General features: G+C 44.7%; 2 protein-coding genes across 7 annotated transcripts; both read left to right on the forward strand.

Moving 5' to 3' along the window:
- Positions 1-7,063: 7,063 nt before the first annotated feature.
- On the forward strand, positions 7,064-34,461 carry PLSCR5 (phospholipid scramblase family member 5). Of its 2 annotated transcripts, XM_082224587.1 has the most exons (10): positions 7,064-7,097; positions 14,799-15,038; positions 21,471-21,502; positions 24,504-24,655; positions 28,203-28,245; positions 28,610-28,830; positions 30,089-30,250; positions 31,348-31,509; positions 34,159-34,241; positions 34,330-34,461. In XM_082224587.1, exons 2-9 carry the CDS (start codon positions 14,836-14,838, stop codon positions 34,195-34,197), a joined length of 1,014 nt encoding a protein of 337 aa, XP_082080713.1. In that variant the 5' UTR covers positions 7,064-7,097; positions 14,799-14,835; the 3' UTR covers positions 34,198-34,241; positions 34,330-34,461. The 2 variants fall into 2 exon arrangements, with proteins under 2 accessions (XP_082080713.1, XP_082080714.1); XM_082224588.1 differs by lacking the exon at positions 7,064-7,097 and having other exon boundaries at positions 14,966-15,038; positions 21,436-21,502.
- Positions 34,462-56,619: 22,158 nt separating this feature from the next.
- LOC309533240 (phospholipid scramblase 1-like) lies at positions 56,620-118,087 on the forward strand. 5 transcript variants are annotated; one of them, XM_082224569.1, is made up of 10 exons: positions 56,620-56,798; positions 64,076-64,108; positions 66,619-66,768; positions 74,618-74,775; positions 75,774-75,816; positions 77,404-77,624; positions 78,888-79,049; positions 79,459-79,620; positions 115,188-115,274; positions 116,806-116,948. In XM_082224569.1, the coding sequence occupies exons 2-9, from the start codon at positions 64,096-64,098 to the stop codon at positions 115,233-115,235; spliced, it is 957 nt and encodes a 318-aa protein (XP_082080695.1). In that variant the 5' UTR covers positions 56,620-56,798; positions 64,076-64,095; the 3' UTR covers positions 115,236-115,274; positions 116,806-116,948. The 5 variants fall into 5 exon arrangements, with proteins under 5 accessions (XP_082080695.1, XP_082080696.1, XP_082080692.1 ...); XM_082224570.1 differs by lacking the exons at positions 115,188-115,274; positions 116,806-116,948 and adding an exon at positions 80,553-82,050 and having other exon boundaries at positions 56,633-56,798; XM_082224566.1 differs by lacking the exons at positions 56,620-56,798; positions 64,076-64,108; positions 66,619-66,768; ... (4 more) ...; positions 79,459-79,620; positions 115,188-115,274 and adding exons at positions 95,776-95,891; positions 101,335-101,367; positions 103,856-103,966; ... (3 more) ...; positions 109,085-109,246; positions 111,645-111,806 and having other exon boundaries at positions 116,806-118,087.
- Positions 118,088-121,896: the final 3,809 nt, after the last annotated feature.

Consider the following 121,896-nt stretch of genomic DNA (forward strand, 5'->3'; position numbering starts at 1 on the left):
CAGCACTCATTCCCCATATTATTTGTGAATGGATTTATTCTGGAAGCAAGGAGCATGGAAATGAACCCTAAATTTGTAATATATGTCCGTTTGCATTTCTTAGTACAGAAAGAATTGATCTGATGTGTAGAGATCTTTCCTATTCTAATTAATTCAAGAGAGTTCTGGAAGCTTCTCCGTGTGAAAGAAACAAGCAGAAGGTTCGTGATGTTTGGGTTATTCCTTCAGAGAAGTTGAGTACAGCTGGCTTAAGCTGGTTCTCTCTTCTCTTTCTGTCAAAGTCATGCTGATTATAAAAGTAAGGCCAGAAGGAGCCTGGGTTTCACTTTATCTTTCTATCTCTTTTCCTTCTGGTGTGGTGTTCTGTACATAATGTACTTAGTGTTAAGGTTTAGAATTATTATAAGTTATTGTAAGTTTAAGTTAAGTCTGCTGCAACTGGATTTCTTATAGACAGTGCCAATCCTGAATGTATTGGATTTGTGGCCATTATGCACATTTGCCTTCAGCAGCAGTAAAGCTATGCTGGATGAAATACAATTGCCTCTGGGAATCCTGCAACATGTTTCAGTTTTTATTCTGCTAACTATACATTGGAATCTGCTCTGGATCAATACTGAGTAGAATTCTACGACAATATATTCCATTATAGTTCCAGAAAAGGCTTTTACACCAGCTCAGTTATTATGTTAACAGTCAGGGGGGAAGTCATGGCAATGGAATAAACTGTCATGCGAATGCAGCCTTGTGTCGCTAGTGTGACATGGCAGCATGTGAAGGTTTTCTCTCTCTCGATGAATATAAAATTTGATCACGATTAAGTGTGGAGGATGGAAACGGGGCACAGAGGCCGGGTGAGGCCAGCCTTGGATGGTGCTTTTGGCTCACTTATAATTGATGGCATTGTTAGCAGATGGGCAGTATAGAATTCCACTGAGCGCTGCTGTGAGAAATACAACACGCCAGATGAAGGCGAGAGAGAAAGTATTCTGCAGGTGCCATGGTGCACAAAGGCAATTCTTTTCCTCAGGGTTTGCTTTCCATCCTCGGCAACTTAATACACAGCACAGGTGCTGCAGCTACATATACCAGCACAGTAGGTATATAGGAACATGGAAGCTGCCTTAAACTGAGTCAGGCCTTGGTCTGTCCAGTTCAGTACTTGTCTACACTGACTGACAGTAGTTCTATGAGGTTTCAGGCAGGACTCCCAGCTCAGCCCTCACTGGAGATGACAGGGCTGGAACGTAGAACCTTCTGCATGTAAAGCTCGTAGCTGGATTGAGGGACTAGATTGGGTTTTCTAAACTCTGGCTCTCCGGATTGACTCCAGCTCACATCATCTCTGATCATTGGTCATGGTTTCGGAGGCAGATGGGAGTTGGAATCTAACAACATTGCAGGGTCACAGATTAACCGCTCCTGGAATAGATAGACAGGTTTTGACCTATCTAGACTTCTCTTAATGAGAGCTTCCCCTAAACCAGTGGTTCTCAGCCTTGGGTCCCCAGATGTTTTTGGCCTACAACTCCCATGATCCCTAGCTCACAGGACCAGTGGTCAGGGATGATGGGAGTTGTAGGCCCAAAACATCTGGGGACCCAAGGTTGAGAAAGGCTGTCCTAAACAGACTTCTGCTTTCATGAGAGAATGGCATGAGAGAGAGTAGAGGTGCCTACAGGGAGAAAGAATAATCAGCAATAAATTGCCTTTCCCACTTCCGCTGGAAGGATCCTCTTCTGTACCTCAGTCCATGCATGGAAGAACCCTTGTTTGCAGATGCTGAGTTAGGATCCAAGCTTTACAAATGGCAGAAGAACTTAGGAGAACGACATTTTCCATAGTCTCCTACACTTCATTACTCTCTGAGGAAGTCAGATAGGGCATAAGAGACTGGAGTGGAGGGATCTTCCAAGCTTCTTTCTTCCGGTGGGTAGCAGGAACAGTTCTCGTGGGTGGGAGGGGGGAAAGATGCCAAAGGCAAGACGCATGGTCTAAAATGAGAAGCATGTCACATTCCAGAGACAGCAAGCAGAGGTTTGAAGAACCAGAGGCAGATCACACTGTCTATGGCTAGATCTAGACACATCAAAGAAGTGATTCAATTAAACACATTGTAAACTTCATACAGGGAAGCTACAATTCCCAGCATGTTTCACAAACTACAGTTCCCAGGATCCTTTGGGGGAAGCCATGTGCTTTAAATTGCATACCCATGTTAGAGCATCAGACTAACAGCATAGTTGTCAATGTTTTCCTCTTTTTTAAGGGAAATTTCTTTATGCCGAATAGGATTCCTTGCAAGAAAAGGGAAAAGTTGACAGCTATGACTAACAGGCAATTTGGGGGGAACAAGTACAGCTACTTGCATCAGTGAATCAATGACATGGAAGAAAGAAGATGGTGGAAATGAATAGCCAACTAACACTACAATTTAAAATGGGGTGAAGAAGCTTTGACCCTCCAGATGTCACTTGACTACAACTCCCATCAGCCTCAGCAAATGTGATTATGGGTGCTGATTTTAAACAATATCTGGAGGGTTAAAGCTTTCCCACATCTATTTAAATACGTCCCCCCAAATGGGATTCCCTTTCAACCCATACCTAACACACAGACACAGGCTCAAATTCAGAGAATTATTCAGAACAGTCTTCAGCACCACACTAATTTAAATGCCCCCTCCCAGAGATGCAACTTTTTCCCCATTTGGCAACTTAACCAGTTTTTCTCTTTCCAGTGGAGATTTTTTTCTGTGGAGATTATGCTCTTGGCCTGCCTATCAATGGCACTTGGATGAATTTTGTGCTGAAAACATCTCCGGCCTTCGGCAGCCCCATTGACAGCCCACCAAACTGGGGAGGTGTTTTCGTTGCACTCTGCAGAGACTTTGGTTGGTAAAGCCTGATAAATAATCAGGGGCAGAATCATAGGAGAAGCTGCTGTGTTTCAGCTTGGATGTTTGAAAATTACCAATCGCATTTGAAAATATCGCTGAGTACAGCAACTATTCCCTGTGGGTTACACATGGGGAAAAGAAAAATTGGATGCATTCAAAGATAAATTAAGGAGATAGGCTTGCCTCTTGTGCATTGCACAGTATTTAATGGGCAAGCCTTGCTCTGTGCATTTAAAAAAAAAAAATGTTCTGGGATTTGTCCGGTAATTTATCAATTGCTTACTGACCACTGAATTTACCAGGTATCATCAGACGTAGAGAACATGCTGTGCAGGGAATGCATCTGCTTCATCCAAACCTGCTATTCATTCTAATGGAATGTTAATGGGAAACAGCCACTTGAGTTGATCAGTGCAAAAGGTTTTTTTAACAACCTTCTTTTTGGTTATCTATGTTAATAGCAGGGAAAACAATATGAAGAATGAACTGATTTGATGCCTAGCAGAAATAACGACTGCTGGGGGGGACAGAATAATGTCTGCATCCATGAGCAAGATATTCAAAAGGAATTAAGTACACACAAAAAACTTACATGAATTTTGAAAAAGATTACTCGGCAGCTATACTGAATAGCGTCTCTAAACATTGCTATTAAATGTAGAAAATAAATTGGATTGAGACCCTTACTTCATTTTATTATTATTTTTTTAGGAGATGAAATGCTTTATTACAATTAAACTCATCTGAAACTTATTATTCTTTCAGTATGCTAATTAATAGAGTAAAAGCATGGATTTCTTAATTAAAATACGATACCTCAGGGAAACTGAAATTAATTTTGATGTCCTAATAGAGCTACCATTATGTGATTAAATCTTCCCCAATACTTTATGTTTGTGGGTTGTTGTTTCTTTCTTTTTCTTTTTAAAGAGAGAGTAAATGTTTTTATTTAGTTTGCATTTGTAATAGATTTGTTGAATGACACCACTGCAATCTGTGCAAATGTGATGAGTCAGGAGAATTGCAAGAAAGGAAATCTGGATAATTCAGGATCCATAATCCACTCTTGGCAGATTCTTGTCCCATTGTTGCTTCATCTCCATGCTCCATATAGTGCCAATGTTTTAAGGAGCTTTCCCACTCAAGGATACTGGTTGGATAGATATAATCAATGCTATTTTTCTAGAAAAAGGGGTGCCAGAACTCACCATGAATGGCTCACTTGTTCTCTAAGAATGGCAATGGTGCCCACCTGAGAGGAGCTGGAAATGAGGAAGAAGAAGGGTTTGGATTTGATATCCCGCTTTATCACTACCTGAAGGAGTCTCAAAGCGGCTAACATTCTCCTTTCCCTTCCTCCCCCACAACAAACACTCTGTGGGGTGAGTGGGGCTGAGAGACTTCAAAGAAGTGTGACTAGCCCAAGGTCACCCAGCAGCTGCATGTGGAGGAGTGGAGACGCGAACCCGGTTCCCCAGATTACGAATCTACCGCTCTTAACCACTACACCATGAGTTACAGTGAGTTCCATCTTAAAAAAACAACATCCTGGATATAAATCAAGTTCTGACAGATCTTGTGGTGGAAACAGCTCATGGAAAGCTGTCAGGCTCTTTGCCCACCATTTGTCAGACTGTTTCCCCACTAGCCCAGTAAACTCTACTTTGACTAGCAGCAGCTCTCCAGAATCTGTCAGGTGGTGCCACAATATTAAAAACTGCTTAAAAACCACAAAAAGCAAGGTGGTTCCTAATAACGTACACTCCAGGTATCCACAGCAAAGAGGTGCATCTTCAGCGTTCACCAGAAGCTGTGGAGAGGGATTTCCACAGCGTAGGGGCTGCCACAGAGAATGCCCTCTCCTGGGCCACCCACCCCAAGGCTTTGAGGGTGGAGGAACTATCAAGGGGAGGCCTCTCTGCCCATCTCAGCACCCAAGAGGGTTTGCAGAAAAGGAAACAGTATTTCAGATATTTGGGGCCTGAATTGTTTAAGGCTCTCATGTGAGCGCCTTGAATTGGGCCTGGAAATGAACTGGCAACCAGTGCAGTTTTTTTAAAAATAAAATAAAATAGTGGTTATATGAGAATATGAGGACTAGTCGCCGGAAACCACAAGAGGAGAGAGTGCAGTTGTGCTTAGGTCTTGCCTGTGGGCTTCCCAAAGTGTAATGGCTTGGCTCTCCCACAGAAGCGAGACACCGGCAGTAATTATCTCAGGTTTATTGCTCAAACACATAAATCACTCTGGAGCTCCTTCACTCCGTGTCTGACTCCAAGCTAGCAGTTGCCGAGTCTAAACTCCACCCCTTCCTCTTCTTTCAACAGAGGAAAAAACCCTTTCGCTTCTGCTCTTTCCCCCTCCTCTCACTGACCTTTTCGCGCCTTCGTGTTTTTGGGCTGGCTCTTCCCGGCCTCTCCCCTTCTATCTCTGAGCTGTCTTCTGCTTGTTCTCTGAATTTTTCTGAAGCTATGCCACTCGGCTTCCCCTCCTCCCTCTCCCATTCCAGTTCACTTTCCAGTGTCCTTATCTCCCTTGGCTTGCTTAGATTCCCAGCCTCTGTCAGCTCCGGAAGGAAGCTGACACAAAGGTATTTGGGTGGCCAGTGTGAGTAAAGGATGATGGACTAGATGGAACCTTGTTCTGACCCAACAGGTTTTTCTTATGTTCATTTGATAACTAGGTTTCTTAGGCTCCTGGAATGTCCTCATCCACCAAGGCTGGCCATTGGCTCCCCCTAGACAGCACAGAAAGCAAGTGGGTGTCCTCTTGAGGCCATAAGGCCTTCCTGAGATCTGGCAGGCACCTGCATCCTTTGGTTCTGGCTGCCATCTTGCTCCATCTTGTCATCTGGTCCTGACTCTTGCTTGTCATCCCTGACTTGTGGCTCACTTCCTCCTCTTAGTTTCTCCTCAGTTGGCAACTTAGTGGATTCTGAATATAAAGGAGAAGTTGCTACAACACAACAGAGGGCTTTCTTGTGGTCAGTGCTAATCTGCTATGCTGGTAGAATAGTGCTGGTGTTTAACTGGATGAAGGGGGAAAGTGAGGAGATTTCACCCCTCCCATTCCAAGAATCTGCTGATGTTCTCTGCTGATTTTCCAGAGAGGAGGGGGCGGTTTCTGCTCTCTACTTATTCCGCTCCAGCCTCACATCAAAGAGAGAGAGAGAGGCTGAGTGTTAGAGAGAGACTGTGTGTGATCTCTGTAGATAAGGTTGCTGCTAAGAGCAGCTGCAGACACTCAGTGCAGTTCAGCATTTTCGTTTAGACCTCATTTAGCTCTGTATATAGTTTGTATTATAGTTGTAGATAGAATAAAGAAGATATTCTACAGAGCTGCTCTCCGAGTCGTTTATGCTCTGCTATACTCTGATGTGCGACGACTGTCTTCTTGTGGAAGTGAATCCGGTGCTCACAACTCTAAGCTGTGAGTCCACAGCACTTTGACCTGTTCCTGTGCAGAAGGTGGTCTCTGGAAGTGCTACCCAGCTCGCCTAGCCCAGTCGGGGCTAAAGTGGATGAGTCCAGTTGGTGGCACTGGCTCAGGGGTGATGCTGACAGAAAGGCCCTTTTCACTTCTGCAAGAATTGGACGCAAGGTGGGCACCTGGTTTGGCAGGGACCCCATCAGAGTGCCCCCCTTCCTCCCCTTACCTTACTATCCTCAGGCATGCACAGCAGCAGCAAAAAAGACTCGTCTAGACAACCAGTGCTACCCGTTTCACCCACCATTTTAATACTCCCACAATGCCTATGGAGTCGCTCCAGAGTGACACTAGTTTAGGGCCCCAAAGGAAAGTAAAAGAGTGTGTATCAACCACACGACCACATGGAGGAAAAGTCTATCAATGGTTACTAGCCACGATGACTATGTCCTTCCTTCAGCATCAGAGGTGGCATCCCTCCGAATACAAGTTGCTGAGAATAACAAGTGAGGAGAGTGTTGTTGCACTCAGATCCTGTTTGCAGGCATCCCATAGGCATCTGGTTTGCCACTGTAAGAACAGGATTCTGGAGAAAATGGGTCTTTGGCCTTCTTGTGTTCACAGCTGCCCAGCCTCCAGGGAAAGTATTGCTGACAAGCTCAGGTGACCTAGGTTTGTGACCTCACTCAGGGCTTGAGTCATTGACCATAGCCTGATCATTCCAACCCCTGGCACCAGGTCTGATTTGCTGGGTATTCTGTGTGGAATAAAAGTAAATGGACAATTGATAAATTGCCCTGGAAACTCTAGAAGCTCTGACAAAGCCATTTTCAGTTTGCAACCCTCCCAGGCCATTACAGAAGATGGAAAACAAAGCTTGCAAAAAGTTTCCCTTATCTAAAACTCATTACTATAGGATATAGGATTTAAACATTTGCTCTCGCTCTCTCTTTTTCCTGCCTTGCCATTTGAAATCTATGGTTAAATTATCGTCATGACCTAGTTCTTCATTTCAGTTAATTGCTAAAGCGTGTTCTCACTAAAGGAGAGCACGTGTTGCGGATGGGTCAGACAAAGCACCCTGTCGTGTTAGGTGGATTGGTTTGAGGGGCATACTTTGGCTGGAGTTGGTGTTGTTGGGCAAAATTGGATGTTGCAATTTGTGTGGGAGCGGTCAGAGGTTATTTAAGGAAGGTCCACAGCAGAGTGCTTTCTCTTTCGCTGTGGACAACGGATCTGGCTGGACACAGTGAAGGACTGGTTGTATCAACACTGATCTTCCTTTTACTATCCTTTCTTCTTTTGGTTTGTTTTAATTAGTTTTCTATTTAATTTTCTCTAGCCCTGCTATACCTCCACTGGCTTAGAGCTCCAGGAGGCTCCTTCGGGGCCGGGGAGTGGGGTGGGGCCCTGGGCTTCGGCCCAGTTCTCGGCTGAGGCGCTGGTCTTCCCTACCTTGTCCCGGCACCTGGGGGTGCTTCTCAGTGGTTGGTTGGGCAGGACTTTATTTTAATTTGTTCAATTTTACCCTTGTTCAATTCCCCTTTTAATTTTATTGCTTTTGTTCAACTTTAATTTTACTTTTAATTAAGTAACCCCCTCCCTTCCTGCGGGCCCCGTAGCGTCTGGAGCGTGGCCTAGGGGGGAACCGCTGCGTCCTTTCGCCTCCCGCCCGGGGAGGCGGCTGCCGACGGAGCGCCTCGGCGCGCTCCGCTCAGGGCGGGGGCCGGCGTGGGCGCGCCCTGCCTCGGCTGGGCCACGCTGATTGTGCGGCTTGGGGCCTTGTTTCGGCCCGCTAAAACGCGGGCCGATAAACCATCCCCCTCCCTCCCCTTCGGAGGCGGCCGGGATCGGCCGGGGGAGACTGTGCGCGACGCGGGGCGGCTTACCTGGGGTTGCGAGGGCGGCCTGCGTCTTCTGGCCCCCCTCCCTTCGCCGGCGCCTGCTCGGCCTGTGCTTCGGTGCGCACGGCGTGGTCTGGCTGACCGCGGCGGCGGCGGAGCGGCGGCGGAGCCGCTTGGCCCCCCGATCGCGCATAGCGCGTTCGGTAGGGCTTGAGGGGCAAATTTTAACCGTTTGGCTTGGCCGGGGCCTGGGGCCTCCTGGGTGAGGCTAGGCCAGGCAGGCCTCTATTGTGGGCCGTTCGGGCGGGAGCGCCATTTTGTTGCCTTAAAATTCTGTGTGCTGGCCCCTAGTGGCCGTGATCGGAAGTGCAGCCTTATTGGAATTTCTTTCCAGATTGCGCCACCTGGTGGCTGTTTGCATGATTACTGGTCTGACAGGGCTCTAGCCTGCTGGCCCCCAGTGGCCATTGGAGGAAGTGCGGCCTTCATTGGAAACTTTACGGGCTGCGCCACCTGTTGTTGAATTTTATAACCTTTCATTGAAGTGTCTCAATAAATTGTACTACTTACCTGGCTGGTTTAATTGCCTGGTTACTTATTGTTTGTGTTTAACTGTTATTTGTTCTTCATTGGTAGTAGGTATGGCTCCAAAGCGAAGAGCATCGCAAAGGCCCACTCCGGTCTCTTCGTCGAAAAGGCCTATTAGAGGCCCATCCCAGGCTTTGCGATCTCCTGAGCCGAACCAGTCGATGAATCGCATACAGTCCATGATCTCCGGCCTGGCTGATGACCCTGTCGCGCTAGCCCGTGTCGAAGCCGAAGTGGACAGCCTGCTGCATAGGCGCTCAACTCCATCGACATCCACTGCAAGGCCAGCCCCTCCTGGAGGCACAACGCCGTCAGTTGCATCATCTAGTGATGATGAGAGTGATTTTATAGCAGCAGGGGGCTTCCTGCCTGCGGCATCTCCTCAGCCCCCGAGTTCACCTGAGCCTCCGGATGCCGCGGCTAGGGGCCGTAAAGGCCCCAAGGGTTCTTCCAGGGGAAAGGCGTCTGCCCAAGTTCGTGCAGCCCACACCTCGAGAGTGTCACCCCCTCTAACGAGGGCGGCTGCTGGTCATTCACAGGTTGTCTCTTTTCAGCATACCTTAACCGCAGATCAACAAGGTGACGCCTCCGAGTCTTCGGTAGAGGATAGTCTCCTTCCCCCTCCAAGAGCTTCTTCCGGGGGACGCCGCCGCCGCAGGAAGAACTCAAGGAAGCGTGCTAAGAAGAGGCGGAGGGACACTTCATCCTCCCTTTCAGGTACCTCGTCCTCTAGCTCTAGTAGCGATGAGGAGGCTTCCCTGAAGCTCTATTGGGGTTTTGGGGAGGCTTCGGGACTTCCAAAATGGGCCTGGGAGCGGAGGGCGAACTCCCACAGGGCGAAATACGGGGCAGTTCAAGAATGTCGTGATGGTGTTTTGGTTCCCGATGTAAAAGTTGCTACTAATTCAGCCAGAGACATCATACCTGGCGCCCATTTGGCTACCAAGCTCCGCTCGAGGATCTTGGATGGCCGTTATGTTGACATATTTAGTCTTGCCCCCCCATTGGAGGGCCAAGACAATCTGGATAAGGGTTTCCCCACCTCTAAAAAACGTCAGGCGGTAGCAAAGGTGGACCGTACGTTCGAGCGGTGGCTCGATAGCTTTCAAGTTTTTGCCGGAGTGGTCTCTGCAGCTTATCCTCGGAGATCCTTGCACCTGTGGGTGTATTTGTCCATTGTCCGCTCGGCATTTACGATGGCGGGAGAGGCTGCCGCGATATCGTATGATGAGAATTTCAGGCGCAGGGCAGCCAAAATTCCCACGGCCCGATGGGATCGGAAAGATCTAGATGTGTGGACCACGTATGTGGCGCCGCGCATTGACAAAAAAGCTGTGGACCCAGTGAAAGCCAAGATTATTCCCACCAGGATGGGTCGCAAGTTGTTTTGTTGGGATTATAATAAAGGAACATGCCTGCGACAATATTGCAGGTTTTCACACGTGTGTGAAAAATGTTCCGGTAACCACCCTTCATCGGCTTGCACAGGAAGCCGCCGGTCCTTTCGGAAGGGTGGGGGCTCTCAGCAGCCCCCAAAGGCCGCCCCCCCGGCTCCTGCCGGCGGAGCAGCTAAATAACATTCTGTCCTCATTAGCCCATACCCCGGTACGGTTGCAGCCGCTATTAGCGTTGCTGCAGTCGTACCCAGATAAGAAGGCGGCCTCTTATTTGCAGGACGGTTTTTCGTCAGGTTTCAGGATACCAGTGGTTTCTTCCCCGGTGGCAAGGAACCCAGTAAATCAGAAGTCGATTTTGGATATGCCGGAGGTGGCCCGGCGTAAAATTGAGAAGGAGCTGACCTTGCAGCGTATGGCAGGCCCTTTTGTAGAGCCCCCAATTCCGAATCTGCATATCTCTCCGTTGGGTATTGTCCCTAAGAAGGCCCCGGGTGAGTTTCGCCTAATTCACAATCTTTCACACCCCAAGGGTACATCAGTAAATGATGTTATTCCCCCGGAGCTTTGTTCGGTGAGGTATGCTTCCCTTGATCAAGCGATCAAGATGGTTCGGAAATTTGGGCCAGGGGCTTTGTTGGCGAAATGCGACATTGAGTCGGCATTTCGTCTGCTTCCTATTCATCCTGACGACTTCTGGTTATTGGGCTTCCAATTCGAAGGGGGATTTTATTTCGATAAGGCCATGCCGATGGGCTGCTCTGTAGCCTGTGCAGCTTTTGAGTGTTTTAGTTCATTCTTGGACTGGGCTTTGCGCAAGAAGACTGGTTTAAGTGGTGTCACTCATTATTTGGATGATTTTTTATTGGCCTCAGCTAGGGACACGGGGCACTGCGTTGTACTACTGCAGGCCTTTGATGAGTTGACACAAGAATTGGGTGTGCCATTGGCAGCCGAGAAGACAGAGGGTCCTACTACACAGTTGACTTACTTAGGTATTTTGTTGAACACCGTGACCCAGACGTCTAGTCTACCGGCGGACAAGATAATTGCGTTGAAAGCAGTCATTAGGGAATTGTTGCCGCTTAAGAGGGTAACTTTACGTCAGCTCCAGTCGTTATTAGGCCACCTGAACTTTGCCTGTAGGGTGGTCGCCCCTGGGCGCCCCTTTTGTTCCCGTTTGGCCAGACTTATGTCAGGCTTGAGAGCCCCGAGACATAGAGTGCGCCTGTCACATCAAGTGAAAGCTGATCTTCAGATTTGGTTGGAATTCCTGGAGGAATTCAATGGGGTGTCCTTGTGGCAGGACACACTAAACCTTCGGTCGGACTTTCAGGTGCATTCTGACGCGGCAGGGTCCTTAGGGTTTGGTTTGTATTGGGACGGTAGGTGGTGCGCGGAGCACTGGCCAACTGCTTGGCGTGGGGAAGCGGTAGTTCGGGACTTAACGTTTTTGGAATTTTTTCCCATTGTAGTGGCTGTTCATTTATGGGTGGAGCATTTCAGGGACCGTCGAGTTTGTTTTTGGACCGATAACTTGGCAGTGGTCAACGTACTAGCCAAGCAGTCTTCACGGTCTTCCAGGGTATCAGCCCTGTTGCGGGCTTTTGTCCTGCATTGCTTACGTTTTAACATTGTGTTTTCTGCCCGTTTTGTGCCTGGTGTGTCTAATGTGATTGCCGATGCTCTGTCCCGTTTTCAGATGGAGCGGTTCAGGTCCCTGGCGCCAGAGGCTCGAGAACGTCCGGAATTTTTCCCGGATCACCTCTGGAACCTTGGCAACACTTAGTTTTACAAGGAGTAGCTGCATCTGTTGCCCCCTCCACTTTGCGGTCTTATCAGAAGGCTTGGTGTGATTTTTTAAAGTTTGGGCAGTCGGAGTCGGGAGGTGAGGGTGATCCCCACTCTACGTCGCGGGTGCTTCAGTATCTGGCGCACCTGTTTCAAAAGCGTCGGGCAAACAGGACGATCAGGCTCCATTCTGCAGCAATATCCTTCTTTAGTAAGGCACTCTTTAACAGGGACCCTTGTGAGAAATTTGTGGTAAGAAAGGCACTTGAGGGCTGGGGTCGGCTTCGCCCCTCCAGGCCTATTCCACGGCGGCCTATTACATTTCACCTACTGTTTCAGATGCGTGGTAAACTGAGGAGCATCTGTTGGTCCAGGTTTGAAGCCCGGCTGTTCTCTGCAGCCTTTTCTTTAGCCTTCTTCGGGGCCCTGAGAGTGGGTGAAGTGGTGCTTGAACCTGACCGGGCTGGCGGTTCAAGGGGATTATTACTGGAGGACGTGAGTGTGTCTCCGTCTGAGGTACAAGTCAACGTCAGGAGCTCAAAAACTGATCAGCGTGGTAGGGGAGCGGTGATTCGGCTCCCTGCCACTGGGAAGAGGGGCCCTTGTCCGGTCAAGGATCTCCAGCGATATTTGGCTTTACGTCCTCCAGGTATGGGCCCCTTGTTTATTCACGAGAATGGGCGCCCATTGGCTCGTCATCAGTTCGCGAAGGTGCTCCGCAAGGCTATTGCGGCCTGCGGCCTGGCTGCCGCTGAATTTGCACCTCATTCCTTCAGGATTGGGGCCGCAACAACGGCCACTCATTGGGGTTTATCGGCAAGAAGGATAAAAGACCTGGGTCGTTGGAGGTCTGACGCATATAAGGGGTATGTACGTAAATGATGCAATTTCATGTACTTATGTATCTGTTTCACCCTAGGTCGAGCACCCACACGTATTTGGATTGTGGGGCACAGTATTGTGCACTGGGCGGCTTGCAGAGCTCGACAGTCTGGTTTGGGTGTCGATCTTGGCCTTCCGCAAGAAGTGAAGGTGTCCTGGATTGCAAGAAGGGGAATGCTGTGGAAAGAACTTCTGCCGCTTATCCAGAGGCGTGTTCTTTTGGAGGACCCTCCTACGGCAATTGTCATTCAGTTGGGGGAGAATGATTCTTGTTATGTTCTGCGTTCTATGATATTGGGGGATGTGAGGGATGTGGCGGCCTTGGTGCCGCCAACGAAAATAATTTGGTCAAAGTTATTACAACGTCGTAAGTGGAGGGGTAGCCCTTGTGTGGAAGCCACCGAGCGTTCCAGGAAACGGATTAATGCTGCAGTAAGCAAGTTGGTGGTTGATTTGGGCGGGTTTGTGATCACACACCCTTTGATTAGGTTTAAATCCACTGAATTGTTTATGAGGGATGGGGTTCATCTTTCATCCGTTGGGAATGATGTGTGGTTGAGTTCAGTGGTGGATAAGTTGAGGGTGTGTTTGAGGCTGTGAGTGGTTGGCGGCGAGCGTAAAGGGCTCGATTGGCGGTTAGGCATTGGTCTAAATTGGTTGGTGGAGGGGTAAGGATTGGCTGTGCCTGCCCCTCCAATGAGGTTGCTGCTTGGGAATTCCGTTAAAGGAATTCAGGGTCTTACCATCCCCCTCGTCCAAGCCCCTGGAATCGGGCTTGGGCCGCGTAAGTCCCTAGGAGCATGCGGGGAGAAGCTGAGGGTCTGTGTCGCAGCTCCGCCTATCCCTGAACTTGTTCCTCCACACTGGCTTCCGCTGGAATCCGGGAGTCAGTGCTGTCCCCAAGGCGGGAGGGACAGCTAGTCGTAACCAATGCCTACGCAACCACTCATAATTTGTATGCAAATAAAGTTGTGGCCAAAATTATGCCAAAAACCTTAAACAAAATTCCATGTGTGAAGTGTGAGTTATTGGGGTTCAGGGTGTCTTGGGGACCTCAGCACGCAAAGCGTGTTCTCACTAAAGGAGAGCACGTGTTGCGGATGGGTCAGACAAAGCACCCTGTCGTGTTAGGTGGATTGGTTTGAGGGGCATACTTTGGCTGGAGTTGGTGTTGTTGGGCAAAATTGGATGTTGCAATTTGTGTGGGAGCGGTCAGAGGTTATTTAAGGAAGGTCCACAGCAGAGTGCTTTCTCTTTCGCTGTGGACAACGGATCTCCCGCCCGCCCTCCCTTGTGGGCTTGCGCTTTGACCTTGCTTTGCCTGTCATGGGGTCGTCCGCCTTGGTGCGGGGGCCCAGTAGGAATTTACCATTTGGCTGATTAGTGCGTGCCTCTTGGGTTTTGCCTACTGCTTAGCAATACGTCACAACTTGTAAGGTTGGCGGTTAGGCATTGGTCTAAATTGGTTGGTGGAGGGGTAAGGATTGGCTGTGCCTGCCCCTCCAATGAGGTTGCTGCTTGGGAATTCCGTTAAAGGAATTCAGGGTCTTACCATCCCCCTCGTCCAAGCCCCTGGAATCGGGCTTGGGCCGCGTAAGTCCCTAGGAGCATGCGGGGAGAAGCTGAGGGTCTGTGTCGCAGCTCCGCCTATCCCTGAACTTGTTCCTCCACACTGGCTTCCGCTGGAATCCGGGAGTCAGTGCTGTCCCCAAGGCGGGAGGGACAGCTAGTCGTAACCAATGCCTACGCAACCACTCATAATTTGTATGCAAATAAAGTTGTGGCCAAAATTATGCCAAAAACCTTAAACAAAATTCCATGTGTGAAGTGTGAGTTATTGGGGTTCAGGGTGTCTTGGGGACCTCAGCACGCAACATAAATAGTGAATTAGCTACTGAGAAAATTTGCAATAAACTGTTAATTGTTATTTTAAAGATTTTCTGCTTTATGTTTTGCAAAAACTCCTGATTCCAGTGCCGAAGAAGAGCAAGGCAGACTTTTTCTCCCCGTGATGAACTACCCAGGACTTGCTGCACAAGCAGTGTGTGTGACTTGTGTAGTTGAAATGCAGCTGAAGGAGAGTCAGCAGAGCGGTGCCGCATCTTTAGCTATTACTGGGCTAACTGCAGTATCTCTGCAAACAGGCTCACATCAGTGGAGTTACTGTGTGGGTACCAGCTGTAGCAAGACACATCAGACAAACCAAAATTCAAGGTGAGTCACGAAAGCAAATGTCACGTTTTTGGTGCATTGATGTTTTTGACAGAAAGACGAGGATTAGATGCAGAGGGAGGGGAGGTTGTTTAAGATCTCTAGGAATAAAAGAAAGAAGCTTCCAACTTGCATGTTGATTCTTAGATTCAGTTCGTACTCTGCATTTTCAGCAGCAGAGAAGCCTTTAAAATGAGATGACTATAATGTGACATGTGGGTAGGTGATGCCTCTTGAGCTGATCTTATATCTTTATTTGCTTGACTCAAATATTAGTGGATGCATTCCTTCCTCCCCGTGTCCTGGAAAGCCAAAGAGTTGTGTTTCCAGATAGTGGTTGGTCTCACTGATATTCACGTCTGTATGCCCAAAATATTCATGATCAGGCCTTGTGAAGCAGGGTAAGTGGGGTGTTGGGTGCTAGGCCTGCAGATCGATATGAATGGAAGCTGGGGATTGGAGCATTTCTTGCTGATATGACTTAGGAATTGATGGCACTCTAAAGCAGAGTTGTTAGGGGGAAGGAAGAACTGGGGAGGTCCTCTCCCAAGCATAAGACTATACATTTTCTAACCAGATACTCCTCTCAGTTTTCAGTTTTTCCTTTGGCATCGGCAAGGCAAATTGTGAACTGACAGCAAAGCTTTGTTAACTGGTCTGAACAAACCCCAGTTTGCCAAGTTTGGACATGACAGCAAACTATGGATGGAATGAAATGTCAGACTAATACAGTTGTCCCACCAATGCACGTGTTTCTCCCCCCTATGCATGCCATTCTGGAGTTCTCCCAGCCCTCCAGAGCAGAACGGTGGGGGTGCAGGGGGCACATGAGGAGACAAAGCACCACAGCACTAGCAAGAATCCTTGCACTATCCCCATGTGTTAGCTGAATCTGGCCCTATGATTCTCACAAAACAGAAATGGTGAGCTAAAAAAAAACTTCCATTAGGAGGATGGGTGGTGTGGCTTCCCCAAAATGGCCTCATGGGCCAAATTGGGAGGCCTAGCAGGCCAAGTTTAGCCTGTGGACCAGAGGTTCCCCACCCATGGTCCAGGCCAACAGCAGTTCCTCTTGCCAACATTCATGCCTGGGGCAGAGAGGTTCATCCAGAAGCCCTGCATCCCAGGCACCAAGGAGCAAACTCCTCCCATCAGTTCACTAAGATCTGAGGCATTGCTCCCATCTTTGAAGTTTGTGTCATTTTTGACCTGCCGTCTCTCTAGAGGTAGCTGTTGCCCTTGAAAGCTGTATCATTATTGTCATCACACAGAGCTTCTTGGATTGTTTTTGCCTTAGGTATTTTCCCCAGCATATCATCTTCATGATTTACAAAATAACTAAGTGCACGGTTCTGTTATATTCCACAGATTTCAGAGGGACACTGTTATTTGAATGGTCCAGACCATTTAAATTAATCAAATAACAAAATAACTGATCCGTCTGTAATCAGTTTCATGAACAATGGCAAGTCATTGGCCACTAGTTCTAGCTTACTAAATATGATAATATTTGGCATGACTATAAAAGTAAATTCTGGGGAAACTGACATCATTGTCAATAAAAATAATTATCTTCCACAAAAGAAAATTCAAGTAGGTTTTGAGGGGGGCTTTTTAAATAGAAGAAATATTGTAATTTTATACCAAGTCATATTTTCTTGCAGAATATTATGATTTAAAGTATTTCCCCCTGTTTATTATTGTTAATAATTATCAAAGGATATAATAATAATAATAATAATAATAATAATAATAATAATAATAATAATAATAATAATAAACAAACTGCAACACACACACACCAGCAATGTTTGGCTTGTCATTCATCAAAATCAATGCAATTAACTACTAGGGTAACAAAGTGTATAGAAATTCGTTATATTATTTTGTGTGTGCAAGTACAAATTGACCAAACTGCCCTTACTGTAAGAACAGAATTTACTTTAGCGGATAAACATCCTGTGCACATTGTTCCAGTATGGAGGACTATGTGCTATGTATTAATCTCATGCTGTTTCTACTGTTTATAAGGAGCATGGGGGGAAACCAGCAGGAGATAAAAAGAGATGTGGCATTACTTGATGACCATGAGAAAGACCTGAGGAAAAGGAAAAGGTTCTTACACAGGGCAGCCAAGGATTTCCAGTCTGGTCAATCCAAAGGCCTATCTGACTCACCAAAGTCCTATTTAGCCAAATATTTTGTCTCCAATGCTACCAATCCTGATTGCTCTGGAAAGTCCACAAGCAAGGCATGATGGCAATAGCCTTTTCTTGTTCCAAACATGTCTTTCTTTGAACACAGCCATTCCATTTAACTACCATGCCAGATAGCCCTTGTCTGCTCTTTCCTCTGTGATGCTGGCTAGTTTTGTGTTTAGAAAGGATATTAATCTCATAGCCATAATAACCTTTCTCCCCGAGTGAATTCCATAAATGAATTGTGTATCCTGTGCAGAACTATGTGGGAACATACCCAGAAAACTGCCTTGTAGATAGTCAGATAATTTGTTGACCCAGCCCTTGTCTGACAGCAGCTCTCTGGGACTTCAGTCAGAGATCTTTCCCATCACCTGCTACCTGAATCACAGAATCATAGAAGTGTAGAGTTGGAAGGGACAACAAGGATCATCTAGTCCAACCTCCTGCAATGCAGAAATCTTTTGCCCAATGTGGGTCTTAAACCCACAAAGCTGAACCTACAATCTCTGGCTCTACCTGAAGATTCCAGGGGTTAAATATGGGACCTTCTGCACGCTCGCCAACTGAGCAATGGTCACTTCATTCATTCATTTTATTTGTACAGTGGTACCTCGGGTTAAGAACTTAATTCATTCTGGAGGTCTGTTCTTAACCTGAAACTGTTCTTAACCTGAAGCACCACTTTAGCTAATGGGGCCTGCTGCTGCTGCTGCGCTGCCGGAGCACGATTTCTGTTCTCATCCTGAAGCAAAGTTCTTAACCTCAGGTAATATTTCTGGGTTAGTGCAGTCCGTAACCTGAAGCGTATGTAACCTGAGGTACCACTGTATGTCACTTTCCCACCCAAAAAAAGAAAGAAAAAGAAACATTTGCAAAGTGGGCTTATAACAAGGAAACACAGATGCAATTCAAACAAACATTATACAATTTCATAATAACAGCAAAACCAAAATATAATAGCATAAAGCCCACATTTCAATACTGTAAGTTTAACATGCATCATCCAATGACAAAAATTACAAGGGAGCTTCACAGTTTCACCTTAATCCTAGAAACACCCCTCCAACAATGTTGCTCACAGTCTCTCGCCTGCAGTAGCTTCTTATAAGGCTTCCAAGGGCAAAGGGTGGGGTAGCTAAAACATCCCTCCCATGATGTTGTAGCTACATGCAAAGCAGACGTTCTTCCCATTGTACTTCCTGTGCTCTTGCTCACATGAAAAACAGCATGCTTTATCATTAACAGAGTCCCATTATGGGACCTGGAATCCTTTCCTATTAATACAACCATGAGCACAGAGGTAGAACCTAGTGATCAGCCACAAATGCATAGAAATCTGCCACTTGGATATTGCTTGGCTTGTGGGCGTCATGGTTTTTACATCAGAGAACTATTCCACATCCTCTGTTGCTTTTTCAGGATCAAGCCTAAAGGTAAAGGGACCCCTGACCGTTAGGTCCAGTCGCAGACAACTCTGGGGTTGCAGCGCTCATCTTGATTATTGGCCGAGGGAGCCGGCGTACAGCTTCCGGGTCATGTGGCCAGCATGACTAAGCCTCTTCTGGTGAACCAGTGCAGTGCATGGAAACTCCACTTACCTTCCCGCTGGAGTAGTACCTACTTATCTACTTGCACTTTGACATGCTTTCAAACTGCTAGGTTGGCAGGAGCAGGGACTGAGCAACGGGAGCTCACCCCATCCCGGAGATTCGAACTGCCGACCTTCTGATCGGCAAGCCCTAGGCTTGGTGGTTGAACCCACAGCGCCACCCCTGTCCCTTTTAAGATCAAGCCTAGTATGGTGGTAATGTGAGCATTAAGGAAGAAAATAGGCACATTTTGTAGGAAAGAATGAGCATCCGGTGCTTCAAATTTTGCTTACTAAAATAATGCAAAAATATGCAAAAGCTAAATTCTTATTACTCTTTTCCATGCTGGCTTTCATTTTTACATTATTTTTTTGCTGGAAAAAAGAAACCAAGTTTCCAAACAATCAAATGAACATTAGCCACGAATGATAACAAATCATATTGACACTTCAAGAGCAAATCATTCCATTAGTAAAACATGTTTGAACTGCAAATTTTGTAGATATAAGTATTCTGTGTCAGTGCTGAATGGTTTGATAGCTGAAAGGCCTTAGCAACAAAGCTTACCAAACTTACTGATGTTCCTTGAATTATAATAATGAAACTAAGGTCGGATTTTGAACTGAGTGTTTTTGTTAAGCCTATACAAGTTCATATACAACTTCTTGTTTGATGAAGCCACTTTATCAAAGTCACCGTGATTTTATTCCATGGATGGCATTGCGTTGTGCAGGAAGTGAAATTCTGGGGCATTTTCCTCATTTGAGAATTTTCTTCATAAAGAACTTCCATTTTAAAAAAAAGAACTCTTGCTTTATACAACTTCCTTAACTCAGCTGCATAACTACAGTGATACCATCTGAGATATGCTGATATCCTTCCTAATCTGCAGTATACATTCTAGCTCTCTTACTCCAATAAACCATAGAATTGTAGAGTTGAAAGGGACCCCAAGGGCAATCTAATCCAGCCCCTTGCAATGTAGGAATCACAACTAAATAATCACTGAGAGATGGCCATCTGATAAAAGCCTCAAATGAAAGAGAGTTCACCACTTACCAAGGGAGTCTGCTCCATGATTGTACAGCTCTGTCTCAGCCAGCATGGCCAATGGTCAAGGGTGATGGAGGTTGCAATCCAACAGAAAGGCTGAAAGTTTCTAGCTAATCTTATGTTATTAAGGCTTCAGTTAAATGATATTGAAACATCTTTGAATGGGTTGACATGGGTCAGCAACAGAGTCCTTGAATCCCCATGACGGGGTGAGCTCCCATTGCTCTGTCCCAGCTCCTGCCAACCTAGCAGTTCGAAAGCATGCCAGTGCAAGTAAATAAATAGGTACCACTCCGGTGGGAAGGTAAATGGCATTTCTGTGCACTCTGGTTTCTGTCACAGTGTTCCATTCCATATTTTTGCACAGTACGTCTTGAGATCAAGGAGCAAGTTTTAATCTATATTGTGACACAACTGGGTGCCATTTTGAATCATGATGGTAGCATGAACATTTCAAAACTGCACTGATTTTGTTTATTTGTTTCTTTCTTAGAATGGTGAATAATAATAAAAAAGGAGTGTGCCACCCTGTTATCCTAAGCTAGCGGGCATCTTGTGCCAATGAGTTCAGTAGGTTAAATAAATTACGCACTGGACTGGGAAAAAGATGAATTCCATACTATTTTATGAATAAACAGGAAGAAGGGAGAGCAATATGAGCTTGCCATATCATCTGCAATGGGACTTCAGTTTAGATATAATGACCTTGAGAGGGAACTAAAGGTACAAAGAGATATGAGGATAGATAACTATGAATGATAATTACTGTGGCTTTCAGTCAGCCAGGTATTACATGACAGCCTTTTCCTGTGTTGCCCTTTTTGTGGTCACTTAACAGTTGTGAATCATGCCTGTGTGATTCACACACAGATACGATACAATCTCCATGGCAACTTGGTTACTTGAGTTAGAAATACGAGCTGGCACAACTCAAGGTTACTCTCTCCCAATGCTTTTAGAGCTACCATTAGCTTTTTGATTTGGTCTCTATTGTGAAGCCAGATCTCCATACTTAAATGCCATTTCTATAGCAGTTTCTTGAATTCCAGTGTGCAGGGCATATTACCTTGGAAAACAATTTCATTCCGTAAAGGATGACAGGAGGATGAAACCTCCCATCTTGCACATATGTGCCACATGCTTCTGTACTATTGAAAACATTGTGTTTAGCTTTGGGTCGACATCAAGTCACCAACCATGCTTCTTTTGCTGATGCTCCTTCTGGAGCTAGACTACTGAGAGCTAAAAACAAACAACACACGGAATCAAAAGGTTGGTTTGAATTCCAGGCGAATAAAAGCACAGAATCGGCCAATTTAATTTCCTTATGTGCTCTGTTTATTTTTCTTGCTCCTGTGTGTGTGTGTGTGTGTGTATGTGTATCTTGATTGCAAGCATCGTCTCCCCCTGTTGTCCATACCCATAAAATGCAGTGATCAGAAATACGAGAAAGGCAATGTGTTTCTTTGCCGTTCTTTTGTAACCTGACATGAAGTAGACAGACACCTTCTGAAGTTTGTGCATGCTGTGCTTTTCCCCCTCCCTTGCTGCAACAAGAAAAGCCTTTTCTTTTAACCTGGCTTCCTTTGAAGAAGTGAATCAGGCAGCTTCATGGCCTCTCAAGGTAAGTGATTATATATAACCCATAAAGGGATGTTTACTAAAAAAAAGGGGGGAGAAATAAAAAAGAAACCCACCCCTAATGGTATATAGCAATCAGCCATCTGATTAAATGGGAAAGTGACAACTCCAAGGAGTGGTAATTTCTGCTCTGACTATGCTGCAACTGAGGCGGAATAAAATCGAATGTCAGCTATAATATATAAACTTCAGCTTGCATTTCTTCACAGATGTGCAATGTTAGTTGTATCCTTACACCGGCACCTGTCTGCTTTTGCATACATGCTATTTATTAAACAATAGGAAACATAGAAAGGTCATGCTTCCATTCAAAGTTTCACATCCTTCAAGCACACTTCACCGGAGAATTATTGCGTCAGCAAGTACTGATCATTTGGAACATGGTTGACAAAATCCCCACTAACAAGCGTCTGAAGGACAATTGAGTGCAATCAGACTGAAGGGGCTAGTTTGTGCCCTGTCTTCCCTTTAGTTTGAGACAGCTAACTCCTCATTAAAGGTGAAAATTGCCAGCAACTGGAAATCCTTTCAAACCGTTTCCCTTTAAAAAGAATAAAAATGAAATGTTATACTTAAAAATGAAGTCAAATTCTTCTCTCACATCTACCAGCCCGTCTCTTCAAATAGCACAGGTGTTAAAAAATTTGGCAAGAGGGTTCTCTGGAAGTACTAACAAGATCACACGCCAAAAAATTATACATGAAATGCTATTTTAATATGGATAGTTTTAATTTCTGGGTAATTTTTATGGCACTTCTTGGCATATGCAATTAAGTAGATTGTAATCTTGGGGTGTGTGGATGTAGGTACTTTCTGATGCAGTAAAAAAGGTCAGTTGTCCCATCTGTAAAATGGGAGGGGGGAATGCATTGTTATTGTGAAGACAATAGGAAAACACTGTGCAAAATGTAATGTTCTGTTTAAATGCTAAGGAGTAGAATGGTGTTTAATGGAGTTAGCAAAATCATTTGGAGCAAAGTATCCCAAAAGAAAAGGAACATAAAGCATAAATCTACATCTAATCAGCAGCCAGTGGTTTAAAATATTGCAATTTATATGCTTTATCTACAGCATAGATAAGTGTGTGGAAAACTACTGGAATAGGGATCCCTTCATGTACCACCTTTGCAGATGCACAAAATAATGTATACCACTCCTCAAATTGCCTTAGATTTCCATGAATATTTAGTGCACCTGCTGCTTGATTTTCTCTAGCTTAAGTCTGAGTGACAGGGCAGACTTCACTTTCCCCCACCAGCCCCTTCTTTAAAAATGACACCTGTACTTGGCCAATAAAACTTCACGGCATTTCAGGAAACACAAGTTTGGCCAACGACAGGATTCTGTGAGGTAAAATGATGCAGGAGAGCATATGAAATATTTATGCCCCGGTTATGCATTTTTCAAAAGCCAGATAGAAATTCAAAGGGATTCCTCCTTCTTCCTGGGGTCTCGAGCTTTTGAAGGAAAGCTGTGGCTGCAATGATAAATTAAGATCAAAATACAATTACACGATGAAACAGGCATGCTCACAATGGAAAATAACGCAAAGGGGCCTCTTCTAAACCCACAACAGCCGAAAACTGTAACTTGGTGGTTTATGTCCAAATTGTAAAAGACACATCATTGTCACACAAGGTTTCTTCAGATGGGCTACCTTCCTTCTCTAAAAAAAGAGCTGAGCATGATCAGAGAAGGCAGAGATGAAGCTTCCTCTGACATGAAAGGAGATAGAAGAGAGTTGGTCAAACCGTGAAAATAGAATGAAGCAGGACTGGCAAAGATAAAGGCCCTTTGCAGGGTATGCAGGTTGTATTCAGCACCATCTGCACTATACAATTAAAAAAGTATCATACCACTTTGATGACTCCCCCCAAAGAATTCTGGGAACTGTAGCATGTCCCCAGAGTTGTTAGGAAACCCCTATTTCCTCCAAGAGCTACAATCCTCATAGTGGCTTAACAGTAAACGCCAGACCCACCCATTGTCCCTATTTTCCATGGGCAATCCCAGATTTAGAGAAGTTGTCCTGGTTTCTGATATGACCCCGGAATGTCCCGCTTTTCCTCAGGACATCCCTATTTTCATGGGAGAAATGTTAGAAGGTATGGAGTTATCTAACCCTTGAGCCAAAGGCAGTGGCGTAGCTAGCTGCTTGGGTGTCCGGGGCAGTGCACGCGCCCTGCAGCTGGGGGTGGAACAAACCGCCCATGGGGAAAGGCCAAGCCAAGGCAGGGCATGCTGCATGGAGCCTCTCCACAGCCTCCCCCTCAGCTGAAGGGCAGCTGAGGCGGTGGGCAGTATGCAATGCCTTTTTCCAGGGAACACTGGGATTCCCAGGATTCTTTGCCTGTATGGCAGAAGGCAGAAAGGCCAAAGGCAGATGGAGCAAGAGCCAATGACAGGCAGAGTCAAATAATTTTTGGTTTTGTCCCCATCCTCTTCCTTGCTAAGTTCAATGTGGTCAACAGTGAGACTAAGGAGAAGGAGGTTGACTGCTGTACATCCTGGAGTGGATGTAAGTAAGAAGGCAGGCAGTTGGGGGTTGGCTGAGGTTTGTGGAGCAGTGCCCCTTTCGCCCTAATGGACCAGTCTGCACGACTGACCATGCTCCCTGCTTCAGACTTTTCAACAACAAAGCTACAATGTAGTGTGAGGTGAATTGAACAGAACAGTGGCGTAGCGTGGGTTGTCAGCACCCGGGGCAAGGCAAGTAATTTGCGCCCCCTAACCCGTGGATTTGCGCCCCCTAACACGTGGATTTGCGCCCCCTAACCCTAACCCCCAGATGTTGCGCCCGGTGCAGCCGGGCCCCCCTGCACCCCCACACTACGCCACTGGAACAGAAGGGCATTGAAGATGTCACAGAGGGTGTGTGATCTGTGAGTCTCACATGATGTACATGGAGTGTCTCAATCAGGTTGTTGTTGTTAACCAAACTAGGACTTATTTTCATTAAAAACTGTTATAACGTTTTCATGCAGCTATTTCAGGCCAAATTCAGAAACCAATGCAAGATCCTCTTCCCGGTTCTCCAGAGCCTCCAGCTCAAACAAAGACTTCAGAAACTACCGCTGTCTGGAAACAAGCCCAGCCTCCTGCCGGTTTGCCTCCTGGTCTGGAATACCTCAGCCAGGTCCTGTTCCACTTCCAACTACTGTAACTGTAAAATTATATATTAGATGTGTTTGAAGGGCCCCCTTTTAGATTTACTTCCACCTTTCCAAAATGTTCTGTTGTGCCTTTATCTTTTTGTGCTTCCGTAAAATGCAGCAACAGATTATAATAATTTTCACTTTGGGATTCCCTGAGATGATCTGTCTTCCCTTGAATTTACTCCACATTTCACTACAGATCTGCTCAAAACATTTTTTTTCTCTCCTCAGAAGCATAGCAATTCCAGATGGTGCATTTTCCCCCCTTTGGGATAGTTATGAATTACCTTTGCAAGTGCCTCAGGGATGCCACACATCAACACAGCATGAACACTGTGTTGGCCGGTGTTGCTTCCTCCACTGGGGATGGAGTGGTGTTTTTGCTATTGGACAATTCCATCCTCTGCTTGACCTTTCCTCTACAGTAGGTAACTAAACACTCGCTCTCATTTCTTGGTATGATGAAGTGTCATAGGTAGGTCGCTCAGATGCATGCAAAATTTTTGTTTTATTTCTTTTCTGAAATACGACTTTTTCTAGAGTTGCCAAACCAGGGACAGAGGAACTGTGGCTCTCCAGATTCCCATCTGCTGAAGGCAGCACAGCCAGTGGTCAGGTATGATGGGAAATAAGAACTGATGGGAATTATCCATCAATGTCTGGAGGGGCACAGATTCCCTATCCCTCTCCCCACCTCACAAACACCCCAAGACCTGGATTGCTCTTGAAGCTTGTCTGCAAGCCTTCTGCAATTCACCTGCAGACTTTTGAGGTATAGATTGTGCCGTTTTTTCTCTCTCCCCAATTTTGCTGAACAGCTAGTCTGATGAAGAACTCTGAATAAACTGAAAGCTCTTCGTTGATCTAATAAAGATATTACTATCCTGTAGATTTTGGGATTCGCCCCTCCTCTAATGAACCAACATCACTACCTACATTTGTGTCTTTTTGCTTGATGTTTTGAGTTGAGCAAACGTTTAGGGAACCATCTTTCTTAGGTAGTTTGCTGTTGTCTAGCTAGTCTTGCAAAGGACCCACTTATTCCATCTGATATTCTGCTGCAGGCTCAGATTTGTAGAATGAAAGAAGTCAGCTTTGAGGTTTTCTGAAAAGCAAAACTTTTGATTTCTAGCTGGACCCTAACTCTGGTGAAATCAAATCTAAATTACGGAGCCTTAGAACTCCTGTCACACCATCACTGTACTTAGATCTGAGGCTTCTTGCCTGGAAATATCATATGTGATCAAACACTTCCAAATACTCCATGAAAATTGTTAATAGAAAGCCTGTTCGACAACAAGGGCAAGAGCTGCTTCAGAGAGCAAATTTTTAGAATTGCAATTGGAGGTTGCCCCAATTTTTCTCCTGCCTTTTCTGTAGCATGAAACAGGGGGTGAACCTAGAGACAACAAAAGGCACAAACTTGCATCTTGTCAAAAGTGCTTGTGTCAAGGGCATCACTGGAAAAGGAATTGCTATTCTTTGCAACCATGTGTTTGATTCTGATGTGGTTCTGATGTGGACATACAGTGGGACCTCGGGTTAAGAACTTAATTTGTTCCGGAGGTCAGTTCTTAACCTGAAACTGCTCTTAACCTGAAGCACCACTTTAGCTAATGGGGCCTCCCGCTGCCACCGCGCGATTTCTGTTCTCATCCTGAAGCAAAGTTCTTAACCCAAGGTACTATTTGTCTGTAACCTGAAGTGACTGTAACCAGAAGCGTATGTAACCCGAGGTACCACTGTACATCAAATTCCTTATTTGTGTGGTGTTGGTTTTTTCCCAATGCTCATATGTCCCATATGTGGTTAGAATGGGATAGAATTCAGTTCCCTGCTTCTCAGACTGCATTGAGGAAGAACTTCAGGTCTTAAGGCAGGAGTGGGGAACATGCTTCAGCCTGAAGACCACATTCCCTTCTGGGCAACATTACTGGAGTCAAGTGCCAATGGTGGGCTGGGCGAGAGGCAAAAGTATATTTTAATTAGACAAGGAATGTAAATTTTCAAAGCACTTTTTAAAGGAACAGCTTGTTGGATCATCCCAGTGGCCCATCTAATCCCTACTCTCGCAATGACCAGCCAGATTCCTGTGGAAAGCCCACAAGCAGGACAAAAGCATACGTTCTAACTTTTTTCAATCTGAAACCAGGACTTGCGTCTTCTGGGACGTGCTCCGGGGCGAGTCATGTAGGCATGCGCGTCGCTCCTGCCCTGAAAAACTGCTTTTGGGGGGCAAGAACTTGCACAGCACCCACAAATGCCCATTTGTGTTTTGGGCACCGCACAAGATTGTGGTTCCAACAAAGCACTTTTTAAAGGGTGAGAGTGTCACACAAGAGAGCATGAGATCGTGGCACCCAAGACAGCTGCTAAGATCCTGGGACTTCTCATTTTTTCCCAGGGGACTTGGGAAATATGCATAAGTGGAAGAGCACTCTGCCCACCTGCTATTTCCAGAAGGTGGCATCCAGGGGTAAACTGCCTCTGGCAGAAGAGGCAGAACATAGGCATCATGGGCAATAGCCTTGTCCTTCCTGAATTTATATAATCCTTTTAAAAAGCCATTCAAGTTGGTGGCCATCACTGCCTCTTTTGAGGAGCAAATTCCACAGCACATGAAGAAGTGCTTTGTTTTATCTGTCCGGAATCTTCCAACATTCAGCTTCATGGGATGCCCACAAGTTGTAGTGTTATGAGGGAAGGAGAAAAACTCTACCCACTATCTCCATGAGAGGCATAGGATGCCCTGCTTCCATGTGAACTTGCCTGGACTTTAGGATTGGCCTCAGGGGCACTACTCTAGGTCAGTTCGCTCCAGTTGCAGCTTCTCTGTGCTCCTTAGCTGTGGTGCATTCTTCATGCCGTGTATTATCTTATAAACTTCTATCATGTCCCCTCTTACTCTCTTTTCATCTAAACTAAGAATATCCCAATTGACCATCCTTTCCTGGTAGGGGAGTTATTCCATTTCCTTGATCATTTTGGTTGTTGTTGTTTTTTTAAAAAAACTTTTATGCAGTAGGCCAGTTTATACACACACACACACACACACACACACACACACACACCCCTCTATTCTCCACCCCTGCTTGAGCAAACTGTAATATTACCCTACAAGCACTTTCAGCCCAAATTTAAAAGCAGAAACCCAACATGAATGAGATTGAGTTAAGCAACACTGCAGCCATATGTAGAGTTTATTATGGTTTTACACTGCTGATGTATGTACTGGTTATACTCATTTGTTTCCATTGTGACTGTTTAAGTTTTGCTTGTCTTTGAATTTTGTTGGGTTTTTTAAATTAAATACATAAAGGTATTAACAGCCCAGAGGACATACTGTGGTTTAATTGGGTGCCTGTATAAATGCCAGATACAAATAAATACTATACTGTACTGCATCTAGTATTTTATGCAACACACTATTATTTGTTAGTGTTTGATGCTGTTGAGTATGAAAATCTCCAGATATTTTCAATGTTCCACAATTCTCATGTTTTCTTATTTACTTTCATTTCTGAACAGTTGGACCAGATCATTATTCACCAGCAAGTGGAGCTTCTTCAAGGTACTGCACATTCCAGCTCAGCCATTGTTAGAGATGCCAGATCCATTTACTTCTAACCCATATCACTTTTGCTTACGTTGACCCATCCACCTGGTCCCTCATTTTTGCACCAAGATGCAATGTCTATTTCTACCTCTATAAAAACTGCATGTAACAATATTTTTGAAGACATTCTCTCTCAAAACAACACACCTTATAAAACGTATTTTCTGTTGTTGTTGTTTTAAAAACTAAAAATAAAAATCTAATCCGGAAGGAATTAGCCTTGGATCAAATTCAAATGTAACACTGCTGAATCAAAACGGTCATCAAAAATATCTATTTTATAGGCTAAATGCATTTCTACCTGTTTGGCTTTATTTAGTTATACTTGGGACTGAAACCTGCAGCAAGTATGAGATTAAAAACCACCTGGGACAAAGAGTTTACTTTGCAGTGGAAGAAAATGGTTGCTTTGATCGTAACTTCTGCTCGCCGCTGAGGTCTTTTACCATAAGGATTACAGACAACACAGGTCAAGAGGTGATCACAGTCAACAGACCTTTAAGGTGTAATAGCTGCTGCTTTCCATGTTACCTGCAAAAGGTCAGTTAATCCTAGTAGCAACCCTTTTTATCAGTTTGCACGTTTCCTTTACATCTGTATGCGCATTCTGATGGCGACGGTTTAGAACTGCACCTGAGAGTGCATTCATCTGAAAGACGGAATGTGCTTCAGAATAAGCACCCCATTTATTCCCTTTATATTGCATTTGCCCTTCTTTAAAGGAATCCTGCAGAAGGGGGATCATGCACAGAGAATGGGTGCATGAGATTGTGCTTTTACTGGGTGCGCTTTTTTCTTCCTCCGTGGTCTTTCAGACTGAGAAGGGGCAGCTTGACTTGCAGTTTCCGGGTTCCTTTGGTGTTGGTGACAGAATTCAGGTCCAAACTACGCATAGCTTCAAATGCATAGCTAGGAAGCGCACCAATATTTCCTTCTTTAATTATGGGCATGGGGAGGGGTGATTTGCATTGGGACCAGAACAGGGGGCTGGGAGAGCTAACCCAGGGGTAGCCATCCCTGAGATAGCCAGATATTGCTGGACTAAGCTCCCACAATCCCTGAGTATTGCCCATGCTGGCAGAGGCTTATGGGAGTTGTAGTCCAACAACATCTATAGGGCACCATATTGGTTGCCCCTGCCCTAACCCATTAAATGTCATTTTCTTAAAACCTTCAGCAATTATCTTCGAAAGCCACTGGTTAGATCATAGAATCATAGAATCATAGAGTTGGAAGAGACCACAAGGGCCATCGAATCCAACCCCCTGCCAAGCAGGAAACACCATCAGAGCACTCCTGACATATGGTTGTCAAGCCTCTGCTTAAAGACCTCCAAAGTAGGAGACTCCACCACACTCCTTGGCAGCAAATTCCACTGTTGAACAGCTCTTACTGTCAGGAAGTTCTTCCTAATGTTTAGGTGGAGTCTTCTTTCTTGTAGTTTGGGTCATCTAGTCCAACTCCCCACAATGCAGGAATCTCAACCAAAGCATCCAGGACAGATGACCATCCAACCTCTGCTTAAAAACCTCCAAAGTAGGAGACTCCACCACACTCCTTGGCAGCAAATTCCACTTTCGAACAGCTCTTACTGTCAGGAAGTTCTTCCTAATGTTTAGGTGGAATCTTCTTTCTTGTAGTTTGGATCCATTGCTCCGTGTCCACTTCTCTGGAGCAGCAGAAAACAACCTTTCTCCCTCCTCTATGTGACATCCTTTTATATATTTGAACATGGCTATCACATCACCCCTTAACCTCCTCTTCTGCAGATTAACTTCTTATTTTCACTGTCCAATAGTTAGAAGTTCAGTCTCCTCCTGGGACTACAGTTGGCTACGTGGTGCAGAAATGGGACCCTCTCCTGCCCAAGTTCACTATAAGGAATGAAAGCAATGAAGATGTGTTGAAGATAATTGGCCCTTGTGCAACATGCGGTTGTTTTGGAGATGTTGACTTTGAGGTACTTTTGATAACATTGTGATTTGTGTGTGTTTTCAGTTTGCAAAATATGGGGAGAGGTGGAATGAATTAAAATGACAGCCCTCACTAAACCAATTTATTCATTTTGTGTGCTGCATTTTCAGAGGGAGGGGAAAAACGTCCACGTCAAAATAATGTAATTTATTTATTTAATGATTTTCTAGTCCACCTTTTAGGACTATAAAAGCAGTTCACAAAAGTCAGTAAGACTTCAGTACTGTGCCTGAGCCCCACTGAACTCTGAATGTGCTGTAAGAGACATATTTCAAAAAAGCATTAAAAATAAGACCAGTAAATTAAGAAGCAGCAACAATTAACATCATGAAAGCTATCAATCAAGTGCCAAGCAGAAGAAAAACACGTTTAAAATCTGCTATAAAGCTATCTATGAGGTTTGCTTTTTTTAATGTTCACATTTTCAAAATATTTAAACTAAGCTGACTGCAGTTTGCAGCCTCTGAATGTCACTTAAATTATTGGCTTGTGCTTCACTCCCTTATATGCCTTGTTTTCTACTGCTTCCATAAGCAGCTCTTGCAGGAGGGGATGTATGGGGGGGGGTGGTTGTGGTGACAACTGCATAAGGGTTCCATGGTATTCACACCACAAATGCATTACATGATCAGTGCCATCAGCTCTGTCAATAAAAAAGAATTTCGTGCATTGATTTGAAGAAAGCAGATGGAAGTTTTTCTTCCTCTCTCTCTCTCTCTCTCTCTCTCTCTCTCTCTCTCTCTCGAACTAGAATCAATGTATTTATTGTATTAAATGGCTATGTCAGTTTCAGCCCAGATTAAAATGTGGTTTGTATTACTTGATAAGGTTTCATTGGAGATAAAATACCTATATTGAATTTAAGCCAGCTGGTGATTAAACACTAGATATTTAACTGAACTCTCCTTTTCTGATGTTCAGTTATACGCAGCTTCTCATTTCTGAAATTCATTTGCTCTCTTCAATAGCTCCAATGTCATAGTTAACCACCACTTAATCCCACTCACCCACACTTCCAAATATTTGAGGAATGTTCTCCATGCATTCCTTTCAGTTCTCATATGTTCTTTTCCTTTCCTGCAGGTAAAATCTCTAAACGGAATGTCAACTATTGGCAAGATTTCCAAGTATTGGTCTGGATTTGTCAATAACATCTTTACCAATACAGCCAACTTTGGTATTCAGGTTCCTGTAGACCTTGACGTAAAAATCAAGGCTGTAATGATTGGTGCTTGTTTCCTCCTAGTAAGTATACCAGCAAAGGCAAAGTCCTCTCTTTCCTCAGTCCAATCCTTCTTTCCTTAAATGCCTACATTTTAGAAGCAGTCCTGGGAGACTGGGCTGAACGGATACTTGAATCTGGGTTTCCTGCACCTAAACCCAACACACTATGCACCATGCCACATTTGTTTATGATTCATCATATTCTCTACCCACACAGGCAATTCTGTGTATGGTACACAACTGCATTGAAAAACAATTATTTTAATCCTATAGCCCACCGCTCCTCCCAAAGGAGCCCAGAGCAGCAAAATGCAACACATTTATTTAGATACTAAATGCATTAAATACATCTAAAACCAGTCAAGTATCTTCCTAGCTAATCATTTCAAAGTTGCTGGGAACAGTATCTGTTAGCTATCAAAGTCTGGTTGAACAGGAATGCTCTTAAATTCCCCCCCCCCTGAATGCTAGTAATGGAGACACCAAGGAGGGCATTTCATAAATGGGGAGCCAACACCAAAAAGGCCTTGTCATGAGTCAATGCTCTCTGGGTAGTTCCCATAAGCGGCACCACCACACATCTGGAACCTACTGAAAGCCTAAGGCAACACTCACCTGCTCTTAGTATGTTGTATAATTTGCCAAGGATTTTCATTATCTTAAATTCAGATTTTACATCATTCTGGATAGCGTTGGGTAGTCATAGTATCCTTTGATCTAAAGAATCGTATGAGGCAGAAGCAGCTTACTGAGGGAGGCAGAGCATCATTTGCCCTTCACCAACACGGGTGGCGCTGTGGGTTAAACCACAGAGCCTAGGGCTTGCCGATCAGAAGGTTGGCGGTTCGAATCCCCGCGACGGGGTGAGCTTCCGTTGCTCGGTCCCTGCTCCTGCCAACCTAGCAGTTCGAAAGCACGTTCGAAAGTGTAAGTAGATAAATAGGTACCGCTCCGGCGGGAAGGTAAACGGTGTTTCTGTGCACTGCTCTGGTTCACCAGAAGTGGCTTAGTCATGCTGGCCACATGACCCGAAAGCTGTACGTCGGCTCCCTTGGCCAGTAAAGCAAGATAAGCGCCACAACCCCAGAGTCGTCCGCGACTGGACTTAATGGTCAGGGGTCCCTTTACCTTTAACCTCCCCATTGCCTTTGCTCTTCCTTCTGATAAACAGCCACAGCCCACCTGCTTAGAAGCTAGCATAGTGGCTCCAGACCATATATTAGGCCACTTCTTATGAGAACTTACAGTCCACTGGAGTTAGTTCTCACATGCATGTTTGTACAGGTTTGCCCTAAATGTGAACCCTTCGTACATGAACTCACAAGTACCCAATCGGTGCTTGAGCTGGCAGTGGGACCATGCTAGTTAGCCATGCCTCCATGTTCCACACCATGCTGCCCTGACTTGCATTTCCATGTATTGACACAGACATCTGCAAAGGGGAGTCTTCTTGTATGTACAGGAAGGCTTCCCGTTTGTGGACATCCTCTGCTCCAATTTGGGAGGAAGGGTATAAGCACATCCAATGATAAGCAAAAGCACCAGCAATATAAACCACGCATTAATCTCAAAACCAGCATAAAATGGATGTTGAATTCAACATAGGGATAAACAGATAGTTGCATCAGTGTGAAAATTTTCCCTTGCTCAACAGAAACAATCTCCCCCTCTTTTCCCCCTACACAGCCCTTAATTCTGTTTTGGGGTAATTCCCCCAACCCTCTAGAACAGATTTGGGGGCATGTGTGTGGGGAGGAGAGGGAAAATTCAACTGAAATGTTGTTGAGGTTCACCCAATTTATTTATCTGACAAAATTTATAGACTGCTTAATAAATAAATCTCTGAGCAAGTTACATAAAATGTAGATATAGGCTAGCTAACTACCCTCATGTATACTCCATGCAACATTAAAAGCCTTAGATAAAACACATGCTTTTAAAACGTTGCTTTAAAAAAAGGTAAAGGACCCCTGGACTTAACTGTCCAGGCAAAGGCGACTATGGGGTGGTGGTGCTCATCTCGCTTCAGGCCGAGGGAGCTGGCATTTGTCCACAGACAGCTTTCCGGGTCATGTAGCATGACTAAACCGCTTCTGGTGAGAACACCGTGACAGAAGCCAGAGTGCACGGAAATGCCGTTTACCTTCCCGCCACAGTGGTACCTATTTATCTACTTGCACTGGTGTGCTTTTGAACTGCTAGGTTGGCAGGAACTGGGACAGAGCAACGGGAGCTCACCCTGTCATGGCAATTCAAACTGCTGACCTTCTGATCGGCAAGCCCAAGAGGCTCAGTGGTTTGTTCAATTGCTTTCACTGACCACTCCTGAAACAAGCCCCCTGAACTAGATCTTAAGGTAGAGGGAGGACCATATGAGTGCAGATGGTACCAAACCATTCAGTGCTTTAAAGGTATAAACTAACTAGCATGTTATAAAAATTGTAAAGGTGCCTAATGATTCAGTTGTTAGCCTAACCCTTTAGTCCGACAAGGCAAGAAATAAAATTATCTCCATACTTTAAAGCTGTCTGATTTCTTCTGATGCAAAACTGTCTTTCCTCAGAAGAACTGCTTTAAAAAGGCTTTAATGAAACCCTACAAGTCAGCCTTTTGATATTAATTGTTGCCTTTTTGTATCTTCCTCATCATTCACAGTTTATTTATTTGTAGGACTTAATGTTCTTTGAGAACTCCTTGGATGGATTGTAACAAGGAAGATGATAGGAACAATAAAATATGCAAACTACAGTTCAGTAAGTAAGAACGAAACATAAATTGGTCGCCTTTGCTTTGAAGACTTATACATAAGACACTTTCTAATTCTTTTTCATTTTCTTCCAGCGGTCCCTTGAGCTCTGGATATTACTTTTGAACTGTACAATCCTATGTTTTGTTTTGGGGGATTTTTGTAAGAAGAAAAAAAGCGGGGGAGGCAATGACCAATGTTTATTAAACTATACGTTACGTAAATAATTATTTTCTCATTTTTATTGTGTAGATGATTGCTAAATATACTGTTTACAGAGAGAGAAAGAGGGCACACACACTCAACATTGCTTTGGAGTATTGCAGTTCTCTTTGGACTCGTTTGATGTCTTTGCGTCAGAAAGCATGAAAGATTAGAACTAAGACTTGCAGTGCCACTGATGAAAAGTCTTTACTTACAGAGCCCTTTGAAGTTTGGGAAACGCTGGCCCCAGCTATTAGCTGAAAAGGAAAAAGCAAAAGAACAAGGTATATTATTATATCCCAAGAAGCTTTCAGATTTAGAGTTCAATTAACAGTAACTAACAGAGACATCATCCACTGGGAAAGCTAAAGAGAGATGTCTGAAGGGACGCTTGTGGGTGATGGTGTTAATTGTTCAGATTTAAGAGGTACTTAAACAACATAGTTAAAATTTATGGGCTCACTGATGGCAATTGTCTGTTTCCTGCAACAGGTGATGTATCAGAACATACCAAGCCAAATCCTTTGAAATGCATACGGCCGTGATTGATTTTAAAGCTGGGAGTCTGAAATAAGCTTCCACTTGCATCCATGGGCTACCTGCACGTGATATTTATGACTGGCTTAAGCCCTCTGAAGTTAGGGGGGCAGCTCTTCCCTCATTATGAAAGAGGTTAGCTATGGTTAATGGCTAGCTGGGCTTTACAGATTTTCTTCCAGTGACTTCCAGTGACTATGGCAAAGGCATTAAAGTTTTGCTAAAGGAGAATAAGGAGACTGCAGAAAAGCTGAGTGATAATAATATAACAATAATCATCAGTGCTTTTTTCTTTTTAAAAAATGTTTAGCCGTACTCTCATTAAACGCTCTCTTCCATGTGAGACTCAGGAAACACCGTCACAGGAAATGAGGTCGAAATTGGGAGTAGCAACAGAACTGACGAGTCACTGTGCTAAAAAAGAATTTTTTTTTTTTTAGTTTCTTCTCCCATTAGATTTACAAAATGTTTAGGTGTATGCGTACCCCTGCATCCCCCCCAGAAAAAGCACTGATGATAATAATAATTTATTATTTATACCCCGCCCATCTGGCTGGGTAAATTCCTTCCATGCAGGCTAGATTCCTGGGCATGAACCTCCTCAGAAAGGGAGTTTGAAGAACAGAGATATATAGTGATAACAAGTGACCAAATTCTGAACCGTATTATGTAGACAGCAGACCTCTGAATTACCAGTCAATGGACAGTGATGGTGGGAGATGGATTTTGCCCTCACATCCTTCTTGTGCACTCCCTGTAGGCATGTATTTCCTTTCTGAGAATACAAGCAGAGTTTAAAATGGGGAGGGGGGAATGCCTGGCTCCAGACAGATTGAACTACAGGTGATCTGCTTTAGGGAAGGTCTTCTATATATGAGGCTCGAGTACTTAAAAACAAACGAACCCCTCTCCCTTGTGGTTGAATTAGGGATGGGCAAATTGGTCAATTATGGTTTTTCTCAGTCTCTCATTTCTGCATCAGTTCTCCACATTTCTGCATCAGTTTGATTTTTCTTTAAAAAAAAAAAGAAAGTGCACCTGAAAATCATTTCAGCGAAAATTTCTCCTCGTATGACATACATCCACAGATAAATATATATTGACAGGGAATTTCCCTAATACACACATTTTTGCACATCTCTAATGTAATGTATTTTGTATGGTATTTTCAATGGTATATGCATTTTTATGTATACTTTTGTATATATATGCATATCTGGATGCATTACTTGACTGGCGAACTACATTACAAAATTCACATCTGTATGAATTTCAAAGGCTGAATTTCACTTCCCATTTTGTTTCAGAAAGGTGAACTACACCAAATTTCTCCCTCAGCCCTAGACTAAATAGCACACTGCTGATAAAGAGACTACCCAGATAAAGGCCTCAGAATATTTTAAATATGTATAAAAAATATCGGACATGGTTTGCATGCCAAATAATTATTGTCCCATTACCTCAAAAACTAAAATGCAGCTTGAAACAGTATGACTGACATTTTCAACAAGCCTTAAAATAGTCAAGGCATTTATTTATTTAACAATGACTTCTGAAAACATGACAGAGAATTGTCCTTGCAAATAAACACACAGAAACAACCCAAAGGTTCAAAGCTATAGCCATATGTTTATCGAACAGTGTGGTGTGCATTTCTGAGCATGACCACCAGGCGGCAGCTTACCTTCATGACTGCAATATTGTCTATGTACACTTGGATCTCTGCTAGCAGCGTTAAGAAACAGCAGCAAAAACCCAGTGTCAACCTAAATTTAGTTCTTATCAATATGGGGTCCCAAATTCATACAAAGCTGGCGGGAAAATGTGAAATTGTTTTGTCACTGCTTTATACTGAAAATTTGGCACAGGTTTTGGAGTGTCTGAAAAGCTCTTCCTGGTTCATCAGTTATCATTGTGTAGACCTGACCTTTGCACAATTCCACTGTTTGCTGAAGAAACGGAGATCCAGCCAACAGTTAGCCAAGTGACCTTAACCTTTTCCTAAGGCAGTGCTTAGGCACAGAACATTTGCTACGATAGCTGATGAAAGTCCTTCTCCAGAGCCAACTAGTTGCATGCACTTCTCCAACACAGCAACAGTCACAAAGAAGAGAAGAGCAGGACAGAAAGGTAGACAAAGCGGAGAAGCAACAAATGAACAAAGAGAGCTGTGATAGCTTATGACTGCTATAGATCAGGGGTAGGGGAACCTGTGACCCCCCTAGATGTTGTTGGACTGCAATTCCCATCAGCCTCAGACAGTATGGCCAAGGGTCAGGGTGAGAGGAGCCAGAGTCCAGCCCTCTTTCAGGGCTTATGCCAGCTTAAGATGCAGAATGAGGGAGGTATGCCAGCATAGCCTGGCTGAACCAGGAACCTCCCAGTTCAGCCACTAAGTGCACTGTGTGTGTATGTGGTATGTACTGTAGCTGGCTGCTTTTCCTCTGAAGATGGCTAAACAATTCGTTGTTGTTTTTTCATCCCTCCATGAACACGATGGAAATATGGACCGGGTAACTGGAGGCCCTGCAGTTTCTATAGTTATCCCTGCAGTACAGGGACGCAGGTGGCGCTGTGGGTTAAACCACAGAGCCTAGGACTTGTCGATCAGAAGGTCGGCGATTCGAATCCCCGCGACAGAGTGAGCTCCTGTTGCTCGGTCCCTGCTCCTGCCAACCTAGCAGTTCGAAAGCACGTCAAAGTGCAAGTAGATAAATAGGCACCGCTCCAGCAGGAAGGTAAATGGCGTTTCTGTGCGCTGCTCTGGTTCTCCAGAAGAGGCTTAGTCCTGCTGGCCACATGACCCAGAAGCTGTACACTGGCTTCCTCGGCCAATAAACGAGATGAGCGCAGCAAACCCAGAGTCGGCCACGACTGGACCTAATGGTCAGGGGTCCCTTTACCTTTACCTTACAGAAAAAAGTGTTTGAGCTGACCGGCTGGGGCTGGCTGGCAAAGGGAAATGTCCAAGGGACCTGCTCACTGAGCATTCATCCTAATTTGTTTTCAGGGAGATTAGATGGTTTGGGCTGTTTCATGCACATCCACTTTGATTTGTCTGGAGGGGAGTTAGATGACGTTGTCTCGAAGCAAGTGTCACCCCACAATTTCCAGTCACCCCCCCCCCATTACTTCCATTACCATGCAAAGCTCATTCTTTTGGAAGGAAGCGAGTCTGCTGCACAAGGCCTCCCAATTCACTATAAATGTGGGACCTGAATTTGCTGGTATCTGACTGAACCCCACTCGAAAATGGCAAACAGTCTGGAACTGCCCAAGGCAGTGTTACAAAACATATCTAGGCTGCAATCCTAGGCATTCACTTACCTGGGAGTATGCATCATTTAACTCACTGGGTTATTTACCAACTGAGTAGACGTGTGTAGTGGCCTAGGAGTAGACTGTAAGTGGCCTTGAATGAAAGCTTTGAAGTGCCAAAGGAATGTAAAACATGAGAAATAGCTTAAAGGCACCACGAGGTGGCAGTGTGAGAGTATTAAATAGGAATACTTCCACACATTTCTAACAAACTGTGGATACCAGATCCACCCAGCAGTTGAAAACAGGGTGGGGTGGGCTTTCATTGGGCTGTAAGATTTACATAATTTGTTGTGTATATTCTTGAAGTTTGAATAGGCTGTGGAAAAGACACAGTGTTTTAGCTCATTCTCATGCTTCACACCGAGCTTAAAATATAATGTTGCATTTAAGGAAACTCCCCCCCCCCGTAACTTTTCATACCTTTGCCTTCTATTCAAAAGGGCCTTCACTGTGCTACTTTCGAGCCTCCACGTTCATTTCCCCCCAAAAAATATAGTCCGGCCCCCCACAAGGTCTGAGGGACAGTGGACCGGCCCACGGCTGAAAAAGTTTGCTGGCCCTACTGCAAACAATTCTTTCTGCATATTTGTTTACTGAGCATGCGTCTCATGAGGCCAATTCCCATTATTGCAGTGTCCCCCAGGATTGCCAGATTAAAACTTGGAAAGGAGACTTATTATGTACCCAGTAGTGGGTGGTATTATTTAAAGGAGGGAGCCCAACATAGATTTTATTGGACACCACTTCCTCTCACCCCAGGCAATGGTCATGGATTACAGGAGTTGTAATCCAGCAACCTATGGGGGACCACAGGTTCGTCTTCTGTGCTCTAAGGGGAAGTGGTTTGTGGTGCAAACAGATGACTAGTCCCATGACGGGGGGGGGCAGAGAAAAGAAGGGGAAACCCCCGTGACCAGGTTTAAAAGCCAGTAAATGGAAGAACCTCTCTCCACTGGGAATGGCAAGGGCATGGCTCCAAAAATTTCCACCAGAGAGGCAGTTGAAATGCTATATGAGTACATTTTGCAAGTTTTGTTTGCTTCCAGCTGTAGCCACTCTCCATTCCTCCTTCCTATGTGTGCACTTTCCCCTCATTCCTTTCTTCATCTCTTCCCTTTCTAGTTCTCTTTTTCCTTCTCCGTCTCTCTCCCTCCCTCCTTCCTCATACTCTCCCTGGAGTGAACCACCCAACCTGGGTTGTGTTGGAGTCTTTCCTTGCAAGTGGGGCTCCTCTGCTGCTCAAATCCCACCCCAAAAAAGGTGTTTGGGGCAGTCATGGAGCATTTTGCAAAAGACTCTAGAGAAGACATAACTTTTGCCTTCTGTTTCATTGCTCTTTGTCAGAAGTGGCACGGGGGGGGAGTGGGCAAAGTTTACTCTAGAGCAGGCATAGGCAAACTCCGGCCCTACAGATGTTTCAGACTACAATTCCCATCTTCCCTAGCTAACAGGACCCGTGGTCAGGGATGATGGGAACTGTAGTCCCAAACATCTGGAGGGCCGGAGTTTGCCTGTGCCTGGTCTAGAGGGCACTCTGTTTTTCTGTAATGGTTGTTTTTATTTTAATACTGATATTTTAATACTGATAATACTGATATTTTAATACTGATAATAATTGATGGTTGATCCTTTTGGAATCTGCTGGTAACTTCCACTAGTTGCCGTGTACATGCTGTTTTTCTAACCTGATTTGCAGCATAAAGAACAGAAATAGGGCAGGTGGGGAAATTTATAGTCTGTGTACCTTTGCTGGCTTTGGATCCTGGCACTTTAATAGATGGGTCTCTGGCAAAACCGAGTTGGCTATCTCTTCCCAGTCAGGCTTCCACGTATGGTGGTGTGCTCCTGTCTCACCCTTAATCCGCCCAGCAGGGCATTAACTTCCCAGGCTAAAAAGAGGTGTGGGGTAAACAATTGAACGGCAGGAAGATGTACAAGCTCTGCACAGGCAAATCCAGATGGATGCTCTTGGTTGTATCACATCCCCACAAACAGATCAGAATGAAGGCTCACTTGAGAATGGGGACCATACAGCTTTCACATAAGCTGTGGGCAAGCAAATCTGGATAAATGCTCAGATAAACATGTTTAATGGCTGTTACGGCTTGGTCTCTCCTACAAACGCGAGATGGCTCTGGCTGTTAATTATTTCAGATTTATTGCTAAAACAACAAACTAAGTGAAATATACTCAGAGTCGCAAAGTGATTTCATGCTCTTTATTCAGCTCATAGTGGTGAGGAGGAATGAATGAAAGTCCCCTCACAGTATCTGCTTTATATACATTATTTACACAATGGGCTGCACATGATTGGCTAATTCCGGAATTCTACTGTAAGCCAATCAGGTTGTGGATTCACTTCTATCTGGAGCAGGATTGGGTGGTTCCTGCCAACCAATCAAACTGCTGCATTGTTCCAGGACCAATCAGACTGCTGCATTCTGAATCCTATTGTTCTAGGACTAATCAGACTGCTGCAATTTGGATCCTATTGTTCTAGGACCAATCAGACTGCTTCAGTTTGGATCCTATTGTTCTCAGTACATAACACCCCTCCCCTCTAAGTTCCAGTCCTGCCCGGGAGGTCGCATTCATAGTCCTCAAGGTATGCCGGCGGCCTACGTGTGCGTTGCGGCCTGTGGTGTTCCCTGGTCCGGGCCCCAGGTTCTGGCTCATGTTCCAAGGATGCTGGCTGTGATGGGGTTGTTTGGTCTGGTGCAACCGGCTCGCTCAGTCGTGGTTCTGGTTCTGGTGTCCTTTCGGCCTCACGGGTCCTCTCTGTATTTACTGATTCTGCCTCTCCTGCTGGCCCCTCCTGCTCTATGGGCCTCACTGTCCCGCTGTTCCCTTGGGACTCCTCTGACCTGTCCTCCTCCTGGGTTTCTCCCGGGAATCGTCGCCGTATCTGGTCGCAGTGGCGGCGCCAGCATTGCCCCCCATCCGTTAGCACCTCGTACGACACTGGGCCAGTGACCCTGGTGACTGTGGCGGGTACCCATGCCGGGCCTGCCCCAAAATTCTTTGCGTACACTGGGTCCTGGGCCTCGAAGGTCCGGGGGTTCCTGCCTTCCCCCACGACTACCTCATCCTGAGCTCTATCGGGGTGAAGGCGGTCCAATCTGATTGCAAGGCGCCGACCCATTAGTAGTTCCGCGGGGCTCCGGCCAGTCGTTGAGCTGGGGGTGCTGTGCTGTGCTAGAAGGAATGTGGCAAGGCGGTACTCCCAGTCCCCTTGCGTCATGCGGCGGAGGGTGTCCTTGGTGGTCCGCACCATGCGTTCTGCTTGGCCATTGGTGGCAGGGTGGAACGGCGCTGAACGGATGTGGCGGATGGCGTTCTGTGCTGTGAAGGTTTGGAATTCTCCTGACGTAAATGCAGTCCCGTTGTCTGAGACGAGAGTGTCAGGGAGCCCGTGGGTTGCAAACAGCCTGCGTAGTACCCGGATGGCTGCGGACGTGGAAGTGGACGGTACCAGTGCGACCTCCAGCCATTTGGTGTAGGAGTCCACCACTATGAAGAATGTTTTTCCCTGAAAGGGGCCAGCGAAATCCACATGCAGGCGTGACCATGGTGCTCGGGCGGACTCCCAGGACTGGACTGGGGCCCTTGGGGGATCTGGGCGGGATTCTTGGCAGGCCTGGCAGTGTTTGACCCAAGCCTCTATCTCTCCATCGATCCCCGGCCACCACACATAACTCCTGGCAAGGGCCTTCATTCTTACTACCCCTGGATGTGTCTCGTGTAGGGCTGTGAGGACCCTTTTGCGGAGGGGCTGGGGAACAACGACTCTGCTTCCCCATAACAGGCACCCCTTGTGGGCCGACAGTTCATGTTTGCGGGTTGTGTAGCCGGCGAATTCTGGCCCGGGGCTGCTGCTGGGCCATCCCCTCCACACCCAGTCCAGGACCCGGGAGATGACCCTATCTTTCTTGGAATGGTGTGCAACTTCTTGTGCCTGAATGGGGCGGTCAGGAAGCAGCTCCAGGCTCATAACCTCTTGTGCAGGTGCTGGGTCAGGGCCTGTTTCCGGTAGTGGTAGCCTGCTGAGGGCGTCCGCATGGCCCATTGCCTTCCCCGGGCGGTGAATCAGTGCATACTGGTAGCTGGCAAGGAAAATTGACCACCTGAGGACGCGAGGAGACAGCACTTGGGGGGTCTGCTTTTCGGGGGCAAACAAGCCAAGCAACGGCTTGTGGTCAGTCACCACGGTGAAGGGCCGCCCGTACAAGAAATCATGGAATTTTTTTACTCCCTTCACGATTGCCAGACCCTCCTTGTCAATTTGCGAGTAGTTCCGCTTGGTTGCGTTGAGTGTCTGGGAAAAGTACGCCACCGGTACCTCTCTTCCATCCGGGAGTTGGTGCCCCAGGACAGCGCCAATGCCATAGGGTGAGGCATCGCATGCTAGCACCACTGGCAGCCTCTCGTCGAAGTGTGCCAAGACAGAGTTTGAGACAAGCAAGTCCTTGACTGCCTGGAATGCAGCCTCCTGGCGCTGGCCCCACACCCAAGGGGCCCGCTTGTCCAGGAGTCTGTGTAGGGGCTCCGCTACCGCCGCCTTGTGGGGAAGGAAGGAATGGTAAAAGTTCAATAGTCCCAAGAAGGCCTGAAGTTCAGTCTTGCTCTTGGGCGCTGGGGCATCACAAATGGCCCGTACCTTGTCCCCCGTCGGGTGGACCCCTTCTGCGTCCACCATAAATCCCAGAAAGTCCACCTGAGGCACTCCTAGTAGACATTTTTCTCGCTTCACCTTGAGACCCGCCGTCTGGAAACGGTGCAGAACGGTGCGGAGGCGGTCCTCAAACTCCTCTGGTGTGGGCCCGGCAATCAACACATCATCGAAGAAGGGGGTGACGCCAGGAATCCCTTTAAGGAGAGAGTCCATTAGATTCTGGAATATGCCTGGTGCCACGCTGACCCCGAATTGCAGCCGCTTTACCCTGAACGCTCCTCTGTGCGTCACAATCGTCTGTGCCTCTGCTGTGGCCTCATCTACTGGCAGCTGTTGATATGCTTGGGCCAAGTCCAGCTTGCCAAAAATTTTCGACCCAGCCAGGGTGGCAAGGACATGGCTGACCACTGGCACTGGGTATGCGTGGACCGTGAGGGCCTTGTTTATGGTACATTTGTAGTCTGCGCAGATGCGGACCGAACCATTAGGCTTGACGGGTGTGACGATTGGCGTTTCCCAGGGGGCATTAGGCACCGGCTCCAGCACTCCTTGCTCCACGAGTCGGTCCAATTCCTCGTCTATACGGGGTTTCAAGGCGAACGGGACCCGGCGGGCCTTGAGCCTGACCGGTCGTACTGCGGGGTCAAGCTGTAGCGCAATGGGGGGGCCCGTATACTGTCCCAATTTTCCGTCGAAAACCCCTGGAAATTCCTTGCATATGGCGTCCACGTCCACTTGTAAGCTAGTGTGGTTCACCCCGGTGACAGCTAGCCCCAGTGGTCCAAACCATGCCAATCCCAGTAAGCTAATGTAGGGGCCCTTGACCACAAGCAAGTCCAGTTGTCGCGTCCGCCCTCGGTATTGCACTCTGAAGGTCCCCACCCCCATTGTGGGGACCTTACGTTTCTGGAAGTCCCGTAGGGTGAATGGGGCCGGCCTGAGTTTGGGACCCCCAGTAGGACACAGTTTCCTTAAGGTCTTTGCCGAGATTATGGATAGAGTTGAACCCGTGTCAAGCTCCATGCGGCATGGGGCCCCCTCTATCTGTACCTCTACATAAATTTTCTCTACGTTGGGGTGGGGCAACTGGTATACCTGGCAGTCCGTGAGCTCCGTCGAGTTGCCTTGGTGCGTTGGGCCCCGGGACCTGGGGCTCTTGGGTTGGTCATCTGATGCCTGGTGTCGGGTGGGCCGAGCCCGACACACCCGGGCGATGTGTCCCGATTTTCTGCACTGCCTGCACTCTGCGTTGCGGAAACGGCAGGTCCTCCTCTCGTGACTCTCCCCGCAGCTTGCGCAGTTTCCTCCTTCTCGTCGAGGCAGCTGTGGTCTGTGCGCTGCTTGAGTGCGCTGCTGTACTCGGTGCACCTCCTCCCTGTCAGATCCTGAGTCGTCGGTGAGGTCTTCATGGTGGACCCTCGGTTGGGATGGCAGGCTCGGCCGTGCCTCTTGCGTCGACCTCTCGGCAGCTTCCGTTGCCAGGGCCTCCTCCAGAGCGACGTGGAACGTTAGGTCCTTCTTAGCGTAGAGGCGTCGTTGCAGCTTCTCATCCTTCAGGCCACCGACGAGACGGTCACGAAGCATGTTCTCCAGCTCTGGGAAGTTGCAGAACCGGGCGGCTTGGCGGAGAGAGGTCACAAACCCAGTTATGGTTTCCCCAGGGGCTTGTCGCTTTGCGTAGAAGGCATTTCGACGAGCCACCACTGAGGGCTGCGGCGAAAAGTGCCCCTTCAGCTGTTCCATTATTGTTTTGTATGGAACAGTAGCGACGTCTTCAGGCGCAAGGAGAGCCCGGGCGATTTCAAACGTCTCCTCTCCGCAGACGCTGAAGAATATCGCCCTCTTCTTGGCATCTTCTTCGTCGGTGACCCCTTTGGCTTCTAGGAGGAAGGTGAAACGGGAGGCGTACGCTTCCCAGTCTCCAGATGCTGGGTTGAATGGCGAGAAGCTGCTGTTGGCTGCCATTCTGAGTTCCTTGTGTCCCGGAGCTGAAGCCTGGATACACGGTGCGAGGCAGCAGTGCGGCAGGTGGCGGTGCTGCGGTGCTGTGTGTGGCAGTCAGCTCAGCGGGATCCCACCTTCGTCGCCAGTGAAATATACTCAGAGTCGCAAAGTGATTTCATGCTCTTTATTCAGCTCATAGTGGTGAGGAGGAATGAATGAAAGTCCCCTCACAGTATCTGCTTTATATACATTATTTACACAATGGGCTGCACATGATTGGCTAATTCCGGAATTCTACTGTAAGCCAATCAGGTTGTGGATTCACTTCTATCTGGAGCAGGATTGGGTGGTTCCTGCCAACCAATCAAACTGCTGCATTGTTCCAGGACCAATCAGACTGCTGCATTCTGAATCCTATTGTTCTAGGACTAATCAGACTGCTGCAATTTGGATCCTATTGTTCTAGGACCAATCAGACTGCTTCAGTTTGGATCCTATTGTTCTCAGTACATAACACTAAGACAGAGCTTCTCGACTCATCGTCTCTGCCACTTTTGAAATCCTACAAGATTTGGCAGAGTGTATTTCCTGCATTCCAACGTCTTGCCCACTATCGTAGTTCTCAACATCTGTCTGTCCCCTTCGTCAGAGCTCAGATTACAGCTGCTCTCCCCCTTCTCTCTGTTTTCTGCTGTTAACTGTTCTCTCCCTGTGCCTGCTTCTTCTCCTCCTGTCAGCATCTGAGCTTCACTGACAATGGCATAGGAGATAGAATAGACCCTTGTAGGACCCAACAACTTAAAAGCCACAGGGCCCAGCAACCATCTACTACTTTGTGATGACAACCCTCCCATTAGGAGTGGAACCACTCCAGCTCCCATCCCTCTTGAGTTATTCCAGACATGATCAAGGGGGTCAAAAGCTTCTGAGAGACTAAGGATAATCTACTGGGTCACACATCCTGTATCTCTCCCAACAACCAGGGCTGTATATGATTCCCCCCACCTCTTTCTTTTTTCCTGTAAGTCCTGTTCTCTCTTTATGATTTAAAATTCAATAAAAACTATCTGGGCGAGAACCCCTCAAATGTCTGATTTTTTCAGGGGAAGTAGGTTTCTTGCACAAGAGCAGCAAGTCAACTTTAATTGTGCAGCCTGAATTTGCTGGTGAATATTCATTAAAGGTATCCCACCCCAAAAAGTGTTGGTCTGGAAGTGATGGCTGTCAGAGACCCAGCCATCTTTTGATTTCATTTTCTGAGTTTTGTATTTGATATCCCACTTTATCACTACCCAAAGGAGTCTCAAAGTGGCTAACAATCTCCTTTCCCTTCCTCCCCCACAACAAACACTCTGTGAGGTGAGTGGGGCTGAGAGACTTCACAGAAGTGTGACTGGCCCAAGGTCACCCAGCAGCTGCATGTGGAGGAGCAGGGAATCGAACCCAGTTCACCAGATTACAAGTCCACTGCTTTTAACCACTACACCACACTGGCTGTCCTGGCAGGTCTTCTGTGATATTTCCCTCTGAGTTGCTGCACAAGTAATGGCCACTGTCCTTCGTCCCCATGGGACGGACAGTTTCCCTCCCACACACAGTTAAGAACTTTGAGGAAAAAAAGAATTTCATCAGTTTGGGCCTTCAAGAACTTGACTTCATCTTGTAAGTAAATGTTCTTTTATCAGTACACGCCTACATGGAAGAGATTGTAAAGTTATATCATGGGCTGTACTGGCTCAGACCAAAGGTCCATCTCAGGCCTGGTGCCAGCATGCAGTATACTAGGACAACAGCTGATCTGAGTGCCACTGCCATAGGGCCTAACACCATCACTGTCCCTGCAGCTGGCCACCTCTGGAAGCTAGGACATGAAGTTAAAAGAACAGAGATGCTGACTGAACACCAGGAAGAACTTTCTGACAGTAAGAGCTGTTCAACAGCAGAACAGACTCCTATGAGACTCCCCTCCCTTGGAGGTTTTTAAGAAGAGGTTGGATGGCCATCTGTCATGTATGATCTAACTGAGATCCCTGCCTGGCAGGGGCTTGGACTAGATCCCCCTGGGTCGCTTCCAACTTTACAGTTCTATGATTCTATGAAACATGAGTTGTGGTAGAAGAATAAATAATGCTCATAATGACTCAGAGTTGCATGAAGGTCACGTTACTCTTAATAGGTTGATAGCCACAATAAAAGCTCAACGTGATGCTGCTGACATCATATTTTCCTCTCAGTTCTTTGTGTGCTTTTGTTGCACCTTGTAAGATAAGGGAGCTGTATGTTCCAGGGACAGCTGCGGGTGTGGTTCCATGCTGGAGCCCTTGAGCACAGCTGATAAGCTGCTTTTCTGCAGCTAGGTTGAAATGGAAGAGGCCCATGCTGTCCACTCCAGATAGGGTGCATGGATATCTTCACCCGATGTGCATTACCTGCTTGGTTTCCGCAAGCCTGCAACTCCCCAAACTCCTATTCATGAAGCTGTTGTCTGCACATTCACTATCTGCACATGTGCAATGGCTTTCTTAAATGTACACACCGCAGCTTAACTGCAAAGTGAATGTGGCTTACAATTTCAAATCAGATAGAAGCTGATTTGAGGGAACATGCATCAAACAGCAGTATTTCTCAAGAACCTACAGGATCCATATGGATTGTGACTAACATCATGTGTAAAGGTAAAGGTAAAGGTACCCCTGCCCGAACGGGCCAGTCTTGACAGACTCTGGGGTTTGTGCGCCCATCTCACATCTATAGGCCGGGGGCCAGCGCTGTCCGGAGACACTTCCGGGTCACGTGGCCAGCGTGACATCGCTGCTCTGGTGAGCCAGAGCCGCACACGGAACGCCGTTTACCTTCCCGCTGGTAAGCGGTACCTATTTATCTACTTGCACCCGGGGGTGCTTTCGAACTGCTAGGTTGGCAGGCGCTGGGACCGAGCAGCGGGAGCGCACCCCGCCGCGGGGATTCGAACCACCGACCTTACGATCGGCAAGCCCTAGGCGCTGAGGCTTTAACCCACAGCGCCACCCGCGTCCCTAACATCATGTGTACACAGCTGCAAACATGAGCAGTGGGAGCACACTAGAGCCACAGTAAATGGCAATGTGTACGCAACCACAGACCCCCAGAGAGCTGAAGGCCCTTTGAAATAAACGTTGTTGCTTGCGGGTTGCATGTTCACTTCTCTTTGGCCTCTTGCAATAGGGACGCGGGTGGCGCTGTGGTCTAAACCACTGAGCCTAGGGCTTGCCAATCAGAAGGTCAGCGGTTTGAATCCCCGCAATGGGGTGAGCTCCTGTTGCTCGGTCCCAGCTCCTGCCAACCTAGCAGTTCGAAAGCACATCAAAGTGCAAGTAGATAAATAGGTACCACTCCTGCGGGAAGGTAAACGGCGTTTCCGTGCACTGCTCTGGTTTCACCAGAAGCGGCTTAGTCATGCTGGTCACATGACCTGGAAAAACTGTCTGAGGACAAACATTGGCTCCCTCAGCCAGTAAAGTGAGATGAGCACCGCAACCCCAGAGTCAGGGGGTCCTTCACCTTTAATATGGTCTTATAGTCTCATTTCTATTGCTTACAAAGCTTGAGAAACTTGCTTGAATGGGGCAATGGTGGGAGCTGAACAAATCAGGTTCTGTTTGCACTGACTGCAGAAAGGAAGTGAGACCTATGAAAGCAAGGTCAGAGGCAGTAAAGCTTCTGAACAGCCATGTCTGGAAACCAGGAGGGGTAAGTGCCTTTCTGCTTGGGTTTCCCAAAGGCATCAGGTTGTCCTCTGTGAGAACAGGATACTGGAGGAGATGATCAGGGATGGTGGTGGGAGTTGATGCTCCAGTACTTTGGCCACCTCATGAGAAGAGAAGACTCCCTGGAAAAGACCCTGATGTTGGGAAAGATGGAGGGCACAAGGAGAAGGGGACGACAGAGGAAGAGATGGTTGGATAGTGTTCGGGATGCTACCAGCATGAGTTTGAGGAAACTGCAGGAGGCAGTGGAGGACAGAAGTGCCTGGCGTGCTCTGGTCCATGGGGTCACGAAGAGTCGGACACAACTAAACGACTAAACAACAACAATATATCAGGTGGTGTTTTCTCCTACCCAAAGCCTGCATGAAAAACACCTATATGCATAATAGCTACACTGATTCAATGTCAGCCTTTCTTTTTTAAAAAAAAAAAAGACACAGATTACCTAGAGTGACTTTGGTAAGTTTTCAATTGCTCAATTTTAGCAATATCCTGTTTTTTATGAGGTTCTTGACTTCCAGTCACAATGATGCAAGTTAAGTTTCTTCTTTTATCTTCCTCCTTCTACAGGTGTGGGTATTTAACTAAGCACAAAGGGGCACACTGCCATTACATCCTGTGAGTCAGCTTTATGGCATAACTAAGCATTTGTCCTCAGATGTAAGCCCCACAGCATTCAATGGGACTTACCCTCTAGTAGTTGTGATTAGGGATGCAGATTTAATGGACTAACTTGGATTTACGAATGAATTCTTTACTAGATCTGGAGCTAAGGTGTCTGGGTGAAAGAGAGGACAGGTCCTGAGGACAGTGGTTGTGTAGTAGAAGTGGGAACTGTAGCAGGTTTCGTTCACATGAAATGAACTGTTAACCAGTGCGGATCTCTTTGAACTTGTGAGACAATATCAAAATGGCATAGACTTATCAACACTCTGGCCGCTGCTGTATCCTGTGTCTTATTTGAATGAGAATGTCCCTCTTTAGATGCTGCTGGATAGACAAGTTGCTAGAAATTGCAGGGAGGGAGAATCCTGTTGCACTAAGGTCTTTGCAGGATTCCCATGGGCACCTGGTTGTCCCTTGTGAGAACAGGATGGACTGATCCGGCAGGGCTATGCTTATGGTCTTATGATGTTAATGTGCGTTACTTCACTTACTTCAAAATGTGGTAAGCCAAACTTGCTGCATTTTCAGGCCCTCTTACACATTCTGCTGAGTGGGGCTCTGGATCTCTGCCCTAAAATTCTGCCCTATTTCTGTATGGGGGGTGGTGTCCTCAGCGATCACTCGTAGCTGAGTAAGATTGCCTTCCATAAACACGGTTTTAACAGTCAGTCTGTAAGTGACTGTGGAGGCCAATTCCACACATCCTTCCGCAGTGGGGACATTGGTTTCCAGGTGGGAGTTGATCACGGTGTGGATTTGCCAAGTGTGCCTTCCTCTTAGCATGTTTCTCCCTTGCGTCCTGAGTTTGAGTGTCTTCAAAGCCCATGACACCTTTGGTAAAGGCTGTTCTCCAACTGGAGCGCTCGCAGGCCAGTGTTTCCCAGTTGTCAGTGTGTATACTACATTTTTTAAGAGTTGCCTTGAGACAGTCTTTAAACCTCTTTTGTTGACCACCAGCATTACGCTTTCCATTTTTAAGTTCGGAATAGAGTAGTTGCTTTGGAAGACGATCATCGGGCATCCGCACAACATGACCAGTCCAACGAAGCTGATGTTAAAGAATCATTGCTTCAATACTGGTGATCTTTGCTTCTTCCAGTACATTGATATCAGTTTGCCTGTCTTCCCAAGTGATGTGTAAAATTTTTCGGAGACACCATTGATGGAATCTTTCGAGAAGCTGGAGATGGCGTTTATAAGTGGTCCATGTTTCACAAGCATATAGTAAGGTTGGCAGTACAATAGCTTTGTAAGCAAGCATTTTGGTTTCCCTGCGAATGTCCCGGTCCTCAAACACTTTGCACTTCAATTGGGAGAAAGCCGCACTCGCAGAGCTCAGGCAGTGCTGGATTTTGGCATCAATGTTGGCCCTTGTGGAAAGTTAACTGCCTAGGTAGGAGAAGTGATCAACATTTTCCAACTTTACACCATTGAGTACACCATTACCTTGTGTAGCAGTTACCATCCTGACCTGAGTATCTAATGCAAAACCCCAATCTAACCACTCTTTAAGGGAGAATACAACCTAGTCCAGAGCAGGGTGGTGTTTACTGTCACTGTTCTATAGAAACAGCTTTCAATAGCATTCGTGTTTGAATGTTAGTTTTTCCACCTTTACCCAGCCTGTTACAGCTTCCTGGCACCTGTTCAGCACTTCCACTGCCACACCTGGTTTAAACATCAAGGTGAAACAGAGCTGAGTGTCAGCAGGTGCAATGCAAACAGGTGAAAACTTGATGAAAAGAAAGGGGGAGGGTTCACTTTCTGAGAATATTGTTGTTGTGGTCCTTTGTTACAGGGACACTGATGCAAACAGAAATTGGCAATAGCCTTGTGTTTTTCAGCCCAAGAATTTGATCCAGCAACCAATATGAAAAAAAAATGGGGAAGGCGAGAGAGGGAAATGGCAACTGAAAGCAGAAATACAGACAGGTGGAACGTGCAGCAAAATGTTACCATGTGAAGTTCAGGAATTCAGCCACATTGTTTCATTCTCTCTTTCCCAATTTGCAATTTTCCATGTCCAACCCCACATCCCCATCCAGCAGATATTATTCTTGCACCAAAGAGCACACACAGTCTTTATTAGGCTATTTTGGGGGGTACTTGTGGACTTTTAATGGTGGACTTCCTTCCCTCCCCCAAGCCCTGTTGATACCTCCCTCTTGTCTTTGAGTGGCTCTAGTGACAACAACCAGTCGGAAGAACTGAGATAGCCATTTGAATATGAAAGTACTATTTGTTCAGGATTCCAGTGCTCCATTCCATTCACCATCTCCACCAACCACATGCACCACACAACAGCATCCTGTCCCCTTCACCCATTCTTTGTCTTGTTTTGTTTTTACTTTTGAGTTTTGGGGAATGGGAAGGGGGATAAACTTGGGCTCAGCCACAGCTACATTAAATGCTTCAATTTCTCCAGTGATGTATATGGGCAGCTGTCTCTTCTATCTCTGAGTATACTGAAATATACATATTCTGTAGCTCTTCAGACATGGATACAAGTACAAGCTATTTCTACACAACAACAAGTGTTGGTACAAAAGAATGTGGCACATGTTCATCTGTACAACTATTGTGCACAGATGCACACTTGTTGAACTTTACGTGTGAATAACTGTATGAATATACAGGTATATGGATGCACAGACTGTTAAATGCTGTGTGTGAACACTCATGTTGTGAAACCAGGAAATGACCTATGGAGGCAATGAGATGCCTATTTCTCCACCTTTATAAGCATTTAGCTGTTGCTCTACTACAACAAATATGTTCAATTCCTCTTTCCTACTGAGCTGTCAATATTCTTTCTCCTCTTCAGTACTCTTCAGGCATTCAATATTTGTGTGAATATAGCATGGGTGTGTGGAGGGGTGAGTCAGCTGTGTCCATCATATCTATTCCGTCCGCCATCCAAATTCCTGAAGTAGGGCACTTCCTGTACTTATGGGACCCCTTAGCATTTATTTCCCCCCTTCAGATTTTGTGTACCTGAGTCAGCTGATCTCCCTCTCTCATGTATAGGTGGTGTGGTTTTCGCTATGTAAACATGGTAAAGGTAAAGGTAAAGGACCCCTGACTGTTAAGTCCAGTCACGAACGACTCTGGGGTTGCGGCGCTCATCTCACTTTACTGGCTGAGGGAGCTGACGTTTGACCGCAGACAGTTTTTCTGGGTCATGTGGCCAGCATGACTAAGCCGCTTCTGATGAAACCAGAGCAGCACATAGAAATGTAATTTACCTTCCTGCCGGAGCGGTACCTATTTATCTGCTTGCACTGGTGTGCTTTCGAACTGCTAGGTTGGCAGGAGCTGGGACCGAACAATGGGAGCTCACCCCATCACAGGGATTCGAACCGCTGACTTTCCAATTGGCAAGCCCTAGGCTCAGTGGTTTAGATCACAGCGCCACCCACATCCCTTATGTAAACATGGACATAGCCTCAAATCTGTATTGGTAGGTAGATCTCTATTGCAGATCACTTTTTTTGTTGTTTTTAATGTTCCTCTTCCTGTGCTTTTAAACAGCAAATCATAATACTTTCTTTGTAGAAAATGATGCTTCCTATTTCCATGCATGCAAAGCCTCTCCTTACTGTTTTGGTTTATTTGTTTTGCATAGCAAATTGTTAAAGCCAGAGGGGAAGAAGGGCAGGCTGGTTTTGTTGCATTTCTGGTCAGTTGACAACATCAGTGTGCAGTGCCTGCTAGCTGAAAACATTTTACTTCAAGGTTACCTCACATCAGCCAAATTTTCCAGACATTAGTTACTAGAAACAACCTGGATAGCCTCTGACCTTTTTACATACTCACTGAGGAATTCAAATGATGTACACATCTTCCCTGAGCAGATAGCAGAACAAAGACAAAATCTCATTCCAATATTCCCCTCCATGAAGAGGAAATGTGTAGAGACAGAAATAGGACTGCCCTGTCCCTGATGTTCCTGTGCCCCACTGATGCAACTCCAAAATCCAAAAGTCTGAAAATGGGCATCTGCATTCATGTATCCATTCACTGAATGCCTTGCTGAATGAAGGTTCAAAAGACTGCACATCTGTGCCTTTTAATTTTCATGTCATTCCATTCATCATCCTTGTTACTGCTAAGCTTAGCAGTATCATTAAGGCCCTTCTTTACATGGTGTTCAGTGTTTCGTTGTGTTCTGGAACAGTGAATGAGGTGTGTATTGTCCCTCTCGAGAGCAGCTGAGCCGTGAGATAGGATGACCGTATGTCCTATTTTACAGAGGAGAGTCCTCTGTTTAAAGGACTGCCTTGGTCCCAGTCCACATTAAAGATGTAGCACCCTAAGAAGGGAATTCGGGGGACCTGAAGATGCCCACCAGCAGTTTGCATCGGGGCAGCAAACTGAGGGCAGCATTCAACTAAAGTTATGCTAGTGCAACGCTTTAGCAGGAAAATGTAATTTTCCTGTTGTCTCCTCTCCCCACCTGTCCCTGAAACCTGCTCCGTCTGTTCCCCCAACCCTCCAGAGCAGATTGGGGAGAGGAGAAAGTGGGAAAGTCAAACTGCACAACTTAAATTTGCTGAGTTAGCACAACTCCTTTAGTTGAATATTGTTCTGAGCAGCCCCACAAAGTCACTTGGTTATGATCCTTCCTTGCTGTGGGGAGAGAGAGAAAATGAGAGGGGAGAGAGGGGGTTATTGCAGTACTTGCTGATATGGAGTACTGACACCTCTTCTTTTGCCACCCATGGTAGCCACTTTGTGCTGGCACCCATGCCATTTTTGTCAATATATGATTGCTGGCAATACTATCTATCCAATATACAGTACATTGCTGTTGTTTAGTTGTTTAGTCGTGTCCGACTCTTTGTTACCCCATGGACCAGAGTACGCCAGGCACTTCTGTCTTCCACTGCCTTTCGCAGTTTGGTCAAACTCATGTTCGTAGCTTCAAGAACACTGTCCAACAGTACATTAGATATACATATAAAGTAGCATGTGTAATTTTTATGCAAAACGGTGTCATCTTTGCCCTATCTTTTGTGATATATTTCTTCTCTTTGTCCAGGCATAGGCAAACTCGGCCCTCCAGATGTTTTGGGACTACAACTCCCATCATCCCTAGCTAACAGGACCAGTGGTCAGGGATGATGGGAATTGTAGTCTCAAAACATCTGGAGAGCTGAGTTTGCCTATGCCTGTCTTTGACAGTACATAACTGGACACCTTGTCTTTAGATTCCCTGCCTTCCTTTCTTCCCATAAATGAGAAGAAACCCTGCTGCAGGTCTGTATGAAGAGTCCTTCCAGGAATCTGTAACTAACTATTTAATAAATGTATCCTATAACCCACACCTGTATGGGCATGAATGAATATTCAGGTTTCAAAAGATTACACAGGTATAAGGAAATAAGCTATATACTGATGCAACTTAACAGTTAGAGCTGAAGGCAACCAGCCACATATTGAGCACTCTGGATAAAAATTGAGCCCACAATAGTACAGACGTTTTACGTCATTTCTGTATCTTGGCAGACCACTTATCGATTGCTACATTCTTTCCCTATCTTCCTTTTCAGATTATTGGTTGTACTGGATGTATAACACAAAAATGGGGAGGGGGAGAGAAAGAAACAGAGTTAAACATGAGAAAAATGATTTAACAAAATAACAAAACAAAATGTTCTTCCAAGGAGTATATTTGATCCTACATTGTATACATATATGAAACACAAGATGACAAACATTACAAAGAATTTGGGAGTGCCACTAAAAATGGCAACCTCAGGTTAGCTTCCCTGAGCTGTACAGAGACTCACTGATTACAGTCCTTGGGATACAATACAATGGGAACAAATGAGGAAGAGAACCATGTGTACTTTGTTGAGCTCTTTGGAGGAAAAAGTGGAATGTAAATATGACAAATAAAGCAAACAAACAACCCCTATTGTAGGCTTGTTTTTACCCTGCCAGATGCTGGTAGCCCAACACATACTGTAAGTTACCCAAGTGTAAATTATGCTGGCAGCTTCCTACAGAAAATGAACATTTTGTTCATATGCGAACAAAAAGGAACACATTGGCCAAAGGAATAAAAGCTGGCAGTAAGGTACAAAACTCAATAGAACAGATGCATTATACAAATACTGTGGTTATGTCATCATTATATACACAGTATACCCTGCTTAAGCACACAATATCTGAACTGCACTTATTTTGGCAAATGGCACACCCAATTACAAAGCTACAATACTATATCATACAAACTATCAGGAAAATATACATTTTTGAAAACAGTTTATTGTAATGGATGATCCAACCCTGTTTAAATTAACATCTGTACTGAATATATAGGGACGCGGGTGGCGCTGTGGGTTAAACCACAGTGTCTAGGGCTTGTCGATCAGAAGGTCGGTGGTTTGAATCCCCGCAGTGGGGTGAACACCTGTTGCTCGGTCCCTGCTCCTGCCAGCCTAGCAGTTCAAAAGCACATTAAAAGTGCAAGTAGATAAATAGGTACCACTCTGGTGGGAAGGTAAATGGTGTTTCTGTTTGCTGCTCTGGTTTGCCAGAGGCGGCTTAGTCATGCTGTCCACATGACCTCGGCCAATAAAGCGAGATGAGTGCGGCAACCCCAGAGTCATCCGCGACTGGACCTAATAGTCAGGTGTCCCTTTACCTTTACTGAGTATATACCGGTATTATGGTTGGATGCCACAGTATTTGTTTGTTGACGTCTGTGTTTCATTATGTTTTTGTATTGGTGTTGTAACTGTACAAGTATTATCCTGGAAATGATTTTACAGAAGCTTTTCTGTTGAAAAATAATTTATTTTAGAATAGGAACAACAGCCATCTCTCTAACTGTTTTGTTTTTTGTTTCTCTCTCCCTATGGTCCTCTCTTGTTCTGTTCACTTCACTTTTCACTTACACACTACTGCTCTTCATCTGAAGATCACATAAAAATACCCCACCCCTCAAAAAGGTAGGAGCAAACTAGGTATACAAATCACTCTTTATTTGCAAACCTAGCGGCTGGGGAAAATCTCCATTCCGAAGGCGCGTATTTGGCATAGAAAATAAAAAGCCAAGCCCCCAGACCTCATGGCATGTGGCTCCCTCTCCATAGCCATTGCAAGGTACAACCTAATTTTCAGTTCCTTTACATTTGAACCCCGCTTAGCCCCCGGAGGCGGGCGGGCAAGTGAAGGTGTTCTGAGCAGAGGCGCTCCCAGGTACAATTTCCCCCACTTTTGGGCGTCGGCCGAAGTTGCGGTTCCGCTTCCTCCTCGCCAGGGGCTGTTCGCTTTGCTATCGCCGCTGCTGACGTCGCCACTCCCGGCCGACCCCCGCCCCTTCCCGGAGCCCCGCTCTCGCTTTTATCCCCACCCCCAGGTCCGCCCTGCCAGTCCAGAGCGGCTGGGAGACGATTTGTTAGGCAACAGCGAGAGGCGATCAGCTGCGAAGGGACGCGTCCGGCACGCGAGGCTGCTAATCCAGGTAAGTCAGGCGCTTCCTGCGTTAGAGACGCGGGGCTGAATAAAGACAGGAGCGCGGGGGAGGCATAGAGAATTACGGCCGCTTAAGAAAAGACCCATCCTCGGGTGCTGTTGACTCGTGGGCGGCCAGCCCCACAGGTGTGCGGCTGCGGCTAAACCTGGGGAATTGTTCTAGGGGGAAACTGCGGGGAGACGAGAGCTGCGTAGCTCCCACTGTGGTTTCGCTTTCGTTTCCGACGGGCTTGCTCTCCGTGTTCTTGGCGGAGGTCGTTTTGGAGCTCTGGTCTTAATGGTCCTCTTTCTGTCGTCCTTGTTTCTTCCTGCTTCAAATGCTCCTCTCGTTCGACAGGGATGTGTATTTCTTCCCTTCCCTCGGTAAAGATGTTTGTTCCTGTGCGACTAGGTAGTGCTGTTTTTGACCGTGCGCGGCGCGTTCTGCCCTGACAGCACCGCTATGAGGATCTTAATTTCAGGGTCGAGGGTTCGAGCCTCATATTGTTGACTCGCGGGATCCCTTCCAACACTACAATGCTGTGATTCTACGTAACACTCCCCTTCCCGCTGCCATCTTTCATTTTGGCTGCCTTTGCAAGTCTCCACCTGTGACCCTCTGAACTGCAGCTGTATTGATTCCTTCACCTTTCTTCCAAAGATCTCATGGTCCTGCCAGTGGCTCAAAATGTAAATGGTTCACCCTCCATTTTATCACCACAACAACCAGTGCTATTTTTCTAGAAAAAGAGGTGTTGGTACTCAGTATGAACGCCTCCTTTGCTCTCTTAAAATGGCAATGACGCCCATCTGAGAGGTGCCGGAACTGAGTTCTGGCAAAAAGAAAGAAAGAAAACAACCTTGCCAAGGTAGGTTAGGCTGAGAAGCAGTGATTGGCCCAAGGTAACCCAGGGAGCTTCGTGGCTGTGTGGATTTGAACCTAGGTCTGGAGTCTAAGCACCACCTTTGTGTTATCCCTCACCATTGGTCTTGCTGGTTGGGGCTAATGGGAGTTGCAGTCCATCAACAGCTGGAGTGTTACAGGTTCCTCATCCCTGCTCTACGCCTTCAAATGCATTGAAACCGCTTTCAGAACTTCTGTTGAAATTGCCAAGATCAGGAGGGGGGTGGGCAGTGAGTACGATCCTGCTCTGCCCTTGACCTGTTCACCCCAATGGTGGGTGGTGGCGACACATGTGGTGCACACCAATCCCACTCCTAACCTGCATGGGGGCTTTTTGGAGAAGCTTTGACACCTGTATGCAGGTAGGAACAAATATCTTTCAGACATTGCGCTGAACATGAAGAAGTGTGGGGGGGAATCTTGACAAGTCACAAGAGGTTGTGAGATGCCTTCCAAATTGGACAGTATTTATAATTTTTCTATACCACTACATTCTCTGCTTATTAGCCCTGTCTTGTGCAGGAGGGTTCTCCTATACTTTGAGCGGTTCACGAGGGCACAGGGAAGTTGGGAAAGTAGGAGACTTGTCTGCTATGGACTTGCAAAGTTAACTAACCTAAGTCACTACTTGCTGATTTCTGCCCAGACACTGAGTTCCAGCGCCGAGGGCCTTCTGGTGGTTCCCTCACTGCGAGAAGCTAAGCTACAGGGAACCAGGCAGAGGGCCTTCTCGGTAGTGGCGCCCGCCCTGTGGTACACCCTCCCAGCAAATGTCAAAGAGATAAACAACTACCTGACATTTAGAAGACCTCTGAAGGCAGCCCTGTTCAGGGGAGTTTTTAATGTGTGACATTTTAATGTATTTTTAATCTTTGTTGGAAGCCTCCAAGGGTGGCTGGGGAAATCCAGCCAGATGGGCGGGGTACAAATAATAAATTACTATTACCACAGTTGTAGGGTTTTTCTAGTTGGTGAATATTGCAGATTTTGTAGTTGCAACAGCCCTACAGCAAAATCAGCATCATGATAGCTTGTGTTCATAGAATCAGGCTGATGTGGTCAGCCTTGTTGCTGTGTTTGAAATCTCCTCCCTCCCTAAAATGCAGTCTAGATGAGAGTTGCCTTAGTAGCACTGACGTAATTGATGCCAGGAAAACGTGGGGAAGGCTGAAGAGTTCAAAAAAGAACTAGAAAAATACTCCCTTTCACCTTTTGACCTTTATCTTGCATCAGTGTTCCTTGGTTCATTGTACAATGTAGGAAATGCTTTCTGTCATTTAAGTAAAAGGAAGGAAAACTAGCAGAAAGTATTTCCTACATTGTACAAAGAAAAAGGTGATGCAATTTCTAAACTTCAAGTAATCTAGATCATGTTAGTCACACTTTTGTTCTGCTTTGGTTTTCTAGAGCAAAACAGAAAAATTAGGCAGATCCCGCTCCTCCTTCACTGATATATACCGTAATTTTCGCCCCATAAGACGCACCGGCCCATAGGACGCACCTAGTTTTTTTGGGGGGGGAAATAAAGGGGGGGAAATTATTTCCCCCCCAGGTGCGCTGCGCTAATCCCGAAGCTTGGGGCGTGCGGAGCTCAGCACGCCCCAAGCTTCTGGGTGCCGGCAAGGTCTCCGCTAGCCGTGGGAGAGCCGGGCGCCTCTCCCAGGGCTAGCGGACAGCTGCGCTAATCCTGAAGCTTGGGGCGTGCGGAGCTCAGCGCGCCCCAAGCTTCTGGGTGCCGGCAAGCAGTCCACTAGCCCTAGGAGAGCCGCGCGGCTCTCCCAGGGCTAGCGGATCGCTGCGCTACACCAGAAGCTTGGGGCGTGCGGAGCTCAGCGCGCCCCAAGCTTCTGGGTGCGCGCAAGCAGTCCGCTAGCCCTGGGAGAGCCGCACGGCTCTCCCAGGACTAGCGGACCGCTGCGCTAATCCGGAAGCTTGGGGCGCGCTGAGCTCCGTACGCCCCAAGCACCTGGTGTAGCGCAGCGATCCGACCCCCCTCACTCTCCAGGCTTCAGCGAAAGCCTGCATTCGCCCCATAAGATGCACACACATTTCCCCTTCATTTTTGGAGGGGGAAAAGTGCGTCTTATAGGGCAAAAAATACGGTAATCTTAGATTGCATGATCAATAAATGCCCAGTGTTTTGTAGCCTGGAGAAAAGTTGGAAGTCAGTTTTAGGCATCCATGTGCAAGTGGGAACTTCTTTTTTCAAGAAAGCTCAAAACAAAGTCTGTAGTCCAACCCCCCTTTGGTGCCTCTGCCCAGCCCTGCCAGGAAAAAAACAAACTCTCTTGGATATCAGATTGCAAAGTCCCATTAACTTCAGTGGTACTTGCTCAGTAAGAGCAGGCTCAGGATAGCAGACTTACTTGTGTGTTTTAAAAGATCATTATAATAAATTTACTTGGGATTGTGCTAAAAATCAGAGCGCACAAGGCAGCCAACAAATAAAAAAAATATGAGTTCATCATAGTAACAAAGAAATGAAGAATATGGTAACAAACAAGAACTGATCAAGTCCTGGGTTTACAAGACGATTCAGTATTAATTAATATTGCATCATTTAGATCTCCCGATGGACATTGGGTAACTGCAATCCTGCCAGCAGTTTCCCACAGTGTCTGGGCAGGAACCAAGTAAATGCAAGCGCATTTCAAGTCCTAGGGAAACCAGTAGGAATGCCAAGCACATTCTTAACCCTTTCCCACTGGAATCCATGGAGCTTATTTTTTTTAAGGTGGATCCCGTTAGGATTTGTTTTGGCATTTTGTTGAACGAGGAAGCTGTTGTGGTTTGGGGGGGTCTACAAATTTGTGGCTTTTTCTTTTCAGCCTGTTTCTGTGAGTAGGTGACACCTCATTGCGGGATACATTGCTGAAACTTGTTAGTCCTCAGCATTCTCAAATACCTCCTCTCCTGGCCAGGCTCTCTGCCTTGGGGACCACGTTGTCTTGGGTGCTGCTAGCATCTTCCATCAGTGACTGTCAACACAGCCCTGCAAAAGCATCAGGTTGAGTGACAGGATGGAGCACTGGTGCTTGGATGTGCATCTTCCAGCCACAGCATACAAGCATGCCTGTCTGCCATTCTGGCTATGGGGCAGGAAAAGCTGGCAGGTGTGTTGGGCAGTGGTCCATTAGGGCAAATGGGGGCACTACCCCACCCACCTCAGTCTGCCTTCAAGCAAGCCTTCACCTGCCTAGCATCTTACTTGCGACCAGTAAGGTTTGCCTGTCACTGACCCTGCCTCCATCTATTGCTTGTCTCCTTGCCTTCTGCCCTACAGTTCTAATGGTACCAGCCACCATTTTTGTGTTGTGTGGGCTTTTTCTGGGAGGGGGCGCAGTTTATCTCTGTATTGCAAAGGCTCTCTAGGTACCTCGGTCATACACCTGCCAAATGACATCTATCCTTCCTCCCAGTTCAGCAGCATGTATCTCCATTTGTAACAAAAGATTAAAAAATTGTATAAAGTAAATTCAGTTTGTAATTATTGTCTGAATAAACTGTACTTGAATATACTAAAAACGATAATTTCATGGCAGACCATTTGGTGAAACTACATGTTAAGTAAGGAGCACGAAAACTGCAATTCTACTTCTTTCAGAATTGCTGCTGAACATAATCTCATACATAAAAAGCAAAGGTAGTCATGTTTGTCCATAAGAAAACACTTCAAAGTTGGTCCAAACATTTATTAAAAGGTAAAGGGACCCCTGACCATTAGGTCCAGTCGTGGCCGACTCTGGGGTTACGGCACTCATCTCGCTTTATTGGCCGAGGGAGCTGGTGTACAGCTTCCGGGTCATGTGGCCAGCATGACTGAGCCGCTTCTGGCAAGCCAGAGCAGCGCATGGAAACGCCGTTTACCTTCCCGCTGGAGCAGTACTTTTTATCTACTTGCACTTTGACATGCTTTCGAACTGCTAGGTTGGCATGAGCAGGGACCGAGCAACGGGAGCTCACCCCGTCGCGGGGATTCACACCGCGACCTTCCGATCGGCAAGTCCGAGGCTCTGTGGTTTAACCCACAGCACCACCTGCGTCCCTAAACATTTATTAGGCCAATCAAAATGTAACAAAATTTGTGTTCTCCAGAACTATTTTGTGACATTAAAGGTATGACCCAATTGTGGATTGGGGAGTTCCATGCAGGCTTTAAAACAGGAAATTTCTTCGTGAGCTAAGAGGAAAACCTTCCATACCATGAAATTCACTTGAAAGTGGGTTTTCATGAAACCACAGTAGATCTTGATGGAAAGTTTGCCAATATAGAACTTGGCCTTGAACAAACACAAAAGCAGGAAGATTGATGGTAAACTCTGGACTACAAAAGGGCCTCCCAAAGTAAATAAAAGTTTCTGTGTGTTCGTGGGCAGCTGTTGCACTGCAGCTTTTGATTAAGAGAAAAATGACCTGGTAGATTTGTGTTTGGTTGTAAACCTATATCACTCGATACAATGCGTAAAACCCATTGAACAAGATGGGACTCGCTTCTGTGTAGGCACGCATTGGATTGCACGGTAAAAGAATCAGTGCAAATATTCAATAGAACGAATATTGTATATCACTTCCTGGGGTCCAAGTTCTCTCTGTTTTTCTCCTCCAGAGGGAGGAGCATTTTTGTTGCATTGATTTTCATCTGACTCTGAATCTGAATCTGCTCTTTCTTGTACATAAGTATTTGGTTTTCATTTGAATTCATGCATTTGCACCTTCAACATTTTTTATGCCATGTATTGGAAAGACCTGGGGGAGTTGGGATATTGAAACTGGTGAGGTCTAGAATGATGAAGTGGCTGAGCTTATTTTAAAGCGACTGTGCTTTAAAATAAAGAAAATAAAAAGATTCCTGTGGTGATTTCTTGGAGGGTTAAAGTGGATTTGTGTTGGGTTCTTTAAAAGGTTGAAGTCAAATAGTGGACAGTATATGAAGTTCTAGGGCTGATCAACATATTCAAGTTTAATAAGCTACTGAGGTCCCTACATCTGTAGGTCTTTAAATAACTCAAATATCAAATGCAAAATATATAACTTATCACTAAAATGGAGACTGGAAAAAGCCAACATGATACAGGTTTTTTTAAAGGGGCTTGTACAATATTAGAACCCAGATAGCCCAATATCTGTTCTGGATAGATTGGTGTAAAGCATTGTTAAAGACAGGCTTGCTAAGAACAAGGAAGTATCCATGTGGTTTCTGCAAAGGGAAGTCCTTCCTTGCCAACCTTTTGGAGGTATTGAGAGTGTAATCAGTCCTATTCATGTGCTTGGTTTTTTCTCAAACCGAAAGCCTCCACAGAAAAGGTCTGTTTTTGTGTTGGCACCCGCTAAATCTCTTGTGGGGTAGGTACCTGAAGAAGGGCCTCAGATTATGATTTCAGGGTCTGGGTCGGTTCCTATGAGGAGAGGAGTGGTATTGTGGTCCAAAGGCTTAGTAAATATTTGATTGGATCCCAACTTGCCCTTCCATTTGCAGAAGAACTCCTGCCATCCAAGAAAAGGACTGGAATCCCTTCCCTGTTCTCCAGTAGCAGTTTCCAATGAGCAGAGCTCTACCCACAGAAACTTTGGATCCAACCCATTATTTAACTGTTTCCAGAAAGGTTTTTGACAGGAGCCCCTTCATATGTTCAAAGAGTGTGTAGAGGAAGAAGTACCACTTTTCTTTCTGCCTCCAGTTCTAAGGGGGGTGCCTCCATCCTCCCCACCTCCAAGACAAAAGTCCTAAGGGGAAGCCTATGTTTGCTAGGTTGTGAGTAGCCAGAAAAGAGACCATGATAAATAGCTGAATGGACATGTCGACTTGATGTGCGGTAATGATGTAAAAGGCAAATTCCATGCTAGGAATTGTTAGGAAAGAACCATTTCGTTTTCAAAAATTATAATGCCTTGATATAAATATGGTATTGCCTTCATATAAATCTATAGCACAACTACATTTTGTAATGCAGAAAGGAGCAACCAGATTGCCCTCAGGCCCTGCGTTTGAGCTTCCTCAGCCATCTTATGGGCCACTGTGAGAACAGGATACTGGACTAGATGGGCTGATCCAACAGGCCTATTCTGATATTCTTAATCAGTGAGGTCAGACCATCTTCCTACCAGGACTGGTGAAATCATTTTGAGCCTTTTAGTTCAGGCATAAAACGAAGTGGTTACTGTGACTGTTCTTACAAGTGGACACATTGGGGCAAACGCAGTACATTTATAATAATATATTTGCTAAGGAGCCAGGCTCCAATCATGAATGGGGAGGTGCTGGGTTTTGTAAGTTTGGTAATGCCAAAGTGAATAAGACAAAATTAGGAGAGAGGGAACGAGGATATGGCAACGTTGCTGCTTTTTATATGAAAACAACAACCATCCTATTTTGTTTTTTTCAGAAACGAGTATACAAAGATTCATGGAACCCCAGGGTGAGTAACATCTTTTTCTGTGTTAATTCTGCGAATGTTCATTTTTGACACGGACCATCTATAAAGCATTGTTTGCCTATTTGCCTACTGTGTGCCTGTTTTGGCTGCTCCTGTTGGACACCAGAGGTGGTGAAGTAGGGTACCTGCAGAAACAGGAATCTTGTGGCTGGTATGTTCTTGTGAGGTAGAAGTACAACTAGACTTCAATTTCATCTCCATGAGCCCTCAACATTTGCTGCAAAGGGTTGCAGATTGTGGGTGTGTGCTGGTGGCTGCAGGAAGCAGAAAACAAAGTCCACTCAGACATTGCATACTCAACTCTTCAAACATGGGTTAACTATTCCATTGGGAGTTTAAATAATTTGGAATGAACATTACCAAGGTTTTCATCAAATGTTCTAGAAAAATGCCGCAAAAATCAATTGAATATTCATTTATTTTCTTTTTGCTTTATTGTTCAAATACTTGCTTTAGTCAGATATTGTTGTTTTGCTTTAGTATTTTTCCTAAACTGGGTTGCCTTCCCCAAACCATGTACAAAGTGAATCTTGCAACATAAACTATATGTGGAAAGTGGGGAACGAGAGTAGCAGCCCATTAAACAAACATTCAGGATAGCCCTATAGACCCACAAAAGAAAATGTAAATTCCAAATACATTTTAGGATTGTGTTGAAATTATTTTAGTTCTTGTTTAACAACAATAAGGTGTATGCAGGATTCCAAGCTTTTAAAGATATTTCCTGCCAGAGTTCCATGGCTGTAGAAACTGAAAGACAGGCAGAAATTCAAAAGGTGGACTGTTCCCTTCACTATATCGCTGTGTGGTAGAAGTTTTGCCTATTTAGTTTTCTTCTCCATGCATTTCAGCTGTTGAAGGGTGTGGAACCTATGATTCTCCAGCTGCTTTTGGACTCTGGAGGCCAATGCTCAGGGATTATGGGAGTTACAGGTTCCCCGCCCCTGTGTCAAAAGCACATAACCTCTGGCAGGAAAAGAAAGCAGCATCCCTAGTAAGTGAAAATAGCACTCCAAAGGGTATTACTTTTGGAAATTATACAATTTATATGATTCAGACCTAGGAAGCTGCCTTATACCAATTTAGACCATTGGTCTACCTAAAGCATTGACTGCTGACAGATCTCCATGATTTCAGACAGGGGCCTTCCCTAGCCCAATCTGTTTGCACATATTTTATACAAGTAGATATTCTGGTCGCATTCTGCAAGTGCTATACTTTTCAAGAGAGAAATCTCAGAATAGGGAATCTGGTAAACTCTCCACTCGATAATTCTTATCAAGAGAGTAAGGTTGTATTCATTGGGTTCATGGAAATGTTGGTGTAGGAATATTGCCACTTACCTGGCAGGCACATTGGCTTGATGCATTGATGCTGTTTTTACCACCCAGCACAATGCAGCAACATCAGGAGGGTGGCTGCACCCTGATACGTTGGCTGCTATTGCAATCCATGTACCACCCTTTTGTAAAATGATCTGGTGGTTGCCCGTTTTGTTTTGTCTTTTAAATAGAATTTACCTAAAAGTAAAGCTGAATTAGTGGGACGCGGGTGGCGCTGTGGGTTAAACCACAGAGCCTAGGACTTGCCGATCAGAAGGTCGGCAGTTCGAATCCCCGTGACGGGGTGAGCTCCCGTTGCTCGGTTCCTGCTCCTGCCAACCTAGCAGTTCGAAAGCACGTCAAAGTGCAAGCAGATAAATAGGTACCACTCCGGCGGGAAGGTAAACAGCGTTTCCATGCACTGCTCTGGTTTTCCAGAAGCGGCTTAGTCATGCTGGCCACATGACCCGGAAGCTGTATGCCAGCTCCCTCGGCCAATAAAGAGAGATGAGCGCCGCAACCCCAGAGTCTGCCCCGACTGGACCTTTACCTTTACCTAAAGCTGAATTAAGGGACCAGTCCCATACACTAGAAACTGGCATAGAGCAAGCCTGGCATAAATTAAACTGGCATAAAGTTCACCAGATTCAAACTTCATTCAGGAGCAGGGCAACTGCTGATTGAGTTGGTCTAAGCCTGGCAAGGGGGAAACAAGCCTTTGAAAAAGCTTTTGCCAGGTTTCCAGGTCATGTGGTTAAGCTGAATGGACTTGGGATCTGGCCTAAATCTCTCCCCCACCCCCACTCTGGTCTTGCTCTCCACCACACTCCCAGAACACCCTTTTTTCCGGGCTTACATGGGTTTAAGATCCAGGATGGGGGAGATAGATTGGCATATCTGGCTGAACTGCAGATAAAGCAGTTGAGCCATCTTAGCCTGACGGTGCCAGGAACCTCCCATCTCAGCCAGAGTTCGTCTGAATCCTAACCCCACTAAATCCTGGAAGATCTTGCAAACAGGATTGATCCCTAAATAAGGAGTGAAACTCAAGCAGTATAATGCCATGTTTTGCCTTTATGTTTTCTGCTCTCTGCATAAATGTAAATGATATATATATTTGCGAGTGTTCAGGAAGTGAGGCTTTGTAATCTCTTTCCATTCTTCCAACAGATAAATCTGCACCTGTCCCACCAGCTCCTGGGTACCCTGGTTCTGCTCCTGGGTACCCTGGCGCACAGCCACCTTATGGATACCCTCAGTACCCTCCTGGGCCTGGTCAGTATGCCCCAGGGCCTGGCCAATATCCTGCTGGTTTTCCAGGTAAGCAGTTATTATGCACGTAAACTTGTATTTTACATTGTTGTGACACTTCCCAACATCACTTGCACTGATGCACTGTATGTAAATTTTATACATTAAAAAAAAATCTATATATTTATTCTAATGAATAAATTTTTATACAAGCCTTCATATGAGGACCACAAGGCAGCTCACAATCAAAAGTACATGACATAACAGGCAAAACAATATCCTCCAGTTTAAAAGGCCATAAAGGTAAAGGGACACCTGACCATTAGGTCCAGTTGTGACCGACTCTGGGGTTGTGGCACTCATCTCGCTTTATTGGCCGAGGGAGCCGGCGTACAGCTTCCAGGTCATGTGGCCAGCATGACTAAGCCGCTTCTGGCGAACCAGAGCAGCGCACGGAAATGCCGTTTACTTTCCTATTTATCTGCTTGCACTTTGACGTGCTTTTGAACTGCTAGGTTGGCAGGAGCAGGGACCGAGCAACAGGAGCTACCCCATCACGGGGATTCGAACCATCGACCTTCTGATCGGCAAGTCCTAGGCTCTGTGGTTTAACCCACAGCGCCACCCGGGTCCTTAAAAGGCCATAGATTTGTTTAATAAGCCAAAGGCCTGTGAGAAGAGGAATGTTTTTGCTGTGCTCCTAAAGATATATCACAAAGCCTCCCAGACTAGTACTCCACAAATGGAAAGACACCACACAAAAGGCCCGTTCCTGTGTTTCTACCCTCCAGACCTCTTGTGGAGGGGGGCACCTCAGATGTTGATCATAGGGTCCAGGTCAGGACAAAAGAGGAAAACATGCTAAGAGGAAGGCACGCTTGGCAAATCCACACCATGATCAACTCCCACCCGGAAACCAATGTCCCCACTGTGGAATGACATGTGGGTCCAGAATTGGCCTCCACAGTCACTTATGGACTCATTGTTAAAACCGTGTTTATGGAAGACAATCTTACTCGGCTACGAGTGATCGCCAAAGAAGAAGAAGATATGGGAAGAGGCGATCTTTGAAATATTGCAGTCCTGAGCTGGCTTTATAGGTCAAAACCAGCACCTTGAATTGGGCCCAGAAACTCTTTGGCAGTCAGGCCAGGGTTGGTGTTATGTGCTCAAACCGTCTTGCCCCAGAGAGCAACTGGCTACTGAATGCTGCACCAGCTGAAGTTTCTGAACCATCTTCAGAGGCAGCCCCTTGTATAATGTATTGCAGAAATCTAACCTAGAGGTGACCACAATATAGACAGCAGGTGTTAGGCTATCCCTGTCGAGATAAGGGCCATAGCTGATGGGAAGCACTCTGCAACATCAAGGCCACCTGAGTGTCAGGCGACAGCAATGGACCCAGAAGTACCTGCAAGCTACGGACCTGTTCTTTCAGAGGGAGTATAACCCTATCAAGAGCAGGCCACCTTCCATCCATTTGGTTAAGGGAATCACCTACTAACAGTGCCTCATGAGCCTCGCCGATCAGAAGGTTGGCGGTTGGGGTGAGCTCCCATTGCTCTGTCCCAGCCCCTGCCAACCTAGCAGTTCAAAAGCACATCAAAGTGCAAGTGGATAAATAGGTACCACTGTGGCGGGAAGGTAAACGGCGTTTCCAAGCATTCTGGCTTCCGTCCTGTTGTCCCGTTGTGCCAGAAGCAATTTAGTCATGCTAGCCACATGACATGGAAAGCTGTCTGTGGACAAACGCCGGCTCCCTCGGCCTGAAAGCGAGATGAGCGTCTCAACTCCATAGTCGCCTTAGACTGGACTTAACCTTCCAGGGTCCTTTACCTTTTTACTTTTACCTCTTGGCAAGTCATTACTGAGGCAGAACAACGATCCAGCACAACCACTGCCTCATCTGCAGATGTAACGGAGAAGCAAAGCTTGACCATAGAAATGTAGACCATTTGAAGAAAGGTCCATATTCTGTTCAGCTTCATATTTTGGTCTCAGTTCAGGATTTCTTTTGGTGGAACTGTTCTGGGTCTCCATACAGTGTTACTACGTATGCATAAAATGAAACAGAAAGCATTTCTCCACCAGCAGAAAATATATTCTGTCCAAAGTCCTGTATTTGTAAGAAGCCTCCTCTCAGAAGCAAAATGTTCCTGTATTGAAATGGATCTAAATTATGGGCTCATTATGCTTTTGAATGGAAACTGGTGCGGGGTATGTTGGTTTGTGTTTGCCATGCATACAAAGCAACAGCAGGTGCTTTTTTTAAAAAAGGAAAGAGATTGTTCATCTATTTTCCCAGTCTGCATGTGCCCTGCAAATGCTCTGTGCAGGCTCTAGTAGTAGATCATTAGCTTCCTTGTGTTCAAGCTAATCCTAAAATCTGTGGACACACTTGATAACTATTCCCATTGAATCTACCTCTCTGGGGTAACCACAAGACATTTTGGTGGTTGAAGCTGAAAATACAAATTACACTTATTAATATAGGACACCATCTGTATGGTTCTGTAGTTCTTTAACATCAGTCTCATCAAAGCAAGTGGGGTGGGGTGTTGCTGATTGTTCTAGATGTTCTATATTGTCAGAAAAGAGACTTTTCTTTTTAATTTTGAAATTATGGTTGAATCAAAGGGCAGCTCTTTCAGTGCTGTAGCCTGTGTCCATTTCTTGCTTACAAAAATGCCCACAAAGGAGAACGCAAATGAATGGTAGAACCTCATGGCTTCTCAGATATTCTGCCAATACTGTACAGAGGGAGTGGAAAATCAGAAGCATATAAGAAAATCAGTTCTTGGGCATATAGAGTTGTAATGTTATCACCTGAAGTCTTTCAGTCTGTCCATACACCATGGCTGGCTATTTTTTAATTTATCTTCAGACTAATTTCTCCTCCTCCTCCTTCTCCTCCTCCTCCTCCTCCTCCTCTTCCTCTTCCTCCCCTCCTCCTCCTCCTCCTCCTTCTTCCCCTCAACTACATGGACTTTATGTTTGCCAACCTAATTTAATAAATCTAAAGCTGCTTTAATCCATTCAATGCTGTCTGAACATATTTCTTATTTGTTTGTTTGTGTGATTTGATTTACATACTGCCCTCCATCAGAATATTTCAGGTGGGTTCACATGGCTAAGTTGCAGAGTTCAGGCCCTGTGCAGCAGTGCTATTTAAGTAAGAACAGCAAGAGCAGCAGTGGGAGAGGTACTCTTTTGCCTCTAACATAGCTCTTCCGAATCCCATTAATTCCGCTGGCACAGTGCGTAATGCAGGATGATGTTAATGTGAATGATGGTCCCTTCTGATGCAGGCCTTTAAATTAAAACAATGAAAGGGGTGTGTTTATCCCTTGGAACATGCGTGCATCCAGCTTACGCATCCGTTAGATCATTTGAACTTGAGAAGCCATGCTGGGAAGGCAGTACACAATTGCTTCCCTGATTGCAATTGCGGAAAGGTCACCTTGTGCAATCCGAAGGAGGGGCGGGGTATGTTGGGTGTGGGATGGGGCAAAGACTGCTGATCAGGCAGGATTGTAAGGGCCGTAGTTCAGCCATCAATTGCATGTTTTGCTTGCACAAAGTCCATAGTTGAGGTACTTTTGGCTTTTAGATTGATTTTCATTATAAACTTTAAGAAAGGTTTTGTGCCAGGGTGGATTTGATTTAAATCAAATCGATTTAAATCTCTAGTCAGTAAGACTTTATTTAAATCATTACTGTTTTTACAGAAAGACCCATTCTTGCTGGTATAATCTTAATATTTACAACCAAATGAAGGTTTCATTTTTGGAATAATAAATTTTCAAAGCAGTTTTTACAATTTTACAATTTTAAATTTATCAATTTTACAATTATATCAAAAATTATTGATTTGGTTAGATTATTAGCAATACATAGACAGATAATTATTAAATTGTTGTGAGGTTTAATAAGTTAACTGTTTATATTTGGACAACTTTTCTGCTGTACTTTATTGGAAGAAGAAAAATAGTCATTTCCTTAATAACAATGTATACAATTTATTTAACTAAAGCAATAACATTATAGCATATGTATCCATGTTTGTTAACTGATGTGGTTAAATCTTAAAAAAAACAACAGACTTGAGTTTTAGCACACATGAAAAACTTAAAACAAATCCTTATTTCCTGATGAATAGCCTTTGGACTGTAATGTAACCTAAATAGAAAACTATCTTTAGAAAGATTTTCCCTCCAAAAGGATGTTATTTTTTAAAAAATTCCAATTTAAATCAAAACAATCCAATTTAAATAAATAAAAATGCCAATTTAAGTAAAAGAAATCTGATTTTTTATTTTAAAAAAATATTTATTTTTATCCACCCTGTTTTGCGCTTTTATTATATGGTTCTTATCTTTTAAATGTTGTAAACCATGTTGATATACTTTTATTATTTACCGTATTTTTCGCCCTATAAGACGCACTTTTTCCCCTCCAAAAATGAAGGGGAAATGTGTGTGCGTCCTATGGGGCGAATGCAGGCTTTCGCTGAAGCCTGGAGAGGGAGGGGGGTCGGTGCGCACCGACCCCTCTCGCTCTCCAGGCTTCAGGAAGCTATCCGCTAGCCTTGGGAGACCCAGCTCTCCCAGGGCTAGCGGAGAGCTTGCCTGCACCCAGAAGCTTGGGGCCGCTGAGCTCCGCACGCCCCAAGCTACGGGATTAGCGCAGCGCTCCGCTAGCCGTGGGAGAGCCGCACGAAGTCACGCGGCTCTCCCACGGCTAGCGGAGACCTTGCCAGCAGCCAGAAGCTTGGGGCGCGCTGAGCTCCGCACGCCCCAAGCTTCGGGCTTAGCACAGCGCACCTGGGGGGGGGAATAATTTTTTTTCCCTTTATTTCCCACCCCCAAAAACTATGTGCGTCCTATGGGCCGGTGCATCCTATGGGGCGAAAAATACGGTAGTACATTAATATTGTAATAATAAATATGCCTTGGTGTTTCCCATCCACACTAGTAGGAGGCCCTTTGTGGGATGTATTTTCTGCCTGTATTGCTGTCCCTTCCCTTCTATTAACACCTTCCAGCCCAGCATATGTTCCTGAAACCTGAGATACATTGGGGACATGCAGGAAGGTATCTGTTTTCCCTCCCTCCCTCTGTGTGTGTATGAAATACACGTTTCTTTTTATAGACCAGATTTGCAGAAAAGTGCAGGGCTTGGTTGTTTCTTAAAAAGCTGTATCACTTCAAGCCCAGCAAGGATTTGGAGCATGGGCAGGCAAACTAAGGCCTGGGGGCCAGATCCAGCCCAATCGCCTTCTCAGTCCGGCCCATGGACAGTCTGGGAATCAGCGTGTTTTTACATGAGTAGAATGTGTCCTTTTATTTAAAATGCATCTCTGGGTTATTTGTGGGGCATAGGAATTCGTTCTCTCCCCCCCCCCAAAAAAAATGTAGTCCGGCCCCCCACAAGGTCTGAGGGACCGTGGACTGGCCCTGCTGAAAAAGTTTGCTGACCCCTGATTTGGAGTAACTTGCATGAAAGGCTGCTGCTTCCTTTTCTCTCTTTTATTTTCCGTCCCACCTCCAGTACCAGCAAGGGCCAGTTGTATTTAAATTTTCAACAACAATAATAATAATAATAATTTTGTATTATTTATACCCCGCCCATCTGGCTGGGTTTCCCCAGCCACTCTGGGCGGCTTCCAACAGAATATTAAAATACAATAACCTATTAAACATTAAAAGCTTCCCTAAACAGGGCTGCATTCAGATGTCTTCTAAAAGTCTGGTAGTTGTTTTTCTCTTTGACATCTGGTGGGAGGGCGTTCCACAGGGAGGGCGCCACTACCAAGAAGGCCCTCTGCCTGGTTCCCTGTAACTTGGCTTCTCGCAGCGAGGGAACTGCCAGAAGGCCCTCGGAGCTGGACCTCAGTGTCCGTGCAGAATGATGGGGGTGGAGACGCTCTTTCAGGTATACTGGACAGAGGCCGTTTAGGGCTTTAAAGGTCAGCACCAACACTTTGAATTGTGCTTGGAAACATACTGGGAGCCAGTGTAGGTCTTTCAAGACCGGTTATATGGTCTTAGTAGCTGCTCCCAGTCACCAGTCTAGCTGCCGCATTCCCCACATTAAATGGGGAGCGCCCTTTGTGTGGTCACACACAGCCCCCTGGACCCTATGCAGCACCATTAGCACAGGCTTGGCTTCGCCTTCCCCAGGTGGGATACCTGGAGGTCTCCGCCTACCTCAGCCAATTGCCCAATCCCACCAGGGGAGGCGTTGCCAAGGTGATCAGGCCAGGTAGGGACCACCCTGCCCACACAATAGGGGGAGAATCTTACCTGGGAATCCTCAGTTGGCTCCAGAGCTTCTCCCACCCTACCCACCCTCAGTTAAGACTTCTTTTGCAGGTTAACCTTTTCTCCACAGGTATGCGGGGCGCTGCTACGTCAAGGTCGCTGTTGAAGGGCCGGAAAGGAATTATCCTGCATTCGCAGGTTTGCCTTTCCCGTAGCAAAACATCACAACTTTGGCGTATCAGGCCTTGGGCGGAATCCTTTAGTCTGTCTTCCCTAAATGGGGGTGGGCGTGTAGCTGTGACCCACTCCCCCTTCTCTTTGTGGTGGCGATCCCAGGGTTCCCTCTTAAAGGGGTTGTTTTGAGGGAAGGCTTTGGCCATATGCCTAGAAGTTGTCATTGCTCTCCCCTGTGACGGGGGCATAATGGGGGCGGGCTCTCTCTGCTTGAACATATGTTCTCCAGAACTAGCCCACCCCCACCCCCACTCTAGATAACCCTGATGTTCCCCAGATCCCCGGCGGGGGACTAGGAGGGATAAACACCCAATGTCTGAGCCAAGGTCTACCCACATCTGAAACATAATAAAGTTGTGACCAATTCTTAATCCCATAGCACGTTGTCTTGAGTCGTTATTCCACACGGAGGCCACCCAGGGTTTGGGGGACTCTGACTGTCCATGCAATAAAGCACAGCTGGCTTGTATGAATGCAATTCTGCGCAAAAGAGCTGTTATAAAAATATAATATACCACAAATGTGCCTTCAACAACAAATGGCGGGACCAAAGCATTGCAGGACTATCTGCTTTCAGACTGCTTCTGAGTCTTGCTTCTGAGTAGACACCTACTCACAGAAATGTGAGAGTCCAGTATGCCCCAACATGTGGCTCTTGCCAGGGGAAAAAAATGCATTGCCTTGCCAATGGTGCAATCGCATGCACACATTTTCTAATTTCTGGGTAGTGCTGCAGAGGGAGAGTATTTTCATAGAATCATAGAATCATAGAGTTGGAAGAGACCACAAGGGCCATCGAGTCCAACCCCCTGCCAAGCAGGAAACACCATCAGAGCACTCCTGACATATGGATGTCAAGCCTCTGCTTAAAGACCTCCAAAGTAGGAGACTCCAACACACTCCTTGGCAGCAAATTCCACTGTCGAACAGCTCTTACTGTCAGGAAGTTCTTCCTAATGTTTAGGTGGAATCTTCTTTCTTGTAGTTTGGATCCATTGCTCCGTGTCCGCTTCTCTGGAGCAGCAGAAAACAACCTTTCTCCCTCCTCTATGTGACATCCTTTTATATATTTGAACATGGCTATCATATCACCCCTTAACCTCCTCTTCTCCAGGCTAAACATGCCCAGCTCCCTTAGCCGTTCCTCATAAGGCATCGTTTCCAGGCCTTTGACCATTTTGGTTGCCCTCCTCTGGACACGCTCCAGTTTGTCAGTGTCCTTCTTTACTTGTTTCTTATATTTTCTTTACTTGTTTCTTATATTCACACCCTACATTTTCGTTGAAAAAATGCCATAGTTGAAATTAAATGTAAATTATGTAAATTATTGCACCAAATCTGTTAGTGTAGGGGTTTGTTTGTTTTTAAAGTTTTTTATAATACAAAAGGTAAAATTTGTCATTTTGCATTCCCCTTCCAAGGTGCTCCTGGACAGCCACCCTACGGATTCCAGCCTGTTCAGCAAGCTTATGGAGCTCCTCCAGTTCCAGGCCAGCACAATGGACCTCCTGGTGCTATGTGGATGCCAGCGCCACCTTCAATTCCCAACTGCCCTCCTGGATTGGAATATTTAAGCCAGGTACTTCTCTTTATGTTCAACTTCTTCAGGAAAGCAAACGAGTAATGCTTCAGTGACGCTACACGGTTTTTTCTCCCCCATAGATCCAATCGCATGTAGGGGAGATGCGGAAGCATTCGGGATCCATTTAATAACCATTGAAATTGCTCCTAAATGTTGAAATATATATTCGAAGCGGTACAAAGGGGAAGCTTTTTTCTAACAGGTGGTGGTGGTATTTGCCACTACCGTTGCCCGTCACCTGAATCATCAGGGTGCGAAAATGAAACTTGGGACGCAAAAGGCACACGTACTTCACATGTGTGCAGCCACGTGTACATCTCTCCCCCTCACGTACACACATTTCTCTCACACACAGACCACACACACACGTGCAAAACTCATCACACTCTCACTCACACATGTACCCTGTTCTTCTCTTCCCAGGTATATTTCTCCCTCTGTCCCTCGCTCTCTGCCCATATGCATTTTTCTCCATTGCACACGCATGGAGCATGCTCGAGCAACTCCCAGAGATTCAGAAAAGCCCCTCCACGGGTGAAGGAAGCCCTTTCCAAACAAACAACAACAAGAACCTACAAAAATCAGTTGTTCAGATATTAAGTCCCCAAAAATACAAGGGCCACCAGCCCTGATTTAGAGACTTTTCACCATATGGAGGATTACCTGACGACATGAAGGGGCTTATGAATTCCATTTGCTGATTTGTGAAATTTCATAGCAGCATTATATTTGCTCTATAACTATAAGCAACTATAGTTACTTTCCAGATACAAATTTTGGCACATTTACCAGGAAGCAAATTATATTGATTGGTTTTTGCTTTTCTTCATTAAAGAGGCTTCTAAATTTATGTGTTTCGAAATGCAAGGAATACCTAAAAGAGCAGTCCCTCGGGTTTTGTGAATAATGTAAACAGGTTGCAAGATAAATACTTGTGTAATTTTATTATTATTTGCCAGTTTTAACACGTTGGTTTTTTTTAATCCCTGTCATAGATTGATCAGATATTAGTTCATCAGCAGATTGAGCTCCTGGAAGGTACATATCTTATGCTACTTAATATTGTTCGTGCATTGAAAGATATTTCAGATAATTATGCCTCAACTGAAGTTGATGTTCAGTGTGTTTACTACAGGGTGAGGATTGGATGGTTGGACTTTATTTTATAGTTTCTGGAGAAACACCTGTTTTTAAAAGCATGTGACTTCTGAAATTCAATTTGTAATTAACCAAACATACATGTATATAAAAGAGAATGTGATTTATAGCCAATTAGGATTGTAAAGTTAAAAGGGATCCCAAGGGTCATCTAATCCAATGCAGGAATCACAGCTAAAGAATCCCTGATTGCTTTGGTGGTTATATGTATTAAGGTATCGTTCTGACAGGGAACAGTTTACTGCAGGGGTGGCTAACCTGTGCCCTTCCTGCAAGATGTTGTTGGATTCCAATTCCCACCAGACCCAGCATGACCAGTAGTAGTAGTAGTAACAACAACAACAACAACAATTTATTATTTATACGCCGCCCATCTGGCTGGGTTTCCCCAGCCACTCTAGGTGGCTTCCAACCAAATATTAAAAGCAATACAGCATCAGGCATTAAAAACTTCCCTAAACAGGGCTGCCTTCAGTTGTCTTTTAAAAGTAAAATGGTTGTTTATTGCCTTGACATCTGCTGAGAGGGCGTTCCACAGGACAGGTGCCACTACCGAGAAGGCCCTCTGCCTTCTTCCCTGTAACCTCACTTTTCACAGTGAGGGAACCACCAGAAGGCCCTCAGCGCTGGACCTCAGTGTCCGGGCTGGATGATGGGGGTGGAGACGCTCCTTCAGGTATACTGGACCGAGACCATTTAGGGCTTTGAAGGTCAGCACCAACACTTTGAATTGTGCTCGGAAATGTCAGTAAGTTGTGGGACTTGCAGTCCAGCAACATCTGCAGAGCCCTAAGTTCCGCATCCCTGGCTTATGCTACACAGAAATAGCCAACAGTGTGGTTTTTGAGGGTTGGGGGTGGGAATAACTATTGCTTTCATGTCAGTCCCTTTCTGTTAAAGACTTAAGTCCACACCAATACACGTTTCACACTTGATTTGTTCAAATGGACAAAAATTTCATTGTTTTAAGATCTCCTCAGGCATTACAAGAATGAGGAAGTTACCACATAGCAGATTGAGCAGTGGAGAGTGCCCAGGAAACCTCTGTGGCTCTGAGTGGCATCCTGCTGCACTTAGAGAAGCTGTTTACACAGGTCCTGCTGACCATACTGTTTAGCCAGGGCCAGTGAGTGCACCTCTGCTCCCTCTTCCTGGTACCTCATTCACTGAATCTGAATAAGTCTTGTAAACTGAGCTTTTGTGTCTTCAGGGGTGGGAAAATCACAGGATCTTCTTGAGGGCCAAAGTGGTGACATGCAGCTGTCATCACACGGGGCTGCTTTGCATCCAGTAGAACTGGTATCTTCCCTTTGTAATTCTTGGTAGAACTTGCCAAATGTTGTGACGTCATGAAGTTCTTCAGGTTTTTCTTGCCCCACAACATCGCTGGAATTGGGAAGGGGGCCGTAGCTCAGTGGGGAATGCATTCAGATCAAAAGAACTGGACTTCTCTTCCTTCTCTTTCAGTACTCACAGGCTTTGAAACGGCCAACAAATATGAAATAAAAAATGCAATGGGGCAAAGGGTGTACTTTGCAGCCGAGGAAAATGACTGCTGTACGCTGAACTGCTGTGGAACATCCCGGCCATTTACAATGAAAATCCTTGACAACGTGGGTCAGGAAGTCATTGAGCTCAGGCGACCTCTCAGGTGCTCCAGTTGTTGCTGTCCTTGCTGTTTGCAAGAGGTAAATGGCTTCTTGCTCCTTGAGTCCTTTGGCTTGTCTCAGTTTAAAACCACCAAGATGTGGATATTTACTTGGGGTGCTTTCTCATTTCTCTGACCGTGTGAGATGCCCCTCCTTAAATTCTTACACTGGCTTCCTGTCCAGCTCTAATTTCCTCAGGTGAGAAGAAGATCCCTGCTGGTTCAGGCCAGTAGCCCATCCTGCTCTCACAGTGGCCAGCCAGAAGACCATGGAAAGCCCCAAATCCAAGACCTGAGTGCAACATTTGAAATCCCCAGCAACTGGAATTCAGAGGCAAAGGGCGTCTGACAGCCATTGCCACTAGTAGCCGCTGATAGCCCTTCTCCATGAATTTGTCCAATCCTCTTTTAATGTCTTCAGAGTTGGTAGTTAGTGATGCACTGTGAGAAGGAAGTGCTTTCTTAAGTTCTCACCCTTATTATTAGTTGCATTTGTTGGTTGCTTTGTACAAAAAACAACAACGTGTGGAAGTAACTCAACAAATATAAAATGAACAGATGAAATAACTTAAAACCCATAAAATTTAAAAAGTCATGTACCTTTGAGGCTAACTTAACCACTAAAAACTTGGGTTAATAAAAAATGTCTTTGCCTGGCACCAGGAAACTATGGGGCCAGACATTGTCCTGGGGAGAGGATTCCACATATGGCAGGGTTTGGGGGTGGGAGGGAGGAGACACTACTGAAAAAGGCCATGCTCTTATAGTCACCCTTGGATGAAGAAGAAGAAGAAGAAGAAGAGTTTGGATTTGTTATCCCGCCTTTCACTCCCCTTCAGGAGTCTCAAAGCGGCTAACATTCTCCTTTCTCTTCCTCCCCCACAACAAACACTCTGTGAGGTGAGTGGGGCTGAGAGACTTCAAAGAAGTGTGACTGGCCCAAGGTCACCCAGCAGCTGCATGTGGAGGAGCGGAGACGCGAACCCGGTTCCCCAGATTACGAGACTACCGCTCTTAACCACTGCACCACACTGGCTCTCACCAGAGAGAAGGGCCTCTAATGAAGGCTGCAGGGTTTGGGGTGGTTTTTATGGGGAGAGGGGTTCCTTGAGGTACTGAGGTTCCTGAGCAACATAAGCCTTTGTACGTTAAAACCGACTCTTTGAACGGAGCCCAGACATTAATTGGTAGCCAGAGCAGTTGTTTTGCTTTAACATGTCTTTTTCACAGATTTTGCGACTTGGCTTAAAAAAACTGAAGCACCTCCTTCTGACTCAGCTCTGTTTGTTCCTTGTTTTTTTAGCTGGAAGTTCATGCCCCACCAGGCACACCGGTTGGTTATATTAAACAGCTCTGGGATCCCTGTCTACCTAAATTTGCTATCCAAAATGAAGCCCAAGAAGAAATACTGAGAGTCGTCGGGCCCTGCATAGTATGCAGCTGCTGTGAAGATATTAACTTTGAGGCAAGTTAACAATAGGACCGTGTCCTGTGAAATTTTATCACGTTGGTCAGGGGCCTGCATCATGGCACAAGCCATCGTGTCTACTTGTTGTTTAGCATTGGGAGAAATCTAGTAATCTGTAATCTGGTGTTGCCAGTTCATGGAGAAGCAAGTTAACCTGTAGTGTTAACTTGTTTTCTGTATTTTTTACCCTGAGGCTGTAGAGAAGTGGGGTCTGGCCTCCACCATTGGCCGGGAGACCAAAAAAACAGAAACACTGGGAGGCTGCACACTCTGTCTCCCTTCAACAAGTTATATAAAATGTTGACATATGTTGACATCATGCCTTTTAAATACTTTGCAAATGTGAAGATTTAAAATGTCTTAAATTTCCAATTATAATGATCTCTTTTTTAAAAACAACAACTAGGTCAAGTCAAAAGATGAGAAAAACAACGTCGGAAGAATTTCCAAGCAGTGGACTGGCTTTGTGAGGGAGGCCTTTACAGATGCAGACAACTTTGGAATCCAGTTCCCACAAGACCTCGATGTTAAAATGAAAGCCGTCATGATTGGGGCTTGCTTCCTCATAGTGAGTCTGATAGTCTCAAATGTTGTGCCATTGGGAATTTTGGAGTCTAATTTAATGGACTTTATATACATATGTATGCTCCTTACAAGGCACTTTGAGTCCTGTAGGACTTTCTGGTTGCTTTTGGCTGATAAGGACAGTCATGTAAACTTCCCAAGTGCCTTATGTTAATTAAAGAGCTGCAGAGATTTGCTGGCACTTCTTGGAATGATTATTGGCAATTTTAGCTTTGGCGCAAGTCGTTGCTTTCATTGCTGCAGCACTGAGTGGCATGCATCCAGGAGGTAGATGGAGGAAGGAAAGCCATGCTGAATCAAATTAAATATTTAAGGTGATGGAATTTACCAGATTGTTCAATCTACTCAGGTCACTTCCAGGTCGTTGCGTTTTTCAGGTGGGATTCAGTCACATACTTGCAGATTTGGGTTGTGCAATTAAAGTAGATTTGGAGTTATTGCACGACAAACCTGCCCCCCCTTCAAAAAAAAATTCTCCCTGTGAACAGATCAGGATGAATGCCAAACAGACAGGTTGTCTGGAAGCAACCTAAATTTCAGCTTAATGACACAGTGCCAATTTGTACAAACATGGAAGCAGGAACATGATGAACATAAAAAAGCCCAGTTGGATCAGACCAAAGGTCTAACTTGTCCAGGTTTATGTTCTCACCTATGTGAAGCCCATAAGCAGCACATGAGTGCAATAGCATTGTCTCTCATTTATATTCCCCAATGGCTAGTATTTGGGATCTCTTTGATCTATCTTGATTAGTAACCATTCCTTCTAATGACTTTCCTCATTAAAATGGCATTGGTTTTCAAAAACTTCTGTAAAATGGAATAAGTAGAAAAGTGTCTAAATATTGGTTTGCAGTTGCCTAACTGCTGTCTGTTTTGTTTGGTCTCTGTCCCCTCCCCCCCCCTCCTTTGTAGGATTTCATGTTTTTTGAACACACTGGACAAAATCGGCAGCAGCGAGCTGGGGTCTGGTAGCAGAGCAGATTTCTGGATTATAAATACTTCCAGCAAAGCCCTCATCCTCATGTCACTTCTAGTCTTGCCTCGCTATCATTGTCAAGCCTGCTTTGAAGGATTCCCCCACCACACACACACACACACACACACATTAAAACTACTTATTTTTGTATTGTGATTGCTGCTTTCACACCTATGTTGGAATAGTTCCATTTATTAGAGGCTGCTCAATTCTTGAAATATATACTGATTTTATTTTTTTAGGTTTTGATATATAAAAAGTGTATACTTTTGGTGCGAAATCCTTCCTTGTGTATGTGCCAGTGCTCAGAGAGTAAACTGCATTTTGTGTGAGGAAAGGGGCAGTATCTGTAACTTGTGGCTATTAATTAAGGCAGGGATTCGTATCTGTTCTTTGTATGTAGGGCTAATATACTGCTAAACTTTTGTTTTGAGCCAAGAATACTGGACTGCAACTCCCATCATCCCTGACCATTGGTCATGCTGACTGGTGCTCTTGGGAGTTGTGAATCCACAACATCTGGATGGTTTCCATCCCTTCCCTAGTAACTAAGGAGCTGATGCCATACCTCCCAAGTGCCCGGGGTTTTCCCTGTTGTTGTTCAGTGCTCCCAGTGCAAATGCAAAAATTTTATGTATTGCTTCTACAATCTCCAGTCCAACATTGGGACTCATGAACCTGCATCTGGAAATTTAGATGCAGCACCCACGAACCAGTGCCTGGAACTTAAACGCATGCCTTGCTCCCACAACTTGTATATTTGCTGTAGAAAACGCCAAAGCATTCACTCAGCAATCATAACATATAGTGCTGCCAACATGAGTTACTGAGGGAAATGGGGGCGTGAAGGAAAGATGGATTTACCAATCAGAGGGTGCTATTTAACCAAGTCACACTTGGAACAGACCCAGCAAAATCATTGACCTTACGTTATGACTGTTGTTGAATATCAATCAGAATGTATGTAAGAAACTGTATTAAGTGGTCCAATGTTTTAGGGGTAGCAAATAGCTCCTTCCAAAAACAAACTCTTGCTATGTTATGGTGCCTATATAGCCAAAGAGGGGCTACGAAAGGAGAAGAGAGGGAGATATTAAAGGTTTGCAGATGTAGAAAAAATCATGAAGGGGGGGGAATACCCTAAGAGAACACCCCCCCATTTGATTTCTTTTTTTAAAAAGCACTATGCTCTGTAGTCAGAAAATGCCAAGTGCCTGTATGGGTGTGTGTGTGTGAAAGAATTATCCTGACAGAAGGCAAAGCTATATGGCTGGAGCACTCAACACTGCAACAATTGGTTGCAGATTGTACCTCACACAGAAGTAGATGATGCTGTTGTATTTTTGACTGAATTTCGAAAAGGAAAGGAAAAAAATGTGTTAGCCTTTATATGTATGTGTGAAAAATTAAATTATAAAGATACATAAAAAGGAATCTGGCTCTTTGTACTTCTTCTTTTTTAAGTCAGTTTCTGAGGAGTTGTTGTGTCCTGTTTGTGGGCTTCCCCATGGCATTTGGCTGGCCGCTGCCAGATCAAGAGGCTGCACTATTTGAGCCTTTGGCCAGATGCAGCAGGTCTTTCTTAAATTCTCAGGGGTTAACCACTGAGATCCTTCCAGGAAACCACCGAAAAAATGTGCAATAACTTCCCATAACTGTCATGGTCTGCGGTTGAAGTACACGCAAATACTTGGGTGTGTGTGCAGAAGGGATTAATTTCTGCAGGCGCTCAGGCAAGAACTTCTTGGCCATCAGCCCTGACAACATCGACGTACCCTTGAGCAAGCAAAAGAGGTCGCTTCCCTCATCACTGAGCAACTGCCCACAGCCCACCCTGGGAAGAAGGGGCCTTCAAGCGGGCCCCAAATCCCCGGTGTCCTAATTTTAGACGCCTGACGACCGCTTTTAAAGATGCGTCGGGAAATGGATTAAACTGGACGAGAGGCAAGGGGAGAAATCGAGCCAGCAGAGGGCGCAGGGGCGGCCCTTCCTTGCTTCGTCCGTGCTGCCCCGAGCTTGGCTGTCTTTTATCTCTGGCTGTTGTTTTCCATCCGGCTATTGTCCTTCTGGCTGTCGTCCTTCACGATCCGCTCCTTTCCTCCCCTTCCCATGCCGTGCAGAGCAAGGGCGGCTCTCTACACAACTTCCCCCGATTGTCTTTCCAGCCTGCGAAACTCCAGCGGATTCCGCCCCCGAGAAGGGGAAACACAGAGAAGCGGGCAAGACGGTGCGAAGGGGCTCTTCGTGTCTTTTAACTCGCTGGCGGGCATCTTTTCTGGCTGCCAGCTGCAAGTTCGCTCCTCCCAGAAAGTTGGGAGGAGACACTGGGTGCAAATCTGCAGCCTCTTAGTATTTCACAGAGAGCGGATCCCACCCCCTTTGCAAGACTGGCAAGCAAAACGAGGAGAGCCGACTAACGAAGCTCTCCCGTTTCCTTGCATGGTGGGATGCTATTTTAGATAGATTAGATAGATGATAGATAGATGATAGATAGATAGATAGATAGATAGATAGATAGATAGATAGATAGATAGATAGATAGATAGATAGATGATATAGATAGATAGATAGATGATAGATAGATAGATATAGATAGATATAGATAGATGATAGATATAGATATAAAATTAAATTTTCATTTTTATCCTTTGTCACATTCATATCGAATCATATCCTCACATCATAATTATATAATTATAATTATAAATATATAATTATAATTAATTAATTATATTTTTTATTTATACCCCCACCCTTCCCAGCCAAGACCATGCTCAGGGCAGCTGACACCAGGTAAAAACAATTGATTAAAATACAACTTAAAAGCAAGATTAAGTACAACATTAAAATGCAGCCTCATTTCAGTAGAAACTCAAATCAAAAACTTTTTGGGGATGAAAACGTCAAATCTTCACCAAGGCCAACTATCCAGACTGGTCCTACGTGGGCCAGAAAAAAGCCAGGGAAGTCCCCAACTTTGCTCATACCAAGCATTGACTCCCCACCCTCCCTGGCTTTCTTAAGTAATCACAACCATCTTAGCATTTCTATATCGCCCTATTTACCTTCTTTCTATATTTCTTAAAATTTACCTACAAACGTTTTCAAATGTTTACAATGTTCTTTCATGTATTGTATAAATTTACTCCAGTCCTTCTCAAAACAGTTCTTCACACTGGTTTCTGATTCTCCCTGTCAGCTTTGTCAGTTCTGCATATTCAATCATTTGTCTGCCATTCTTCCAAAGTTGGAAGTTCCTGCTGCTTCCATTTCTGGGCTAAAAGTGTCCTTGCAGCTGTAGTGGCATACATAAATATGTTTATATCTGCTTTTGGAATTTCCTCTCCTATAATACCCAATAAGAAAGCCTCCAGTTTTTTTAATAAATGTATTTTTGAAAATCCTTTTCAATTCATTGTATATCATATCCCAGTAGGCTTTGTTTTTACTGCATGTCCACCACAGAAGAAATTCCCTTCCTTCTCCTTGCATTTCCAACATGCCTTATCTTGAGTTCTATACATTTTAGCAAGTTTAGTCGGCGTCAAATACCATCTATACATCATCTTCATTAAATTTTTCTTAAGTGCCGTATATGCAGTGAATTTAATTATTTTTGTCCATAATCTTTCCACGTATCAGATTCAATATTATGACCAAGATCTTGAGCCCATTTAATCATAACCAACTTAACTTCTTCATCCTTTGCATACCATTCAAATAATAACTTATATATTTTTGACAAAACTTTACTGGATGCTTTCGAGACGTTCGTTGTAAAGCACGGCTCTTCCGTTTTAAGGACAGGGTGGAAATGGCAGCTCAGAAGGACCACCATAGTTCTGGTTTCTTTCATAGTAAAGGTAAAGGGACCCCTGACCATTAGGTCCAGTCGTGGCCGACTCTGGGGTTGCAGCGCTTATCTTACTGTATTGGCCGAGGGAGCCAGCTTCTGGGTCATGTGGCCAGCATGACTAAGCCGCTTCTGGCGAACCAGAGCAGCACACGGAAATGCCATTTACCTTCCCGCCGGAGCGGTACCTATTTATCTACTTGCACTTTGACATGCTTTCGAACTGCTAGGTTGGCAGGAGCAGGGACCGAGCAACAGGAGCTCACCCCATCCCGGAGATTCGAACTGCCGATCTTCTGATCGGCAAGCCCTAGACTTGGTGGTTGAACCCACAGCGCCACCTGCATCCTGGTTTCTTTCACAGGCTTTCACGACAACAACATTGGCTTGGCTCCTGTAGTAAATTCACCTCAGGAAGCTCATGGAAGGAAAGTTCTCCTTTCCTCCTGCTGCCCTTCCTGCTTTTCATATTTAGTTTCCATGCTTTTTAGAAGGTCTCCCCCCCTTCTCACTACGCTTTGAGACACTTTGATATAAAGCGCGACAAATAAATAGATATTAATAGTAATAAAATAACAATGACCCCTGCCCTGGTGTCCTATCCCAGTTGCTTAGGAGGGCCCCCAACCTGCCCCAGAGACTTCTGGGAGGCCCGAGAGAGACACTTCAGGGAGTGGAGGGGAAGCTTCCTGTCCATGAACTTCCTTGAGGTGAGTTATATCAGGATCCAAGCCAGTTTCTTTTCTTCGGGAGAGAGAGACATTGTATAGCAGAGACGTCCAACAGGTAGTTCGTGATCTACTGGTAGATTGTGGGGGGTATGTGGTAGATCATGGTAGATTGTGGAACACACACCCCACCCCAAAATTTTGAGGGGAAAATAAAATAAAAGCTCAACAACTTTGGCTTCCTAAAAAAAACTTTGGTAGATCACTGCCAGTTATTTTATAGTGGGAGTAGATCTCAGACTCTTGAAAGTTGGACATGCCTGCTGTATAGCAAAACAAAACAAGGCAGCCTGCTTTGTTTCCTCCGAGGGCATTAGCTTAGAACAGAAAAGCGAAGAAGGAAAGGATTAAACACACACAAATCCCTGAAATCTATGGCAGCTGTTGAGTCACAATAAAGCCTTTCCATGGGATGTGTGCAGACTCATCCTTCTTTCAGAGGAAGGGTGGGTAGAATGGAAATTATATGTGTATGTGTGTGGAGAGTGAGAGAGGGGGGGAGGGAGGGAGGGAGGGAGAGGGAGTGCTGGAAGCAGCTCAGATGGACGGGGTGTAAGTAATAAGAATATAAAAATTATATATATATTAATGTTAGCTCAGATGTAGGGCTCATTTGGGTGGCTCAAACCTAAGTACTGTGTGTGTGTGTGTGTGTGTGTGTGTGTGTGTAAGATCCACCTTCTCTATATGCTGCTCTATATTCCTAGGATTTTTCCTGACACAAAATGGAAAAATGTATAGCTGGTTGTAGAGAAATAAAGGAACAATATAGTAGAGTTGTACCTTGGTTGACAAACAGAATGCATTCCGGAAACGACTCCCGGAACCGTTCGAAAACCAAGGCGCGGCTTCCGATTGGCTGCAGGAGGTTCCTGCAGCCAATCAGAAGCTGCGTAAGCCTCACCGGACGTTTGGCTTCTGAAAATCGTTCGAAAACTGGAACACTCACTTCCGGTTTTTGATCGTTTGGGAGCCAAAACATTTGGCAACTAAGCCGTTCGTCAACCAAGGTATGCCTGTACTTAATATTGTTTTCTCAGAGGGCTGATAGCATCGTTGCGGGTAGGGGACCATTTTGGAATGGGAACATTTCTCTCCATGAGAGTTGGGATTGAACTGAACACAAAAGCTGCCTTGGTCCTTCCAGCTCAATAAGATCTGCATCAGGGATCCACATCCACCAAATGTTTCTGCACTACAGGACCCATCGTCCCTGCCCATTGGTCATGCTGGCTGGGGCTGACCAGAGCTGGAAGCAACAACACATGGAGAACTACAGGTTTTCCCACCTTTACTTTGGACTTTGTCACCTGATCCCCCCCCCCCGACCTACCCTATTCCTGTAGCTCTAACATGTTTTAAACTGATTTTAATATTGAGTTTTAAATTGCTGTAACTATGGGACACTAAAGTGACAGGTGAGTATGTAAACAATTGAACTGATGATGATAAATCCTTAGTATAGGGTTGCAGACTTTTTGATGAGGACTGGGGCCCTTATGTTTTTCCTGTGGCTCTGGATGAGGACTTCAGTACTGAAGTCTCAGAGTAGACCTATTAGCTAGCAAAGATATTTAAACCATTGGTCAATGAGGCCTCTTAACATGGAGCAAGGTGGTACAAGTGTTGCTGCCTTTATATTAAACAGCGTATTTTAGATGGAGCAGCTTTCCATGCACTAATAAGAACTGCTGCACTGTCTGAATCTTACAAATGCATGGGTGCATAATGCTGTGGAGTGGGTTCACTTTTGGCACCCTTGAGCAGCTGCCATGGTAGGTAATGACTCACCTGATCCCTCCTTTAGAAAAGCTTCCAGCCAAGCACTACAAGCACTACCCGGAAGCTGGGTTTACCTGCCCATTAAATTCCCCACCATGTTTGTGGTGTAAATGGGCATTGTTGTCTTGGAAGATGTTTAGTAGGGCCAATTCTGGGGTGATTTCTAATACTTGCTTAGATATTTTACATATTTCTCGAATGGCTGTTGTCCAGAATAGTTGGATTTGGGGGCACTCCCACCACATGTGGAGGTATGTGCCTGTGGAGGTGCACCCTCTCCAGCATTTGGATAAGGTCCCTGGGCATATTAGCGCTAGTTTTCTTGGTGTTAGGTACATAACCCACCTACTTTCAGCAGCTAGAAACACCATAGCCAGACACTGGAGAGACCTGTCAGGAGTAAGCATGGACCAATGGTACCAAACAGTATGGGAAACAGCCCAACTAGAAAAATTAACCAATAAACTTAAACTGACACTGGGACAAACAGAAGAAGACGCCTTTACCCCGGTATGGCTCCCCTTTATCACACACACAGCCCAACAAGTCAAGGACAATAATCCACCTGGATTATTCAATATGGCTAACCTGATCCAAAACACCCACCCACCCCACTCACACATGAAAACAAAGATCACCACAGCCAATCACAAACAAACAACCACACCTTAGGCCAACCCCAACCTCTCTCACCACCAAAGGAACACAAGTGAATAGCAAAGGACCTGCACAAGCAATGCTGACACCAAACCCTACATACATTAAGCAAAATAGAAACATTGCCACCCAACCCCACCCATCCTCCCCCCTCCACCCCTCCACTCATTTTCTTGCTAATGTATCAACAAATGAAACTGATTTGTAAAAATGTTACACGGAAAAAATATGAGAGACATTACACATACTTCTGTAAATCAAGAAAATATTTAATAAAAAATACAAATAAACAAATAAATGCCCCAACATCTCATATAGGAGACACTATTCCCTTTAGAGAGTTGTAATTCCTATAGTGATAGAAGGATCACTCCCCTCTCTGGGAACTTGTGGCCCTTGTGGTCTGTTCCAACTCTATGATTCTATGATTCTAACTGTAGCTCTGTGAGGGAAATAGGGATTTCCCAACAACTCCCAGCACTCTAAAAACAAAACAAAAAACTACAGTTCCCAGGATTCTGAATGAAAAGCCATGACAGTTAGAAGGGGTACGATACTGCTTTAAACATATTGGGCAGATGGAACCATAGTCCTGGTTTCCTTCCAGATTTTCTGCCTAGCCACATAGAATGCAAGATAATTTGTCAGAAAAGCAAGGGTTGGTGAGAATCCCAAAGTAAGAAGAAAATGGACACTTGAGGCCTGAATGTAATCCATTGGTTTCTCCAAGAAGATCATTTGCACTCACTTGCAGGTATGGAAATGGACTGCATGGGGCTACTGAGAGTAGTTTCATATGAAAGCAATTCGACTTGATTTTTGCTATTCTGTCTAAAAACCTTTTTCACTGAGAATATGAGTTCATGCAGCAGCAGTGGCTGGCTTAGTATTGTAATGGATTTGTGGGTGTCCACGTTTCAGGGTTCCCTGCCTCCTCTTCGATTCCTAGGTGTCGAGGTTCAAGCGGTGTTTAGATGATTAAGGTGAGCTTACTGACATTAAAATTAGCAGTGTAAAAATGCAACCTATGCTGGTTTGTTATTATTATTCCTGTTCAGGAAATTGGCTGATAGAGGTGCCATTGATTAAGAAACAAAGGGAGCAGTAGAGGACCAGGCCATTAAGAGCAAACTGGCAATGCAAATACTGTCGTCGTCCGTCCCCCCCGCCTTGCCCCGCTCTGAGCAATGGACAGAGACAGAATAATTGAGAAGGGGAGGTTGCCAGGGTTACAGCATGCATGCATGCATGATGATAATAAAATAATAATAAATAATAAATAACAATAATAGTTTGCCCCAGTCACTTCAGGAAAAAGTGTCCTTTTGCAGGAGAGCCTGTGCTTATTTATTGAAGAGCCAGCTAACACCTTTGTTTTCAGAATGTTTGCCTTTAAAGGCCTCTACATAAACTATACACAGGTCAATGGGAAATGGGAAATTTAGCAAACATTTGTTCTTGGAGGTACCCTTCCTTCCATTTACTAAACAAACAGAACTTTGTCCCTTCAAAAATGAAATGTACTCTGTATTTTCCTATACTGAGTGAAACACTATCATTTTACTCCAAATAATGAACCTAATAACCACATTTCCTCTGGAAACACATATTTTGGAAACAGAACCATTTCTATTGGGTATCATGCGGTTCAGAGACAGAGTCGCTTTGGATCGAGGGCATTTTGATCAAAGAAATCAGCATGAATCCTCAAAATGCAAATCAATTTAATGGCAACCTATATAACTGCAAAAATAAGTCATACAGAATCCATTTTATTTTGATACAAGTTTTCTGCAGATCCGGGGAAGGAGGAGTGAGGAAGATCTACACCAGGAGCAGGGGAGGGCAGAAAGGTCAACATTGGGATCTGTTGTCCCATTGGATTCTGCCACCTGAGGTGGTTGTCTCACTTTGCCTCATGTGTGGGCCAACCCTGTCTCTGAACATGCTTAGTTTCTCATTAGTATGTGTCTCAGTGGGTCATTTCATGATTTGATGATATTCCTTTTGAACGCAAAAAGTATTTGCTGACTACATTCTTTTTACAAAAGCACTGTTCCAAGGTAAAACTTTGGTTTTTGCCAGTGATTCTAAAGGACCTCAATGCTCTTTCTTTGGCTGTTATTGCCAGTGTAAAATAGGAGGGCACTAAACGTTACCCTTTTCAAGAAAGAAGGAAGCAACATGCAGTGGGCTCAGCTAGCCTGAAGGACCAAGCCCAAGATGGGAGAACTGGGTTTCTCTGAAATGTGGATGGCAACCTGATGTAGATGGGAAATCTGGGCTTTGGTGCTTGGATAGGCATCTGAGCCCATCCAATATGAAATTAATCACAAATGCTCAACGATGCAAACAACCTTGTTTATTGTAGAAATATCTATTCCACCCTTCAAGCAAGCTCACAGCCTCAGGAACAAAAGAATGTATAAATACAGCTGAAATGTGAAAACAACATACAATCAAACCTCGGTTCCCAAACGCCTCTGTTTTGGAACGTTTCGGCTCCTGAACGTTGAAAACCAGGAAGTAAGTGCTCCGGTTTTCAATCGTTTTTCAGAAACTGAATGTCTGACATGGCTTCCACCTGAGTGCAGGAAGCTCCTGCAACCAATCGGAAACCGCGCCTCGGTTGTCAAACATTTTGGAAGCCAACATTTTGGGCTTCCAGAATGGATTACGTTCGACAGCCAAGGTTTGACTGTACTAAAATCTGCAAAATTCTAAAAGAGTAGCATAAAACAATAAGCAGAGATTAGAAGACTGAACCAAGTGATTGAAGATCCTGGTGTCTTGTAAGACAGAAGTGTCAGAATAGGTGCCAGTTGAGCTTTATTGGGGAGAATATTCCTTGCAAGAACATAAAGAGCCCATCTTGCCTAGCATCCTTCTCACTGTGTCCTGTGTGAAACCCGCAAGCAGGATTTGACCACAATAGCATTCTCCCCTTCCTGTGGTTTCCAGGACATTCAGAAGCATTGCTGCTTGTAGCTGTGAAGAAAGAGCATCACCATCTTAACTACCGGTAGTTGCTCTCAATAGCCCTCTCTTCCATGAATTTGCCTAATATTCTTTTAAAGCCATCCAGGTTGCTAGCCATCACTGCCTCCTCGGGGAGCAAGTTCCTTAGTTCTGCTATGCACTGAATGAAGAAGTTTTCTTTCTTTTTCTTTAATCTGTCTTGAATCTCTCAACATTCAGCTTCATTGGATGTAGTGCTATGAGAGAGAAAGAAAACCTTTTTCTCTATCCACTTTTTTAAAAAAAATAATATTTATTAATAATTTCAAAATTACAGAAAAGAAAGAAAAAAATTAAAAACAACACTACAATACATTGGGGAAAAAACAAGAAAAAAACCAAGATATAAAAACCAATGCAACAATACAGCGAAAAGATAAAAAAAGAAGGGGGGGAAAAGACACAAATCCCATATTACATAACTTTAACTTCCATTTGCTTGTTTCATTGACCTCCTCACACCTCCCTTTTTGTATTCTAGTTTGATTGATTATTTCAGCAAATTCTTTCCATCTTTCTCAATTTTTACTAAATAATTTATCTTGACAATTTAACCTATTAATTAACTCAATAAATCCTTTCCATCCTTTCCCCATATTCTGTTATTCAAATTACCTTAAGTTATTTAACCTTATCTTACCAAAAAATACTTTAGAGCTTAACGCTTAATACTCGATTATACATAACTCCTGATATATTTTCTACTAGAGTCATATAGTTTCATTCCAACATTTCCCCTAATGTTCATTAATTTTAGGCTAATTCCCTAGGGAAAAAAATTTCTTTATAAATTTTCTTCCAATCTTCATCCAACGTCTCTTCTTCCTGGTCTCGGGTCGTGTCAGTCCTTACTGTCCATTCCATCTAGTCCATCAACCTGGTAATCTAATGTCCAAGACTCTTAAGTTTCTTCCATGTCCCTTCTGCAGATCTTCTTCTTCTTGTTTATACTTGCACTTCTCCTTGTCTTTTGTTGGTCTCTTTCTTAGTTTCTTTCCTTTCTCGTTGGGGAGTAGGTCTCTGGGGGATTCCAACCCAAAATTATCTTTGTCTCCCTTCATCCAACCAGCCCATTCCCCAGAGTCCCACTCCCCACAATCATCAATGTAGTCCAAAAAACATTTTAAAACATATTTTGAGGTCTCTCCAAAGTTAAGACCTCCTCAGCTCCAGACCCCCCCTGGCCGACTCCAACTTCAATCTTCAAAGACAGCGGCTTATACTCCTGTAGGGCCTCGGGTCTCTCCATTGTATTATTTGAGGTGCAACCACAACCTCCTCCATTATCTTCTGCACTTGCCCAATCAGTACAGGTTCCTGAGTTGGTCCCTGAATAGTTTCTGTATCAATATTCCCTGTTTGTTATTAGCCACAACAGTCATCAAATCCATTTTCTCATTCATCAAATCCATCTTCTCATGCATCTGTTCCAGCAAGGCACTTGTCTTACATAAAGAAAGCACCAAAACTTCCTCCCAGCTCATATTTAGTCAAGGTCAAAAAGGACTGGTCTCACGATCTTAATCTGACAGCTGTAGAGTCCTCAAGTAGATGCAGCGACAATTTAGCAAGCTCCCTCTAGAGGAGACAATTTCTATTTGTATCCATTTTTTTTTAAGGCAAGTCCAACAAAGGAAAATTACTTTCATTTTTCAGATATTTTGTTTCTTTAGAATGCAGAAGGCAACATTGGAATCAATTTATTTCTCTTCTTTAGCTATCTGTCAAAGTATTCCATTCACAGTCAATGTGAAACTTTTTAAACGACTTTCCAGATTTTAGCTTACAAGGTTTTTGCTTCAGTCTATGTACAAAAAGTGGAAGGCGGACTTCCTGTTTTGAACCTTCCCGCTTCGGTGCCAAATTAATTCTTGATCCAATTTTCCGTTTCTACTCACGGGTGCTTGTTTTAAATCCAATTGCCCACAGGAAAAAGTCAGCGCTCTCCGGCAATGGCTGTGCGGCTTCACTCCGTGAAAGTAGCAATAAGTTCGCAGCACCGCGCCGCTCACCCCACTTCACTCCGGAGCCCCAAAAACCCCACGTTCCCAGGCTTCCTCCGCCTGGGATTTCTAGCGGGTCCCCACCTTCGCCACAGCGGGAAGACCCAGTTTCCACGGAGCCAGTTCCTCCGGTTGGAGGAACTCCACCATTTGCCAATGGCGCTAACCCGGAAGTCTCTTCTCTATCCACTTTCTCCATGCTATGCATAGTTTTTTTTAAAAAAAACCTCTATTAAGTTGCCGCTTACTTGCCTTTTCTCTAAACGAATTATTCTTAAACACTGCAACCTTTCTTCATAGGAGAGTTGTTCCGCCCCCTAGCTTATCTGCTGGGCCTCCAATGGCAGGACACCTGGACAAGGAAGAGCCTCTGTTGAAATCTTGACATGTGGACCAGTACATTTAATTGGGTCCAGAAAGAGACCAGGATCCCATGCAATTGACAAAACACTGGTGCAATGTGATCAGTTGGTATTCTAGCAGCTATATTTTTAGTTTATGAAGTCCAAAATGTAACATATGAGCATAGCTAATAAGGACAACTCAGGCTACATCTCTGTCCAGGCAGGGTCACAGCTACCACACTAACGTAAACTGGTAGGAAACAAAGATGGATTAAGGAGCACCCTGAGGTGGTATGCCTGTTCCATCAAGGGGACTGCAACCCAGTCCAATACAGAATAAACACCACTAATCCAGACAGATGAGCCACCCACCAACATTTCTGTCTTGTCTGGATGTAGCTTCAGTTGATGGGCCCTCATCCAGTTCGGTAATTGCCATCAATTAATTGAGCTTTGATTGAGATTTAAGTACATACACTCTCAATGTGGTTTGATAGTGGTAGAACAGGCATAGGCAAACTCGGCCCTCCACATGTTTTGAGACTACAATTCCCATCATCCTTGACCACTGGTCCTGTTAGCTAGGGAAGATGGGAGTTGTAGTCCCAAAACATCTGGAGGGCCGAGTTTGCCTATGCCTGTGGTAGAAGGTACATAGCAAGCAAGCAAATTAGCTGCCTAATAACTCTTATGTCCTGGAGCTGTAAGTAGCTCTTTCCTAGCAGAAGGAAATATGTAGTGTCTAGAGTTTGTGGGTCACTGTGCTTTGACCTCAGTTGCTAGCTTTATAATCAAGTTTGCCTAAAGGAGTTCTGGTCTACCTTGCAGTAGCTATTTCTAAACTGCCCTTATTCTGCTCTCTGTTGCTTCTTGCTTCCTTCCATAAAGCAGATTATTTAAATTCTTTATTTATTTAACCATCTTTTCATCTGTTGCTAAATGGAACAATAAACCTTTTATTAGAGGCTTTTCAGATTGGCCTAAAACACTGTAGCCTTAGGCAGCGCTTTTTCCCGGGGGGATGCAGGGGTACATATACCCCTAAACATTTTGTGAATCCAAGTTTGGCTTCATTGAGGGGCAGTATTTCAGTATGAGTAGGGAAATGAGAGGACCCCTAAGCAATTTTTTAGAAAAAAGCACTGGCCTTAGGAGAGGAAAGAACTGCACTCTTTGAGTGAATGATGCTCTTTATAAAAGTACATAAAAGGAAAAGGGTGGTAGTTGTGTATGGGAACAGCTGCTTTTCCGTCAATCTTTATTGCTGTTGTAGGCTTCAGCGGGGAGCATCTAGGCCTCTCAGAAAGATAGCAGAGAAAACAAGAAAACATTTGAGAATGATGGACAGTGGTCACAACTGCAACAGGTAATAGAATCATGGACTTGTAGAATTGGAAGTGACCCACCTCCTGCAATAGTGGGGCTCTTTCGCCCACTGTGGAACTTGAACCCATAGCTATGAGATTAAGAGACTCCTCCTCTACTGACTGAGCCGTCCCAGATGCCATATTGTAAAGACTCCTGTGGGTGGCAGAACAAGCAGTTCAGGAGAAAAAAAAGTAGAGAGCAAGCAAGTAGGCTAGTGATCGCTTTGGACATTATCACGCACTGTTTATACCATTATGTTGCAACATTAAGAAGAGTTTTTCTGGACCAGGCCATCTACGTAATCCAACATCCGGTTTCTCCCCCCCCCCTTTTTTATTGACTTAAGAAAATTATACAGACAGCAAAACGAAGAAGCAAAACGAACATAGCCTTCTACCGATAAGAAATAATAACTACTATTACAATAATGAAAATACTTAAAATACATTTACTTCCCCTTTTGAACTTCTATTCTGGTTATCATATATTACTTTTCTAGAAGAATCTATTATATCCTTTGCTGTCCCATATATTATTTTATTTCCCAAATTCAACCTCACCCTCCCCTCCTCCCCACTGCTTCCCTTCACTTGTGTGAGATCTTCCCATCATCATATTTTTTCTAGTTGCTTTAATAAAATAGAATAACATGAAAACTGCTAAATTATAATTACTTCTTTTGTCCTGTTTCTTTAGGCAAGCCTATGGGCATGAACCCAATATGACTCTTCCACTTGGCTTTCTAGCAAATAATATTCATGCGCCTCCAGAGCTGGAGGTTGCCAGGATTTCAAACTCCGCATTCCAGCACCAGAATACACTGCGAAACCCAGTAAACTCAAGCGCCAAAATGCACTGGGGGTGACAACTGTTGACGCCCGCACAAAAAGTAGTAGCAGTTCTGAATTTCAAAGTTCTGCATTCCGGGTTGTAGAAAAAGGTATTTGCTTCGCTTATTAGTATAAACACGTTCGCTATTCTGGAAGAAGCACACCCGTTTTCCTCTGCCGCTTGGCGGCGTGACTCTCTTCGATTAGGGGCAAAGTTTGCAGGCGTAAAGCTCCAAAACACTCTCTTTCGATCCTAAGGATCAGCCCTTGAACATGGTGAGGAGTGATAAAAATGGGCAGACTCCTGTGCACGCGCAGAGTTCCTTTCCCCCGAGCCGCGACAGCCGGCTTTTGGACGTCCTGGCAACGCTTATTTCCTGATCCTCTAATATGGAGACGGACTGGACAGCTCCTACAACTGCATGTAAATGCGCTTTGTCGAGGGAGCGATATCAAGAGGGCAGCCTCGGCCAGCGAGCATCAGCCTTGGCTTCCGCTTGCTGCGTCCAGCTCCGCCTTCCGTTCACTCTTGTTTTGACTCTCCCTCTCCCCTCCCTCTGCCGGCTCCATTTTATCTCCATCGTCCCGCTGCGCTGCATTGCAAGGGCGGGTCTCTAAAGAGACGTCCTCGTCTGTGGCTATTCTGAGCCCGCGGCGTGTGGAGAAGCAACGAATAGAGACCCACCGGCAAGGTATTGGCTTTCACCTCGGGGTAGAAAGCAAATATGGGCACCGGAGGAGAGAGCATGTGAAGACTGTTGCAAAGCAACCCCTAAGGGTGTTTATTTCGAATTAGTAGCTGCCTAGTGAGTTTGTTTCGAGTTTGCAACCTTCCAGACTAGGCGCGTTAAAAAGAGGTCTCCGCCCGGGGCCCCGATTAGGTGGCGAGGGGAGCGGGGCATCAACCTCTCTTTCCTTCGACGCCCCGTTAAGTAAGTTACAGGTAGGTAGCCGTGCTGGTCTGCCGTAGTCAAAACAAAATAAAAAAAATTCCTTCCATTATCATCTTAGAGACCAACTAAGTTTGCTGTTGATATGAGCTTTCGTGTGCAGCTGAAGAAGTGTGCATGCAGACGAAAGCTCATACCGATAACAAACTTAGTTGGTCTCTAAGGTGCTACTGGAAGGAATTTTTTTATTTTGCCGTTAAGTAAGGGCAGGCTGAGGGGAATTAAACAGGAAACGCGAAATCAGGTTTCCATAGATGGCATTGCCCAACACCATCGGTGAAACATCTCCTTTAGTACAGTGGTACCTAGCATTAAGAACTAAATTCATTCTGGAGGGCAGTTCTTAACCTGAAACTGTTCTTAACCTGAAGTACCACTTTAGCTAACGGGGCCTCCCGCTGCCGCTGTGCGATATCTGTTCTCATCCTGTAGCAAAGTTCTTCACCCGAGGTAGTGTTTCTGGGTTAGCGGAGTCTGTAACCTGAAGCATCTGTAACCCAAAGCATCTGTAACCCGAGGTATCACTGTATTGTATATCCATGCCAAGAAAAGCGAAACTGTTAAATTTTAGATGTTGATCCCTGCATTGCAGGGGGTTGGACTAGATGACCCGTTGGTTCCCAACTCCACGATTCTGTGCTTATCCAGCCTTGCTAGATATCAATCCTGGCTGTCTACAACAAGGTGCCAAGTCGCGAATTTTGAATTATAATGCTGTGGTGGTGGTAGTGATGTTTTTGTTTTTTAAAAAATCATACATTTAATTAGAACGTTAAACCTTTACTAACTAATGTGAATTGGTGGATTACATAATCAAAAACCACAGTAATTTAACCCTTGACTCTCCTGATGTTGTTGGACTACAACTCCCATCAGCCTCACCCAGCTTGGCTAATCATGATAGGAGTTGGATGTCAACAACCCCTTGCAGAGTCAAAGTTTCCAGACCCTGGAGTCCAGTTCCTGTTTTTCCATGGCATGCTGACAAGAGCAGCTCCTGAGTGGGAATCCAAGAATGCATCCAGATAATTGTTATTTCTGAATAGGAATTGATCCAATTAGGGATTCCACTTGGGAGGGATTGTTGCTCAGTTGCAGAACATCTGCACTGCATGCAGAAGGACTCAGGTTCAATCTCCAGCATCTCCAGGGATGGGTGGGAGAGAACCCTGCCTGAAACCTTGGAGAGCCATCAGCAGTCAGTGTAGACTAGTGGTGGTCAAACTCGGCCCTCCAGCCCTCACCCCTAGCTAACAGGACCAGTGGTCAGGAATGATGGGAAATGTAGTCCCAAAACAGCTGGAGGACCGAGTTTGGCCACCACTGGTGTAGACAGTACTGTGCTATATAGACTGAATCATTGCAAAGCAGCTTCCATGTTCTTGTAGCCATGCTAGCAAACTAAGCTACACAACCGTTGCTGATTTGGAGCTCTTTTGCAAAAAAAAAAGCACAAACTCTCTTAAAAGAATGTTTCATTTTGTTTGTGGTAAGTGATGGGGAAACACTCTCAAAGTGGTGGGGTAACATTTGCCCAATCAAACGTCATCTCCCATCCAACCCCCCCCCCCAATATTAAAATACAGTACAATTAACTGGTGTATCTATGAAAACAAGTCAAGAAGAAAGCTCCATGAACAAGTTGCCTGGAAGCAACGCATCAACTTCGGGAAGGCAGAGATTTCCTGAAACCATACCTGTTGAAATTATACCCTCAAACTATACCCTGAAACTATACCCCTTTGATTCTCCCTGCGCTGCGATCAGATAAAGGCACTGCAAGTTGTCGGGAGGAGAGGCTGTTTAACCTTTACATCCCCAGCTCTTTGCTCCAAAAGCTCCAGCTATTGCTTCCCCCCCAGGCGGTGTACACAAGACAATTTAAAGTGGATTTGATACATCCCATGTCTACATGGGGTTTTTGCGTGTGTGCCGGCAATGTGACATTGTCCTCATCCAAATGTTAGCCTGCACTTTCCCCCACATTGAATCAAAATGTGTGGTTAATGCGTTAAAGGGGGGGAAATGTATGTTACCCAGCTGTTGACATACTGGAGCCCATCGTGTGCCACTACCCCAACCCCCCTGTGTGGGCGATGACATTTCTCAGGGTGCCATCTGTTACCATGCCCTCTGCTCTGCTTCCATTGGTGAGGTGCTCCTTAGTGGATGGCTGGTGGGCCTAGGTGCAGCATGGTTTTTGTTTTGTTTTGTATGCACTTTTGTGGAAGTTGGTATATTGGAAAACTTGTATATCAACCTTTTAAAAAAAACTTGTGAAAAATCAAATGTTCCCAGCCATTCTGATCATTTTTTAAGGCATGTGTGCCCGTGCTTAGAATGAAACAAGCGGGGTGGATGGGACAGGAGGAAATATATACTTCCTGAAAAGCACTGCCGACTGGGGGTGAATGGCAGGTGGTCTATATTGCCCAACCTTGTAAGATTCCATTTTAGAAAGTTGCAAAACCAGGTTGCCTGGTGTACCGCTGCGCCACACCCATGCCATAGACTTTACCATCCTTGGCTGTGTGGGATTTCCAGCTACATCTTGTTTAAGCAGCATTTTTGTGTTTTTTTGTCTGGCTGCAAATTGTCCAAGCTGGGTGGGATTTTTTTGCCCACTCCATACTGTATTCAGGGGATGTTGTGATGTAGGGGTGGAAATCACAGGTTGATTTGGTTGCATGTTTTATATGGGTCACATTATCGGCGAGAAGGTGTGGGAAAGGTTACGGTTAGATAAAGGAACAGACAGTCTTAGAAACTCAAATATTTAAGCTAGGCATCAAATGGCTCCATAAACCAAGGTTGCAGGTTGAACAGTGGAAACACCCTTAGGCTCCTTTGAAGGTGACAGGTGTGTCTGGAGGCCAGCTAATATAGGTTGTGGGGCCCTTAGCTTGGATCTGGAACATTCTTGAGCCTCACCTGCACACCTGCCTGGAATTGTGGGGCCTGGGAGGGTGTAGGGCACACCATAAGGCCCAAGCTTTGTCATGCCACTTGAAATGGGCAAGGTTGAGCTTGCTCAAGGTTTTGGTTAATAATAAAATGTGGCCCTATTTCAACCCATCACTTGTGCCTTGCCTCTTTATTTCTGGGTCTGGTCACAATAGCAGATGAATATGGTTGGAAAACAAGGTGTGTAGATATTTGCATGCTCATTGCTCACAGCCAGGCATAGGTAAACCCAGCCCTCCAGATGTTTGGGGACTACAGTTCCCATCATCCATGACCACTGGTCCTGTTAGCTAGGGATGATGGGAGTTGTAGTCCCAAAACATCTGGAGGGCCGAGTTTGCCTACGCCTGGCTCACACAGAAATATTGGATCTCAATGTCTTGTTTGTGAGATAATGTTCCTGCCTGGAAACACCCTCAGGGCCTGGTGAATTCCAGAATCATGGCACCACCACTGAAGAGGGCCTCACTTCAGTCCTCACCCATCTAACTTTTGAAGGCAAAGGGATGTGAAAAAGCTTTTCCAGTACATAGCTCCATAACTGGACAGGCCCATGTGGAAGATGGTGGCCCTTACATTAATCTGGATCATTGTTCTGCCAGCAAACTGCATCTTATTAAACAGAAGCTGCAGTGTCTATTGATGAGGAGAACATTTGCCCAGAGACTAGGTCCCAATCTGTAATTATAATTGTTTATATTCAGTTGTAATCCAGAGCGAGGCTACCTCTTGATACCAGCATTTCTGCTTCTTCCCTTAGTGAAGCTGGAGAGAAGCAACAACAAGGTCAGGGCCACATGGTTGCACCAAGCTCCTGCCACTGCAACCACACAGCCCTGACCTCACCACCACCCTGTCCAGGTCAACAACAGTGGTGATGGCATTGTTAGGTGGCTCTGCCCCACCACACATGCCACTTCTGATATAGGACAAATGCTGTCAGTTGTGCGATGGGATTCACCTGATGAACCCCATAAGAGGAAGACCTTCATAAGGGCTTCCACTTGTGTCATGCAGCTTCTCCCATCTCCTTCCCCCATGCACCCCCCCCCAAATTGGCTCAGGGGAACCCACAGAATAGCACACAGGGAGAGGGGAAGGAGGTCATTCCACCTGGCAAGCTGATGGAACATTTGCTAATAACATGCCATAGAATTCCAACCATGGGAATCTGCCCTCAATATACCCTGCCTACCCACCCCATCTTTCCACACCACCAAGTCTAGCAAATGATCCTTCAACACAAACAAGGAAGGAAATTCACGTCTCAAGGATTGTTTTTTTCTCATTTTAACTTTGTCACCCCCTGAGGAATTGAATTATGTTTCAATTGGCGGTTGGATCGAATAACTCATTTCAGACTATACAAAGTGGTGGTAAGTGAACTAGTTTATTATCTGAACCCTACATGCTGCACTGGCTGGGTCCCGTAGCACAGGCTTCCTGCAGCATTTCCCTAGGGCAGGCATAGGGAACTTGTAGTTCCAAACCCCATCAGCTGCAGCCAACATTGCCGATAGACAATTAGAGTTGGAGTCCAACAATATCCAGAGGCCACAGATTCTTCATTCCTGCTCCAGACATCTTGAGTATGTGTTAGAATAACCCTTCCGAGTGGCCTATTGCGTAAAAGAACTGCAAACAGCGGTTGCACAAAAGAAATTTATGTTGTGCTGTAGGATTTCCAAAACATTTTCTAACTCCCCCTCATTTTGAGAAATACTGTGTGTGCATTGGTAAGATTAGAAAGCCCCTGATGTATTGTGACCTCAACTGAAATATTATATTCATGCTCTTGAAGGAATTGCATAGTTGATAACATTGCAGAGGGGGGCGGGGAATGGCAGTGCAAATACCACTGAACAAACCTTGGAACAGGCAGCGGGGTTTTCTGTGGAAATCTATGATTTGGAACCAAGAAACCTGGAACCAAAATGGAATTCTGTCTGCAGTTTTGTATAGTTCAGTCCAGTACATATATATTCAGAGAAGCAAGTTCAATGGGACTTACTTCATAGTGAGTGTGTTTAGGATTGTAGCATCCATAGCTGTATATTTCATTTCTCCACAAGGGTGCTTTGAAAACAAACATGGACTATGTTATCTTTTCATAATAGCTGGTCAGATGTAACATTTGTTTTTGTCAATCATCCCAAAGAGCAAGCAAACTGAAGTGGGGAGAAATGATCATACTGTAAAATAAATATATTATTTTTTTCAGACAGGATTGTATGCAAAATCATGGAAATGCCAAGTGAGTAAAACAACAAAAAGCAGTTCGTGTGTGTGACTTATTTGCTTTTGAGCTTGGAATATGCACATTCCTTGGTTTTGCTTGCATGAATGCCTCTTTGCTTCTGCTTCCTCTTATGTCCAGTCTGATGTAGGAGGGGGCTCAAGTTTCCATTTTAAGAGCAAGACTTAAAATAATGCTACAGAAGCAGGAATCTCTTCTGTTAGGTAGAGTTGGGAGAGAAATTTGATTCAGGTTACATTTGAAGGCAAAGTTACCTAATTCTCACTTCCTGAAACAACATACAAAGCCAAAATACAGCAGACGTTTGAAATTCACACTTATCTGAATTTTGCAATGCAATTCTCCAGCCGAGTAATGTGTAAAATATGTATATTAACTAGAGTAAAGTGTGGGTTTAAATATGTATATTTAAGGGCAAAAACCATACAAAAATGCATTATATTAGGAAAATAGGAGGCTGCAGCGGATTGAAAATGCTGCAGATAGGCTGTCAGTGGGACAGTCTATGTATTGGCAACATATAAATCCGGTGCTGAAAAGTCTGCACTGACTGATGAACCTGGTGGTAATAGTAGTAGTAGTAATAATAATAATAATAATTATAATTATAATCCGCCCATCTGCCTGGGCTTCCCCAGCCGCTGGGCGGCTTCCAACAAAAGATTAAAAATACATTAAAACATCAGTCATTAAAAACTTCCCTGCCTTCAGATGTCTTTTAAAAGTCAGATAGTTGTTTATTTCTTTAACATCTGATGGGAGGGTGTTCCACAGGGTTGGCGCCACTATCAAGAAGGCCCTCGATCCGGTTCCCTATAAGTTCACTCTCACAGTGAGGGAACTGCCAGAAGGCTCTCAGAGCTGGACCTCAGTGTCCAGGCTGAATGATGGGTGTGGAGATGCTCTTTTCGGTATACTGGGCCAAGGCTGTTTAGGGCATTAAAGGTCAGCAACAACACTTTGAATTGTGCTTGGAAACGTACTGGAAGCCAGTGCAGATCTTTCTTTGTGGTCTCGGCGGCTGCTCCCATTCACCAGTCTAGCTGCCGCATTCTGGATTAGTTGTAGTTTCTGGGTCACCTTCAAAGGTAGCCCCATGTAGAGTGCATTGCAGTAGTCCAAGCGGGAGATAACTAGAGCATGCACCACTCTGGCAAGACAGTCTGCGGGCAGGTAGGGTCTCAGTCTTCGTACTAGATGGAGCTGATAAACAGCTGCCCTGGACACAGAATTGACCTGCGCCTCCATGGACAGCTGTGAGTCCAGAATGACTCCCAGGCTGCGCACCTGGTCCTTCAGAGGCACAGTTACCCCATTCAGGATCAGGGAGTCCTCCACACCTGCCTGCCCCCTGTCCCCCAAGAACAGTACTTCTGTCTTGTCAGGATTCAACCTCAATCCATTAGCCACCATCCATCCTCCAACTGCCTCCAGGCACCCAATGGCATTGAGGTCAAAGGAAATGAAACTCAGAAGTTGCAGATTGACAATTTTTGGTGTTTTGCATCCCTCTTGACCTCAGAGCCTACGTTTTTCTCTCTCTACAACCAGCTGACTTCCAAATTAAAATGGCAATGTGTTTATTAATATTTTAAAGAAATGATTTTATAAAATGCTTATAAACATTTATAAATGTTTTTAGAAATGGTCAACCTAACTCATTTTAATATAAATATTGCAACAAACTAGCATTTCTAAAAAGGCTAAAATAGGGGTGTAAGGATCCCTAGCGATTGGCAATTGAATTTTGATCCATAATCTTTTGTCCTCACCTCTCTCATGTATTTATTTATTTTATTTTTATTTATGAAATTTGTATTCCTTCACAGATCTCAGGGCACTTCACATAAAAAAAATACACAATACAAAACACAAAATGCATAATGCATAATTAAAACAAAAACAAAAACAATAACCCACCCCCAAAAGCATTAACAGGCTTCAAGATGTTTCACATGCACAGTGTGTAGGTATGGATAATGAAGATGCAGGGCACAAGCGTAATAATAATAATAATAATAATAATAATAATAATAATAATAATTTATTATTTATACCCCGCCCATCTGGCTGAGTTTCCCCAGCCACCCTGGGCAGCTCCCAATTAAGTGTTAAAAACAGTACAGCGTTACATATTAAAAACTTCCCTGAACAGGGCTGCCTTAAGATGTCTTCTGAATGTCAGGTAGTTGTTTATCTCTTTGACATCTGATGGGAGGGCGTTCCACAGGGCGGGTGCCACTGCTGAGAAGGCCCTCTGTCTGGTTCCCTGTAGCCTCACTTCTCGCAATGAGGGAACCGCCAGAAGGCTGGATCTCAGTGTCTGGGCTGAACGATGGGGGTGGAGACGCTCCTTCAGATATACTGGGCCGAGGCCGCTTAGGGCTTTAAAGGTCAGCACCAACACTTTGAATTGTGCTCAGAAACATACTGGGAGCCAATGCAGTAGCGCACCATACACCTGACTGTCTTTCTCTTCTTCCAGCAAAAGAATCTGAGCCTACCCCACCACCTCCACAATATCCAGGCCCAGGATATCCACCTGGCCAAGCCCAATATGGATATCCTCCAAATGCACCTGGACCTGCAGTCCCAGGTAAGCAGTTGGGTCTATGCAGGCTTTCTTAGTTTGCTTACAAAATGATGTTTAGATAGGTGAAATATTCAGAATGTGACTGTTTGACTATTCATTTAAATCTTCATTTATTACATTTGTATCCTGCCTTTCCTCCAAGATCCACCTCCGTCCCATATTCCCCCCCCCCCCAATAAAACCAAAAAGTCTAAGCTTACTGGCTTCCTGGGGATTTGAAAGTCTGTTCGCTATCCTTAATCACAACTCAGTTGCTGTTCTCTGTTCAGAATTTTGTAGTACAACGTTAAGGCACACAGCATAAAACTTGAGTTGTTGCATCACCACATTGCACAGTAAGCCAAAAACCATGGTTTACTGTGTGAGGGTGAACTCACACCCACTGTGGATGATGGAAGTGTCACCGCTGGGAGAAACAGACCATGAACCTTGGTTTAGTGCCGTGTCCATGGCAGGGATTGTGGTTTGTTTTGCCACTAACAAAGCACAACTCGTAGCCAAAGTTTGTTCTTGGCTTGCACATGATAGCTTGCTTCCTCCCAACGTGAGCAGGGAGAAGTGGGCGGCAAAGAAACTTTTGCTTGAAGTTAAATTATGTTTTGAACTGGAATTCAGGTGAATTGAAACTGGAGAGCGCATTGTCCCCATATCCCTTACAGGCCTCCAACACATCTATCAACAATGAGGTGGTGGAAATTGTTTGTATAAAGTAGTGTACAGTGTTTTGATTTTTCATTTTCCACCCCTGTGTGTATGGTGAATACTCTGTGCGCCCTCTAGTGGATTTTTCAGCCATTTCTGACAAGTTCGTGAAACCTTGCGTTTGTGAAACCTTGCATTTGAAATGCATTTTCTTTCATGTAACACAGCCAACTTAAAAAAGAAAAGAAAAGAAAAGAAAAAAGAAAGGCTTGCGATCTTGACTGAGATTATTGCAGAATTTAATTGGAACATGATGAAGAATTAACACTGAATTTATTTTCAGTAGTTATAAATCACATTTGTGAAATTATCCAAAATGATTTGCCACAATGAAAGGAATCCATGATCAAATATAATACAGCAAGGCTGTAGTTTGGAGGTATAGTGACCCTTCCACCTGAATGAATGCCCTTATGGGCTCCTACTGATGGGTGAAAGCGAAGGGTTGTTGTTGAAACATACAGTACAACCACAAACCCTTCTGAAGCTGCTCAGTTTGCTTTCAGTTGTTTCTGATTTGCAGTGCATGCCAACTTGGAACCAAGTCCTATTGAATTCAGTGGATCTTCCTCCCAGGTAAATGGGAGTTAGGATTGCAGCTTTAGGGTCTTCAAGAATTCTAGAAGTTAAAATAATGTTTTAATTAGGTTTTGATCTTTCAAAACACTCCTGGATAACTTTCTTGAAATTTCCTAGGTCTGCCAGCAACTTACAGTGCTGTCCCGGTTCAGTATCAGCCTAATGTGCCTGTGATTTGGATGCCACCACCTCCTGCAATTCCAAAATGCCCTCCAGGATTGGAATATTTAAGCCAGGTATCTCCCTCCATTTATCCCTATGTCTCATCATTTACCAAGCACAGCAGTCTCCACAAATATGGTCACCACAGTTGCCATGGTGAACCCTGCCTTGATCCTGGCAATCATAATTGGGAAGCCACACACAAGAACCAGCTGTGGTTTTTCCTTCTTTTCTTTTCTTTCCACCCAAACTTTCAAAATCACATTCTCTTGATTTGAGTAGATGGATAGCTGTCTACCATCTCCCTCCCCCACTCTCTGCAGACACCCACCATGGCAATAAAAATAAAATAAGAATAATTAGCTGTTTTCTGCCCTTTCATACCATTCAAAAGGAGCTGCATTGCTTTGCCTTCCTCATTGAGGAGGAGCTGGCTAATGCAGAAGTTTGGCTTCACCCCTGGAGGCATACTCCATTGTCTCTCGAGACAGATGAATATCAACAGTGGATATAAGCACCTTTAAGCAAGTGTGCAGAAAATGAAAATGGTGGCAGTGTAAATGACCATAGGTAAAGGTAAAGGTACCCCTGCCCGTACGGGCCAGTCGTGACCGACTCTAGGGTTGCGTGCTCATCTCACTTAAGAGGCCGGGAGCCAGCGCTGTCCGAAGACACTTCCGGGTCACGTGGCCAGTGTGACGAAGCTGCTCTGGCGAGCCAGCACCAGCGCAGTGCATGGAAACGCTGTTACCTTCCCGCTATAAAGCGGTACCTATTTATCTACTTGCACTTTCAAACTGCTAGGTGGGCAGGAGCTGGGACCGAATGACGGGCGCTCACCCCGCTGTGGGGATTCGAACCGTCGACCATACGATCAGCAAGTCCTTTTACCCACAGCGCCACCCGCGTCCCGTAAATGACCATAAACATTACCAAAAATGTACAACGTTACATTAAAATAATTGCACCTATATAATCGTTTTGTAATGCATTTCTGTGTTAACATAAATGCTCTTGTCTTTTGCCTTTTATCTTTGCAACAGCTTGATCACCTATCAATTCAACAGCAGATTGAGCTCATGGAAAGTATGATCTTGCTATCTTACTTAAACTCTAATTGAGCATTGAGAGTGATTTTCAAATTGATGGCTGTGCTTTTTTTAAATCCAGGATGTTCTCATGGGTGGCAAATTAATATATATCTATTACTAAAGCTATGCATTAGCCACCTTCCCTATATTAGAGGTGGTGTGTGATAAACAACAACTCAGAATAAAACAAATTGAGAAAAACAGCAAAAATGGGATGGGGTGAAACAGCACACTTGTAAAAGCAAATTAGCCAGCTGACCTAAAGATCAAAAATAATAATAAATAGTAGTAGTAAAAAAAAATGCATTGTGCAAAAAAGACTAAGAATCTAAGTGAGAGCATTCTTTTCCTTTTCTTCCCTTATTTGTACAAACTGATTTTCACATCCTGAAACATAACTGCATGTAATGTTAATGACATGATGCGCAATCACATTGTACCTTTAAAAACATTAAGGACCAGGTTGTTACCTAGACATGAGTGGAGTGGAGGCTTCATCTTTTCTCTAGGCCCATTTCATTTGAAATCATGCCCCACCCTGCAGCAGTTAACATTAGGGGAAAAGTTCTCATTGGCACCAAGAGGAACTTTCCTCCAGTGCTAATTACTGTCCATGAAAGTGTTAGATTTTGTGGAAACAGCAGCTGAAGAGGCAGGTTTAAACATCTCCGCCTGCTGAAATCTTTAACCATCCCCTCTGAACCTAGTATATTAACATTTACAAATACATGTTGCTAATCATGTCCTTAATGTCACCTGTAGTGAGGCCCGGCAGCCTCGCTGTGCTACTTGCTCAACTGGTTCAGTGCATAGCTGTCAACTTACAGATTTGAAAATAAGGGTCCAGCAGCCTCGAAAATAAGGGATCAGCAGCCAAAATAAGGGATTTTCCGAACACAGGCATGTTCAACTTCTGAGCCCCTCAGAACTAAAGGCAGAAAGCCCAGCCAGCAGCCAAACGAAGCCTCAAGCGGTGGTTCCCACAGCGCAGCAACCCGGCAAAGGGGATGCAGCAAGGAAAACCACCGTCACCTCTCCACTGGGAAGCGTTGAGCAAAGGCAACGCAGCCGACTTGATCGGACAAGGCATGCAAGCACCCCCCCAGTCGTTCTTAGACTGCTTATTGGGTGAGCAACGCAGCCAAGCAACACAGTTGGAGCCTCCCTCCTCCCTGGCCGGCAGGCAGGGAGGGAGAGGAACTACTTCCTTTGAAACCCGGGAAATTTAAGGGACATCATCAAACCCGGGAAATTTAAGGGACAGCAGCAGGACACAGCGCTGGGATAAGGGACTTTCCCACCAAAGAAGGGACGGTTGACAGCTATGGTTCAGTATTTGGACAGACAATAAGGCAGCATAATACCTACATGTTGTCTTATTTTACTAGACAGGCAAGAAGCTGAATATTCGTCTAAGGCATGGGTAGCCAAACTAAGGCCCGCGGGCCAGATCCGGCCCAATCACCTTCTAAATCTGGCAAGCGGACGGTCCGGGAATCAGCATGTTTTTACATGAGTAGAATGTGTCCTTTTATTTAAAATGTGTCTCTGAGTTATTTGTGGGGCATAGGAATTCATTCATATTTTTTTTTCCAAAATACCTGTATAGTCCAGCCCCCCACAAGGTCTGAGGGATAGTGGACTGGCCCCCTGCTGAAAAAGTTTGCTGACCCCTGTTCTAAGGCTTTAGTATTGTAGATCTGAGGCTAAAGTTGATGGCTCTAATTTGTCTTCATAATGTTCATGACAAGCATTTGGATCAACTATGTAAGCACTCAAACTGATGTTGCTTCCTTTTCAGTGATAAGTGGCTTTGAAACTTGCAACAGATATGAAGTCAGAAACTCTGTGGGGCAGATGGTGTATTTTGTAGCTGAGGAAAATGACGACTACACCCTGAATTGTTATGGGGCAATACGCCCCTTCACCATTAAGTTCTATGACAGTGCAAGCCAGCCAATCATGCAGCTGACAAGAGATTTCCAGTGTTCCATTTGCTGCTGTCCTTGTATTTGCTGCTTGCAAGAGGTAAACCTGCACTTTTCCTAGGAGCCCATCTTCTGACTTTCTTCCTCTAATTAGGCTTTCCAACTTTCAAGATGATAACTCTTTAGGAATACCTACTTATTAATTCTCAAGATTTCTTTGTGGCTCTTTTCAGGTGGCTCCCATCATTTCAGTTCATATTTTTAATTGCAGAGATTCATTTCATTAGAATTATGAAACTTTCCATTATAGTAGGGACAGGGACCTTTTTTTTCTGAAGCCACACTGACAATTTTAAGTGGCTCTCTCTCTACCATTAGCAAAAGTGTGTGTGTTTATTTTAGACCTCTTCAGGCTTATGTCTCTGCAAATACCCATTTATGCCAGCATATACCTTTACATCTCTTTCCCCAAGAACATACATACCATGTATGTGAGGACACACTATACCTTTGGTTAACCTATTTCCCCCCATGTATTTTCATCTTGGGCATGCTCCAGCTTGTATTATAAACCTTGTATTATAAATTCTTATTTGTGTATTTCTGCACTAGACAAAAGTGCAAGGTCCTGTTCTTACTGTGCTGTTTTTCCTTTGAAGCTTGAAGTTCAGGCCCCACTAGGCACAGTCATTGGTTATGTTAAACAGAAGTGGCATCCCTTTCTCCCTAAATTTGTTCTTCAAAACGAGGCCAGAGAAAGCGTACTTCAAATGACTGGGCCATGTGTGCCATGCCGCTGTTTACAGGATATTCATTTCGAGGTAAGTCAATCCTTAAAAAGCTAAATACCTAGGTTTCCCTGCCAGATCATTGTTATTGAGGTATATTGTATGAGAATGCTAATTGCATTCATGATTGGGGCATTGAATTTACTCATAGGAGCAGGTGTTAGCATCTCAGGGCTAGGGGTGTTGGATAATTCTGTCCAAATCGTTTTGTTGAAGGTCAGGAATGGAAATCATAAAAGCAAATATGATGGGCATTTCATAGAATCATAGAATCTCTTTTTCATAGAATCATAGAATCTCTTTTTCATAGAATCATAGAATCTCTTTTTCATAGAATCATAGAATGATAGAGTTGGAATAGACCACAAGGGCCATCGAGTCCAACCCCCTGCCAAGCAGGAAACACCATCAGAGCATTTGCTGTCTGCAAACGTTGTGCACACAGCAGATATTTTCTATTTGTTTTTGATATTTCCCTTCCATTGAAATGCATTGACGCTGATCACATAATTAATTATGTTAATTTTGCTCACCGTGGGATAGCAAGACGAACTGTGTAGGTTTTAGTGGAAGCCAAACTGTATTGGAATGGGGAAGGCACTGATAGTGACATATACAGTACAGAGCAGAATTGGCTGCTTCCTTGCATCCCCATACTCTGCTTTCTTCCAGTCTGGCAAGTGTGTTGTGTTGGGGGGACCTTGCATCAGGTCCTGCCCCAGGCCTGGGCTGTGGCAGGGCTGTGGATGGAAGGAACATGTGATTTTGGGGGCAATCCTAAAGCAAGAACAATAAATGCTACAGCCACTTAGAAGCATCAGACTGCTAAACCCTTGCAAGCACAACATAAGGTTGAGCAAAAACCTGTACACAGGAACATAGGAAGCTGACTTATATTGAGTGGGAACATGGATCCATTTAGCGTAAGTAATCTCTGGACTGACTCTCTAGGGTTTCAGGCAGACTCTTCCAGCAACAGCAACATTTTTTTTGTACCCCGCCCATCTGACTGGGTTGCCCCAGCCACACTGGGCGGCTTCCAACAGAATAAAAAAATACAATGAAACATCAGATATTACAAGCTTCCTGAGTGCCACTACCGAGAAGGTCCTCTGCCTGTTTCCCTGTAGCTTCAGTTCTTGCAATAAGGGAACTCCCAAAAGGCTCTCGGAGCTGAATCTCTGTCCGGGCTGAATGATGGGGGTAGAGATGCTCCTTTAGGTATACAAGGCCAAGGCCATTTAGGGCTTTAAATCTCAGCACCAACACTTTGAATAGTGCTCAGAAATGTACTGGAAGCCAATGAAGATCCTTTAGGACCAGTGTTATATGGTCCCGGCGGCTGCTCCCAGTCACCAGTCTAGCTGCAAAAAAGAGATAACCAGAGCATGTACCACTTCAGTGAGACAGTGCTCAGGCAGGCAGGGTCTCATCTTACGTACCAGTGGAGCTGGTAGACAGACGGCTTGGACACAGAATTGATGTGTGATCCCAAGCCTGCACACCTGGTTCTTTAGTGGGACAGTTACCCCATTCAGGACCAGGGAGTCTCCACACCTGCTCACCCCCTGTCACCCAGAAACAATACTTCTGCCTTGTTGAGATGCAGCCTCAATCTGCTGACCTACCTGGAAATGCTGGGGAGTGAATCTGCAAAGCAAAAGCTCTTCCGCTAAGCTACAGGCTTACGCCTGTGATATGCTGGCAGAGAAACTGCAAGGAGACAGATGAGGGTGGGATTAATCCTAAGTATGGGAAGCTAATGTGAAGTATGCCAACTTAAATTAAACCAGCATAAGGTACACCGGTTCCAAACTCCATTTGGGAGCAGGGTTACTGCTGGCTAAACCAGCCTAATCCTGGCAGAGGGAAAACAATCCTTTAACAAAGGTTTGGAGTTATACCATTTTTTGCTGGCTTAACTTATGCCGAATTTACCAGGTCATGTGGCTTGAGCTGAATAGGCTTAGGATCCAGCCCGAGGTTCCCCCCGCCCCGGTCTCACCCCTGGAATTCCCTGCTTTCAAGGCTTACGCCACCTTAAGATCTGCCGTGCTCAGCTCAGGCTGGCTAGGGGTGTTCCAGCTGAGGGAGTTTCACCAGTGTAGATCAGCTTGAACCAGGAACCTCATGGCTCAGCCAGAGATCCACTGGACCCTTTTAAATGACTATAGCATTTATTGTTATTAAGATGTGTAATTTTTAATTGATGTTGAAGTTGATGTATATTTATTGATAGGTTATGTCTGATGATGAACTATCTATACTTAGGACCATTTCATAATTTTAATTATTAGTACTGTGCCTTATTTTGTGCTTTATGTTGTACTGTGTGCTTATTTTATTGAATGCACTGTATAAATGTAGTTAAATGAAAACAAAAAAACACCTTGCAAATAAAATATTTTTTTCTGTTCATATTAAAAACCAGGTGAAGACACTGGATGGGAGGCCTACAGTTGGAACAATCAATAGGAAGTGGACAGGCATGGCAAGAGAGGCTGCCACAGATGCAAGCAACTTTGATGTCCAATTCCCCATGGACCTTGATATCAAAATGAAAGCAATCACCATGGGGGCCTGCATGCTTCTGGTAAGCCTTATACTGTACCTCAGACTCTACAGTATGATATTAAGGTCCATTGCACTGGAGCAGTGGTTCAAGGGAACTGGCACAAGGACCTTTATTTTAATGTTACACCGCTCTTCCTCACAATTGGATGCCCAGGGCCACGTGCAACAGAATTAAACTGTCATCATAAAGGAAATTATTTACTAAATTCCTAATACCAAACAAGAACCCAGTTTGTTTGGTGTTAGGAGTATAGTAAATTATTTCCTTTACACTGATGGTTTAATTCATTTAAAGTGAAGAAGCCACCATCTAAGACTGCAGCCCCACTCAACCTTATAAGCAAACATAATGGAGAAGAGGGCTATTGATGGTTTTAGCCATGGTGGCTATTCTGCCGTTGGAGGCAGCAATGATTCTGAATACCAGTTGCTGAAAACCATGGGAGGGAAGAGTGCTTTTGTGCTTGAATCTTGACTGTGGGTTTCTCACAGGCATCTGGCTGGCCACTGTGAGAACAGGATGCTGGACTAGATGGGTCATTGGCCTGATCCAGCAGGCTACTCTTATAAACAGTGCTATACTTCACAGCAGAGAAGATAAGGAGATGATATTGGATGGATGGAGAATGCAGCATAAGTGGGCAAAGTAGACAGTGTGCTGAAGAAGAAGTATGTGCTGGTCCCGTGGGCTAACCGGGAGGCAAGATCCGAATCCAGTCCGAGGTCGAGGGTACACTATGGAAGCAGTCCGTCAAAGCTGAAGCTGGGTCCAAGGCAGGGAGTCGGGTGAGGTCAGGAGATCCAGCAGGACAGGTGCAGGCAGGAACTGGCTCCCGCAACTTGGGACTGGGGTTGGCTGGCTTTTATCTGCCCCGAGGCATAGGGCGGCCCCAGTCCACAGGTGACTCGCCTCTCCTGGCCTGGAGGCGAGCACTCCTCCTTAGTTCCCTCCGCCTCTCTCCCCTAAGCCTCTGCAGCTCAGGAGAGGCTGGAGGGTTACTGGACCCAGAGGCAACCTCAGCTTCCTCTGCCGGGGCTGAGAGTGGAGCACCTGCAGGCAATGGGTCCTCCATCACTTCAGGGGCCAGAGCAGACTCAGCTGATGCCTGCACCTGAGGATCCAGCACAGGTGAGGACCCTTCAGGCTCAAGCCCCAGCCCCGGCTCAGCTGGTTCTGGAGGCGGGGTCTCCTGTGCAGGCTGGGATCCCTCAGGTTCAGCCTCCGAGTTTGAATCCCAGGCCATCACAAAGTAGTTGAGAAAATGGATAATATAGACATTCCATTTCCGCTTGGATGTTGCTGAGATAGTGGGCCTATTCAGCTACAACCTCTTCATTTTCATCAGATGATTGCAACAATATCAAGTTTTTCATTCTTCTTACCTTTGAGGCAAGGCCATATTTTCTTTAGCCAGCAACAGTTCTTCAAGTGTACAGTGGTACCTCGGGTTACAGATGCTTCAAGTTACATAAGCTTCAGGTTACAGACTCCACTAACCCAGAAATAGTACCTTGGGTTAAGAACTTTGCTTCAGGATGAGAACAGAAATTGCGCGGCGGCGGCAACGGGAGGCCCTATTAGCTAAAGTGGTACCTCAGGTTAAGAACAGTTTCAGGTTAAGAACCAACCTTCGGAACGAATTAAATTCTTAACCCAAGGTACCACTGTATACTAAAAATTGAAATCTTAAGGAGAAAGTGACAAGGGCATTTATGAAGGGCAGGCAGGCAGGCAGACTATTATTGCAAATTTTCGTGATTCTCAAGGGTAGAGAACCACCCACCATTATTTCTCCCAGCTACAGTGGTTTCAACTCCTAAAATTTCTGTCCAGAACATTTTCTTCTCCAACAATACAAATGGCAGAAAGGATTCTTTCAATCATTAAAATTCAGTTGCTTTGGATGATTTGCTCTGACAAGTAAAAGAAAGCTTCTTTGCTCTAGAATTCTTTGCAGTCCATACTTATTCATAACTGCGCTTCTTGGATCTCCATACCTGCCAATTCCGTGGGTATTATACCAAGGGCATGAACTAAATGGTAATCTATTTCTGACAGAAGACAGAGAGGCTGGTACTAATAGGATAATGATGTGAGGAAGAAGGTGGCTTCTTGCAAGCAAGCTTCATGTGGAAGGAATTGCAGCTCAGTCGTAGCAGCAAAATTCATTGCTTATTCTGAGGTAGCTTAAGCTGTACACGAGGTCACATTGCCAGCTGCTATTACTGGAAGATAACTGGTCAAAACATGCATTGAATCCAGAGCTGTAGATATATGTGGAAAGAAAGCAGAGTAGCATTACTATGATTGTTTTATTTATTTGTCCCTTAAAACAGTTCCAGGCAATGCAAAAACAGAGTTTAAAGCAGACCAATTACCAAGACACTTAACAAAGCAGCAACAGCAACTTTAAAAACTCCAGCTGTATATTTTAGTTTAGTTTTTTACTTACTCCTAAAGAATTTATAAACTGCTTATTATTATAAAAACCTCTCTGGGTTATGGCAACGCATCAGAATTCACGAAATGCCTAGGGTAAGTATTAACCTGGAATTGAAAATATGTTGAAGCCACCCTCGCTGTGCAGAGCCTTCCATAGCTGGAAAAGAGGCCTTGGGGGGATGAATGTAGGGTCTAGGTAGCTTCGTGCTGGGAGAGATGCTGTGTCATATATTTGGGCCTCAAGCCATATAGGGCTTTATAGGTCAATACTTTGAACTGGGCTCAGCCACTGCAGCTGTGGCAGAACCATAGTTATGTTGCTAGATTACTTTATTCTTTTTGCGTGATTAATGGATTTTATAACTGTATTGAGAGCTTAAGAACAGCTCACCCATCAGGTCCCATGCTGTCCTGACTAAGCTACTCCTGACTTAGCAGCGAAGAAGCATCCACCCACAAAGTACGAACTTCCAAGCATGGAAACATTACCTCAACCCTCAAACAATAAATTGCTTATGGCCTCATGGAGTTGCATTCAAGATACGAAGGAACCAGACCTAGGGACATGTGCTGCTACTGGATGCAAGTCCTTGGATTTAAAGCAAAATAAAAACAAGCTGGACATATTGTTGCCTGTGCCCAAGTCTTGCACACACGTTTGACCGCAGTGGGTTCAGTGAGCCATACTTTAGCGCAGAGATCAAAAAGGTGTGACTTTCCAGATGTTGTTGAACTAGAACGCCCACCATCCTTGAGCATTAGATCTACTGGCTGGGGGTCCTGGGAGTTGTAGCTCAGACACATCTAGAGGCTTACATGTTCCTTAATCTTCCTTGACATATTTTCTCCAGTAGTTCCATTTAAATAATTGTGTGATAGCTGTTGTAAAATATAAAGTAAATTATGGATTTGATTCCAGGGTTCATGTAATTGATAGTTATTTTTTCTACTACTTAGGATTTCATGTTTTTCGAACGTGCGGGAAAGAGAAACCGTCATGACTGATACATCATCGTGCTGGGGTGCATCATGGGATACATCGACGTTAGTTCAGGCCAATTTTGCAATGAGAATATGAGTGTGATGTCCAAAATTGTGTTCTCCCATAACTTTACTAAAACAAGTTACCAATCCAACTTGTAAAAGGGATTTTAGTTTTTAATTTTGTTTTCCATTTAACGTAGAAGTAGTAATAATATTTTTTTAAATCATTTATACCCCGCCCATCTGGCTGGGTTTCCCCAGCCACTCTGGGCAGCTCCCAACAGAATATTAAAAACACAATAAAACATCAAACATTAAAAACTTCCCTAAACAGGGCTGCCTTCAGATGTCTTCTAAAACTCAGATAGTTGCTTATTTCCTTGACATCTGATGGAAGGGCATTCTACAGGGCGGGTGCCACTACTGAGAAGACCCTTTGCCTGGTTCTGTGGCAACCTCATTTCTCGCAGTGAGGGAACCACCAGAAGGCCCTTTGGAGCTGAATGATGCGGGTGGAGATTTTATGACTGTGTTGGGAGCGTAAGAACAGTCCGCCAGTGACCCATCAAGTCCACAGTCCTGTTCTCACAGTGGCCAACCCGGATACCTGTGGGAAACCAGCAAGCAGGATTCAATCCCTCTGCCACCCTGTGGTTTCCAGTAGCCATCGCAGCAGCATGATGTCACTCTGAAGCATTATGTCTGATGAGTACTGAACGGTCAGTACTGTAGCTGGAGTGCCAGAAAAGATGGGCAGTCATGCCTAGTGATGAGTGTTAAAAAAATAATCCAGAATTTTAAATAGAAAAGGACCTAATGCAAATTTGCACAGGATAATGCGCATTGTACAATTTTCAGTTTGCATTTTAATTTATTTTTTTGATGCTCGGCCTAGTATCATAGAATCATAGAACTGCAGAGTTGGAAGGGACCAAGAGGATTATCTAACATGCTGCAAGGCAGGAATCTTTTGCCCAAAGTGGTGCTTGAACCCACGACCTTGAGATGAAGAGTCTGATGCTGTACTGACTGACCTACCCCTGACTTAGCATTTTTGATATAAAAGGAACAGTGAAAAAGCATCCACCCCCAAAGCACAAACTTCTAAGCATGGAAACATTTCCTCAACCCTCAAATGATAAATTGCTTACGGCCTCATGGAGTTGCATTCAAGATACGAAGGAACCAGACCTAGGGACATGTGCTGCTACTGGATGCAAGTCCTTGGATTTAAAGCAAAATGAAAACAAGCTGGACATATTGTTGCCCGTGCCCAAGTCTTGCACACACGTTCCACCACAGTGGGTTCAGTGAGCCATACTTTAGTGCAGAGATCGAAAAGGTGTGACTTTCCAGATGTTGCTGAACTAGAACGCCCATCATCCTCAAGCATGAGATCTTCTGGCTGGGACTCCTGGGAGTTGGAGCTCAGACACATCTAGAGGGTTACGTGTTCCTTATTCTTGCTTGACATGTTTTCTCCAGTAGTTCCATTTAAATAATTGTGTGATAGCTGTTGTAAAATATAAAGTAAATTATGGATTTGAGTCCAGAGTTCATATAATTAATAGTTCTTTTTTCTACTACTTAGGATTTCATGTTTTTTGAACGTGCGGGAAACAGAAACCGTCAACGTCGTTCTGGGGTGCATCATGGAGCACACCATGGTGCTGGGGTGCATCATGGGATACATCATCATGCAGGAATGCATCATGGGATGCATCATCATGCAGGAATGCATCATGGGATGCATCATCATGCAGGAATGCATCATGGGATGCATCATCATGCAGGAATGCATCATGGGAGACATCGACGTTAGTTCAGGCCAATTTTGCAATGTGAAAATGGAAATATGAGTGTGAATTGCCAAAATTGTGTTCTCTCATATCTGTTTACTAAAATAAGTTACCTATCCAACTTGCAAAAGGGATTTTACTTTTTATTTTTGCTTTGCATTTAAAGTAGTAGTAGTAGTAATAATACTTTTAAAAATCATTTATACCCTGCCAATCTGACTGGGTTGCCATAGTAGCTTATTTTGGTAATTTGCAACTACCGCTGTAATCTTCATACCCTATAAACTATAATATTCCCTCTAGGTAACTCAAAATATTGCCAAAAAAATTTGCACTGCTTTAAAATACTATTTTGATTCAGCTAATAAATCACTGTATAAATAGAAGTATTAATTATAAATAATAGTTAAAGTACTGCACATCCTTTCCAGATCACCAACAGGCTTAGTAGCAAAGCAGCAGAAATCCAACCCTTTATTCACTGCTGCAGTTGAAAAGCCTAGAAAGTGAGCAAATTACTGCTCTCCAATTGCCTTTTAAGGATTGTATTCTATATGATGGTCCTAATGTCTGCCTTTTTTATATTTTATACTGCAAGTGTAACAAAAAGAAAGATATTTTTTCTATGATTTTGTACTGCATTATTTTGCACTGTATTGTTGTGCAACTGTTTTGTTCAGTTGTATATTTTTGGGAAGCTACATTGAGCATGTCAATGGTAACACAGCTATCTAACCTACGAAATCACTAAATAACGTAATTGACAATGAAGCTGAGCAGTGCCATGACTGTGCGCTCAGTGTGTGCGCAAAACTGGCTTAAAACACAACCAGCCTGTTCTTTTTCTCAATATGGATTAAACTGGCTCGAGGGGAAATGAATCAAGACACAGTATTTCCTAAGAAACAACAGGGCAAATACATATGGATTGTACACTACCAAAACACATTGTGGGACTGTCTGAGAGTCCCCTTGAAACAACTCTTTGGAATTCTCTTTTTATGTTGGCTGTTTGATAATTGTATTTTTTTTAAAATCTGAAAAACTAAATAAATTTTTGTTTTAAAAAAGAAACAGCTCCATGGTGCTCTTTGTGGAGGCTGCCTGCCTGTCTGCCTTCTCACCTAACACCCCACTCCCTGACAGCTCTGGATCACTCCAGGCAGCCCAACCTGGGGTGACCTGGGGCTGTTGTGACCCAACCTGGTAGAAGCCTGAATCTGCTTCAGTTTGTGATTCAAGCTTTGGCCAAATCTTGGGCATGGCCCTACTAGTTTCCTGTCAAATTTGGTCCAATCATTTCAGTTTTGAAAGGTTTAGCGGCCCATCCTCTTGATTCAGAATAGTGTCTGATGGTATCCAAAACCATCACCTCAGGGATCATCCTGCGAAACTGAGTGACCATAATATTGAAAGTTGTCCAATTCAGGGCAGTGACAGTTCACCAACTTGAATCGAAATGGCATTTGATGATTTCCAAACAGAGAGCAAAAGCTACTTCTCTTAATCAGTCATACCAACCACATACAAACAGATGTGACCAGAAAACCACACATACCATCTCGGGACTATTTAATTGCTCATCGTCTAACATTGTGTATGCCATCAAATGCCAACAGTGTCCTTCAGCTCTCTATATTGGACAAACAGGCCAAACCTTGCGACAAAGAATAAACGGACATAAATCCGACATCAAGAATCACAAAACAGAGAAACCTCCCAGGACATTCTATACAAGATCTCAAAGTAGCTGTTTTACTACAAAGGAATTTCAGAAATAGACTGGAAAGAGAAGCTGCTGAATTGCAACTCATTACCAAACTTAAAACCATGGAGAGACCTGGTTTGAACAAAGACATTGGATTCTTATCTCATTATACATGACAGCCATTTTTCACCTTCTCACCCCTTGCCTTTTCCTGTAAGACCTATTGCAGTCGTTAAGAGTCGTCAACAGGCTCATCTCAGCTATCTGCCAATCTCCCATTCCCACCACCCTTCTGAGTAATACCCCTCCCCACCTTCTCACTATATAGAAGGATCTGGCAACTTCTGTTTCAGTGTATCTGAAGAAGTGTGCATGCACACGAAAGCTCATACCAAGAACTAACTTAGTTGGTCTTTAAGGTGCTACTGGAAGGAATTTTCTTATTTCATACCAACCACAGTGATGGTATCTACAGAAGTGTCCTAACTAGTGCAGTTTGGAATGTTTTGGTCCACCATCTCGATTCAAAATGATGTCCAAAGGTATCCAAACCAGCTCCTCCATCTCAGGAACTGTCATGCCAAGTTTTATGCCAATAGGCATCCAAATGCATAGAAAACAGATGGACAAACGACACTTTCCAACATATATAGCAGAAGATTATGAAGAAAGCATACCTCACGAGTAACTTTGTGTTTCCCTTATTTTGAAGGACATATTGCTTTTTTTGTGTGGGGGGTGGGACTTCCTAAGCGCACTGAGGTTTAAAACAATGTCAGAAACACAGGAGATCTTTCTCTTATCTGCCAGGCAACAACAACACAGCTCAGTCTATTTCCCTGTTCATAAATCCGGGCTTTTGAAAATATTACAAGATTTTCAGCTTAGAATGTGTTATTTAATTCCTTCTGATTTAGATAAAACTATTACATCAAACATTCATAGTACGAGATTCCCAGATGGTTCTCTCTCTCTCTCTCTCTCTCTCTCTCTCTCTCTCTCTCTCTCTAAGTCAGCTGTGCTATTGCTATAAATTCTTGCTGCATATAGGCCAACATTATATACTTATTTAAACCTTAATATCTCTCTATAGAACCTGAAAATAAACTTGACTGATCCGATATATTCCTGAAGTGTTTGCCAAAACCAAACAACCTAATACAACTACGGTAAATAAAGGTCCATTTGTTCAGACAGCTTAGTATGGGCTGACAGTAGCTGCTGTTTGCGAATTCATAAATCATCTCCAATACAACAGAAGATCGTTTTAAAGCCAATTGAAACATTCATACAGGTAGGATGTACACCAGACCTGCATGCCTTGTGACCTATTAAAATATCATAGTCCTTCGCTCATACATTGTGGCCTTGGTTACAGGTACCATAAATGGTTTATGGTCTAAGAGGCAAATGCTTTGTATGTTTCAAGCAAACCTATTATTATTATTATTATTATTATTATTATTATTATTATTATTATTATTCAATGTGCAGAGAAACTATCCATCGTATGCCTCTGCAGTGAGCCTTGCTCCCCGGCCTAACACAGTCTATGCCCATCTGTTAGATCAGGCATAGGCAAACTCAGCTTTCCAGATGTTTTTGAGACAATTCCCATCATCCATGACCACTGGTCCTGTTAGCTAGGGATGATGGGAGTTGTAGTCCCAAAACATCTGGAGGGCTGAGTTTGCCTATGCCTATCTAGGGCCCATTAGTCATCCTCTTTATTAGGAATGGTTATCTGCCTCTCCCCACATTTACTGATAGCACAAAGGCTACATTCACATGACAGTTCATTCTACTTTCCCAATGTTTCCCTAACTGTGAATTTCCACATATTGAGCTTTCACATGATGTAAAAGCCACTTCCAGAAATATAGAGGAATATAACATAAGTTTAGCATTCATTTCTGCATGATGTTCAAACCGAATTATTTTCTGGAAGCAAATAACACATATATAAGTGCTAAAATTGTGCTATATTCCACTATATTTCATGTCATGTAAAAAATCAAGTGGAATGTAGAAATTAACAGGGGAACATCAGGGAATGGAATAAACTGCTGTGTAGCCTTAATCTTTCCACATCAATCCTTATGTAGCCCAAATGCCACCATCCACATGGAAGAGCCCCCGAATTTGTAGAAGTATTAAAAGGTGACATATTTTTTTACTATGCATTTTGTGTTTTTATATTGTAATTTTAGATTGTGTAGTGTCCTGAGGTCTGTGGGTAAAGAGCAGTATACAAACTTAATATAACAACGATTATTATTTTCTTATTTATTAAATTTGTATACTGCCCTATACCTACAAGTCCCAGGGCAGTTCACAGCACAAAATCACAATATAAAAAACACAGAATACACAATCAAAACAGAAACAAGAGCAACCCAATACGCCTCCCCCCTCCTGTAACATTTTAAAAGGGCATCAGAAATCAAATCAGCTAAAGGATTGTGGTTAAACAGGAACGTTTCAGCCTGGTTAATTAGCAAAATTAACTTTACAAATTAAATATACAGTACTGGTAAGGAAGCATAATGAAGTGACAACAATAACACCCCCCCCCAAAAAAAAACACCTTCAATACTATTGTAGAAAACTTAATTCAGACATGGATTCAAATATACTTAAAACTCAAATGCTGTACTGCTTTACTATTCACCAAAGTGAACAACAGAGGGCAGTAACACCATAGTTTATTTCCATATGCATATACCTTTCCAGCTTCTTTGAACCACTGGCCTGTCCTTCCCCTCTCCTCACTGAGAGAGTTACAGAATCTGTGCTCTTTAACAAACAGGCTGTATTTCTCGAGTGGCATGATACGAAGAAGCGTTCTTCCCACTGGAGCAACAAAGTTAACATCTCTAGGTGCTGGAGCTCTTCGGAAACATTTAGAAACCTGTGCCCCAAACACTCAACTAAACAAATCAAATAGAATTCCACTGCAGTAGAGGGATTTTACAAATCAGACTGGCATAGTGGCAACAGTTGCCTCTGTTTACCTTTAAGGTACATAAGAAAACAGTGTGACAATTTTTTTGCTTTAACAAATAGCAAACACTATGACAAAATCAATGACAAACCTAGACAGCATCTTAAAAAGCAGAGACATCACCGACAAAGGTCCGTATAGTTAAAGCTATGGTTTTCCCAGTAGTGATGT

Source organism: Podarcis vaucheri (genome assembly GCF_965113315.1).
Source record: "Podarcis vaucheri genome assembly, chromosome: 5".
In the NCBI taxonomy this organism is placed as follows: Eukaryota; Metazoa; Chordata; class Lepidosauria; order Squamata; family Lacertidae; genus Podarcis; species Podarcis vaucheri.

Bases quoted from the DNA above. Each gene is read 5' to 3' on its own strand.
- LOC309533240 (XM_082224566.1), top strand. The intron at 103,967-105,361 runs GTAAGCAGTTGG...GAAATTTCCTAG, and splicing joins ACCTGGACCTGCAGTCCCAG to GTCTGCCAGCAACTTACAGT. The intron at 105,481-106,449 runs GTATCTCCCTCC...TCTTTGCAACAG, and splicing joins GATTGGAATATTTAAGCCAG to CTTGATCACCTATCAATTCA.
- PLSCR5 (XM_082224587.1), top strand. From the start codon at position 14,836: ATGAACTACCCAGGACTTGCTGCACAAGCAGTGTGTGTGACTTGTGTA. The intron at 21,503-24,503 runs GTAAGTGATTAT...GTTTTCATGCAG, and splicing joins CAGCTTCATGGCCTCTCAAG to CTATTTCAGGCCAAATTCAG. The intron at 24,656-28,202 runs GTCCTGTTCCAC...ATTTCTGAACAG, and splicing joins GTCTGGAATACCTCAGCCAG to TTGGACCAGATCATTATTCA.